Below are 144,179 nucleotides of genomic sequence, written 5' to 3' on the forward strand. Positions count from 1 at the left end.
ATGCTTCTAGCTGTAAGCAGCGCATCGGCCGTTAGCGGAGGTCTCCCGACGCGTGAATTTGCCACGGACTCGTGCAAAGTTGTCCTCCCTCGACTACCACCTTGTAGTGGTGTCCTCACACCGTTTTTCTGCTTACTGATTTCAAGGGTCACCCATACCGTGCTCCCGACTTCCGAGACACGCTTGCGCACATTGTGGACCTCCATGAAATTCTGTGTATTGGCCAGTACCACATGAGCCACGTTTGGATGGTTACCTGCGAGAGCAGTTCCTCAAAACAGAAGCTTAATGACAAAAAAGAGCTCCATGTCAAAGGTGTAAAATGCATCGTGTTTGACCGAGACACAAAAAATGTGAAGCTTAAGCGTCATTGGCTCCCACGCTACATGGAGCACCTGAGGATCGTGGAAGCTTTGGAGCCTTTTGGAACGGTCCAAAATATCGAGCGTGAAATGGAGCACATGAAAACAACAAGCCGTGAAATATAGCTCACGCTTAAGGGCGAAGTGTCAGAAAGTACCATTCCTCACACGCTAAACGTTTTCGGGGTACAAGCTTTGGTTGTGATCCCAGGCAGGCCTCCGCTCTGCCTTCGTTGTAACTATGTGGGCCAGGTACGGTGTCAGTGTCGTACGCCTCAATGCACCCAGTGCCGAGGCTTTGGGCACACAGTAGACAGCTGTGTTATGAGTAATGCTGACAGGTTAAGCCAGGGCAACTGGCCACATGAGGATGAAGTGGTATCAGAGTACATTATGGACCAGTTGGATGTCGTGGAAGCGTCGGATGAACTGAGTCACGAGCTCCCAACCGAAGATGGACCAAAGACTTCGGCACCGCATAACGGCAAGGGTCCACCTGGAAGTACAGACAAACATGAATCCCCGTCTCCAGACCCAAAGCCACCGGACCCGGGTCTGCCCGGGTCAGCTACTTTGAGTCTTGTCCTCGCTTCTCAGGAGCCACCTGTCACCCAACGATCACGAGAGCAGAACACCTCTGCTGTAGAGTCGGTGGAGGCATTTCAGCCAGTGAATGTGTGACATGCCTTTGCCGGCGATTCCCCTTCGTCGCCGGAGTGCAGCAGTGTGTCGCCGGAAGTGTCAGCTTCTAGTGTGTTCGGTGCCCCGTCGGCTGTCAGCGTGGTTGCGAGCGACGTGGTGCACTCGGCTTTATGGGCCGAAGCCTTGGCTGTCTGAGAAGAGGCGATGGACAACAGCGCACCTTTGAAGCGTCCTGCAGGTGCTTAGGTGTGTGTCGATGGCGATGTGCAGAAGGCTACTGTTGTTGTGGAATTGGGAAGGGTCACCTCAAAACGAAGGGCGGGTGGGGTGTGAGTGTGGCAGGCATTGAGGAAACCAAGCTGTTATATAAAGTTGAGACTGAAGCTACTGTCAAGCCTTTTCTGTCAGAATTCAATGTTATCGTTAGTCACTCGAAATAGGCTTGTCAGGTGTGTGCATGGTATTCCTAGCGGACACACTGCGGACTAATGCCGTGTCGTATAGCACACATGATAACGGGCGACTTATCTGCTGTGTTATCGCAATTTCGGGTGTACAGTGGCGAATTGTTGTGTTTATGCCCCTGTAAAGCAGCGCGATAGAAGGCTATCTTTCCCGTCGCTTGTCGACCATTTTTTCGCGGATCATAAAATTATGCTGTTGACTGATTTCAGATGTGTTTGAAGGAATGAACTCCAAACAGTGTTAAGTAACCGTTATGACCCTAGTGCTGCTTTAGTTACTGATTTGGCACGCGAATACAACCTGGTGGATGTTGCGCAAGATAAGGGACATAAGATTCATTTCACTCATTTTCAGTGCTCGTCTAATGCTTGGCTTGGCAGTATTTACGTTTCAGCTGACATCTTATCCAGCGTTTTTGTTTACTGGGTGCGGCCCATATTCAGTGATCACAGCATGGTTTCTTCAGATAGAGAGGTACAGTCGGCGCATACTCCATCCTCGATATGAGCTGTGGAAGCTGAATAGCTGCCTGCTCTCAGATGAAATCTTCAAACGTGCTGTAACTGGTTGCTAGAGGAACACGTGGTCACGCGGGGATCTCTCAGTTTTGCATAATTTTGAATTATTTAAACAAGACACACAAAGCATTGCTATTGAAGCCTAAGGAAGAATCGCGTTTTTGAAGAGACATCACGTTACATGAGCTAGAGAGCTACATGAGCTAGAGGGATGTTGCCAAGGCGCCTGTGTAGAAGATGTCACTGCCATAAAAGCAGAGCTTCAGCAGTTTGAAACCGAATTGTTCCGAAACCGAAACCTTAACCGAAAGGGGCCTTGACAAGATCTAGGACCCGTAGGTTTCTGGATGAGCAACCATCTCGTCGGGGCTTGAGTGATGAAAGGCAGACTGCTCTATGTAAAGAAATACTGGAAATTCAGTATGGTGATTGCACAAACAGCGATGGTGTTCATACTATTCAGGCTTTCTTTGAGTATTACCGGAAGCTGTTTGGTGATTGCACGGGCACAAATGTGAGATCAGATTACAGTCGCTTATTCGAAGCCTTGCCCCGACATGACAATGAGCAGCGTGCTGTAGTTGAGAGGCCTATCACTTTGGACGAAATTATATCTGCCATTTCTTGCCTGACGGCTCAGAAATATCCTGGGCGAGATGACGTTACTCGCGAGTTTTATGAAACATTTACCTCTTGCCTGGTGCCTGTCTTGATGGAGGTTTTCCAGGCTTCTTACGATGTTGGTTGTTTGCCCCCTCCTTTCTATTCGGGACATATTACATTAATTCCAAAACGCAAAGATTCAAATCTGTTGAAAACAGTTGAGGGATATCGTCAAATTTCGCTCTGTAACGTAGATTAGAAAATTTTTGCAAAGGTTCTTTGCAATTGTCTGCAGCTAGTTGTCGCTCAATTAATAGGCACGAATCAGATCTGCGGTATCAGAGGCCGCCGCATCCAAACCCATATTCATATTGCACGTTCAGTATTGGGGAGAGTATCAGACGAGATCCGACAAGTAGCTCTAAATCAGAGTGACCTTGCCAAGATCTTTGATAAAGTTCGTCATGATTTCTTGTTTGCGGTCTTAGATCATGCAAATGTTGGAAATGTTTTGCTTAGATGCATAAGACTGTGCTATAAGGAGTCCTCTACAAGGCTTATTGTTAGCCAAGAGCTAGCCATACATATTCCATTGAAATATCTGTTCGCCAAGGCTCCCCATTATCGCCTTTGTTGTTTGCCTCATATCTTCAACCCCTTTGCGTCAGTATTTTTAACTGTACATCTATCCGTGGTTTCTCCCTGGCGCAGTGTGAAATTAAGATTTTAGTCTATGCAGATGATGTCGCCCTCTTTTTCTGGAAAAAATAGTGTGCCGGAGGCATTATAATTGAATGAACAGTTTTGCGAGGTATCATGTGCGGCTCTTAATCTAGATAAATCCTAGGGGTTTTGGTTGGGCAATTGGATTACAATGCCAAGTCATTATGGTGGCATAAGCTGGGACTGCAGACCCCTTCACTACCTAGTTGTTCTTCTTCACCAAATTCGCAACAGTGGCGCCTACTGGGGATCACAGATAGTCTCCATGGGGCGACAAACCCAGTCTTGGATCGGTAGGAAACTGTCAGTGTTTGCTCGGCCTCAAGTCTGCAACATTTTTGCGTTTGCAAAACTTGCCTATGTGCTGCACGTTCTCCTGTGTGTGAGGAAGAAAGTACAGGTGATTCACAGAATATTTGCTACATTCGTATGGCGTTCCCAATGGGAAACGGTGCGTCGCGATAACCGATTTCTTTCCTTAGAGTTTGGTGTTATCAGCCTTGTTCACTTGTTTGTGCATCACCTTGTTTCGCATTTTTTTTTCTTTTTCAAATTGTCAAATGACTTCTTTTTAGTAGCTGCGCTTATTAGGCGTCTGAGTGCTCATTTAACTTTCCTATTCGCACCGACTGGACAGACTCGTGAGGGGCCTTTATAGGGACTTCTCAAGGAAGTTGCTGACACCTTCAATTTCCTCACTATGCGCTTTTCTTTAGACTGCCTGTATTGCCTCTCCAGTAGGTAGATGACTCAGGCACTTACAGAGCGAATGCGCATTTCTTCTAATGCAAAAGCATTCTTTTTTAAACTACACACGTCTACGCTGCCTGTGAAGGCATTACTTCATGCTAAGGAGATGCTTGCACCATGATCGGTATACTGCCACCTGTTCAGTACACCAGAGACAATTCTGCGCCTTGAGGTTGTGTTCTCCTGGGATATATTACAATGAACAATTAAGAAGAACATTGACATCATACCCTAGAGTATTAGGTTTTGCCTGTGGAGAAAAACTGTGTTGTGACATATGATCTATTTATGTTGCTGGGACTATTTAGTCTCTGGAAGACTCGCATGATCGACCGCCACCCCAAATCACCACGGTCTTCGAAATCTTTGTTTCGTGAACAATGCGCTCTGGTGCGGGGAGTATATGTTGCCCTGCAACAGCCGCATAGCTGGCTCCCTATCTGGGTGCATGTGTGTGCCTCCCAGACTTCTGATGTCTTTTAAGGAGGGGTCATGCAGGGTATGGTGGCCTGGTGTTTTTTGGCGTGAGCGTGCCATAAAATAAAGAAAAAAAGACTATCGTGGAGTAGTGGTTAGTGTTATGTGCTCCGCATCTAGAGGATGGTGGTAGGCACCCTGTTCGGCATAGAGTTTCTTTTTTCGCCCGATGATTTTTTTACCTTTTTTAGTTTTCTAACTTGTATGGCAGCTATTTCCACATTCCCATCTTTTCAATGCCATCCCAACGTTTCTCTTTCCCAATAAATTTACATACGAGACACACATGACACGTGTGGCATATGTGTGTGCACGTATGGAATATGCGGGCACGTATGGCTTATGTGGACACGTATGGCATATGTGAGCACGTGTCGCGTATGTGGGCATGTATGACACATATTCCATAATGTTTGGGGCTCGACACATATAACACATATATGCGAGACTTTCGATATGACAGTCACGAATATCTTTCAAGACGGCACGAGTACCAATGGGGTCCACATTTCAGGAAGATAACGGGAGTAGACGAAATATGATTATCAGGGTGAAATTATTGCGATCTTTTTATCCATACGTCTACTACCGCCAGGAAAAATGTCGACTTCGATACGAGTAAGTTTTTTTCTGACGTGATTTGGAAATCTATAAATATTGCAAATTCCGAATGAATGGCCAACTATGAGTCTAATTTAAAAAGCTATCTCAGAATTCTCTTTACCGCTCTATGAAGTAATTTAAGCACTGGTACTAATAGATAAACACTAAAGCGTCGGATTGCATTGTTTGAAACTATAAATTAGAGTACCGGTGCTGACCACATTTCATTCAGTCAAGTTTTACTGGATTTTGATCGTTAAAATGAGCAACGCTAGCGAAATCAACTTCGCAGCACGTGCATGTGTTTTATTTTAGTTAGCACAGCGCATGTGATACCACAACTTACTTTCAAAAGATGTTTTCGCTCAGGTGGTTTGTTAATAAACTAATATCTGAAGATGATTGCTTTTTGGTGTGGTTTTTTCAGATCTGGCTAAATCTAGGCACATTTTTAGCGTATTTAAAGGATATATGGAGACAACTTGACTTCAAGCTAATCGTTAAGAAAGGCGTATCTCAAACTTTCGCACCGTTTTGAGCAAGCACAGAACTTTATTGAAATCTACACCACAGGGGTACAAATTGTATAGCTTAGCTTTGTCGTTTCGGTACTCTAATATCAGTAAAGTTTCTTAATCACGGAACCATGACGATTATCAGCATATATCGGTAGCCTACTGCCGTATGCGTCCTGAATGGGTGGAAGCATTACCAAAATGATGTTATTTGCACTGCGAAACACATTTAAAATGTAGTAAGCATGCGATGCTAACCGCAACTGTAGAGTCGAAAGAGTTGGTTAGAAATCTCAGACAAACCTCTTGTTAATTAAAATACCTTTTAAAGAAGTAAAAAAACAAGGTTTGTGATAACCGGATGCCGCACATGTAAAGACGTTAAACCTGATGCATCCATTGAGGCTTACGCCACCTTTTCGCGCCTGAATTTGTTTTGCACGACGCTACGCGTCCTTGTGCGGAACCTGTCGCTGTGGGAATAGCAGCGTGAAGAATTCCACTTTAATTGTTTAATAGAGTTTACTGGAAAGAAATCAGGTACCAGCGAAAGCGTTTCATTCTCAGATGCTTCCTCATGTAATGCAACGATGCCAAAAAATATATTAGTAATGCGAGTTGTAAATAAATAATAAAATTAGGTTTGAGCATTGAGCACAAAACGACACAAAGTGAACAAAGGTTCACGGGGAGCTATCATCCATTTGCCAACGTGTCAAGATTTCAATAAAGATGTGTTCTATGGCCACTTTGTTGTGCGTATCTTGTTGATTGTGACGTCTTTTTTTCACAGTCTTAAACCTGTGACTACTTCGTAGGTTGCCATCTTGTTTGCGCTTTTGTCTAAGCCATTGAAAGTGAAATAACGCCTGCACGGGACTCATTCTAATGACAGACTTTCGATGTAGGATCATATTAACAGAAGACTTCCCAGTGGCACACAAACACTCCACTTATATGGTACGCATATAGGAGACTAACTAAAATATAGCAAACGTTCAAGCCTAACCAGAAACTCTAACATAGAATCGCACAAATCAACTCAGAAATCGGCAAACATGCCCTTCAACTGCACTGCAATAACTGTATCCAGCTCTGTAAAGGTGTAAATGAAATCCCTGGCAGCGCCAAAACGTGAACACTGCTGAGCCAGCTTATTGATTCAACAGACTCAAAGTTAAAACGCCGCAAGATACCGGAAAGCATAACACACCAGTCCAAAGGAACAGATCATCAAGTCATCGACCCCGCTTGGTCCTGATATGTGGGAGACACACATACATCCCCATGCACGAACAAACTACGTCGGACAGGAAAGTCTCAAGCTAGAAACACAGACAACGAAGCAAGAGGTACACGCTCCAATTAAAGTATACTGCCGAAATCAAAGAGCAGATCACTAATGCTATAATTACAATGAACACACGCGGAGATCATTACTATCCCGAAGCCAGGCAAAACATCCAGCCCGGATAATGTCCAGCCCATCTCACTTACCTCTTGCCTGGGGAAGCTTTACGAAAAAGTCGTCATGACAAGACTGAGTTAATATATGAAAGACAACGAAATGTTTCCGCACACAATGCTCACCTTCAGGCCCAAGCATCCACACAAGACTTTCTACTGCAGCTCAACGAAATTGCTATAAAGAAAATATCGGCAAACAACGAAAGCATCCTATTGGCTGAGAGAACTCTCCGATAGAAATTGCGGAAGAAAGACCCTCGAGTCCGTGAAGGCGTCCGTAACAGAAAGAACAGCCTTCATCGAGAATAACAAAATCCAATCAGAAACGAGAAATACCCCAAGCAAGGGCACATCCCAAGTGTCAATTGTCTCTGCACTACTCTTTAACATCGCCATGATGGGGCTAGCGAGAATACCCAATTATACACAACGCACTGAACACGCTGTCCATGCAGACGTTATAACGGTACGGACCCAACATGCTTTTACAGGTGAAAAAAAGAACGGCGACAACTAGCTGCGCAAGAAATTGAAAAAATCCCCCTGCTCCAGCGGTTTGCAATGTCCATATTAGAAGTCGGAATACATACCACTACATTCTCCCAGGTACGAACCAGCGGATATTGACATAGTCATGGATGGCCACTTGAAACGGCGGATAGACCCAGTGAGAGTACTAGACCTGTGGCAACAAAAAGGAGAAAAGTTCAACCACACCAACAAAACTCCCATCAATGTAATATAACAAGCCTGCAGCATGATAATCAGGATAACGAAAAAAAGAAGGCTGATCAAGGAATAATACAACGCACATAATACAACACACACCCCGCGCGTCACGTACCTCCTCCCATAGCAGAAATCAAAAGACGGAAAGGGATCAAATAAACGTGCTAATGAGAAAGGCATATAAATTGGGGATAGAATTACACACACGCACCTCAATCAGCAAGTTTGATGATCTGGGAATCCACTGGCCGTTAGAAAACATAGCGAAGCAATGCTGGACTTTCATATCCGAAGATTAGACAGACCAGGACGGGACCCCCCGCCATCACTAAACTCTTGCATAACGACATAAAAGCCAATATTGATCGAAGCACAAACAACGGAAGAGAAATGAGAGACCCCTCTGTGCTTAGAACGCTGCCCAGGAGGGCAGAAAGAATGCAAGTGCCATAACCAGGTAGAAACACCTCAATAGATTACATTTCGTGACGTACGTCGACGCATCTATGTACAAGCGCAGAAAGGCGACCACAGCCGTGGTATTCAACCAAACACCAACAATATGCAACTCGACGGCAGAAGAGGCGGCGATAGCCCTATCAATCCCGTAAGCAAACAGGAGACGAAACAATCACGGGATAGCCTCGGACTCACAAGCCGCTTTTGAGTCTTCCAAAGCAATAGAGAACCTCATAGAAAACACGTTCCTGTCCAGCCGGCCAGGCAAGAGTAGAGTTTGGTTCCCCGTCTCAGGGTAGAAGATAACTTTAGGGCAGACAATATCATCGGAGGTTCCATTAGCCGGGGTGTGGGGACACCGGTACAGTCCTCCACAACGCCAGAGAAATACACGAGGAAACAATTCGGGCGTGTAGAGAGAAGTGCGGGACGTACGCATTCCCCATGACGGCCTCAGCCGAAAGCAAGCCACGTAAGGCTTAGGCGCTTAAAAGCCATCACGTATCGAAACAAGGCACAATACCAGAAGATATGACCCACACGACAAAACAGGGAATATGTCTAGTGCGGTGACACCGCTACGTTATACCACACAACATGGGAATGCCCCATTACCCATAATGCTTCATAACCTAAGCCCCGTAATTCCTAAAGCACGCGGCCCTAGTCTTCAGCTGTGGGCGGACCTTCCAGCCGACTCGCACCAGCAACGTCAACTCACGCTTGGAGAGAGCGTGACCCGTAGCTGAGGCCAACGAACTCCCGGACCAGAGAAAGCCGACCACTACTCCCACATCCACCTCTTCCGTACCCAGTTCCCCTCAGGCTAATTTCAGTCAAAGTACATCAGTAAATCAAAATCAGGACTCCTCTTCGTCTGGCTGTTTAAGAAGGCCTTTGCGGCTTTAGGTTAGAAAGGACAGAATGTTGTTTAGTGTCTCTCTGTTCTCTTTAAGATCACGAAGAAGTGGGCGCCAAGTAGCTTGGATTTAAGTCACCGCTTAAAGCGCCCTTCTCAAGTGCCTGATATAACTTCTATCACAAACTTTTCAATCTACTTCCGCTGGCAACTCGTATATCTGCAAAAAAACATTTTTCTCGTACGGTGCCAGCAGCTGGAAAACCAGTGACACGGGGGCTGTATTCCGCTTAGACAGCCTTGACATGTGCGCTCTAGATGCGCGGCTGGAAGTTGCATGCTTCGGTCTTTGCACGTTGGCAGTTCACGCAGAGAGGAAACAATAAAACATTCGTTGCTGTAGGCTTTAAACCGTGATCTACAGTCCGCGTCGAGCTCTATGAAACTGTATAGTCCGTGTGCTCACCTTGGAAATCGCTGCGTTTTCTACAAAAGGCAAGTGATCTGCAGTAGTTACAGAAATGCCTTCTTGGGGGTAATTATTGCTTGTTTTTGTTTTTTATACATCATAAGTACACATCACTAGGTGCGCTCTTTGTCTGATTTAAAATGTTTGTGTTGTCTGGTTGATGCCTGTTTCTTCTTGTAATTATTTCTTGAAGGCATTTGGAAAAAGGTACATTTTAGGATTCTAAGCTTCTGCGAATACTTAACCATGTTTTTTAGTCATTTTTTGTGCGGCAGAAATTGCAGCACGCTGAAGCATGTTCTCAGTCAGATCCTTATTAGTGTCTAAATGACCGTTGAACTTCGATCATACATTGCCTTCCACGTCTAAAACGCTTTCTAGTGATTTAATTCTTCTCAGTCACAGTATTAGCCTTCTCCCACTAAAGACAAGTGAAGACCTTACTTGATTGACGAAGGTGGCATTAAGAGGTAGTTTCCAACATAGCAAATAAATACAGGACGGGAAAGACACATCACAGTGCAAGACACGCTTTCCTGTTCCTCTCTCTCTGTATCTCTTCGCAATTTAGTCGTCCTTAATAACTACGATGTTTGGAAATGCTCGTACAATGTATTCCAGTCAATTATCTTCTCAGAACAGAGTTTGGACCTTTCAGATATATCCCACGAATCTCCTTTTTTTCAGGAAAGCTCGCTGAGCTTTGGTGCTCGCCGCAAGAGCAGAAAAGTTCTTAACACTTGTTCTTGTCGATGTTTTTAATTTAAATTGACACAGGGACTTGTGCGCGCACCACTCAGCGGCTTGCCATTACCGACTACAGGGCCCTCATAGTTTCCAATCAGAGGAACGGCTATGCTGTCATGGCTTTTCCTGGCTGGCCTCAGCGTCACCTCAGTGGCCGTTTGTGACGCGAAGAAAACTGCGCCTCACATCATATTCATCCTGGCTGACGACTTGGTAAGGCAAAATACTTCCCTGCTAACATTCTAGTTTACGCAGATTTAATAAGAAGTCCGAGAAGGAAACGACGGCTGATTTGTATTTGGGCCAGATTTTAATTAGGTGCGCTAGCACTGGGTGCCATTTTTTTTGCATTGCAATGTTGCTCAAGAAATTCTGATCTGAATGAAAAGGTTGTGTATTTAAAACAGTATCTGGATTAAAGTGCTGTTCGAGGAATTAGCGGCGGTGTCATAGAGTTGAGTGAGGTAAGAGGGAAAAATGACTCGTATAACGTGCTAACGGGCGGGCATATATCACCTCGTCGAATAGCGGACAGACGAGAAGTAGCTGCGCCATTGCTCATCAATCAGGATTTAGCTAGAAACGTAGAGGGATTCTATAGTGTTAAAGACAGACTGGTGTTAGTCGTGGTGTTTATCGTGAGTACAATCAGAAGGTGATAAATGCCTGCGCGGCTGCATCCAGCCATGATGAGCAGACCGTCGAAATCTTCCACGAAGACGGGGATTGGGGAGTGAGCACACTAAAAACACTGTGCACAGTGCTGCTGGGAGACATCCATGCTAAAGTGAGCAAGAAGCAGGCTGTAGACCAGGTAGTAGGCGACTGTGGCATAGGCTCTATGAATAGTAAAGGGAGATAATCAAGCATGCACTGAAGTGGGTGTAGTCAGGGTAATGATGATGATAATAATAATAATAATAATTGGTTTTTTGGGGGAAAGGAGATGGCGCAGTATCTGTCTCATATATTGTTGGACACCTGAACCGCGCCGTAAGGGAAGGGATAAAGGAGGGAGTGAAAGAAAGGAAGAAAGAGGTGCCGTAGTGGAGGGCTCCGGAATAATTTCGACCACCTGGAGATCTTTAACGTGCACTGACATCGCACAGCACACGGGCGCCTTAGCGTTTTTCCTCCATAAAAACGCAGCCGCAGCGGTCGGGTTCGAACCCGGGAACTCCGGATCAGTAGTCGAGCGCCCTAACCACTGAGCCATCGCGGCGGGTATGATGATAATGCAGAATGAAATATTTTACCGATCCCAATACGCTCTTTCGCAAACGACCGAATAGGAAGAGGACGTAGAAGAACCCCAATGTTGAGACTAAAAACGAAGTAGATTTCACACTATGCGCTCACCCAGGCATTGTGCAGAATCTGGAGGTCCTCTGGTATATATATATATATATATATATATATATATATATATATATATATATATATATATATATATATATATATATATATATATATATATATATATATATATATATAGAGAGAGAGAGAGAGAGAGAGAGAGAGAGAGAGAGAGAGAAATTTCCACCTTCCCACCATGGGAGTTGGTCCATCGGCTAGGTGAACCAGATGGACAATCGCGTTTTTCCATTAATGCTGCTTCAGACCTAGCGCCCAAATACAGCTTTGACTACAGACTTAGACCCGTCATAAAAAACTCCAGTTCGTATCGGTTTTAGACGCTTCAGGGCACCTGGTGACAGCAGGAGAACTGTTGTAAAAAAAATACTATAGTTAAGGTCACCGCCTAAGCGCTTCATGAGCGAAACTGGTTGGAATTAGCGGCGCTTAGGACAGCTATGGTTTATCTTGCGCGTGGTTGCAACGGACACGGCAACGGTGGCACAAGCATATATAATGTTATTCTGTGCACGCGTCACGCCATCCTTAAACACAAATTGCTGCTTGGCTTTGATTTTCTTTTAAGCGCACGTCTTTCTTGTCGAGCATCTTGAACCTCATTTCTTTGGCCTGTTTGTTTCAAGGATGTTTAGTTAAAAAGGTTCAACGAACTAAACCTAACGACATCTCCTCCCTCTTCATATGCCGGCGCTCCTTCTCTCGGCTCCTCGCGGGCGCCGACGGTGGCGACACCTAGGCAGGGGGAAGCTAGCAGACGATTCCAACGCTAGCCCTTGGTGCGCAGTATACCGTGCGTGCATTTTCTGCCTTGGCTGCGGTCTAAATGAGACCATAGATTGGGAGATTAAAAAATTATGTACTAAAATAACTGCCCCGAGCAAAGCTGCACTGCTTTACTAAATTTTTTTGTACTGCGAACGCTTTGATTGCGGTGCACGCAGCGGAGTGGCGCCCGTGGCCTAGCTCCCAGCCCATCCTCAGAGCTGTTTTCAACGCTCGCGCTTCGGCGCGCACTGGATCGCGCGCCCGAATGATGTGTTTGTCGCATTTTTTGTCTTCGATTCAGTGGCAGTGAGATCATTGCAAGGACAATTGAAAAGTTATAGATAGATAGATAAAGAGGAGGAGGGAAAGACAGGGATGTTAACCAGAAAGGGGTTCCGGTTGGCTACCCTGCACTGGGGAAGAGGGATTAGGGGGCTAAAAGAAGGAAGAGAGAAGGGGAAAAAGGCATAACACACACATGCACAACACTGTCACAATTTGTTACTCGATCCAGTCGCTCTCATTTAGGCAAAGAATGCCTTGTATGCCTTGAGGGCAGTCGACTGCTGTGGCCACGGACCGAGGATCTTTTGCTCTGTTAATGGGCGAGGATCGAGGCGGTCCAGAGCACAACACAGTGTATGTCTTGCACTGCAAATGCAGGGCAATCACAGAGAAGATGAGCGATGGTCTCCTCGCAACAGCAGTTTTCACAGGCAGGACTGTCGGCCATCCCCATCCGGAGTGCATAGTGGTTGGTAAAAGCAACGCTGATCCATAAACGGCATAAAAATGTGGCGTCAGGACGTGCTAAGTTACGTGGAAGACGAACGCGCAGTCCAGGGTCCAGTGCCTTGAGGCAGAGGTTGCAAAACTCTCCCGTGTTCCACGCTAAAAGTGTGAGCTCCAGCGCCAAAGGGCGAAGCCCGCACGCTGCGTCAGGTCTTGATATTGGGATCCTCACTGGAAGCCGAGCGCGCAGCCGCATCGGCCTGGTGATTACCGTTAATACCACAGTGTCCTGGCAGCCATTGAAAAATGATGTCATAAGCTTTGGAAACTGTGCCGTGGTACAGTAGACGGATCTCAGCAACAAGTTGTTCCTGCGACCCGCGGCGTAGCGCAGCTTGCAGGGCTTGAAGGGCTGCTTTAGAGTCGGTGAAAACCGTCCAGTCATGTGGAGATTCTTGACTGATGAACTCTACCGCAGCCCGTAAGGCTGCGAGTTCCGCACCAGTTGAAGATGTTGGATAGGTCGTCTGCACTTTCATGAAGATGGATCTGGCCGGTAACACCACTGACCCCGCAGAACTGGTCGAGTGAACTGATCCATCTGTGTAAACATGTATGCGGTGACTTTGGTAAGAATGCAAGTGATTCAATGTCAGTTGTTTGAGAGTGGGTAGTGATACACCAGCTTTCTTCGTAATTCCAGGAATATAGAGGTAAACCCGAGATTCATCAAGGCTCCATAAGGGTAAGCACGGTCTTGACGCAGGGGTAACTCCGATGGAAGATATGCGCGATGAGCTTCAATGACTTTGGCGAATGCAGTAAGCGGCCTAATTATCGGGAGTGTTGCGAGGTGATGACAGGGAACCCGTGTGAGGTGCCGAATATGTTTTCTCATGGTGTCAACAGCAATGTATGTAGTAACAGGATGTTCCCGGGCAACAAGAACAGTTGCTGATGTTGATGCACATTTAGGCAGTCCAAGGCAGATACAGAGAGCTTGCGCTTGCACACTTTGAAGAGTCTTGATATTTGTCTTTCTAATGGAACTGAATATCGGAAGACTGTACCGCATGTAGCCCAGAAATAGGGTACGGTACAGTTGCAGCAAGAGCGCTCTGATGCGCCCCAGGACTTTCCCCCGAGGAAGGAGAGGACGTGGACAACCGCAATTAGTCTCTTTCTCATGTCGTAGACATGTGTAGTCGTCCACGAGAGGTTCCTGTCGATGACAACACCAAGGAATCTGTGGCTTCTCTCATAGGGAATGGCTTCACCATTAATGCGAATGGCGTAGCGTGACATTATTTAGCGTGTGAACGCCACAAGTGAACACTTTTCGGTCGAAATGTTCAGGCCCTGCAAGCGAAGATAAGATGTCAATATCGAGGCCGCCTTTAGAAGTCTTGCACGAACTTGAGGACGGGTCACCCCTGATGCCCAAATGCAGATGTCGTCTGCATATACCGAGATCTGAGCAGATTGTGGCAATACATCGACCAGGCCGATGAGAGCAAGGTTGAAGAGAACTGGGCTCAGCACTCCACGCTGAGGGACTCCGCGCAAATTTCTGTGTAAGGACGTTGGTCCGTCCGCAGTTAGGACAAAAAAGGACCTCTCTGATAAATAGCTGCGTATCCAGCTGAACGTGCGGCCTCCGATCTCAGCAGCTTCCATTGCGTCCAAAATGGCCGGATGCGTTACGTTGTCGTACGCGCCTTTGATATCCAAAAACAATGCCATGGTCAGTCTTTTCAAACTTTTGCTGTGGTGCACCGACGTTACAAGGTCAACCACGTTGTCGATAGAAGAGCGGCACCGTCGGAACGCAGACATGAAGGTTGGATAAATCTGATATCGCTCCAAGTACCATTCCACGCGTGTGAGCAGCATTCTTTCCATGACTTTGCCGACGCAGCTGGCGAGTGCAATTGGACGGTATGATGAAAGGTCGAGCGGTGATTTCCCCGGCTTAATAAGTGGAACCAGACGACTGGTCTTCCAATCATGAGAAACTATACCAGCAGTCGTTGACTTGTTATAAGTGTCCAAAAGAGCCCGTCGAGATTCTTCGCCAAGGTTGGCAAGTGCGGAGTACGTCACACCATCGGGCCCTGGTGATGACGACCTTCTACAACAAGCCAGCGCAGCATCAAGTTCTTCCATGGAGAATAGTGCATCCATCCGAGAATCCCATGAGGGTGGAACATTGTTGCATTGCAGCGTTGCGCCTGGATTCGGAAAGCCTGTTATTCTTCCGCAGAAATCTTCAGCTACTTCAACCACAGTGCGCCTTTGATGGAGCGCTACGGATTTGAAAGGGTAGCGCTGTTGAGGGTACGTACGAAGACCCCGAATTACACTCCAAACGCGTGACAAAAAATTGCGTGCATCAAGTGTTTGGCAAAATGTCCTCCACCGTTGTGTTTGCAGTGCCTGAATTCTGCGATGAATCTTCTTCTGTATGCGCCTAGCATCTCTTAGGCCTAGGCGCGACTTTGTGCGTCGGTATCTGCGCTCTGCCCTCGGCCGTTGTGATCTGAGTCGCTGCAATTCGAAGTCAAAATCGGTGTAGTTAGCGACAGGGTTAAAGGGGCAGGTGGCGTGTTCCATGGCCTCCTTAATTTTTTGTTCAAGGCCGGGAGAGAAGCCCTCTGCGCAAGCAGCCTCCATAAGTAATTTAAAAACTGTCCAGTCAATGCGCTGCCTACACGTGGCGGGGGAAAATGTGGAATGGCCGGTAATAATAAGATAGGTTGGGATATGGTCGCTGCCATGGGTTTCTACATCCGAAAACCACCGCACGCTGTTGTTATGGCACTTTGCAACGAAAATCAAGTCCAAGCAGCTGCTATAAGTTACCCCTCGTATATAGGTCGGGCTTCCGTCATTCAGGCACTGGAGGTCATGGTCAGAGGCGAAGGACCCAAGCTGTCTTCCCCTAACGTCCATCCTAACGCCTCCCCGCATGGTGTGTTGAGCATTGAAGTCACCCATAATAACCCACAGAGCAGGTGTAGCTGCCATCAAACCACTCAACCTTCTGGCGTCGAAACGACTTGATGGCGCCAAGTACACCGCCAGTAGCATAAACTTCAGGTCACGGCTCTTCACTGTCAGGCAAACGTACTGATTGTCTTCGTTCGGAGGAACTGAATGTTGCACACATGTCAGTTCACGTCGAATGTAGACGATGACTTTGCTGGATCTGTTGCACGTGGGTGATGAAAATGCCTCGTAACCGGATATTCGCAAAATTGCCGGGGTCTTCGGTTCACTAATCAGAAGAATCGAGAAGTGATTCTCGTAGACGTGGTGCCGTAAATCGGAAATACGTGACTGGAGCCCACGAGCATTCCATTGGAAAATGAAAGCTTGCTTCAATTTCTTTTGAAAAGACAGGTGCGAAGGAGCGATGATGTCGTCTACTGTAGAGCCGAAAGAACTGGATTTAGCGCGTCCAGCACTTGAAGTGCGCTATGTGCTGCTAGCGTGTGTAGGCTGGAAAGCAGAGCACGCATGGCATTCATTAGTGTCGTGAGCATTGCAATCACTTGCATATCGGGGCCATGGCCTTGATCGAGCCTGTTGGCTGAATCAGTCGTAGGCGCTGCACATTGCCCTGAGTGCGCCAACAACCCTGACGCAGTAGGCGTAGAATGCTTTGGCAGTGGTGGCCCAGTTGCATCTGAGGCAGCAGGTCCAGCCTCACCAAGCGCCGGGCTCCCTTGATTTGGTACGGTTTTTGGTGGAGGCAGACAAGCTGCAGTTGGGTTTGGGGCATTACTGTCAAATGGGACTGCTTTCTTTGACGACCTTCGGCGGCGCGAACGACGTCGTCGCACCTTTGCGGCTGCTTGTTTGTGCGTAGAATGGTCTCGCACCAATTGCCTCAGTACCGCCCGCTCGGTGTTTAGACGGGGGCAGTCTTTCGAGGAAGAGTCATGAGGGCCGTGGCAGTTGGCGCACTTCAAGGTAGTCGCGCGGCAAACATCACCCCTGTGTGACTCGGAGCATGGCGGGCACACGATGGAGTTGATGCAGACGCCGCTCACGTGGCCCATCCGCATGCACTTCCTGCATTGAAGTGGCTTAGGCACAAAAGGTCGAACTGGATGATGGAAGTGCCCAACCTTCATGTACGATGGTATGCAGTCACCCTTGAAGGTCAGCTTGATGCATGGAGATCTGCCTAACCTCTGAACTTGAGTGATGGAAATGCCGTAGGTTGCCGGCTTGATCAACATGGGTAAATCTGCATCATAGATAGCGATATCGACGTTACGCCAGCTGTAGTGCCGCTTTCCTGGAGTATAAGGGGGCGTACACTGATGTTGCCGAGTTTTGTGATTGCGGTTAAATTCTCTAGTGAACTTCGCTCCACCACATCACTGGCAATAACGTTTTTGAACGGGTTGATTCTAACATCTTTTATGCCTCCCGGTACAAGGCTCTCCAGATAAATAGAGATGGCTTGTCAGTTCAGTAGGTTCAAGTTGTCCGTTGAGTTCAACGGCACAAACAAGGCTGTATGCGCTGAGGAACTTCGCGCCGTGATGATCGTTGGCGTTCTTGTTGAGGACACCGTTGACGTGCTCGATGAGGACGAATCGGCTTGTATACGCAGTCTGCGCTTGGCCTTCTTGCCAACAACCGGTGTGAAACCGTCGTCGGCTGGTGACGAGGAGTCTTCACTTGGCACCGAGTACACAACAGTGCCCTGGCTGCTCGAGTCACTCTGGCGGTGGAGGCGCTTCCTCTGGGCGGCTGCTGCCGACCCACCGGGTTCCAATAGAGGCACAGCAGCCTCCACTTCTATCGCCGTGGCCAAAAGGGAGCGGCGCCTCCCTGATTATAGCACAAATTACCAAAAAACTGCACAGACGTGAAGGCAGCGTTCTGATACAGAACAACTTCGTATTCGTCTCTGAAAAATTATAGTCACCCAAACAACTGCCCCGACCCAAGCTGCACTGCTTTATCGGAATTTTTTGTGCTGTGATGGCTTTGATCGTGGTGCACACAGTGGAAGTGGCATGTGCGAGCGAGCCTCGCGGTATTGCAGCGAAGATCAGCGGCGTGTTGTTTTTGGTCTAGCATCTTTTGCTCAATCTTACTCAAAACTTATCTCCGCCAGGAGGAAGTAGACTGACATACGACATGGGGCTTGGGATTTTTTTTTCAAAGGATGACGGTGTAATGCCATCATGAGATATTAACTCAAAGGCGCGTTCGCACGTCCAGTCGGCTTTGCGTATCTCATCTGAATTTCTTTTTAAAGTGCAGGAAAGCTTATCGGTTATTTTGGAGTTACTACACTTCGGACACCTCGCAGGCTCACGTTGAAAGGATCTAACTGACTGCAGTCCCTTACTATTTGTTTGTAAATAAGTGAATACGGTGCCCCAGTTGCGCAATCTAACACGGTTCTGGCCAGAATAACTTTGACGTAGGCCTAATTGTTTTGGTTGAGTGGCAGCAATCAAAAAACGATTTTAACCGCTGCTTCGCGCGCAGCTAGAGCTCTGCATGATTTACAACAATGTTGTTTAGTTGATTGTCATCTTTGGTCAGCATATGCGATGATGGCTTATAACATAACACTGTTTCCCTCGTGTAATTTCCATGCATAACGCGCAGCAGCCTGAACTGCCACAAATAATTAATCGCTTTCTTTCGAAGCAGGGCAAAAAAAATTCTAGCGGTGGAGAACCAAAACTGGAATTTACTGAGCCCTGTGTGCAGCAAAACGTTGTGCGTTTACAAAGTTGTTTGACGCGAAAATTGAAAACAAAAGGAGACAATGTATGCAGCTACGTTTAGCGGAAGTCCTCACTTGCATTCTCAAGTATTATCCACGCAGGTATTGAGTATTCAAGCGATATATGTGGTTGCCGTGAATGGGCACAGTAACGACCGATTTTGGTATGAACCCTACAGAAAAAATACGGTCAGCAATGCCTGCGACATAAAAGCTAGACCTGCACAGCGAGCTGCATGAACAACGTCAGTCAGACAGGGAAAAATGCCTCTTTTGTATAGACTTCGTGAACGAAGGAGTCCAACTCCAATCAAACAAATATGTCCAGAGATGCGCGAAGCATGACAGCTAGACCTACACAGCGAACAGCGTAAACGGTGGAGCTCAACCAACATGCAACAAGTTTACAGCTGAGCCCGCGAATTAGTCCCACTACATTAAAACCAATACGCCCCGTATTGTCCGGGACATCAAAAACCTGCGGAGACAGCAGCGTGAACGGCGGCGTTAAGACAGTGAGGAAGAAGCGCGGCTTACGTAGCCCGCGTGAGAACGAATCCCTATACAACCAAGACAAACGGCACTAATACTATAATGCCTAGAATATACTGGCTAGTCTGCTCAGCGCGAGCGGCGCGGTGGCACCTGAAGTGATGTCTGCCGGCGGCGGCCGCATAGCGGCGCTGTGGTGCGGGAGGGTGTAGGGTGCCTCGATGCCAGCGCTGCGCCGGCGGCGCTGGCATCGAGGGACGCTATGAGGGTGTAGGGTGAGCGCGCGCAGCAGGGCGAGACGGTCTTGCGCCGCGCTGCTCAGAGTTGGAAAGGGTGCTGCGCGTTGCTTCGGCTCCCGTTTAATACTTTGTTTTACATCTATTTCAGCTGCTTAGGAATAATGTAACGTTGTAACCTGTTTAGTACAGATTTCCACAGCTTGAAAGCTCAGTACGTGAACCACACGCTAACCAAATAAACGCACATGCAAGCGCAGACGGTTGGTGGAATCAAAACTAAAAAAAAACACTAGTTTAACAAAACACAGTTTTGGTTTAATGAAGCGAACACAGCACTTTTAATCAAAGGGGCCAGTGAGAGTGGAGGGTAATGCTTTTTGGCGAACACAAGCTACGAAAAACGTGTATTCAATTGCAGTGGCGCAGCTTTAGAAGTTTTAGTCGCTCTCGCTGTCCGTCTCGCTCCTTGTTAAGACCCTTGACAAAAAATCCAAATCTCAAGAGAACACAGAACTTTAGTACAGCTGCCAGTGTTCGCTTCTGATGCTCGGGGCAGCCAAGAGTTGGAAACGTTAGGGAATGTAAAAGGCTGGCAAGCTCAGGTAAGCTTTCCATGCGCAACTTGTTCTTGCTCAAAAATGATGTAAAGCTATCTTCAATGAGCTTTACAACACTCGATAAGGCTTGACTTAAATCAATTCAATTCATTTTCCATGTACACATGGTCAGGGTAGAGGGAAAAAAGCCAGAAATTGTTGCTTGACATGCCCCTCGGCCCCTAGTATGCAGGGAAGCAGGCAACATACATACACATAAATCATTAGAAAAGACAACGAGCAAATGAAGCGTACACAAAAAATGGTAAAAAAAGCAACAGAAAAATATACTTCAGAGAAAAACATGTCATTGCTTATTCAAATCAGGTCAACACTTTATGGAACGAAAGAGATAAGGAAGTAGTGAAAGCATGGTGAAATCTAATAAGTAACACATACATCCAGTATATTTTTGCGGCATGCTCGTGATACATCGACTTTTGCAGCATGAAACTTGTTTAAAAGACGGGGCAGCGTATTTGCTAGGCTATATGTACCATATATTGTGCGGCATGTTGGAATATACCACAGTTCGCTGTGTCTGCTAGGGTAAACTTGTACATTAAGCGAAAGGTGTGCCGTGTCACCAAGTAATTCACATTTTGTCTTAGATCCTTCTTATATGTTTCAGCCAGCATAACATTATACATTTCAGATACTTTTACGGCATTGAACTGGCGGAATAAGTCGCATGTCTTTATACCTGAATCGAAGTGACGTTGAGTATTGCACGTAGAGCCTTCTTCTTTAAATGAGCCCGCCTTTGTCAAAGCGGGTAGTGAAATATGCGTCCGCATTTGCGCTTGCTTCAGCATTGCTTACGCAAAGGTGAGCAGCACACCTGGGGCAAGCTGTTTTTGCAATAATTGTTCTCGCAACCTAGCCCGCTACATAGTAAACTAGAGCACTGTTGCTTTTCTTTTCTGTGTATCCTATACGGTCACTTTCTGCAACCAGGGTGTCAATTACGTCCTCTGCCTCATCGACCCTTCCTCGGTCCATTAAGCTGTCCATAGAATCTAAAACATTCTTAACAGATGTCTTACTGGTGTCGCTTGGATTCAGCAGTGCTTGGACATCCTGGGAGCAGTTGCCTCCTCGTGGAGACTTGGCAAGTTTGTAAAATGCCATCAAATTCACAGTCACCAGGAACTGCGAGACAGTTGGGTGATCGTTACATCCCGACGATTAAGTAATGATCCAAAAGAGGTTTTATAATTTGTCTTGGCTTAAACGGGATGTTAATATATACTTGAAACCCACATTGGTGCAAGCCTAGAGTGCTCGTTATTGTCACTCTTAACCCAGAAGCTGTACTTTCCGATAGAAAACTACCTCCAGCTGGTTTAGCATGTTCTTCCGACTTGTCCCGATATCCTAAAAAGTCTTCCAAGAAACGCATCTACGGGCTGCCTAGCTTGAGTGCACGTTTGGTTACTCTGGAGGTCATTACTCGTATCAAACAATTGATTAGCATCACAAAGTCTTCTGTTGGTTGCACCCGAGTGTATATAGTCTCCACATGCCGGCGGTGCAGGGAAAACCCCTTAATTACCTAATCTCCAAAAGGTTGAAATGCGAGGTCAAACTTCATCCTTTCAAAATTATTTGGTCTTATGTGCGCATCTGTTATTTTCGGCATTGCAACCACTCCGACAAAACGGCAAGAAACTCGTCTTTTCCTTGCACTGCCGCTTTGCCTTTGACATCGTGCTGCGCCACTAGCATTTGTCTCCCGAACTTACGAAACTTCGCGCTTGATGACAGAGCAGCCACAAGACATGCACAGAAGTAGGAGGGCCGCAAAACAACCACTCAAACATGTGGAAATCTCATACACGCGCCAAAACCGACGGCGACCAGTCAGCGCAGGGAGCGGAGCTGCGACTGTGTGTGTGGAGGAGGAGGAAGACGAAGACGTTCGATCGCCTGTCGCCGCAGCTCTGTCTATTTAGCTAATTTTTCCTAATTTACCTAGTTTTATTTGAATATTCGAGCACGGCAGCATCTTCAAAGCGGTACTGTCCCTACGGGAAGAGTACGGCTGCTCTGGCGCCGGCAAGCCTAAAGGGACCACGCCATTCAAAGGAGGCTGGCTCGGAAGAGGCGGCCATGGCTTCCCAGGCTGTGGAGCGAACAGAACATGGACTCGACCACCCGTCCAGCGAGACCTCATCGCTTAGTAGGGCTGAGTCAACGATCGTGGACGGTGACGAGTCAGTGGCCGATATGGCTGACGTGGACAACGAGGGCTTCAAGTTGGTGAGTCATCGCAAGCAACGAACGGTAGGGATCCCGGTAGTGGTTGAGCGCACAGCAAAGGGGGTTGATTTAAGAGAGAAGAATCCCATCTTACTGTTCGCGGTCATTCAATCACTGCTGGGATCAACTCCGATTCGAAGTCGGTTCACCATGCACAGGGCTCTTCAGCTGGATGTCTCGACGGAAGAGCAGGTTGACAAGCTCCTGCAGAGCTCTCAGATTTTTGGCATCAAGTTAACGTGCGGTTGCCCCATTCCAACATGAAGAACACCTGTGTTATTTGGGGACCTGCCCTGCAGCCTCCTGAGTTTGCTTTCCCGCGAGGCACCGTGCAGCGGCAGTCTCACCTCGAGGCTGAGCGCATTCCCTTTAACTGGCAAGAGAGGGCGCCAGCATCGCTGCGCGCGAGACTGCCAAAGCCCGCGCGCGGGAGAGGGGGCATGGGGGGCTTCGGCTAAGATCGTCGGCGCGGGCGGACGTGTCGCTCGCGGCTCCGCTCTTCGTTGGCGGGGCGAGGAAGCGACGGGGAGACAGGCTCCCGTACTCGTCCCGTCCGGCCTTCGGAGTATATATCCCTTGCCCTAGCCCGGGCGAACATTCGCTCGGAACCTTGCTGGTGAGTCGGACGACCTTGATTCATTAGCGTACCTTGTTGCTAGCTGGCGTTATTGTTGTTGTAGCAGTAAATGCCTGTTTGTGTCAGCCAATGTGTCATTCCTTTGTTCCCTCAGAGCAAGGTCCGCCGTGGTCGGCGAGCGCTCGGTAGCGTATGCGATCACGGGGTGGTGTCCGGGCGGCTTTGAACCGTGTCAGCAGCAATTGAGTGGGGAGAACGTACTTATCTCCCATTCAACCCCACAGTTATTAACGGTGTACCAAAGTGGTATTCAGAACGCGATCTACTTGATAATCTGAAACCACAAGGTGTGCTGCACGTGAAACGACTTGTGCGTCGTGTGGAGTCTCCAGGAAAAGAATGGGCTGCGAAACCTACCAACTCTATCGTGTTGACATTCGCTCCCAACTCAGAGCGCCCCGAAAAAATTTATCTGGGATTCACAAAACACGGAGTTGCAGATTTCACCGAAGCTCCTCCACGGTGTTTTAGATGCCAACGGTTTGGGCACGTGGCCAAAGTGTGCACAAAGGATCGAGGCTGTAAGCGGTGCTTCGGCGACCACGACTTTAAAACGTGCAGGGCATATTTTGCTTGCGCCAATTGCGGTGGCGATCATCCAGCGAGTTTCGGAGGCTGTCCCTTCCGTGTGAGCGCTCTGCACCGTCGGATGTCCTTTATTGCTGGTTCAAAAACCCCACCAACTGAGATGCTTGTCCCAAGATTAGACGAGTTCCCAGTAATAGAGTCTGATGTTGTTGCGTTGCCCAACAATGTCCCTAAAAGACCTGAGTCCAGCAAGACGCCAAGGCCCAGTGCGCGCGAGTCGACTATTTGACCTCCAGCAAAAAGTGTCCATGTTCCTGAGCGGCCGGATCACAGCCAGACTCCACGGCAAGGGGGACCCTCATATGCACAAGTGACAAAAAAACCAGCTACTGCGGCCAAGAGTGTGTGCCCGTCGGCATCTTTTGTCGATGTTGTGAGTGCGTTGCGCAAAATAAGGAGCTCAAAAATCAAGGTATGTCTGACCTTCTTCATGTTTTGTTTGGGGCCCTGCGTTCACATGTTCCAGCGATGGCGCCTGGTAACCTGAAGAACTTCCTACAGCTGGTGCTTTCTTTTGAGTCCCTAATTTCAACCTTCGCAGCAAACTTCCTTGCGAACTCAAATGGATGGCGCTAAACCTCGTGGATCTCATATGCACCAAAAGAGCCGTTTATATTGCAGTGGAACTGCGCTGGGATTTTAAGTCGGTTAGCTGAACTTAAACTATTCTTGAGAGTTGTGTTTCAGTATTGGCCCCGTCAGAAGCTGGCCTGCCAAGCGGGAGATGTTTGACTTCATATGTCGCCCATAAAAACTGCAGCATAAAGTCATTTCCTGCAGGAAGTGCTGCGCTTTACACAAGAAGAGATATTCCACATGTTTTTCTAAGCGTTGCCGACCTTTGCACGGATGACATTGAGGTGGCGGCTGTGAGAATACACCTCGGCTCTGGAACCCTTTCTATTGCATCAGTGTACGTGTCTCCGCGGAAGAAGGTAGCATTAGATTTGTCTCTACAGCAGTTCTGCGACCGCTGCCCAGCACCTAGAATCATCTGCGGTGATTTCAATGCCCATCATGCCTTTTAAGGTGACAGGAACACGGATTCCCGTGGACGCAAACTTGTAGAGGTTATTGACAGTTTGGACCTAGCTGTGTGTTGCCAATAACGGAAGCGCCACTTTTTTCCCGCCTCCAGCCTCAGCGACAGCTATAGACCTGACACTGCATTCACCTGACGTCCGCGCGAGTTGGTCAAGAGCGCCTGACCGCATTTGAAGTGATCACAATCCGATTTTTGTTTTTGCTGCCTATTTTCGTATGCATGGTCCTAAATTTAGCAACGTGGTCAACTGGGACTAGTACAGAAAGTACCTAGAACATGTTTCTGGTGATGTTGTTGACAAAATCATTTCTAGTAAGCTAGCAGCAACTACGGCGGTCAAGTTACGTGATCATTTTCCGGCACCGGATTTAAAACTCAGGAACCTTTGCGCAGCGAGAAGGGCGGAGTGCCAACTCGTGCGGAAGAAGGACGACAGGCAACTGAAGACGACCTTCAATAGGCTGAATTCTGCTATTAGACGGCACACGAACAAGCTGTACAGGTCGCAATGGGCCTCATTGTGTGCTAGTTTGTGTTCTCACCGATAACGAGAATATGGCGAGTTATTGGCAGCCTAGCTGGAGAATCTCGCCCTTCGAAGCCTTTTGAAGCTCTTGCAATACGCAAGGAAAAACATATTGCGTGCTTGGCAGAGGAATGTGCAGACTCACTCGTACGCGCTGATTCTGGAATAGATATATATACACCACCTGCTTCCTCTAGGCCTATCATGAACGTCCGGTTCACGCTTCGTGAGCTTCAGACTGCGCTCAGTGGCCTGCGGAGCCGGTGTTCACCAGGTCCCGACGGCATCACCAATCAAATGCTGAATAATCTGCCCTTGCAACTCAGAAAGGAGCTCCTCAACTTCATCAATCGAGTTTGGGAGACTGGCGATGTTCCTCCGTCATGTAAGGTGGAACATATAGTTCCAGTACTGAAGCCTGGCAAAGACATGACATACCTTGCCTCGTATCGCCCTGTGTCATTGAGCTCCTGTGTAGCTAAGTTGATGGAGAAGCTGGTAAAAGAACGCTTGTTATGGTGGCTTGAGGCACTACCATCATGTATGACAGTATTCCGCCGAGGTCTTAGTTCTCTAAATAGCGTCTTAGACTTGCTCAGTCACATTGAACACCAGAGAGCTTACGGCCTTTCCACCTTAGCCATTTTTCTTGATGTTGCGAAAGCTTACGACAGCGTGCTTCAGAGCTCAATTCTAAACAGTTTGCAAGTCATGGGCATACAGGGCCATATGTTAAGATTCATTTACAAGTTTATAAGTGATCGCGCGGTTCGTGTACGGTTAGGGAGTACGTTAAGCACCGAAAGGGTTTTATCACGAGGTGTGCCTCAAGGAAGTGTTCTTTCCCTCACGCTCTTTAACGCCGTAATGGCTGGCCTACCCGATTCGTTGAAAAAAAGTTGCAGGCAAGTGCGTATGTCACTTTATGCTGACATCTGTATTTGGATTACTGGCTACCAACACAAGCGATTAGCCCTGATAGCTCGACAGGCTATACTTTCGGCACAAACTTACCTTCAAGGTGTGGGGTTGTCTCTGTCAGTGGACAAATCCGGCTTTATTTGTTTCCAGGTATAGGAAGACGCAAGCGCGGTTGAAGATAGACCTCGGTCACTCTTGCATCCGTCAATTCAACCACGCGCGTGTCCTGGGCGTCATTATTGACTCCCGTCTACAGGGGCGAAAAGCTGTAGACGCGATTGTTTCATCTATATCTTTTCGTCTCAATGTGATCCGTAGAATTGCACGTGAGCAACGGGGAAACCATCCTCCTTCATTGGTCAAACTTCATGAAGCGCTGGTGGTCAGCCGGATAATGTATCAGTTACCTTTAATTTCCCCTTCGACATCACAACTTGAGCGTCTCGAATTTGTCCACAGAAAGGGCCTAAGAAGACCCATTGGAGTTCCCCAGGCGGCTGCGAATAAGGCAGTACTTCATGAGTCCCTTCCGAAACCTCTTAGCCTTATCGCTTCTCAGAGACTATTAATGCATCTTGACCGCTTAGGAGAGACGGTAGCTGGGTGATCCCTTCTCCACGGCTCTGCAAAAGATATGAGTCGAGGGCTTACTTGGCACTCAATACTCTTAGTTCTTTAGGCATTAATGTCCAAAGGCAAAGGAAACGGTTGAAACCCCCCTGGTCTTTTCCGACCCTCGACTGTAAGGTCACAATTGCCCATGTGAGCGCAAAGCGCACCTATCCTTTGGCAGCAACGCGTTCCCTTGTACTGGAATACTTGGAAACAGAGTATGCCTGCCATCTTCCAATTTTCACGGATGGTTCTGTGGACAAGGTCAAACAAGCTAGCGCAGCGGCTTTTTACATTCCTTCTTTGGACTGTAAGTGGTCCGTACACTGTACTGCTGTCGTATCCACCACAACGGCTGAAAGTGTTGCTATTGAGGCGGCTTTACAGAAGTTAGGGTCTTGTCCGGCTCAACCTGTTGTCATCCTAATTGATTCAAAATCTGCCCTTCAGAGGCTGGAGCGCGGATTCCCTACTGACGCCTTGTCTCTAAGCTCTCTGCGCCAGGTGCAGAATCTGCACAGCAGAGGCTTTACTCTACATTTCCAGTGGGTGCCCTCTCACATAGGAGTCAACGGTAATGAGGTGGCAGACAGCCTCGCCCATAAAGCTCTCTCAAGCATTCCATCAAAAAAGTACCTCAAGATGGGAAAGGTCTCTGCAGGAAAACGGTGCTCGATCACTTCAGTACCCAGTGGAGTGTGTCCCACAAGCCATGTTTGACTAAGGGACTGAGAAGATCTCAGGCGACCCTTCTACATCGAATTCGCACGGCCTCTGCTCGCACTCCTGCATGGATGCATGAGACCGGCATAGCATTGTCTCCGCTCTGCTCTTTATGCGGTGTGTGCGGGGTATCGAACATTATATTATGTACTGCCCAGAGTACAACGCGGAAAGGCATGTGATGTTCGCTTCCTTCAAGAAGACAGGAACCCGTCACAGCACAGTGCAGGACATTGTCTACCCGAGTTGAATCCATTCATGCAGAAGAGAGGCTGCACGCCTTCTTTTAACACTTCTGCAGGACACGGATCTTGTTTCTATATGGTGACAGCATGAATGGACTATGGCCTACTGTGATTGAATTTGTGCGTAGATGGTGTCTTCCGGAGTGGACTACGTTATGCTGTGAGTGAATGCGTATATGGATTGTGGCACTACAGTGGCCTATGTTCTACTGTGACTGAATATGTGCATATATGGTGACTTCTGGAGTGGACTGCGATGTGAACTGTGTGGATTGATTGCGTGCATCGATGGTGACTGCGGGAGAGAATGTGTGCTTTTATAAGAGACTGTGCGCTTAGCGGGGTAGATGCGGCATTGTTAATATCGAAGGGACGCTGCGGTGGAGCAATTGCCGGCAGATAAAACAAGGCTATCCCTACCTGTAGCATTCAACACCTCAACCTCAACCTCAATCTGTGGCACCCTCCCGACGAGCAGCGCGCTCTATTGACAGTAGCGGGCAGGCATCACGGAAGGAGCCAAGCTCTCGCATAGTGCGTGGCGCGCGCTGAGCACACTAGCCAGTATATTCTAGGCCAGTATATTCTAGGCACTATATTATATTCTAGGCACTATACTAATACTGCAGTCGCTTCGCGCTTCGCAGCAAATCCTACGAAAAAAATGGCGGTGGTTTAGCTTTGGTTAAACCTGGAGTGACGTGGTAGCTACAGTTGGCCCAGTGGAACTTGGTCACGTGACCAACCACGTGACAAACCACGCGATTCGCCACTGCGCTGCGCCGCCGACATCTCCTCCGCACCACATGACCAACCACGTAGCAGCGTGGCGGCGCAGCCACGGCGTGGCAGCGCCGCCACATTGAAGGCTTGAAATGCTACCGTAATGCAGCTATCGCTGCAAAAATGCCGCAGCTGAAGAACGGCCAGTCACTTCGGAACGGCGCGGATCCAGCACATTATCAATGTTTTCCTGGCCGAACTTATTACGAACCAAACCTTTCGGCGAACCACGTAGCTTTTTTGCGGACAAAATGACGAAAAACATTTCCTCGCTGCCTCTTCGCTTGTTGCACCCGTAAGAGAAAAGAAACTCGGCGTCGCCGCTGCGCGTAGGTGCCGTCAAAGCTCGAGAAACGATACTCTTCAAAACTGTGTCGCACAAAAGGAAAACGAAGCGCAATTTCTACTTCCGACAATGGCGTCGGCGTCTGCTGGGCAGCCAAAAAGCGCGCTAACACGTGACCACGGTGCCTCGGCCTATAGAAGGCTCGGTTATCGAGCGGCGCTAGGAGAGGAGTTTAGCCGGAAAGTTCAAAGCTTTTCGTTACTTTTGCTTAATTGGGGTGCTTTGCATTTAGGTTCTTGGCTTAGCCTCTTTGTTTCCAGCTGGCGTGCCCAGTTGCGTACGCGGCTTTATGAACCAGCAGCCCATGTAATGTAGCGGTCTTGCACGTTCAACTCGGATAAAAATTGGCTTTTGACATTCCCACTGGAATGATGGAGATTCACTTCGGCCGGCATGGGGAACCCACGAGAATTCCACAGTGCAAACGTTGCCCAAACATCTGTGATGGACCCTCCTTTCATCATCAGCCTGGGTACACCCCCGCAGGGCAAAGGCCTCTTCCATATCTCTCCAATCAACCCTGTTTGCCAGCAGCGCCCACCATACGCCCGCAAACTTCTGCATCTCACTCGCCCTCCTAATTTTCTGCCGCCCCGTGCTACGCTTGCCTTCTCTCGCAATCCACTCCGTTACCGTTAAGTACCACCGGTTATCATGCCTTCGCATTACAAGCATTGCCCAAACCCATTTGTTTTCCTTGATTTCGACTAGGATGCTATTAACCCGGTGGCCCTCCGCTCTGGCACCACTTTCTTCCTGTCTGCTGATAGACCCTCCTTTATCTTTTCCTTTACGGAGCGGTTCAGGTGTCCGCCGAGATGTGAGACAGATACTGCGCCATTTCCTTTCCCCAACTACCAATTTCTTCTCTATTAACCCGCGTTTGTTCCCTCAAGCACTCTGCGCGCTTCCGGTCTCTTAACATTACACATATCGTTTTTAAAGCGAAAAACTTTACGGGCCGCGAACTTTCGCCCTGGCGGTACTCCGAGAAGGCACATGACGTCACAACGCGCGCCTCGCCGAGGATCTCTCTCTCTCTCGCTCCCTAGTCACTACTGCGCATGCGCAACTAGGAACACCCAGCCTCAGGTGTTCCGCCGCCGAGCAGCGCAGCGCCTTTCCTCAAAATCCAAATTCCAATTTTCAGTTTATCCGCCGCGGTGGCTCAGTGGTTAGAGCGCTCGGTTACTGATCCGGAGTTCGCGGGTTCGAATCCGACCGCGGTGGCACCGTTTTTATGGAGGAAAAACGCTAAGGTGCCCGTGTGCTGTGCGTTGTCAATAATAATAATAATAATAATAATAATAATAATAATAATAATAATAATAATAATAATAATAATAATAATAATAATAATAATAATAATAATAATAATAATAATAATAATAATAATAATAATATAAAATCCCCAGGTGGCCAAAGTTATTTCGGAGCCCTCCACTACGGCACCTCTCTCTTCCTCTATTCTTTCACTCCCTCCTTTATCCCTTCCCTTACGGAGCGGTTCAGGTCTCCGCGGAGATATGTGAGAGGGTTACTGTGCCATTTCTTTCTTCAAAAACCATACAAAACAAGACAGCCGATGGAGTTCATTGAGTTCATTGGCGTTGTCAACTTTGCAAAGGCCGTTCATTTTCACGAAAGAAAAGGCGCACAACCGGCTGCGTGGGCCAGTGGAGATCTCAATCTGGCTTTCATGTCCATGAAAGGCGCTAAGGCGCCCGTGTGCTGTGCGATGTCAGTGCACGTTAAATATCCCCAGGTGGTCGAAATTATTCCGGAGACCTCCACTACGGCACCTTTTCTTCCTTTCTTCTTTCACTCCCTCCTTTATCCCTTCCTTTACGGCGCGGTTCATGTGTCCAACGATATATGAGACAGATACTGCGCCATTTCCTTTCAATAAAAACGAATTATTATTAATTATTATTATTTCATGTACATGGCGTTTGTGTCCAAATGCAAAAGCCTGCTTTGATTGCGTTCCGCACACTGGATAGGTAGCGCGCCGTCCCTGCCACCCTGTGAGGTTGCCTGCTGTTAAAGGGACACAGAGCAGAACTCTCAAATTTTTACTGTTAGCAAAATCTGGTAGTTCAGAATTTCATGGCTTTGTTACCGCTTGTCCGAGAGCAAAAGATGCATTTGTTTCAAAGAAATTTGCATTCGAAGTTGAAAAAAGTTTTTCTCGCCGCTCCTATTCAAACTCGAGGCCTCTTATGACGTCAGGGTGAACTCATGACCTCATAGGATGGAGTGACGTGAAACGTGACGTAAACGCAGACTCCGTGATTTCTCGCGACTAGCCGTGCGGTCTAGCAGCTGCTGAAACGAAAGCTACCGCCGCCGCAAGTTGAATGCATCTATCGTGGGTCACTACCGTCGCTTCGTTTACGCTTGCACTGGCATCTTGCCAGCGTTACGATGGATCCCGTTCCCGAACCCGACGACGTAGTTCTTGCAAAAACTCCGGCCTGCATTTCAGCGACCTCAGCCCCAGCGAGCGTGCGATGCTTTTGAGGGAGCACGGTTAGTTTAGGTGCCGGCGTGTTGGTTCCCCCTTCCTCAGTGAGCCTCCCTTGCAAACTAAATATCATAACCCCAGTGCGGGGAGTCGCGAGGGGCCAGGACAAGGTCTGCGCGTTGCGCCCATCCGAGGCTGGCCGGGGCTTTGGGGCCATCGGATTGTGAATCCTTGAACGGCGCGGTTGCACGGTGCAGCAGGCGACGTCGAGGTCTCCCACGGTTGCAATGGCCAAGTTACATATTTTTCCACAAAAAAAAGGGACGGGTGCTCAAGAGCGGTCGCGTTTAAAGTTGGCGACTTGAAACTAAAGCCGACGCACGACGCTTCAACGGCTTACTCTAGTTCCAACGGGTCCACTGGATAGGCCGCTCTCGCCCACTTGCATGTACCTTCAGATGTGTACTGTGAATAAATTAAATTAGCCGAGAGCTCGAAAAGAACAGCTCTGCCCAACTGCCGAAGCTATTGAATTACGTCACGACGCGCACCTGGCCGCGGAACGGAATCAGTCTGGCCGGGCCAGCGGCGCCTGGCGCCGAGTGCGGCAGGCGCCAGGGGCTTGACCGCCGAACGCGTCGGCGGTCAAGCGCAGTTGGAATATAGAGGGTCTCGCTTTGGGCGACGTGACGACGCCGTGCAGCGGGCGCGCGCGCGTTACGCCGGAGCATAAACGCGCCTTAGCAGAGCCTGCGCTTAACCGCTAATCAACGCATTCGGTGGCGACATCTATGGGAGCCACTGAAACCCCCCGCCCACTCACTGAATAAAAAAAAATCCAGTGAAGAGGCTCTGAACCGAATCATGGCCTTTGGCGTTTCAGGCGGAGACGCTACCACTCCGCCACGACGGCTCAAGCTGTAGCCGTCAGTAAATGCGCATCTCGTGAATGCACTCTTCCCATGCAGAAGCCTCCGCGCTTTCGCTGCGTATATCCTGGCCTAACCGAGCTAGGGCATCAACAACTTTTCTTAACTGCCTTGTACCTTGTCTCCCGTCCCCCCCAAAAAACGATTTCCGTTAAGTAGTTTGAAGTTGACTGGCACAGCCGGGAATGTTTCGCCGGCGAGCGTGCGTAGGCACAAATACTATTTATACTACGAGCTGCCTTGTATGATCACCGACCATTATTGCCATCATAGTTTTTCATCGACCGTGGTGATCATCTGACCAGCCTTAAAACGCTCTTTCGAAATTTAACTAGCACTTGAAGCGGCACTTGGAGTTCCTCTGCTGTTCGGCGCTTGTAAATCGAAGCGCGTCAAAAACAAAACCACGGGGCACGCAAAGCTCATACACGCGAAGCGCCATAAAAAATCGAAACTCTCCTGGCCACCTTTCGCGCCGCCAAGTATCGGTTTTCTTTGCTTCCGACATTCAGGTTGTCTTTTCTCTACCTTCGTGATAAAAGCGCATTTTTGGTTTTAAAACAAAACTCACTTCAATATTCTTTCAATATTACTTCATATTCCTTCCTTTGTTCGCTTCGAAGATTCGCGACTCATGTAGGAAGGAAAATTATTCCAAGGCGGCGTCTCTCGTCCTATGACGTCGCCACGCTTGTACTTGCGAAATTGGCCTGTGGCGGCGATACCTGTATTTTGGTTCTTGCTATTTAATACCTTACAAGAGCTTTGTTTTCAGTAAGAACGGCGTTCTTGTGATCAGGAGCTGGTATTCTATCGGTACAAGCCATCTTCAATTTCTCCTCAGAGTCCCTTTTATGTTTGACCGCGAGAGATTGACCACCAAATGAACGCTGCGACCTAGCTATTGCTGCAGTGACACATGTCAATCACAACGCTGTCAGCGCTAATGCATTCAGGCCACATATCTCTCTCACCACCGCCACATGTATCAAAGCACGACTGAGACGTCTGCATATACAGGGAGCCAGTTATGCGCCCTTCCTTTCCTCAAAGCCATTACCGTATAGAACATTGTCAACGCCAACGCCAATGAAAACAGTTAACGCAGACATCTTCCGCTTTGTATATCTCAGCTAATCCAGAATAAATTTCTTTCTATCGCTCGCTGCGTTGTCCTTAACTTGAGTCAAGCCCTTTTCGATAGCCTCGACGTTTCTGCCCTTCAGGTGAGCACCGGTAAGATACAGCTGTTTTTATACTTTCCTCTTAAAGGGATACTAATAAATTGCCATTCATGATCATTGAGAACCTGCCATATGCGCTCCACCCCATTCTTATTCTTCTAGTTATTTCCCTCTCAGGATCCGGATCAGCTGTCTCTACCTGCCCTAAGTACACGTATTCCTTTACCACATGCAGCCCCTTGCTACTAATTTAGACTTGAAAATTAGTTTGGTTTTCTGCATGTTAATTTTTAGATCCACAATTTCACTCTTCCTTTCTAAGTCATTGATGATGCTTTGCAATTCATCTCCTGAGTTACACAACAAGACAATGTCATCAGTCAATCGCAGATTATTCAGGCCATTAACCTTTATCTCTAAGTGTTTTTAATTCTGGACTTCGTATACTTCTTGTAAACAGGGGGTGAATAGCATTGGTAAAATTTTCTCCCTGCCTGAGGCCCTTCTTTATTTGGCTTTCCTCTGCATATCGTAAGCGCCGAAAAACTCCGCAGCTGCGTGTTATGACGAAAGATAATAGCGGAGGTACACTCTCATACCTCTGTGGACACAACCGCAGCCAGCGGTCGGGTGGGAGGAGGAGGAAGGTGGGAGTGAAAGAAGAAAAAGGTGCCGCTTGCCGAAGCTCTGGCGAACTCTACTATGGCACCTGTTTCTCTCTTCCTTTTTTCACTCTGCCCTCTATACTTTTTTCTTATGGCGCTGTTCGTCTTTTGAGAGCTTCATGGTTGACTCCGGCCGACATTCTCAGTACGGCGATCGTTCATATTTTCCCCCGTGCATGCGGTTTGGCAATGTCGTAATTATAAATTCCATTATGATTTTATGTGTAGTTGGCACAGCTAACTTCAGAGATAACGTGTACAGGCGCTCATAAAACTGCAAACATAATTTTGAAACTGGTTTCATGGACATCTTGAGCGTCGATGAAGGTCCTAGAGGAAGGCCTCCAGGCTTTGGAAGCTCGCCGCTTGATGAGGGCTTCCCGGTCCTAAGTTTTTGGGATTTATAGGCTCCGGGCTCCGCGAACTATTCAGAACTACCCACTGCGCAGGGATGAAGCTTCTGCCGCATTTTCCGGCAGTTTGAGGCACTCCTTTTTTTTCGAGCTCGGAGTGGGCCAAGCAGCCAGGTTTCCGCCATTATGTCTTCCAGACACTCAGGCTCATCACCACAGCCTTGCAAGATGCAGATGTTTTCAACACACCCGACTCTTGTCTGTGCGAGCCTGTAGCTGTAGAGGAAGCCACAGGCGAACAGCTCCGACGGAGCAGGCAGGCGTGGTGGCGGGACGTGACGTCCTCGGCCCTACAACCAGAAGTGACAGACATCGACTGGTTGCGAGGCTGCAGGGTTTTGCATAGGAGAAACCGCATTGCGGGGTGGGATGTAGTGCCCTCCGCTCGTTCCTCAGAGTGCGGCCTCCTGCGAACTTGCAGCATGCTCTCTTCCAATGTGTTGTATCTGCAACTTTTTGGTGACGTCTGTCACAAATCTACGATGAGGCCCTGGGTGTTTGCGCTGGATCTCACAACACCTTTTAAAAATTTTGCGTTGTATGGGGGCATCTACGTTGTGGAGCTAGAGAGGTGCGGCGGCTTGGCAAGTTTCTCCGAAAGGCGCCACGTTCCCCCTGCTGCATAACGAGTGCATTCGCTACTGTACGAGCAAGCGTGTGTAAATATGGCGACGCAGCTGAAGCACCAGTTTCTCCGTCCCTGTAAAAGAAGTTGGAATTGGAAGCGAAAGCTTCACTAGTGAGCCAGAGGTCAAGTGTTGCTGAAGGCTTTACCATATGGGGTCCACAATGGCGTCGCACCACTTGACCTTTGATCTTGACTTTTGACCTATCGATGCGTTGGAAGAAGGTAGTGGAACAGGCCGCAATCTTCAATTGGGTGACAAACTTCTCGCTATGAACCATTAGTTTAACTGCCACCTGCCAAGGTGGCAAGGTGGGTGCGCTGCCTAACCACTGTGAGCAACGTAATCAACGTTACAGACACCAAGCCGCGTCTACTTTCCCGAGACACCACCGCTTTCGCTCTCTAACCACGTTCAGCAGCAGTGAAACCGCAGGTAATTTTGGGGTCGTTTTTGAGCAGAGGAAATGGCGCAGTAATTTTCGGTCTTCATGGTGGACACCCGAACAGCGCTGTAAAGCAAGGAACGTAGGTGGTAGTGAAAGAACAAAGAAAGAAAGTGGTGCCGTAGTGGAGGGTTCCGGAATAATGTTGTCCACCGAGGGATCATTAACGCGCACTGACATCGCACGGCAACACGGGTGCCTTTCCGCTTCCGTCTAAACGCAGCCACCGCGAATGAAGGAGGGGCAAACCGTCTTCCTTCCGAAGAAACGAGATTCAGGGGCTTCTGGGTAGGCCACCTATTCCGGCAGTCCACTGCTTTGCGCGGCAGCGAGCCACTAATCCATCCTTGCGTGCCACTCCGCGCTGGTGATGAGGGTCTCCACTGAGCAGAATGGCCTCCCACGGCCCCGGGTCTGCGTTCGGTATAGAATTGACAGCTGGATTTAGGTGGGAAGCCTACACCGTGTTCTAAAAAGAGGCTATTTCTCCATAGTGTGGGCATTGCGCTTCATGGAGTATGGGATACCAAATGTTTATTTTGACCGGTGTTATAAGGCTATTCGTTTGAAGGTGCCTGAGTTTGAGTCCCTCAATCTTGCATAAGTCTCCATGCAGCATAGAAAATGTGCACCTCGCCAATCTCAGTTGTTGAAGTTATTCGTTGTAAGTGGTCACTTGTTGTGCAACTTGTTCCGCGGCCTCATCAGTAGTGGGAGAGGCCCGGAGGATAAGCGCTCGGACATGAATGTGAGGAGCGGCATTCCATCCCGTCTCGTATATGTGGCCGGGGAACCAAGAATTTTTGGGTTTTTATGCGAATGCTTGCTCAGTGTTGAGAGTGCAGACTGGCGTACTTTTCCGTTCATAACGTTCCAGCAGGCGTCCTGGGAGTCTGTTAGGATGTTTAGTCAGGTCTGGCAGATAGCGCAAAAGCCATGGCTGCATTCTCTGCCTGAGTGAGGTTCGTAGTTTTGATGGATGCGAAATTATTCAGACGTCCTTGCGGGCTGACAACGGCAAGTGTCATCTTTCCGCAGTGAGGGTCAGCCACGTCCACGTAGTGAGTGCCCGGATGGTCGTCCCACATTCCGCGGAGAACGTCTGCCCTGGCGTTTCTTCTTTGTGTGTTGAATTGTGGGTGCGTGTGCCTGGGGATCTGAAATATGTAGAGTCTCTTGTGTGTTGTCAACATTAGTTGTACCCTTTGGTCGATGGTATAGGCCAGTGGCAGATGGATTTTGTCGAGTATTAGGTGGCTCGTCTAGGTAGTTGTAAGGTCGTTCTCTTGGATTGTTCTATGAGCCTCCCAGGTCTCTCGGAGTGTGTTGTCGAAAGCGAGAGACAAAGTGTGATCGTTAGTGTTGACTTGGGAAGGCCCAGTGCCGTCTTCTAGGCCATCATGACGAGAGCCTCCAGCTTCGCCTCTTTTGCTTGAGAAAGGCGAAAGTAGGCTAGACGCAATACTACGAAGGCTTGGACAAGATGGGCCATCTCCTTCTCTCTTAGCCCATGCTTCTTATTCCTGACTCGGCAGAGCATGTTTATAATGTGGTGTGTTGTCTTCGTGAGATTGTTGATGGTCGTGTTGTTCTGTATTGCCTGTGGTATGGGTTGCTCGAGAATTCTGGCTTCGGTTGTTCTTGGTACCTCTTGTCCGTCTTTGTATATCTTGATGTTTGTGGGAAAGGGTAGTGCTATGTTATCGAGTATTTGAAGTTCGAACTTGTCCGGTGCGTACTGGAGCCCCCGGGCCTGATGGATAGCATTTGCCGCCGCTTGAAGACGCTGCTTAACTTCTGCATAGCTCCCCTTGTTGCACCAAACCATGATGTCATCCGCCTAAATCGCGCGGTGGGTGCCGGGGCTCTTCCGCAGCTCGTCAGGCAAGTCCTTCGTTGCTTAACATCCTTCATTGGGATAACATCGCATTTTGAGGAGTCCCTCGTAGGCCCAAATTAAAGGGCTTTTACCAGAAGTTTGCTAGGTTGTGGGCTCTCTGTCTCAAGGTTGGATAGTATCTGATGTAATTGTAACTCTTGGCTCCGCAGTTGCGGTCCATCAGCCCGCCGAGGACACCTTTGTGGAATCATCATCATCATCATCATCAGCCCTACTACACCCACTGCAGGGCAAAGGCCTCTCCCATGTCTCTCCAATTAACCCTATCCTTTGCCTACAAACTTCTTAATCTCATCCGCCCATCTAACCTTCTGCCGCCCCTGCTACGCTTACTTTCTCTTGGAACCCACTCCGTTACCCTTAAAGACCAGCGGTTATCTTGCCTTCGCATTACATGCCCTGCCCAAGCCCATTTCTTTCTCTTGATTTCGACTAGGATGTCATTAACCCGTGTTTGTTCCCTCACCCACTCTGCCCGCTTCCGATCTCTTAACGTTACACCTATCATTTTTCTTTCCATGGCTCGCTGCGTTGTCCTTAACTTAAGCTGAACTCTTTTCGTTAGCCTCCACGTTTCTGCCCCGTAGGTGAGTACCGGTAAGATTATGCTGTTGTACACTTTCCTCTTGAGGGAAATTGGTAAACTGCCACTCATGATCTGCGAGAATTTGCCATATGCGCTCCACCCCATTCTTATCCTTCTAGTTATCTCCCTCTCATGATCCGGATCAGCTGTCACTACCTGCCCTAAGTAGACGTATTCCGGCACCATTTCTAGGCTCTCGCTGCCAATTGTGAACTGTTGTTCCCTTGCTAGGCTGTTGAACATTACCTTGGTTTTCTGCATGTTAATTTTTAGACCCATCGATCTGCTCTGCCTGTCTAACTCGTTGATCATGATTTGCAGTTCACCTCCTGAGTGACTCAGCAAGGCAATGTCATCAGCAAATCTCAGATTATTTAGGTATTCTCCATTTATTCTTATTCCCAACTCTTTCCAATTCAGGCCTCGAAATACCTCCTGCAAACATGCGGTGAACAGCATTGGCGAGATCGTGTCTCCTTGCCTGACGCCCTTCCTTATTGGAATTTTATTGCTGACTTTATGGAGGACTATAGTAGCTGTGCAGTTGCTATATATATCTTCCAGTATTTTGACATAAGGCTCTTCTACCCCCTGATTACGCAATGCCTGTATGACTGCTGAGGTTTCCACTGAGTCGAATGCTTTCTCGTAATCAATGAAAGCTATATATAGAGGTTGGTTATATTCTGCGCATTTCTCTATCACCTGATTGATAGTGTGAATATGATCTATTGTAGAATATCCTTTACGAAAGCCTGCCTGATCATTTGGTTGATTAAAGTCTAACGTTGCCCTGACTCTATTAGCGATTACCTTAGTAAATACTTTGTAGGCAACGGATAGTAAGCTGATCGGCCTGTAATTTTTCAAGTCCTTGGCGTCTCCCTTCTTATGAATTAAGATAATGTTTGCATTCTTCCAAGCTTCTGGTACAGTCGAGGTCATAAGGCATTGCGTATACAGGGTGGCTAGTTTCTCTAGCACGATGTCCCCTCCATCCTTCAACAGATCTGCTGTTACCTGATCCTCCCCAGCTGCTTTTCCCCTTTTCATTGCTTCTAAGGCTTTCTTTACTTCATCTTTCGTTACTGGCGGGATGACGCATTGCTGTGCACTGCTGTCTTTCTCATTAGCACTCTGATTACATTGGCTACTGTACAGGTCTGTGTAGAACTCTTCGGCTACGTTAACTATCTTATCCATATTGCTAATGACATTGCCCTGCTTGTCTCTTAATGCATACATCTGGTTTTTACCTATGCCTAGTTTCCTCTTCACTGTTTTTAGGCTACCTCCGTTCTTTATAGCATGCTCGATTCTCTCCATATTAAACTTCCTTATGTCGGCTACCTTGCGCTTATTTATTAACTTTGATAGCTCCGTTAGTTCTATTCTATCGGTAGTGTTAGATGCCTTCATGTTTTTGCGCTTCTTAATCAGATCTTTCGTCACCTGAGATAGCTTCCCGGTATCTTTTCGAACTGTCCTACCGCCTACTTCTACTGCGCACTCCGTAATTATTGATGTCAGGTTATCGTGCATTGAATGAACATCAAGATCATCTTCCTCAGTTAAAGCCGAGTATCTGTTTTGCAGCGCTATCCTAAACTCCTGTGCTTTCCCTCTTACGGCTAACTCGTTAATGGTCTTCTTCTTCGCTAGCTTCTTCCGTTCCCTCTTCAAGTCTAAGCTAATTCTAGACCTTACCATTCTATGGTCGCTGCAACGTACCCTTCCGAGTACGGCCACATCCTTAATGATGCCAGGTTTAGTGCATAGTATGAAGTCGATTTCATTTTTAATCTCACCATTGGGGCTCTTCCAGGTCCACTTCCTGTTTTCTCGTTTGCGGAAGAAGGTATTCATGATCCGTAAATTATTTCTATCCGCGAATTCGACTAATAACTCTCCCCTGCTATTTCTAGAGCCTATCCCATAGTCGCCTACCGCGTGGTCGTCAGCCTGCTTCTTGCCCACCTTCGCATTGAAGTCACCCATCAGTACAGTGTACTCCGATTTTACTTTATTCATTGCTGATTCTACGTCCTCATAGAAGCTTTCAACGGCCTGGTCATCATGGCTGGATGTGGGTGCGTAGGCCTGCACCACTTTCAGCTTGTACCTCCTATTCAGCCTAATTACTATAGCTGCTACCCTCTCGTTAATACTGTAGAGCTCCTCTACGTTGCCAGCTATATCCTTATTAATGAGGAAACCCACACCTAGTTCTCGTCAATCCTCTAACCCGCGATAGCACAGTATGTGTCCGTCCTTTAGTGCTGTATACGCCTCACCTGTCCTCCTAACTTCGCTAAGCCCTATCACATCCCATCTAATTCCCGCTAGTTCCTCGAACAGCACTGCTAGGCTAGCCTCACTAGCTAAAGTTCTAGCGTTAAACGTTGCCAGGTTCAGATTCCAATGGCGGCCTGTCCGGAGCCAGAGATTCTTAGCACCCTCCGCTGCGTCACAGGTCTGACCGCCGCCGTGGTCAGTTGCTCTGCACCCGCTGGGGACTGAGGGCCGAGGGTTAATTGGTTTGATCATAGAAGGTTGTGGCCAAGTACTACACCAGGGTGGCCAAATCCTGTTCTGGTGAGAGAGTGCGTTGTCGGTTCTGGTCACCGAGATAAGGCCGCACTCCAGGCCTGGTTATGCAATTCCATCGACACGCGGTTTTGTTTTTGTTTTTTAAACCCGGTGGAGAATTGCGCGGCACCAGGATTTGAACCCCGGTCCTCTTGCACGCGAGGCGGATGTTCTACCTCTACGCCATCGCTGCATCACCTTTGTGGAATATGTTATTAAATGCTCCCTTTAGTTCCAGCGCCACGATAGCTCTTGTCTGGTTCGACAATCCGCCCCGTCTGTCGCGCTGTTATGGATTATCTTGCCTGGTGTTTGGTAGGATCTTCGATTAAGTCCTTGCACAGATATAGGAGGATGTCCTGAATCGAAAGGTGAGGGGGGGGCGGAGATCAAACTATGGGAGGCAGCAGGTTGTTCTCCTCCTGGTGTCTGGACAGTGTGGTGGTAATGACACTCTCGAAGAGCTTGCCGATGCCGGAGGTTAGAGAGATGGGTCTGAGATTGTCGAGGAGAACGGGCTTGTTGGGTTTTGAAATGAATCTTCGCTCTGCAATTTTTCATGATGTTTGGAGTCAGCCTTTGTTCTAATGGTGTGCTGAAGTAGTTTACTGAGGGATGTAATCTGGTTGTCAGGGAGATTATAAAGCATTAGGACAGTGACATCATCTGGTCATGGCGTGTTGTTTCTTCTTATGATGGCGAGCTCCACTCTAACCTCCTGTATCGGGGCTGGGGCGTCGAGGTCTTCGTTAAGGGGTCATTTGCGTCTAGGTGCCTTGTTGGGGGATCTGCGCATAAATATTCGTGCTGCAGCCTTTCCAGGAGCTCCTCATTGGTATTCGTGGATTAATTAATGAGCTTTTTCATTCTGTCGCTGGATTCCGACTTCCTTTGAGCGGGTCTTAGCAAGTGCCACGACCTGGACACCCTGATTTTGCCTTGAAAGCTGTCGCATAGCGAATTCCAATTCTGACGAGTGAGAGTTCACGCATAGGCTTCAGCTTGAACGTTGATTTTCTCTATGCGAAGTCGAAGCTAGCTATTGTGTGTCTGTTTCTTCCACCTCTTGGTTAGATATCCCCGCACTTCTCAAAGATGGAGAAGGTGTGAATCGACGGCGGGGCAACCTTCAGTCATTTGGATTGCTTTAGTAAAGCGAATTAGGCTGTTCTTGATGTTTAGGGTCCATTTGTCGATGTCCGTTATGGGTTTGTCTGAAGGGGTTGGGACTCCCGCCATTTTTGCCAGTCCATGAGACGAGCTCAGCCCATCTACCTCTTAAATCTGCCGGTTGTTAGGCTCATGGATAAAATATAATGGTCCCTGCCCAAGTGTTGGTCAGTGTTGCTCCAGCTGGGGTTTGCAGAAATCTTGCCTGGTGTCAGGTGTTCGAGCCCGGGAACTGTGGCTCAGTACCCGGGCGCTCTCACGTAGCAACCGCTTTTTTGTCATGTGTCATGACCGCATGTCTCAAGCTGCCTCTGAATTAGTAGACCATAGTGCCAGTCCACGTCATGTGCAGTTTACGTACCACAAGCCGCGTGGACCATGTGACGCGAGTGCGTGGTTTTGGCGTACTCTCCACGTGTTTGTTTTATTACTACCTTAGGTGAGGAAAGCTGCTAAGCGTTTGCTGCATTGCCTCTTTCTTTGAAAAACAGCAGTCTCTGACCAATTTTTCAAAGACAGCAGTCTCTCTGGTCAGCCAGGTATAAACATCTCTAACTATGGCCATTGTGGCGAGGACCCCTCACCACCGGGGTATCTCTTGCCAAAGCCATCGCTGTTGCTTCGGCGGACGCATTTGTTGCGACGTGGGTCTCTGCTTTCGGTGTTTACTCTACCATCTCTTTTAACTCGTATTCAGTGCACGTGACAGCGAAATTCATTTCATCTAATTTACCCACAGAGGTTTTGCATTACAGACGGGGTGGGGCAGTGAAAAAACAATGCATAGATCCAAAAGAGCGCTATATATATGAACAATATCGAAAAATGCTAAAGACAGAGGACCAAAACATTGAGAACAAAAGTGCGGGAATAAATAAAAGGATTACAAAATAAAACCTTTATTATAATCTCTACATCGGTGAATAATATATCATAATTGGTCTGATTCCAGCAGTGCGAGTAATTTACTTTTAAACCTCGCAGGGTCGCTGACACAAGCGGCTGTGGGTGAAATATTATTCCTGTCACGACATGTTTTAGGGAGAAATAAATTAGAGCAGGTCACTGTGCTGCAGTGCGGAACAGCTGCTTTTTTATTGTGGTCTATGCGAGGTGAGTTGAAAGATGGTGCCTTTACAAAGATGGCTTTTAAGCAAGGATTATCGTTGTAAACTTTATAAAAAAAGGCAAATGCGTGAAAGGTTACGGCGAGTGGAGAGTAAGAAAATTTTAAGATTAGATTTAATTTCAGTTACACTGGTGGTGCGATGATAGTTTCCAACGATAAAACGGACGCTTCGATCCTACACGGCCTCTAGTTCTTTTATTATGTGATGGTTCCGGGGTCCCAAATCGAACATGCGTACTCTTGTTGCGGACGAATGAGTGTAGTGCGTAGTAGCATTTTCAATGAAGGTGTAGAGGACGAAAAATTTCTGTGGACGTACCCTAGCATGCGGTTAGCCTTTGAAGCGATGAACTCTATATGAGCATTCCAAGAACGGTTATAACACACATTAACGCCAAGATACTTGTAAGACGATACTGGATTGAGCTGAGTGTTCTTAATTAAATAGTGCGGGCTTGTTTGCTGGTTACGGGTTACACGCATGCATTTTCATTTAGATATGTTTAATTGCATTTTCCACGATTAGCACCATTCATTGTTTTATTTAAGTCTGTATTTAGCTGCAAAATATCATTAGTGTTATTAATTACTCTGTAAAATACACAGTCGTCAGCAAACAAGCACATGTTCGATGAAATGTTTAAAGGCAAGTCTTATATGTATATTAGAAATAATAACCGGTCAAGGACCGACCCCTGGGGCCCTCCTAATTGTACTGGCGCTGGTGATGAGTCGTGGTTATTGGCGAAGACGAACTGAGTACGGTTACGAAGAAAGGCACTGATCCAGTCGAGTACACTAGGATCAATGTTAGTTGGCTCAGCTTTAAAATTAAAAGAGCATTATTGACTTTATCAAAGGAATTTGAAAAATCTACGAATTAGCAATCTGTAGTGAGTCCGCAGTCTAAAGAAACATGAAAGTCTTTAGTGAGAATCATTAACTGCGTTTCACACGAGAAGAATTTGCAAAATCCATGCTGTTTCAGAGTAAAGAACAGGCTGATTCTAGGAAATTAACAAGATGGCTGAATATGATATGCTCTAGAAATTTACATGGGACGGTAGTAAGTGAGATGGGTATGGTATAATTACGTGGATCTTGCGTTTCCCCTGATTTGTGCACTGGGTTTACTTTGCCGGAGAGCCACCCATTAGGAAGGGTGTGATGGTTTAAAGACAAAGAAAGAATACACTGTAGTATAATGCAAGAATATTCTACGGTATTTTGGGGTGGCTCGATACAGTGCACAGGCCCATGTGCTTTCCTTTCCATTCTTCCTTCATTAGACACACACACACAAAAGCAGCCTGCGTGGCGCATTATGGCTGCCGTTGTACCGCTAAAGTGCTTATAAAAAAGTTGGTGCGGGTTTCGCTGCAGCACGAAACATTGCTGCACATGCCTCGCACTTGCACGTAGCCCTACAGGCTGCGGCAATGGCTGAATTCGTTGAGTTACGTAGAACTAAAGCTTCTGCCAGGAAACCCTGTTTCCTGCTCGCAAGGAACGGAATTTATTTCCGTCTTTGCATTTTATTTTTGTTTTGAACATACCTTGTGATGATAAAATATGAACAAACCCAGTGGAAACGAAGGGGCATTGAGCCTTGAACAGTTTTATTAGCATCCGACGATACGAGTGAGGCAGGTCAGCTCGCACATACAATGACATAACCAGATATCGGAGTGGTTATAGGTTGCACATCAAAGAACGCAAATTAAAGCAGTGCTTAGGGTCGGCAAAAACATAGAACTTAAACAAAAGCATTCGATCGGAAGAATGGGCAGCATAATGCATCACTAGAACAAACGACATGTCAGGGTGATCGTGAGGTCTAATGCCGTTAACTTAAATCTATGAAGTTATGCGGTGAGGCTTACACGGGTCAGTCTATGTTGTTGTACACCCTTATACGTCCCTCGCGCATACCTTATACGTATCTTTGCTTTCTTGGCTGGCAACCGGCAAGAACATAGCTTTCTTCAGATGCTATCTCCCACTTCAAACGCAACGTCATTAAAGTTCCTTCTCACTCTCTGTGTGCAGGGCTGGGCAGATACAAGCCTCTATGGGTCGACACAGATCCCGACGCCCAACCTGGACGCTCTGGCAAGCACGGGTGTGCTGTTCAACAACTACTACGTACAACCGCTCTGCTCTCCCACCAGGGCAGCGCTGATGACCGGTCTCTACCCGGTCCACAATGGTCAGATGGTCCTCACTTCTCTACAAGGACAGCTGTACAGAGGACATTTCACGCAAACAGCACTAAGTGCTAAAAGACTACATGTTCGCCCACACAAAATCTCAACCCCTTTTTTAGGAAGAAAAGGGCGCAATAGCTGTATCATCCTAGATGCGCACATCGACTATGACGTGGAGGAATGGATGCTGGAGGTCTGCAAAGGCGAAAGAAAGAGGCACCGTAGTAGGGGAATTCGAAGTATGTTTGACCAAACAGGGTTCATTAAAAGACAAAAAAGCCGCGAAAGGAACAGGACTAAGGGCGCGTTCACACTTGTCCAAAAATCCAGCGAGCGAAGCGAAGCGAATTCGGCCGCTTCTGACACCGACGAAGGCGGAAAGCGGCGCGGCGAGGGCGATCGAGCTGGACCCAAATTTTTCGCGTTCGCCGCCGCTATAAACATGGCGGCGCCCTTCGACGCGGGACCCCTCGGCTCGGAATGAATTCGTCGTTGTCGCGGTCTTTGCGATGGGACGGCGGTCGATCGCTTCCTCTCACCTCACTTATAAGTAAACGTATAAGTGATAAATTTGTTATGTTTATTATTTAGAGTGACGATTCTACCTCTAATAGGCTTAAGAGAAGCGCTGGTTTTACTGACAGTACTAGTTCCCGTCCTGACAAGCAGATGGCTCCACTAGGCTGGGCGTTTCATTGCGAGTCTGTTTGCATACGCTGAACTAAAAATGGGAATGTGCCTGCCTTTACGTACGTAACCGTGCATACGGTTGTGGTACACAGACAGTATCGATTTATGCTCTTTTGTAACTAGCTTTGTACGCCGCGTGCGGTGACGTGGTGTCCGGGAAGTGTGTGAAAAAACGAGAAACAGCAGTGGCGCGGCGGTTCCGCCTCCCCCGGGCGTCAACAGATGTGAACGGGCCCTAGTTTTTCCGGAGAGCGAATCCGCTTTGACGCGGCATTATGAACTGAGCATTTATTCAAAGCCAGCTCGGCTTTTATAGACAGATCGCCCTTACCCTTGTAAACACCTGTGTTTTCTACTTCTATCCTATCGTGCCTGTGTTTTTTTTTTCCTATCGTGCCTGTGTCCTCTCAATCTAAACTCCATCTAGCCCAGCTTTCTGCCTTAAATTCTCTTCTAAGCCTGCGACAAGCTGCTAGATAAGGGTCAAGAACATAATATCGAAAACAAGTTTGACGGCTCAACAGACGCAAACCGCACTTGGAAGTGGTGAAATGAAAAAAAAGAGCCAGGGACACTTACGCTACGCTTTAAGTGTAGGACGCGAAGCATTATTGGTTTGCTGCTACTTTAATTTTATATACTATTTCTTTCTACTATCACACTCATTAGCATACATCAATTGCCACAGTAGACCATGTGACAGACCTGGAGACACAGAACGTCTCCTTTTATACAAGTGAAACCAACGTGCCCCGACGGCTAAGCAAAAAAAAAAGGAATTAATATCCTGAAAGTCTTAGGGGTAGCGTGCCTTACTAACAGGTCAAGGGTTATGGGTTCGATTCCGAACTGGTTGCATCAATTTTGTTTTCAGCGTATTTTTTACTTATTGTCTTTATATGTCATAGTGACATTTCAGTCATGCTGCTAAATCAGTCACAGTTTAATTTCTTCTTTACTAATTTTCGTTCCGCAGCACCTCGCGGGACGTCATAACCCTCGTGACATATCGTCAATTGGTCTGACGACGCGCGTGGCTTTTTTTTCAAGCATTCGCTCTGTCACTGTCGCGTAAAAAGTCACAGAATAAACAAGGAATTTTTCATATTGAAGACATGGAAGGAAAATTTAAACTTAAATGTCGCGTGGAAAGTAGAGATATCTTTTTGGGTGATGGCAACAAACGGCGAACTACGATATTCCACTGGCTACGAGCGTTAGATTGCCGCATCCTCTGCAATTTCACTTTGAGGTTGTTAATTTTTTGTTTTTATGACCTCAGAGTGCTTGAACATTGGGTAAAAACCCCACCAGCTGCTGTAGTCGACTGGTGGATCTGCCCCACAGACCCTATCGAAGGAATGCATCTGCGGTCGTAATCGACCGCCCGCATCTATCCTGTGTATTTTGCCTTTTTTTCTCATTTTGACGGTCTTGCCAAAATCGCCCTAAAACTGATTTGGTTTTGTTTATGAGGTATAACGCACCAAAGCGACATGGGCTATGAGGGACGCCGTAGTGAAGGGCTCAAGAAATTTCCACCACCTGGGGTTCTTCAACGTGGACTGACATCGCACAGTACAGGGACCTCGCCCTAAATCTGATCCCTTTTAAAGCTTCTTCAAAGTGCGCCAGCGTCGCACCTTTTTCATTTCGCCTTCATTGAAACACGACCGCCGTTAATGGACTGTAGAAGGAGAATATTACATGGGTGTGCAAAAAATTGGCCTTCTCAAGAAAATGTCTCAAATCATCTTTCATTTAGATCACTGCGCTCACAGTAGCATACAGGAATATAAAAGGGCTGTCTTCCAATATAGCGGAGTAATCTAATTCCTTTTTCGACAGATCCGTCAACATCGTGCAAGGCATCGCTTCTTTTCTGACGCATATTTTCCATCTATCCAGGATCTCGTCATTATATGCTCCATTCCCATCACATTTGCTCCGTAGCACTACAACAATAACTCAGGTGTAGGTAAACCGACCGAAGTGCTCTATTTCAAAACAAGCTGAGTGCATCCCAACTTGTTTCCGTAAACTGCTCAGCTATTTCTTTTTGAAAAAGCATGCGAGGATTAAACCGTGATTGTGCTCATTATGTATACCCAGTCAATTAGATCAAAACTCTTTTCCGGGAAAAACAAAGACCTGCCGCATTTGAGCTTCATTATTGCACTTTGCAATTGTCACAGCACGATATCCGTGCTTGTCAGTGCAAAAGCAACCTACGTCTCTTTATTCTGGTTTTTCTCGAGCACTGTTCCACGCATAGCTAATCGTTTTTCTTACATTTCACTCCTATCCATACTCATCTCCACATTCCTGGAGCACTTGGCTCAATGCGGACCACTCTTACACGTTCACTGCATTCAGGCTCACCGGTGGGTTAGGTCCTTTATTCCTGCTGTGCTGCACGGATACTGGGTCGCTAGATGAAGCTGTGGGACAGCTATGAGCTTTCAAAAACCTTGTGAGAAGCACACATGCCAGGTTCATATTGCCGTCTCTTTGCGCTTCGAAGAAGTTGGCTTTGCCTGTGGCCAACTGGTCGGTAACGCCGTACCCAACGAAATTTAAGGGTAGCCCTCCGGTGGGCCACAACGCACAGGTATTATGTTCCGAAAGTTTCTACTTCAGTGAACCTGTTAATTGCCGGTCTGAATCCTTTAGGACGCTCAGTATGTTTTGTGCACCTAATTGGTCTGGAATGAAAAAGTCCTGTCTCTTTCCCTGCACACCTTCAGTTTTGTTCTAAAAAAAGGATTAGGAAACTGTACAAACTATGGGAAGACACAAAGCGGACCTCTGTGTTTTCCTAGTCACCGCACGGAAAACTTTCATTAAGAACATTTCGAGTTAAAACGCTACAGCAGACTGCACCCATAACGAATGCGTTGTTGCCTTTCGTGAAATTCATTTCGTGCCACTCACCCTTATTTCTGCCTGTCATTCCGCTTTACAGCTAAGAAGTTCGACGCACTCGGAATGTGCGGTTGTATTTCAGCTCTTTGACATGTGTTTCCCGGATGTCGGCAAACCTAAGACAGTAAACGAAGCTTCGATTCACTAATATTTTTTTTATTCAACAATGCAAGGATGTTGATATCGCCCGAATGTTCTGCTTGGTGAACGCTCTCTCACAACAAGCTGCAGACAAATAATTTGGGCACGAATTTTGAGGTACCAAAATATTTTCTTATGGGTCATTCACAAAGAAATGTTTGCTTAACGTGCAACAGGTAGCGCCACTAGGACCGCCATCATCTCTGTCCTTTTGTGCCTTAAACCGGTGCTCCGCATCTTGTGTTACATGTCATATATGTGTTACAAAGGTAGCTCTTCATGCATGGTGCCTATGCTCGCTTCGTGCGCTACCCTGACTCGGCGTGCGGCGTAGGTCTCCAAATTTGTTAACAAAAAACCAACCGTCGTGTCCGGTTCGCATACCTTAGCCATGGCATCCAAAAACAGTCGCCCTTCACTGGGAACGCGGCGGTGCTTCACATAAACAGACAAAAACAAGCAAATATAAAAACGTTGCTCTCAGCGCAAAAGGTAATCGTGCTATTATCGCATCTTCAAAAAAGAAAGCCGCTTATAATGTGTTTGATCCGGAGTTCCCGGGTTCAAACCCGGCCGCGGCGGCTGCGTTTTTATGGAGGAAAAACGCTAAGGCGCCGCGTGCTGTGCGATGTCAGAGCACGTTAAAGATCCCCAGGTGGTCGAAATTATTCCGGAGCCCTCCACTACGGCACCTATTTCTTCCTTTCTTATTTCACATCCTCCTTTATCCCTTCCCTTACGGCACGATTCAGGTGTCCAACGATATATGAGACCGATACTGCGCCATTTCCTTTCCTCAAAAACCAATTATTATTATTATTATTATTATTATTATTATTATTATTATTATTATTATTATTATTATTAATCTGTTGAAGCGAACTCCGGCAAATGTAGACAATCAACGAGATCAATCGAAGCTTTGCATTCTTGTTGTGAATTCGATCGAAAACGTAAACGCCGCCAGCGTCAAACTCTCGTAGTGTGCACATGGCAATCCCGAGGAAACACGTTAAACAAGACTCTAACCCTTTAAAAGGAACCGAGAAAAAAAGCACATAACTGTCTATCCTCAGTCCTTTACTCGAGAAGCTGCAGCGTCCAGATGAATGCAAGAAGCTACTCATAATGGCACGTACGCGTGCTTTTTAGTTTCAGGTAAAGAAAAGTTTGGGGGCATTTAAACTCTGCCTTACAGGTATGACGCTATAGTATTAATGAGCCCCTTCAGTGGCCCAGGGTCCTATTTGCATATCACTTCGCAGACGCGGGCAATGCTGTTTGTTCTAATTCTGAATTTTTCTTTCTCTTTTTCATTTTCACAATACATGCAAGGCTTCCATTGAACCAAGACAATTAAGCTTTGCCCAGCGGTCGAGGGGTGGCGCGCCCTGCTCACGACCTGGCTATGACGTAGTAGTTCGAGTTGCTTTTTGACCACTTCTGTTTTCAGCGTCATTGCGTTTCTTTCTTCAGGGCCAGTACGCTATAAACAGCAATGAAGTGACGACCTTGCAGACCAATGAAGAATTGTGTAGTGACGTCGTCATTATTGTTCTGAGTGATTGTTGTGAGGAGTTTGAACCCCTCTTTTCAACACGGCCGCTATGCGCATTCGCGCACCTCTTCTCACTGCTGCACTGATTATGCACAAACTTCTAGCTCCTAATGCGCACGAGTTGATGTTAGGGGCAGGTGCGTACGATAGATGGCGGTTGCTGTCAAGCCAGCACGTGCCACTTCGCAGGAACATTTCGCACCTCGCGAAACCTGATCGCGCCTGCGTCTCCCCCTGTGTTTCATTTCCACCGGTAGCAGATGAATTTGTGCCGGTCTCCATACGGCGCAACGTGTTATAAAAAAAAATATTGGCAGTGGCTTAGCGCGGCCATGCCACGATATACGTAGCGAAAGCTAAGGCATAGCTAAGTTATCATTGGTTAATCTTGAGTATAAGTCGAGGTTGCTCTGGTTGTCTGGCTTCTTGCTGCCACGTTGCTCGTCACGTGGATGGTCACGTGACCAGTCATGTGGTCGGTCACGTGATGCGGTGCGACCACGGTGGGAATCAAGCACGGTGCAACTGCAAGTTGTTGGCCAATGTCGCTTTCGCTACAAAAGGCGGATGACCCGCACAAAGTCACGTGGCTGTGACGCCCCGACCCTTAAGACCAATCTCAATTTTCTCAACACCTCAGCGAGGCCAGGTTATCTGTTGAACGGAATCCTTTACGCTATTGCATAAAAACCAACTGTTTGTCCTTGCACGCACCACGCCTGACAACCTTTGGTTCAATAAAAACTTGTCATTTCTGCCTTGCCGGTACATAGAATAGTATCTATGTCATAATCGTCGCCATGGAGATTTATACAACCTGGCACCAAAATCCGCAAACTAAAGGGATGACCACCTATGACATCTTGACCACTGCTTCTGTAGCGACGTCAGCTCTATTCCTAAAGCAAATAGAAAGTAGAGTATTCCTGTGGTCAGGTCTGCTGAAAATTTCATGGGGCAGCTTACGCACGGAATCGTTCTTGGCGCAGATTGTCTTTTTTTTTTGGATGACCGCATGTTGATAAAATTTTATGGGGAGAAAAAAAGGATACAAAACACAAGTTATTGGAGGTTGGTGTGCCTGTGTATTTCACAAGGGCCTTTGATTTAGTCAAACATGATCTCAGGGCTCAAAAGCTTCAGTAACATGGTGTCCGTAGATTGCTTTTGCAGCTATTTCGCTCGTACCTGCCCCAGAGAAAACAAGTTGTTCGGACAGACAGCGAGAGTAGTTGGTACGATATTGTAACAATTTAAATAACTGCGCAAAAAAGGACTGTACAAGACGAGCTGGGAGGGTGCAATAAACCAGTTGTAATTCTGCGCTCGTTCCGTGTGCTTCTTTCTTGGATCAAGATCTTGATCAAGATCTTGATCCAGTCCTTTTTTTGCGCAGTTATTTATTGTTTTTGCCTGGTTGCTTCGTTGCTTGGCAGCTCGTTTGATTCCATCACTGACTGGCTGGTTGGCTGGCACCTTGGCTGGTTCGCTGACTGGTTGGCTGGCTAGCTGGGCGGCTGTGTGGTTGATGGCTTGGATGGCACCTTGGCTGGTTGGTCGGTTGCTTGGCTGGTTGATAGGCTAGTTGGGTGGAGGCTAGGTTGTCTAGATGGCTTGCTGACTCCTGGACTGCTGGCAAGCTGCTGGGTTGGTTGCTCCATCGTTTGGTCAATCTTTTGATCGGTTGATTGTTCAGTGAATGTTCAGTGTATTAGTCAATCGGTTGTTTCTTAGGTTCATTAGATGGCTGGTTGGTGATTTGGTCGATTGCTTGTTTGGCTTTTTGGTTTAACTTCGTTGCTAATTGGGACTTGACACTGGACTTAACACCTATAAAGACGACAGAACGAAATATCTAGGTAGGTTCTCCGAGTAATCTGAAACAAAAGAGGAAAACATGCGTGGTATTCGCAGAGGCTATACCAGGGGCGGGAAGCCTCAAGGTAAATTTATTTGTCCACTATCAGCGCTGCACAGACAAATAGATAGGAGTGATTTAGTATTCACAAATAAAGCAAAGGTTTATACATAACTGCTCGTAATGTGCTGACTTCATCGCTTCAAGTTCTGTGACGAAGGCAATGCAGGCAGGTTGGTGGTTGTTCTCTCAGCTCATCTTTGAAAGAAGAATGAAAATTTTGGTTTTTTGGTTAGTCCAACTTTGTATGCTTATTCTAAACCCATCAGCTGTGCAAGATGAAACGTTATTTGCTGCAGAGAAGAGGATCTGGTTGAGCGGCTCATTAAATACCTGCATTTTTTTCCCGATGTACAAAGGTTTGAAATACAACTTTGCATGAATTATCTGGAAGGTTCTGAGTTTTTTTGTGTGTGTGGCTGTGACATTATAGTCACTTGAATAGGTAGATATAGCAAGCCGATCAGCATTTATGAAATGCTGACTGTCCCGACATCTTATTTCCTCTAGCCTTCGAACTGCAAGCGATTTCAAATGCCATATCAGCTTTAGTTGTCGACCCTCCTTATAACCGGGTGCACATATTTACTCATTCACAGGAACCACTGAAACGTTTAAAGAAAGTCCGTAATACTTTTCGGGTTTCGCAAGCCGTAAAAGCTGCTTGTCAGATTTACCCGGTGCCTAAACTCAACTGGGTGCAAGCTCGCACAGATGTTCATTACATCGCAGCTGACATGATATCTCATTTAACAGACGTTCCACAAACTCCCTGGCATCTTTACCACGAGATCCACTTCTGAGATATTTAACATCTTCAGCCTGCCTCAGGCAGCGTACAGATGCTCTTATTCCCCGGTGTGCTTACCCCCCTTCCCCCCACCTATCACGGATGGAGAAGGCCTCTCCGAGGCGTTTTGCGGGTCGGAGTGGCCCTTTCGCCTGCAGCTCGCAACCAGTGCGAAGTGAGAAAATTCCTGCGCCGGCAAAATGCCCTCACCGCGAAGTACTGGCTTCCGACACCAATGTCTATCTGTTTTGTTACACCTTTTTGTTACATCCTTTTTAAATGATTTGTTTTCCGCCATGCATTATTGTGACTAACGGCAAATAGAAAAATACAAGTATCAAAGGAGTCCGAAGTATCGCCGCATCGCTATAATACAATAACCGAAAGGGCCATATGAACAGGTCCTGTTTTTTTTAAAAAGCGCGAATGGTATACGTCACATTAAGGCATGAGGGTCTCATAGGATACCAGACGCGCACCCGTGTTTGTCTGCATAGAGGCACTCATGAAGACCACATATGGCAGGGAATGCACTGATGAGGGGGCATAAAATATTTTGGTAACCAATGTGCTTGCACAATTGCCGGGCAGGTAAATACTGACCATCCAATCTCGATTTGAAGCTTAGTGCTCTGCAGTGGCATTTTATTTAGCAATATCCTTACGCCGGCGCAAGGCATAGATACAATTCCGAGCATCTACCTATAAATATATCTTTTACTCGAAAGTATTATTACGGGCCATAATGTACTCGCACCATAAATTGGATTAAGCTTGGATAAAGCTTGGATTGGATTAACGACTTTATTATTTTTTAATCTTTTTAGGTTGTCCCAACCTAATATATGCATGAATGGCTGGGGGGGGGGGGGGGAATCCGACTGTGCAACCTGCTCGTCGCAACCCCCCCCCCCCCCCCGCCACCGGACACGGGCCGGTGTAGTTGCACCTACAAGGCTATGTTCTGGTGCAACGCCAGTGGCGGAGATGCGTTGGCCGGGGCGCATCCTCTGGGGATGCGATACCTCTTGGGAGTGGCAGCGATTCCCAAGCGATTGTGAAGGCTAGTCGCACTCGTGCGGTCCGATGCCTGAGCGGAGGCAGGCCTGGAGAAAACCCCAGGCTGGACCCACGAAATACGGCGCGGAAGACATGTACAAAGTTCAAAAGGTTTTTAACTACATGCAACTTCCCTCCACACGCGGGGGCGTGCAAGTCTGGCGACCGACGTGCCGCTTTCTGGTTACAGGAAAATCTAGTCCGCGCGGGGGTTCACCACAGACAGGCATCTCGGAAGCGATGCCACGGGGAAGCGGCCTCATGGCTGAGCGCGGGTCCATCGGGATCATTGCGGGACGCCGAGATAGGGGGCGCAGTACGATCAGTGCAAAAACCGTCGATGTTGTGGAGTACCGGCGGAGTTGCCCCGGGTCATCTCACTCTAAGCCAAGTTCTTTGTGGCCCCGTCAGCCCAGCCTTGAATACTCCCTCCTGGGCAGGAGCGGAGCAGGCTAGGGAGAAAATTAAGTTCATAGTTGGTTGGTTTGAAGCACAGGTGGGTCCCCCAGATGTGTTAGGTCATGGTGCCCTGGGTCGGAGGGCCGATAGGCTGATGATTTAGGCCTCTACTGGCTGGATCACACCCCACGTACTTCTGGTTTCTGAAAAACCGCGAAAAGCACTCGACGCTTAGTAGCTGGCAGGTTGGAAAGAAACCCTGAAAGTCGTGGAGGCGCCCGAGGTAGCTGACCCCGGGTTAGGTTCTCCTGTTTCCGGCGGTCGCAGCCGGTCGGAGTCCGGCGGTCGGAGCCCGGGTGGCAGGGTATCCTGTGAGCGGGGCTGCACCACTGGGCAATCTTGACGCCCTCCCTATACTGGCCAGGCAGGCCAGCAATGGTGTCGAGACATTCGAAGGATCCGAGCAAAAAGCTCGCTGTCTCCATTCCCATCCCTATGCCCATAACCCCTTTCCAGACAACCTATCCATTTGATCCATCCTGTCAGCTAAGTCCCAGGGGAGATCAAGGTAGCCTCCCCGGGCCCGCTCCCCCGGATGTGGGTCGCTATGTAGCTCTTCCCCCACCCCTAATTTTTTTTACATTTTGCCCACCTACGGGTGGTAAAATTACTATTGCTCTCAGGCCTTTTCTTTTATCTTCAAATTGGATTAACCCTTTTATACATCAGTGGTCAGGCCGGGGCTTATTATTTTTCAATCTTTTTAGGTTGCCCCAAACAGCCTAATATATGTATGAACGGCTCCTAAGAACTGCTCAAGCTACTTCGCCCCAAGCACTCTCCAGATACATACTGCTTGTAGACTAGCCCGATTAGCAGCTATAATATAGTGAGGTGCAGAATGAGTTTTATTCTGAGTGCGATGACGATGCGACAAAAAAACACATTGGTGGTAAGGTAGGTAGAGATTCGAGTACACACTTGAGAATGCACACTGAAGTAGAGTGGCATGTAAACGAACACTATTTTTTGTTTTCTTCCTTCCAGTGCTGCTTTTGTGACAAAATGCTTCAGACAAAATGAACCATCAACAGATTTGTGAAACGATATCTGAGTCAGCAGAAAGCGGCCGATCATAAGACTGTTCATAAATTCCTTTCTTCATTCTAATTACAGGGGTGTATACTCCATTACAACCAGCGATGCCTGGAGGTTTGCCTCTTCGCTTCAAATTACTTCCTCAATATCTCAAGGATCTTGGCTACGAAGCTCACATGGTTGGAAAGGTAAGCTGCTGCTCAGATTTTCTCTTAAGGTGTTACTTAGTAAACTGGGTTTTCCTAAGCAGGTACATTTTTTAGTCTTCCGTTGTGGGTGCACAAGCAATTTTCTCCCAGCCTGTTGTCCTTGAATCCAGAGAGGAATCAGTGCTAGTAAATGGTTAACAAAGACAAGTGGGCTAGCTGGAGGCCTGTAGTAGAATGCATACAGCAACAGCTTCAGTACAAGTCTGTGGAACATCCAGTGATCAAAAATGAATAATTAGTCATACGACTGCATGTTAAATACCTGGATCTAATGTATCTTCAGAACTAACAAAACGACAATGCTAGGCGCACGCACACAGTAAGGATCCAATGGGAGCCACGTTTGCCTAATGATGCGCAGAAAAGCTTAACAGTGAAGAAACCAGGTCTGTAGAGCAAGCCACGGGTACCGAACCTACTTACTGATGGACAAGGAAGCAATGCATGCGCGAGGCTCATACTGTTTGGACGGTATAAGAAGCCTTTGATATATCCGCTGTTTTAGCCGGCATTTCAAAAGAGCTTATTGTTTTCAGTTGCAAAGAGCACCTATCACATTTTCTATGGTGCGCTAGTATGGAGCCGAACTACTTTTTTTACTTTTGGTTTTTCCTGTCGGGCACTATATGAACAGCTTCATGCTATTTTACAAATATATTCATGTCGAGAGGTGAGTAACCTTTAGTAAATGATCCGAAATCGACATTAATCATGTTTGTGTATGTGTTCTTATGTAGCTGCACGCTTTTCTCCGCTTTTTTTTTCAATTCATTCCTGCATGCTAACGAAAAATAACAGAAGTGGCTATAATAGTATATATGCTGATGTGTTCGTGCTAACACCTTGTAACATCATTTATATGCATGAGATTAAATGAAGCTTCATTTTTTCTCTGTTCTGAGCACATTTTTTTTATTTTTCAGTACAGAGTCGCATCCTCACAATATTAGGGCCAAGAAAAAATCCATTCCTGTGGAGCTGGGCAACGTTAACACGAATGCTTGCCGGATATTGGTTGCAGCTGCTCACCACTGACACTTCTCCGTGTTAACATTAGGACTTTTTCAGCTTGATATTCACGATCGTGTTTTATGCTTAGAAAGCTGTAGTTGTTTCCGAGGGTTGGCATCTAAAAACCATTGAATGCAGTTAAGAAATGCATTAATTCAAAAAACTACTAGTTATTTCGTCTTTCACATTTAGAAGCTAGTTCAGAAAAGTTTGGGCTAAAATCTTCCGTGGCGTTCTAGGCAATATCTCCAGGATTAAAAGTGCCTGCTCGGGCAATACTACAAGGAATTCATCAGCTTGTTTAAATATCCAATCGACTTAATTCTTATTTAGGCTTCCTTGGACACGCGTGTCATTAAATAAATAGCGGTCCCATAAATGCTCTGACGAAGCTGTTAAAAAGCCCGACGCGTTGCAAGCGAGCATTGCCGACTAGCTGACTATCAGAGGGTGCTGAAATGTGTCCTCAGTTGTCTCAACTTCGATAAGAACTGATCAATGCTTCCGCGTTTAAGTGACCTAAAGTTGTTGTTACGAAACCTGGGAAAAAATCACGAAAATTATCAAGTAGTTAATTGTATACGGGCAAGCATTTAAGTGACGTATCACTCCTGGCGTACTTCCCGTTCAGAACTTTCTAGTTCAAACTACGACACCTCTTATCTCAATACACTTACAATCCTGCACTATTGGCAGGAAAGTGTAGAAGAGCTCAGCAAGAGTTTTTGTTTGCGTGTGTCTCGAACCATTTATCTTGATTTCACCTTCGCACTTCATTTCGTCCTCTAACCTCTGAGCTAAAAAAAGAAACGTTCCCCTCATGAAGAAAAAAAATCAACACAGAGCATGATCCTTATCCTGTTGTCATATACGAAGAATGCGGTGTTTTCTGCATGTTGTATGGTGCCTATCTACAGGACGAAAACTTTGAAAAAGCGTCCATACATGGCTTCCTAAAGCATTATTTCATCCCGTGTGTCACGCTCAGGCAACTAGAAAGAGTGGGGCATTATCCCCACTTGGGTTAGCTGGTTGCTCCTGCATGGCGGTGCTTTCGAAGAGACCTCGGCGAGAAGGTTTGAGTGCACGGTTATCGATGACGCGGCTTCACCGTAAGCTGCACTCAGTCTAAACCAATTTATTTATTTCTCTAACCTCTCCTCTTTTGGCAGTGGCACTTAGGATACTCAAGCCTGAACCTCACACCCACGTACCGGGGATTCGAGAGCTTCTTTGGCTTTTACACCGGACCAACGGACTATTACTACGAGATAGAGGAATTCGTACGTACAAAAAAAAAAAGCGTTCCGCACTCTTCGCGGTGTTGGAAAAGGAAAATGGGTGGCGGGCCATAAGCTTAGAGAAAAATTTTTATCGAGAATATTATCAACCTTGCGGCAAATGTGACGAGGGCAAAAATAAAAGGATGCATGCACCATGTGCACTGCTCTACCGCAGCGAACATCGAAACGTCAAGGAACTGAACAGAATTTTATGACAGAGCGAAGCGTTGTAACTGCTAAGAGAATACTTCTTATGTCACATTGTGACTGCAGATCCGGACCACTAAAGTGGAATAAACAATAAAAACTATATATATATATATATATATATACATTTAGTTTTTATTATTTATTCCACTTTAGTGGTCCGGATCTGCAATCACAATGTGACATAAGTATGCGCTCTCTTTCATAAAATCCTGTTCAGTTCCTTGACGTATATATATAAGATTTTCTTATATCATGAATGCCGCCGCGGTGGCTCTGTGGTTGTGATGATCAGCTGCTAACCAGAAAGACGCGTGTTTGATACCGGCCTCCATGGTTGCATTTCGTTGGAGGCGAAATGCTATATAGCCATGTTCTGGGCGGGCTCAGTGACATTAACGGATCCGAGGAGGTATACATTAACCGGAGCCCTTCCTCCAGTTCCAGTGCACCGTTCCTGATAGCCTCAGTCGATTTGGGACATTAACCCGTATAAAGCCAGACCAATCCAGTCATGAATATCAGTTTAAGTGTATCACCCAAAGTAAAAACCCGTGATGGCAACCAGTTTCTTCTAAAGGAAGGGGAAGTAAAAAAAAGAATTCACACATCAGCTCAGAAAATGTGTTAAACACTTGTATTACTTTGGCTCTACCTGGCGTTTGCATCAACATAGGCAGGCTCCTAGCAGTCAAGCCGATCTCTAACGTGCTCTCCTCGGGAAGGCTGTTTTTTTTTACCAAGTCTTGCTACGTCAACTCGATGCCCCCAGATTTGGTGGATTTTCTACGAGCGCCGCTAACGCGCCCTACGCTCTGAAAATTCAAGCGTAGATCCCTTGTATGTAGGGAAGCGCTTGCCATCACGTAGCTGGGCTGCGTAATTTATAATGCCGTAGCATTAGAACCCCTACCGTGAAAAAAACCTGGCGGGTACACTTAAGCTTCGCATTAAAGGTATGACGCGACAGCGTAATGGGCAAATCCTGTTATTCAGAAGGTCATTCTATACACTCTTAGATCCTTGGGAGTCCTCATACCCGTCCTGGCGCAGTGGTGGAAAAGTTAAGCGATGCGCCGCTGCCCCGCGATAGCAGGTGCTCCCAGCGGTGATCCTTGTACGATCCAGGTTTGGTCTTCCCGAGCGACCAATCATTAATTTAACTGCTATTTGCCAAGGGGTTAATTCACTAATCATCCGTTAGGCAGGTTGTGATGGCGCCACACAGTCGCGTGACCAGGGTGGCCCACCTGCTTCCTAGGTGGCTCTCAGGGCACCACCTGTCACAATCATGTTCGTGTATTTTCGCACACAATGCCGGCGCCGATAAAGACGCTACCAAATTTTCTGCAAACCGGGGCCTTTAAAGCTATCGGGTAAAATATAATCCGGTGTGGGGCGGCGGCGTAGTATTGTGTACAATGGGCACCTGCCAATACCTACCACTGTACTGGCGACATCAGCAGTCTGCCATGGTAGGTGAACCGAAGAACACCTGCCACCCGCCGCGGTTGGCAGGTTGCAAGAGGAAGAGATGAAATTGTTCCCGCTGCACTTACAGGGAAGATGAAGAAAAGGCCACATGGCTCGCTCGGGAGCAGTCCCGAAAAAAAACGATTAAAATTTACAATCATTTATAATGGCCATGAATGATTCAGTAAAGATGAAAATGATTATGAATGGCTCAGCAAAAAGGAAAATGACTAAGCTTTATTGAGCACAAACGAAAAGAACCGCGAATCACTCTGTAAAGATCACAGCAAAGTTGCTCCGCAGTCTGCTCAGCATATCAGAGTAAAGAAATGCATGTAAAATAGATAACAAAACACTTGAGGGGACACTTTAGGTTTGCCTTAAGAGTACGATCCAGTGACGTTAATTGGTTAATGCCTTCTTATGCCCAATTTGACGTTGTCTACTTACACTCATAGATAGCTGGTGATCCGCACACCAGTTTTGGTTCAGCGGTACAGTGGATAAGCGATGCGTCACTCTGTCGGCAGTTGGCTGTCTCAAAAACGCTACCAACGGGGTGGTGAGACCAAGGCTTCTCTTCACGAGCGACCTCTCGCGACCAGTCATTATTTTAACTTCCACCTGTCACGGTGGATAGGCTCCTCACAATTCGGTGGGCAGGTCCGGATGACATCCCAAGGCCACGTGTCCTAGTTGGCCAACTTACGTTCCTTTCCGAGTAATTTTTCGCTGACGCCTCCCAAGACGTTGACACTGACGCCGAGTTGTTCGTTTAATGGGACTCTTAACGCTACCGCGTTAAGATATGCTAGCGAGAGAAACAAAAGAAACTAAAACAACAAAAGAAATTAAAAGTTAGGACATCCTATGCTCACACAAGCTCATTGCATAATGGTGATTTACCGCCGCCCCGTAATTTCTGGGTTATAATTTTGGCGGTACTCTTGCCGCACTAGGATGGAAGAGCAGGCCTTGACTTTTGGAACAACACGGACGCATTTTGGCCCGACGGCAGCACGTACGCAACGACTATGCTAACGGAGAGGGCCAAGTTCATCATTGGTAACAGAGATAAAACAAAGGTGAGCACGAACTTCCAAACAATTTTGCGTCCGGAATGCCTTAGCGCGTACCAACTCGGGCAGAATTGATCGTTATGAATCGGCAACCCGTACGATTCCCCATCAACCTGGAAGTTTCATAACGATCGCGCATATTTTAAGGCGAAATCCTTTAATGGCTCATGCTAGCGCCTGTCCGTCCGTCCGTCCGCTATGCTCTTGCGTCCATGCCCTCCGAGATCACCCGCACGCGCTCGTGATGTCGGAGGCAAAGATGCGCCATTGATAGTTTAGTGATGCGCGAGGGGGCGCCACCGGTGCGTGCGCCGCGCCCGCGCCAGATGACTCGCAGCTGTCGACCGAGTCAGGTGCCGCGCAACCTTCCTCCTAGCGCAACGCATATGTAGTAACAATTGTGCACTAGTTTAACATCTTAACCACACATCAGTGACACAAGTAGCAACACCGCGCTTAAGGCTTTCGCCTTACCTCACTTATGTCAACAATGTCCCCCCCCCCCCCCCCTAAATTTTGAGAAAGTTTGCAGCACTACAAAGCATACTATAAGTACTTTCTTGCTTCTGTAAAGGCAAGCTTTTTAAGAAATAATGATTGATTCCGCTGACGACGGTTCTATGTAACGATTGCAATCTGCCTTGATTTTCCCCACAGCTGCGAATGCGGCCGCGTCATTTAGCCTTACAGAATAGTTTTCAAATTATAGGCTCTCGAAGAACGACCCTGTTTCCTAAGAAAAGCACACCTTGCCATGCTGTAAGGAAAACACGTTATTTTTGTCGCATCGCAAGCTGCTCTATGGGTAAGATACATGTCGCTACAAGAGCAGACTATGCGTCGCGACAAAAAACGCCATCGTGTTTGTAAACATATACTGAAAATACTCCACGTTGTAACCATAAACTTACTTTCTTATTCAAGGGCGCTGTGGTTCACCGATACCCGGTCCCAATGACACCGTGCTTTCTCTGTTCCTCGTTGTTCCTTCCACACTCCCAGGAGCGACAAAATCGACTAATACTAAAAAACCCGAAGCACGAGATTCTCTCTGTTCCCACCTTGAACGCTCTGTTTCTGCTCGCCTTCCAGCCGTGTCTACGCAGCGTGGCTTCCGAACTCCGTCGCATGGCTATGGAGAACATGTAAACGAAGGCACAAAAATCTTAGACGACACACTACATATATGTCTTCTTGAAGTGCTACGCTTATCAGACAACTGAGTGCCACTCATAAACGACGTGTTCATCAGGCAATGGAAATAAGGGGGCGTGTGATTGTATGTAGGCTTGGTAATACGTTTTGAAGCATTTTATTCGTGCTCCTTTGGGTACCAGTTCATAAACCTATTTACTGGGAAAAAGCAACCAAGCCTGCGACCAGTTAAAAGCTATCTAGTCTCGTGTAACGCGCAACTTCCTGAAATCTTAAAGGTCTCTAATTAGGTTAGCTAAGATATCAGCAATATCTTGCAACCGGGCTGCTTTGTTGTCGCTGGAATCAACCGCCACCATGGCTTACATGATGAATGAGTCGCTGCATCGGTTCACACAGTCTGACTTTATGCTCTATTTGTACGTGGCTGTTTCATTAACTTACCTTAGGTCTTCATCTCCAGGATCATTGAACACTTCACTTTTATTCAAGCGTGTTTGGCGTGCTAGAGGGAACTGAGAAGAAATTTAATTTCTGGTCACTCGAAAAGTTACCAATGCTAAAGTTATAAAGCGGTTACTTCAGAAAATGAAGAAAAAATGAAAAGTAGGTGTCACCCTCAGCAACCTTCTTAAAACCTTTGACGGCGTAAGAGTGTTTATGCGCAGATCTCTGAGGCAAAACTATATCGTTTTTACTTCCGCACTATGACCACGGTGTCTTTTTTTGTTATTTACATTACGAAGTTTATTTGTCTCTGTTTTGTACACCCACCATCCAAAGTAACTGCACCTCTCTTTGTATATGCAATAGTCTTGTGAAAAATTGAGACATTTGTAGGCGAGCAAATATTACTGTAACCTCAACGAGGCACACAGTATATTTTGCTGAGCACCATAATCGAAAAAACGCTAAGGCGCCCGTGTGCTGTGCGATGTCAGTGCACGTTAAAGATGCCCAGGTGGTCGAGATTATTCCGGAGCCCTCCACTACGGCACCTCTTTCTTCCGGTCTCCTTTCACTCTCTTTTAACACCTGCTGACGGGCTAGATGGTGCATTGAAGATTGACGGAATAATAAGCGCACAGGACCACACACACAGGAGCAGAGGAAGACACGGACTGGCGCTAACTCACATCTGATTTATTTTCAGCCACAGCAGAAAATATATAAAGGGGGGGGGGGAACATGCGCAGTACACACAAGACAAAAAGAACACAAGGTGATAAGGCAACCAAATGATCACATCAAACCACACGTTCAAGAAACCCGATTTCTGCTTTGTAGAGTTTAACCGACGTATCACGGACACATTTGTCGCCCAATTTCCTGATATGAAAGGCTTCTAGTAACTCGCGCGCGGTTTTATCTCGACCTTTACCTAGAATATTTAGAGCGCTCAGACATGGGTCACACCCTGTGCAGTTGGCGCAATGAATAGCCAATTCGTTCCACCTCCCCTAATAGCCCTCAAATCATTAATGCAACGCCCCGTCTGGCCTATGTAAGCCATCCCACATGTCAACGGGATCTGATACACGACTTCGGTGGAGCAGTTTACAAACTGCTTGGCATGCTTTTTTCTGCATCCGCTCGGATTACCATCTCGCGAAATGCGTGAGCACAGCTGGGCGAGCTTCTTCGGAGCAGAGAATACCATTGGCACACCATGTCGGTTCGCCACTTTCTTCATATGGTGGGCCGCCTTGTGTACATACGGTACCACAACAGGATTAACAGGGAAGTTCTCCCGATACTTCCCAACTTGGGAAGGGTTTAGTGTTTACGCATGAACTTCCTTCTCAGAATTCGTGGCAGTTTTTAGATATTAACATTGCCTTAAATAATGGGCACGTATGTTGGGAGTACGCACCGCGGGCACAGAAGGAACTTTTACCCTACCTGTCGGCACATTCCAAAACAGTGAAGAGAGCTATCGCTTTCCAGTGCTTGGGATCTGCCTCAAGAAGTCATGCCCACACTCTGTGCAGTCTAGCTTTGACAAGCAAATAAATTGGCTAATATCTGCTGGCTACCCCTGCGAGGTGATTGTGTCTGTGACGGAAGGCCTTTTACAAAAAACCAAGCGTGCCATGTTTGGGAAAGATATTGCACGGGAGAAGTTCCCTGTTAATCCTGTTGTGGTACCGTATGTACACAAGGTAGACCACCACATGAAGAAAGTGGCGAACCGACATGGTGTGCCAGTGGTATTCTCTGCTTCGAAGAAGCTCGCCCAGCTGTGCTCACGCATTTCGGGAGATGGTAATCCGAGCGGATGCAGAAAAAAGAATGCCAAGCAGTTTGTAAACTGCTCCACCGAAGTCGTGTATCGGATCCCGTTGACATGTGGGATGGCTTACATAGGCCAGACGGGGCGTTGCATTAATGATCGAGCGGGGGATAATTTGAGGGCTATTAGGGGAGGTGGAACGAATTGGCTATTCATTGCGCCAACTGCACAGGGTGTGAACCACGACTTAGCGCTATAAAGATTCTAGGTAAAGGTCGAGATAAAACCGTGCGCGAGTTACTAGAAGCCTTTCATATCAGGAAATTCGGCGACAAATGTGTCAGTGATACGTCGGTTAAACTCTACAAAGCAGAAATCGGGTTTCTTGAACGTGTGGTTTGATGTGATCTTTTGGTTGCCTTGTGACCTTGTGCTCTTTATAACTCGTGTGTACTGCGCATGTTTCCCTCCCCCCTTTTATATATTTTCTGCTGTGGCTGAAAATAAATCAGATGTGAGTTAGCGCCAGTCCGTGTCTTCCTCTGCTCCTGTGTGTGTTGTCCTGTGCGCTTATTATTCCGTCAGTTTTCACTCTCTTCTTCATCCCTTCCCTTACGGTGCGGTTCAGTTGTCCATCGATATATGGGACAGATACTGTGCCATTTCCTTTCCCCCCCCAAAAAACAATTATTATTCAATCAGGGGAAATTGTCTTGAGATCTTTCACAGAACCCTTTGTGCCGGTTCAAAGAACGAATCAATAATTGGTTATAAATTGTGCCTGCAGCCTCTCTTTCTTTACCTGCCGCACCAAGCAGCCCATGGAGTCTACGAGCCAGAGCTAGTCCAGGCACCTGAAGAAAACGTCAAGAAGTTCTCCTACATCAGCGACACGAACAGAACCATTTACGCAGGTACGAGGAGATCGTTGTGGCAATGGTGCAACTTTGGGAAATATGCAAATCAGAGAAGAACGCAGCTTACTATGCTTGGAGGCATGTCTTATATTACCATAATGAGATATGGGGTGCCAAAAAAAATTGCGCTTGCAAAGAACAAGCGATAAAAATAACAACTGAAAATTAGTTTTCGAGGAAATGAAATGGCGCAATAATTCTCTCTGATCTCGTTAAAAATGCGAACCGCGCCACAAGGGAAGGGAGGAAAGCAGGAATAAACGAAAACAGAGGGAAAGAGATGCCGTTGTGGTGAAGTCCAGAATATTTTCGACCACTTGGGAATATTTAACGTGCACAGCACACAGCCCCCTTTGCGCTTCGCCTCAATGGAAACGCGGCCGCCAAGGCCGGGTTCTAGTCCGGCACCTTCAGCTTCGCGTAAATTAAAAGTAACAAAAATTTAAAACGCGCGATCTTGCCGCCACGTTTCGCAAATGGCACTCGCAATAGAAAAAAAATGTCCGATAGCGTTATCTCAATACAAAACAAAACTACAACAGATCTCTGCCGTCAAAATTTCAATTCTTATAGGAAGCCTTGGATACCAGGGATGTTTAACGGGAAAAGCGTTTTAGTTCTTTAATTTTAAACTTTTCGTTTTGGCACAAAACATGAAAAATAGAAACTTGAGAAATTTCCTGAGAAAGGGCAGTTACTGTTTTGAGTAGGAAATCAAATTTTCATTCCATCATGTTCTTCAAAAATATTTTTACTTAAATGCCTGAGTGAAAACTGAGCCACTGGGTTTAAAGTCCAGCAAAGTTAACGGTCTTCATAATTGTGAGAATGGGCCTAGAAAATTTTTTTCTTTTAAACTGCACACCTTTGAAAACAAGCTTATAGGTTGAAAACATAAACACAAAGAAACCGATTCAACCGTTCTAAATCGCTCTGAAGGGCTTCAGCACCTTATACATTACTCCAGTAAAAAATAGCTTTTTTTTAATATTCCGCAAAAATCAACATGCTCTTTAGTAAAGCTGCTTAAAGACCACCCTCTGTGCTGCTTCTCTCACGTCCCTGGGTAGAGACAGGAAAGAATATTTCGGCACTTCATAATTTTTCAGAACTCCGCTAGCTTCTGAAAAATTTCGCTTTACCGTGTTTCGAGCAAGACTTGCAGCTCTGACTGAAAATGTTTCAGGGCTTACAATAAGGACTGTGGCCAACTACTGACCGGTTTATGGTTTATGGGGGTCTAACGTCCCAAAGCGACTCTAGCTGTAAGGCAAGCCATAGGGAGGAGTTCCGGAAATTTCGACCACCTGGAGTTCTTTAATGTGCACTCATATCGCACAATACACCGGCATTTAGAATTTCGCATGCATCGAAATTCGACCGCCGCAGCCGGGACCGAAGCCACGTGTTTCAAGTCAACTCCGAACTGTATTTACATAAATTCGTTATTTCAGGAATGAAAGGAATAATACTACTTTGAAAGCCCTGTGTTTCTACTAGCCTTCTCTGAACTACACAATATAACAAAAACTGTTAAACGGCCCAATCGTAAGCCCTAGTTCTTTCACGCACCTACAAAAAAGGTTGCGTAGACACCATGAACTATTGCAAGTGTCTTACAGATTCGAAACAAACGCATTGAGGACATGTACAATTATTGCGTTGAAAAGGCGTCTGCTTTTCGTTCTGGCAGGGATGGTCGATGCCTTGGACCAATCCGTTGGAGTGCTGCTCGAAGCGCTCGAAGAGGCCCACATGCTTGACGACACGGTCCTGGTTTTTAGCTCTGACAATGGTGGCGACATGTACAGCGGAGGCCGTAACTTTGGCTTGAACTGGCCCCTTCGTGGCGGCAAAGGCACCGCCTGGGAGGGCGGCATTCGCGCCGCCTCCTTCGTCTGGAGTTCACGTCTCGCACGAAGAGGAGCGATTGCGCCGCAGCTCATGCATATTGTGGACTGGTTGCCTACAATCTATTTCCTTGCCGGTAAGTGCAGGCCTGGTTGTCCGTTATACCTTTAATAGTATTAGGCTTTCGAGTCGCTCAATATGCTAGGCTACAACAGACCAGGAGGTGTGAACTAATTGAGAAAATAGCTGCTGCGATATACCAGGCAGTTTAGGGAACTGTCTTCCTAACAGCGAATCACAGCACACAGACTCCCTGTCGTGTATCGGAGGTGCGCGCCATTTGAATATTACAAGGGAAATGGCCCTGAGTATAACATACTTCTAAGGAAAGCGGTTCAATGTCTTCGGTGTAATTCTATGCAAATGCTTTGAGATCCTCGTGATTTTTTTTCCTACGCCATCCCTCGCACGAAGAATGCACTTCCTGCTTGAGGCGAAACAAATCACGGCTCACAGTTTCAGTTTTATTGCTGCCTAGCTCGGGCCTCACGAGACGAAAAAGTATGCACTCACCACCATCTACGTGCCGCCATTTTAACGCTATAATGTTAAGGCTTCCATTCTGTACAAAATCAGGAGTCGTCAACGGTGTCGGTGCCGCTGTGAGCGAAAATTTAGCGGGAAGCAAGCAGGGTGGGCCGCTTAGGTCACGTGGCCTCGTGGTGTCATCACAGCCTGCCTAACGGATTGTCAACAAACTGACCACCGTGGAAGCTTGTAGCTGAATTATTTATAGGTCGCGAGATGTTTTTCGGGGAGAGCACCCAGGGTCGCACAAGCCCCACCGGAGACAGAACGTACAAACGCAGACCTGTGGTGCATCGCTTAACCGCTGCACCAGTGAGCAAGTTGTGGTTTGGACTCTCCCGGCGGCCAATCAATTTGAAGCCGGGAATGACCAGTGTTCATAAATGCACATTCACACATTGAGATTGTCATTTCACGCCCTTAAGGCGGCGCTTTAGTGTCCCTTCCAATTTTTTATGGCGATCTTTGCAGCAGACTCAAGGAATTGAAACTGAAACAGTGTAAAATCCCCATCAACTTGAGGCGCAAAATACTATCACCAAAACTCGTCCACGTTGTAACTGAGATGTCGCTGTAGTACTCTCTTTCGCACTTCTCGGGGAGTGGACTGCAGTGAAAGCTGCTAAGCCTTAACCAACACTCCTTCACAGCCTAAGGTAAATTTCTATTTTTAAACGTACGTTGAGTAGTAGTCGCAGTCCTCAGTTACTGGCTTGCACCTTCTTTAGAGGTTGGAAAGTAACACAGGTGGTGGAGTGAACTGCTGTATATTTATTCTGGTTTTTGCGCTTGTTGCTGTTATTCCCTGCTTCTAACGCGGCAGTGCTAAAGAACTCGTTTCTCAGGAAATCCGGCGTCGTCGTTACTGAAAGCTAGCTCAAAATACACGAAAAATCCCCTGAGATGCAACCTAGGAGGAAGGTGGACCCACCTACGTCACGTAACCTTGTAGCGTCCTCCCAACTTGCCCACTGCATTGTGAGCAAACTGCGCATTGTGGTAGGAGGGAGTAAAATTAATTATTTGTAGCAAAAGGTTGCTCGGGAAGAGCAACCTGGGTTGCACGAGCCCCCACTGGTGGCAGCATCTGCCGTTGCAGGGCTATGGGGCATCGCTTAACCATTGGCCTTGAGTGGTATGAGTACCCTCAGCGATCTATGAATGTTAAGTAAAGACTGATCAATTCAGCAAATACGGGCATTAACCATTAAAGCTATCGCGTCATACACTTAAGGTGGAGCTAAATTCTTCCTGTAATTTTTTTGCGCGCTCTACAGACATCGTTCGTGTAGGATCTTGAAGCGGAAGTTCCAGTGCTGCACCTTTTTCCCATGGCAATCTTAGGCATGTGTCTTTACTCACACCGTGTCTTCTTTGCGTACTGTGGGAATATATCGCGTCGTTTTTCTGCAGCACATTTTAACCCGCCTTGTCTTCTTAGTGTCTTTGTGCTCCTTGTTTACATTACGGGGCTCTAACGGTTTATTGGTCATGGAAAGTGTCGTCCCAGTCCTGCTATACATTATTAGTAACGCAAGACGCCTCCGGGCTAGCATGATGTATTGTGATTGACAAGAATAAAGTAGTGTTGATCGTGCGCTTATTCCGGTGCCTTCTTCAGGAAAGAATTTGCTGTCTTAACGGCCGCAAAGACCTATCTTGCAGCATCCCAGTACCAATTAAGACCCATCTCACTGGCGTCACACTGCACTCCGAGTTCCTTATTTTTATCGTATAACTTCAGAAAATGCGGTGAAGCAAGAAAATTTTTTTTACTGTTGAATGCGCAGTTCTGCTCAGCATTCCAGGTCCATTACATGTACTTGGCTGTAAAACTTCTGATTGATTCTATATTTTCAGATTAGCAGGTAGAGATCTTGAAAGCTCGTTAACCATGCAATCAATGCGACATTCTCTAGTGGCCCGTAAAAGTAACCCGGTCGGTGTAAATTCAAACTTTTCTTTGTTGATGCAAATGCCCTGATTGCAACATATCTCCCTGAGTGCGTACAGATTTCTTATGACGATGATGGATTTTTATGGCTCAAAAGAATCTGCGGGCAAGGAGCGCCAGGGCGCAAGGTAGTTTCTTTCTGCTCAAGGTAGGGTCAAAGACCCAGTTTCCTAGCATTTTATTCTGAATAAGCCGGGTACCAGACCAGGGGAAGGATTGCACCCATTGTTTCACCGGTGGGTATCTGGTAGCACTGGGGATCGAACCCCGCACCTCGCACATGCGAAGCGGGTGCACAGAACACTAGGACACCGCTACGGTGCGTACAGATTTCTGACGAGTTCATGCTGTGCGACTTCTTTAGGGCAGCCCGTTCTGAACGCTATAATACCGCCTGCAACACACGTCACTCTTTGAAGGCCATCCAAAGCAGTCTGCAGTCGCTTTTGGGTAATTTCAGTCCTGCCTGATAAGTCAAACGGTAGGCAAAGCCGCTGCACCCTCGAAATGATGTTTGGAAGGTTGCAGGCATGTTAGATTCAGGCTCAAGCCAGCATACATTATTGAGATCAAGCTTGCGGAAGACTTGCTTCTACTAGATAAATCGAGATATCCATGAGTACGGCCGAAAGCTGCCGTTCCAGTTGAGAGCTTCGTCGACTGCTAAGCCATAAATTATTATGCGCAACGCACTGCCTTTCTCTGAGCCCACGACCATGAGGCTGACCCACTGGCTCGGCTTGCCTACATTAGCAATGAACTGCATGGCTGTTAGTTCATTAAGCCCATTTCGCAGCATCATTTTCCTGCTAACAGAAACTAGGCATGTTGCCACAGGCACTCTGCAGGTTCTAATGTTAGGTCTATCTATAGCTGCAGTTACCCTGGGAAGCAAATTTACTTATGGCTGAGTATGTCCAGGTACTTACCTTTCAATACGTCGTTTAACACGATAGCGCTAAGTGCCCCCTGTCGCAGGAAAGCCTGTGTCGGCGGCTGCGTCGTACTCCGTGAGCGATAAATCGGCGCACGAGCGCACGATAAGATCGGCGCACGAGCAACCTGGGGGCCTCTGATTGTGAGCAAACCGCCCACCATGGCATGTGGCCGTTCACTGAATGATTTTTCACGAGAAGTAGCATGTGAAAAGCAGCGTAGTTCCCACAAGCCCCGCCGCTGGCAGCACCTGCCTTCAGAGGGCAGTGCACATCGCGTAAACGCTGCACTACTGCGCCAGGAGTGGTAAGAGGGCACCCAACGATCTATGAATGTTAGGTAGAAAACGACCAATTTCGCATATTCGGGCATTACCCACAGATGCTATCACCTCATACCTTTAAGGCGTAGCTTAAGAGTGCCGACGTGGTGGCAGAGGTGTTACGGCGCTCGGCTGCTGGCCCAAAAGACGCCGGTTTGATCCCGGCCGCGGCGGTCGAATTTCGATGGAGGCGACATTCTAGAGGCCCGTGTACTGTGCGATGTCAGGGCACGTTAAAGAACCCCAGGTGGTCGAAATTTCCGGAGCCCTTCACTACGGCGTCTCTTATAGCCTGAGTCGCTTTGGGACGTTAGACCCCCATAAAACCAAACAAAAAAAGCTTCGCTTAAGAACCGCCTTCAGTTTTAATGCGTTAGAACTAAGGCCCGTATTCACCGATTTTTCCACGTTAACCTAAAGTTCGTTTACAAAGTTAAACTGAGCGCTACAACTACTCCTAGCTCATCTATATCGTATTTGGCTTAACCAAAATAAATCGTCTGATAATTTTTATTACGCTTAGTCTGTAAAATTGTAATTAAATTATGTTTGTAATGCGGTAAATTAGAAAATTACAATAATCAAAAAAGGTGCCTAGATTGTTCAAATAAATAGCAGTATTGGTGTATTTGGCGCTAACATAAAGGACGAAATATAGATAAAACTTTAGTAATGCTTTTCTCTTGATCTATGTCTGAGCTATGTTTAAAATACGGTGTGTCTGTCAGGCAGAATAGAAAAAGAAAAATTTATATTATTCACTAAAGGCGATGACCCTTTTCAAGGAAATAGCAAAAATGATTCTATAGAAACAAACGAAGACCTCCAAAAAAATTAAAATTTTAAGCTGGTAGTTTCATATTGCCCGACACAAAAAAATTCATATATATTTTTTAGGAAAAATATGAAGCGGGAACAAAAAAACACCTTTTCGCGAATTATTTTGTCACGCCTACTTTTGATAGGGCTCGAAGTATAAGGACTGTCACAGGAGCCGGAGATCGTTGAGCCAAAAGTGTTCTTACAAATACATTCGACAGCTGAATAGAGAACCAAAATGTCATTACAGAAATAGACTAGGCTCAAGATCAAACACTGATCTGTTCAGCGGGGAATGAGCCTTATGCGAAGCACTACTGGGGGCAACAGAAGGATGAATTAAAAGCACATACAAGCTGAACATCAATACTCTTACATTATTAATTCGAAATCATTAGATGGCTATGCCCAGAGTATCATGACAGGAAAGCTTTCTCCGCTAGATTACGTCGTTTTGTGAAGATAAATGTGCAATAATTTGGTTGTGTTAGATAGTGTCCGATGAGATCTCACCGTGGGAAAAATTTGGCCTATGTGGTGTAATTATAGTTAATAATTAAACGAAAATATTTCACTTCACCGTGAGAATTGCCTCAGGCGTCGACATAGCTGCTCTGCACTATTGTCTAGCTCTACAGAACCACTTCCTCTACCCTCGCGCGCAGGCCTGCGTGCGGACTTCTACTCTCACTCTCGACACCAGTCGCCATCTGTCTTCGCCCGCTGCCCGGTGGACTGCGGGTCGCGCCGGCGCCACGCGTAGAACGCATGTTCCCGGGTTCGCTTCTGTCGTTTTTGCGCTCCAGCACCTAAAGAGTGTGGGTGTGTGCTGTAGCATGAATATTCACATTTTTCCTCTACCACACAATACTGCGGTTAACTGACGCGCAGCCGCCCGTTAACGTGACACTCGAGTGTACTCGACCATGTACTGTGCGGACTAGGATCCGGTACTTACAAGCAGATTACTGCGCTGGCATGTCATTTGTTGCTTTCTATAAGTGCGCGGCCATCTATGATAACTTTATGCATTTTGTGAATTTACTGATATCACTCCATCGTGTAGTAACCAGATAGGCCAGCTGGAGACTGAAGGTTGTCCCGGCGAAGCGCGTGTTTTCGATCACCAGTACGTCATCGGCATCTCCTTGCGCTGAGCTTGCTATTGCTCTCATTAAAACCATTTCGTGTACGGCAATGTAAACACGACCGCTGCCAATGTAGTTGCTATTTTTGCACGTATGCCAGAGAGATCAGTGGAATAAAGGGCTGATCATAGCATTTTTCTGCTGTTGGTATCTCACCTAATCATTGCAAAATATGCACAATTTTATTAGAATCTATTACCTTTTACCAAACGGCTGCTCAACGCTGTCACGCGCACAGAGAGCTTCCGAATAAGATAACGCCCCTTCTGGCCTGAGAATTCGTAAAAGCACACTTCTCTGCTAATATTTGCTCAGGCTTTGATAATTTAAGCGAAAATATGTTTTTATGTGCTAGGTAGCATAAACCATGACAAAATTTGTTTTCTCCCAGCCCTGCGGCTGAGTTGAGCTTACAGCACTAATTTGTTGATGTAACTGGCGCACCACGGAGGTGACATGAGAGCCCTACATCTTTTTTTTTCTGGGGGGGGGGGGGGGGGGAGGGGGGCGACCAAGAAGTTTTCTGTGCGGGGGAGCACCTAGACGGCAGCGATGCAAGCACGAGCGCGTGCTAAGCGCTGGCCCAATAAACACGAATGTGAAACTAAAAGTTAAGATTGACGCATCAATTTTGCCCATTTGATAACAAAAAGACCTCCTGCAACACAACTGCGCCGTCGAAATGTGCTCGGCAGTGTTTTTTAGCGCCCGAAGGGCAGCAAATCGCGGCTATATGCAGTAGCGGCCGCTGAGCTGCCGCAGCCCCGCAGTCCTCAAAGAAGCGTCCGCGAAGCGGCGCACCTGTCAGCGGCAAATAGCCACGCCGGAGAGCGGCTCTGGATTCTGGCCTGTTTTTTAAAGATAAATGTGCAGAAGTTTGTTGTGCTATATAGTTCGTAATGAGATCTTGCTGTGTAAAAAAATTGGTTGATTAATTATATTTACTTGATATGTAAAGCCTTGCTTCTCGGTTACACATACTGACGACTACAGCGTTGTCGCTACAGGGACAAGAAATATTGACACAAACATAGGCGCTGACTGACTACATCGTTTATTGCATTGAACTGGCTTATATAGGCCCAGTCCCGTGACAAGACAGAAAACAGCTCAAGTTTCCGTGGCACAATTATCTCGTTGGCCCGTAGGCTTCACTCCAGTCAGTGGCATGCTCATGGGCGTTTAGAAAGATCAGCTCTTTTTTACATCGCAGCTGTACACATCTACCATCCCAAAAAATATTCGTGCCGCTGTCGTAAGCAAAAAACGCCAGGGACGCGACAGCCTGTTGCAGCATTGCCAAGGAGTCCACGAAGCGCCATTGTCCATTCGGCGCGACGCCTTGCCCGTTGGTCCATTTAAGGAAAGGAAAGATATTGTTACGAGCAATTCGAAGGAGAACCTCCGGAGACGAGACGTAAAACTGTGGCGGTCCCTAAGTGGTCCGAGCGTGCGAGCGGGAGAGCAAGATCTTTCTCCACGGATGCAGGCGCTTTTTCATCTTCTACAGTGGCACGTATCACTGCCCCCTCTTCTGCAGCATCGCCACGATGCGGCTAGGAGGGAAATATCAGGAAAATACAGCTTCAGTGACCCGCCGTTCAATCGGGGAGTCTGTCGTGGTAAGGCTTCATGCGAGCAATGTGCACGACTTCAGTATGGTGCGACCGGCGCGATGAGCAAGCCGCTTGAACGGGAGTAACTGCATACGTCACATTACTGATGCGGCGCATTACTTCGTAAGGGCTCAAGTACCTGCGCAAGAACTTTTTAGAAAGGCTGCGGCGACGAACAGGTGTCCACACCCACACCAAGTCACCAGGCGCGTAACTAACGAAGCGGCGTCTGAGGTTGTACCTAGCGGCGTCAGTCTCCTCTTGACGGTTAATTCGCAGGCGTGCCAATTGCCGCGCTTCCTCAGCACGCTGAACGAAAGTGTCTGCGTCGAGGTCAGCGTCAGAATCGCAGTAGGGGTCAACGGGCAACATAGCATCCAACAGAGTGGTCACTTGCCGACCCAAGACAAGCTGAAAGGGGGTCAGTCGGGTAGTCTCCTGCAGGGCGGTGTTGTAGGCAAACGTTACGTGCGGAAGAATGGTATCCCAAGTTCGATGCTCAACGTAAGCATACATAGAAAGCATAACGGCTAGAGTGCGGTTGAGATGCTCTGCCAATCCGTTTGTCTGTGTATGATAGGCCGTAGCACGTCAATGGCTGGTGTGCGTCAGAGTCATCACGGACTGGGTTAAGCGGGCAGCAAAAGCAGTTCCCCGGTCAGTAACAACAACGGCGGGGGCTCCATGACGCAGGACAATATTGTGTACGAAGAACTGTGCCACTTCAGCAGCAGTGCCTTTGACAAGAGACGTGGTCTCAGCGTACCGTGTCAGGTAGTCGGTGGCAACGACGATCCGACGCTTTCCAGGTGAAGACTTCGGAAAAGGGCCAAAGAGGTCCATGCCCACTTGGCGAAAAGGGGTCTGCGGTGGTTCGATGGGGTGAGGAAATCCGGCTGGTTTCAGCGGAGGAGACTTACGACGTCGGCAATCGAGGCACGTTTTTACGCAGGCCCGCACTGATGGCAGTAACCTGGGTCAATAATACTTCTGCTTAATGCGCGCAAGCGTACGACTTACTCCGAGATGGCCGGCAGAGGGTGCATCATGACACGCACTCAAAATCTCTGGCCGCAGCTCTGATGGTACGACAAGCAGGAAGGCTTCTCTGTTGCTGGAAAATTTGCACTTGTAGAGAACACCAGATTGCAGAGTGAAGGTGTGGAGCCCGCGGCGAAAAACATGCGGGATGCGAGCGTCGACGCTTTCAAGGTAATCGATGAGCGGCGCGAACTCCAAGTCCGCCCGCTGAAGCTGTGCCATTTGGGTGGTACTAATAGCGCCCAGGAAAAGAAAATCATCGACGAATTCTTCGGGACCGATTGTGACAGGCGCACGCGACAAACAATCCGCATCCTGATGCTTACGGCCCGAGTTGTAGAATACTGGTAAGTCGTATTCTTTCAAGCGTAAGCTCCATCTAACCAAGCGTCGTGAGGGGTCTTTGAGACTTGCCAGCCAGCATAAGGAGTGGTGGTCGCTTACCACACGGAAGAGTCGCCCGTAGAGGTACGGCCGGAACTTGCTGATGGCCCATATCACTACAAGGCACTCTTTCTCCGTCGTAGAATAATTGGTCACGGCGCGCGTAAGTGTTCGGCTGGCATAACTGATGACCCGTTCTGCACCGTCTTGCCACTGGATCAGTACCGCACCAAGGCCGACATTGCTGGCATCAGTGTGGATGTCCTTGTCAGCGGGTTCATTGAAATGGGCGAGTATCGGAGTACGTTGTAGACGGTTGCGAAGCTCGGCAAATGCAGCCTCTTGGTCGCTTCCCCACACGAAGGGCGTGTCGTCTCGAGCCACTGAGTTTAACGGTTCGCCGATTCGCGAGAAATCTTTAACAAAGCGCCGATAATACGAGCACAGACCCAAAAACCGGCGAACGGCCTTCTTGTCACTTGGGCGTGGAAAACCTGAGACGGCAGCGGCCTTGTCAGGGTCCGGGCGAACACCTTCTGCGCTCACAGCGTGACCAAGAAAGCGAAGTTCTTCAACGCCAAAATTGCATTTCTCGGCTTTGATGGTGAGTTGTGCGGATTTGAGTGCTTGTAGCACAATGCGCAATCGCTCCAAGTGTAGATCAAACTTAGTCGAAAATATAACGACATCGTCCAGGTACACCAGGCAGGTCTGCCACTTCAAGCCGGATAGAACGGTGTCCATCATGCTTTGGAACGTGGCCGGTGCTGAGCACAGACCAAATGTGAGCACCTTAAACTCATAGAGGCCGTCGGGCGTCACGAAAGCTGTCTTCTCTCGGTCTCTTTCGTCCACTTCGATCTGCCAGTACCCACATATAAGATCAAAGGACGAGAAGTATCGGGCGTCCCGCAATCGGTCGAGCGCGTCGTCTATCCTGGGCAGTGGGTAAACGTCTTTTTTGGTCACGCTATTAAGTTATCAATAGTCTACATAGAAACGCAGAGTGTTGTCCATTTTTCGACAAGAACAACAGGCGATGCCCATGGGCTGATGGACGGCTGAATGACATCGTCCGCAAGCATTTCGGCAGCTTGATTTTGAATGGCTTCTCGCTCCATCGGCGAAACACGGTAGGGGCGCTGGCAGACGGGTCGCGTAATCGCATCAGTGATGATGCGGTGCTTGGCGAGTGGAGTGCGGCCGACCTTCGAACACGTAGCGAAAAAATACGCAGTCTGCCAAGAGGTCTGGCCGAAGATCCTTCTGAATATATGGCAAGGCCGGATTTATTTGGACTGACTGAAGAGCGTGGTGTGGGCCAGCATTCTCTGGAGTGGGTCCTCCCATGGTGCACAAACCTGGGATCTCAGCAACGTCGTGAAGGAAGGCAATAGCCGTGCCTGTGTGGAGGTGCTGATATTCGTTGGAAAAGTTGCTCAGGAGGACGTTGGTACGGCTGTCACGTAGTTGGACGAGACCTCGGGAAACAACAAGGCCCCGCTCTAGCAGCACTGGAGTTTGGCCATCTGCCAGGCCCTCGTAGTCGTGGAATAGGTCGCTCCGCACGAGCACCAGGACACTGCACCGCGGCGGCACCGTGACGTTATTCTGGACAATGCGCAGAGCGTTGCTGCAAAGATCTAGGGAGTCAAAGCGGCCACGGCCTGTTTGGTCGAGAACGTGACACGTGCGTCAGTAAAGTCAATCACAGAACCATTCGCCTGCAGAAAGCTGATCCCCAGAATAATGCCTCTGGAACACTCAGAGAACACGACAAATTCACCAATGTACGTAAAACCACAAATTCCAACCCTAGCCGTACACTTGCCAACAGGGAAAATTAAGTGGCCACCAGCGGAGCGCATGGGGGTCCCCGTCCATGGTATCAGAACCTTTTTGAGGTCTCCAGCAAAGGCACCGCCCATAACGGAATAACCAACACCGGTATCGAGCAGCGCGGTAACCTTAGTGCCATCAACTCTCACCCGAAAATCGGATGCAGCGTATCGGGTACTGTCGCTGCCTCTCTCTGTCCAGGTATCGTCGGCTCGATGGTTCCGCGATGCAGGATCTTGACACATCTCGACGTCAGCGGCCTTGCCTGCAGAGGTCGCTGGTGTTAGTTTTCCCGACGAGGACTGGGCGAGCGACGGCCAGCGGAACTACTCTGGCGGCCGGGGCTGGACGCACGATAGCGGAGAGGCGAAGGCGAACGGGACTCGCGCTTTCCAGAGTAAACACGGTTCTGGCGCGCCCAGAGATGCTCCGCCATCTCAGACGGTCGTTCACCGTTCTGATGACAAGGTACGTCAAGACGGAAAACGCGATGTCCCACTTCGCGGTACGGACAGGCTCGGTAGAGATGACCGGGCTCCCTACAGTGGTAGCTCAGAGGCCTACGGTCCGGTGTACGCCACTAATCTGACTTCTGAGGACGTGGCTGATCTGTAGCAGGGGTAGTTGCCTAATATGTAGGTGTGCTACTGACAGCAGACGTCGAGGAAACAGCGGAGCCAGGTGCTGTTGCGTGACATGTGCCCATGCTGCTCATGGAGCAGCATGGCAGGTGTCGCAGTAGCGGGACCGTAGCCAGCCGAGCGACGTACAACGTATCCATATGTGGGTCGGGCATCGAACTGGGGCGGCACTTCGGGAACAGGAGGCGCCTGCGCAACATGCCGCACTTTACCCTGACGACTTCTGTCAGCGCTGCCAGGGGCCCAGGAGCAACCTGGGGCAGACGGAACCGTTGCAGTTCCTCCCGGACAACTGACCGAATCAGTTCGCGCCATGTGTCTGTGCTGCCGCCTAGGCACGACGAAAGGTTTCGGGCACAATTCTGTTGATGTACCGTTGTTGGAGCGTCGTCTCAGTGGTGGTCGCCTCGGTGAGAAATTCCGCTACAGTGCGGGGTGAGCTGCGTACGAGGCCTGCGAAGAGCTCCTGCTTAACCCCTCGCATCAGATGGCGAAGCTTCTTCTCCTCAGTCATGTTGGGATCCGCACGCGTGAATAGACGGGCCATGTCCTCGATGTAAATGCGCACCTTCATTCGTGAGCTGGTTTCGGGAGGGCAGAGCAGCTTCAGCCTTCTCCCGGCGGTCGGCGTTGGGGAATGTAGCCAGGAGATTCTGCAAAACGTCTCCCAGGGGTAAGGGTAGTCTCGTGGTTTTCAAACCACGTCCGGGCAGATTCTTCCAGGGCAAAATATACGTTGTGGAGCTTGCGCTCGTCGCTCCCGCCGTTGTAGCGGGCGACCCGCTCGAAGGTCTCCAGCCAATCCTCAGCGCCTTCGAAAACGTCACCGTGAAAAGATGGCGGTGTTCGCGGTGGGTGGCAAAGGATCGGCGCCAGGAGCCGGGGGTCAGGGACATGGCAGTTGGACTCACCGGGCTAGGCTGGGTCGGCGCCGGGGACCAGGTGTCAGTGGCCATGTCAGTTGGACTCGGTGACCGAGGCTGCATTGTTCTTTTAGGTGGGGGAAGGGGCCCAAATTCGGGCGACTCTCCGCGGATACGGTAGCTGGGTCGCTGGTGGACAGGTTTGACGTCCGTTGTGATGCTGTGCGGAGTGCGGTGGTAGGGAAGCGTTACCCAGCACTGCTCCACCAAATGTTACGAGCAATTCGAAGGAGAACCTCCGGAGACGAGACGTAAAACTTTGTTGTTGTTCTTGTTCTTGTTCTTGTCGTCGTCGTCGTCGTCGTCGTCGTTGTTGTTGTTGTTGTTGTTGTTGTTGGCCTATCAAAAGATGGCAGATACCCACACTGCGCGATCCGCCAAGAATCGGGTGGCTATTCACCTGAACGCAGTAAAAATGTAGCGGTCCCTAAGTGGTCAGAGCGCGCGACCGGGAGAGCAACATCTTTCTCCACGGATGCAGGCGCTTTTTCTTCTTCTTCCACAGTGGCACGTATTAGTATCTTGGTGGACACCTGAACCACGCCGTAAACCAAGGAAAATAAAATGAAAATTGGTTTTAAGGAAAAGAAATGACGCCTGTCACATATCTCGATGGACACCCAAACCAAACCGTAAGGGAAGTGAGTGATAGAGAGAATTTATTTTCCAACAGAAGAAGACGACCTCATCCAACCCTCCGGCTCTCCCTCTCAGTGGAGAGGTGAGGGCCGGGAGGGATTGACGCGGACAGGGTCGCCGCGTCAGATGCTTGCCTGGATTTCTTCAATCCCGACGGCCTCTTCAGCCAGTCGGACGGCCAGGATCTAATGCTCATGGTCCGGGCCACGCAGCAAGGCCGTCCAGGCGTCTCTTCTATCCATTTTATTCGCCCTGCGTGGGGATTGTGTGCACTCCAAATTATGTCGGGGGTCCTTCTCACTCCACATTTCTTGCATTTGTCATCATCGATTTATGGGGTAATATGTTTAATTCATATTGGCTGCGGGTAGACGCCTGTTTAAAGACGTCTCCACGATACCGCTTGCTGAATATCAAGCTTCGCACTGGGCGGAGGAAGTTGCCTGCGGTGTTGCCTGTAGTGCTGAGTTACTTGTTGATATGACATTGCCCTTCTTGTCTCTTAATGCATACATCTGGTTTTTACCTATGCCTAGTTCCTCTTCACTGTTTTTAGGCTACGTCCGTTCTTTATAGCATGCTCGATTCTCTCCATATTAAACTTCCTTATGTCGGCTACCTTGCGCTCATTTATTAACTTTGATAGCTCCGTTAGTTCTATTCTATCGGTAGGGTAAGATGCCCTCATGTTTTGGCGCTTCTTAATCAGGTCTTTCGTCACCTGAGATAGCTTCCCGTTATCTTTTCGAACTGTCCTACCGCCTACTTCTACTGCGCACTCCGTAATTATTGATGTCAGATTATCGTGCATTGAATGAACATCAAGATCATCTTCCTCAGTTAAAGCCGAATATCTGTTTTGCAGCGCTATCCTAAACTCCTGTGTTTTCCCTCTTACGGCAAACTCGTTAATGGTCTTCTTCTTCACTAGCTTCTTCCGTTCCCTCTTCAAGTCTAAGCTAATTCTAGACCTTACCATTCTGTGGTCGCTACAACCCACCTTTCTGAGGACGGCCACATCCTGAATGATGCCAGGTTTAGCGCATAGTATGAAGTCGATTTCATTTTTAATCTCACCATTGGGGCTATTCCAGGTCCACTTCCTGTTTTCTCATTTGCGGAAGAAGGTATTCATGATCCGCAAATTATTTCTATCCGCGAATTCGACTAATAACTCTCCCCTGCTATTTCTAGAGCCTATCCCATAGTCACCTACCGCGTTGTCATCAGCCTGCTTCTTGCCCACCTTCGCATTTAAGTCGCCCATCAGTACAGTGTACTGCGATTTTACTTTATTCATTGCCGATTCTACGTCCTCATAGAAACTTTCAGCGGTCTGGTCATCATGGCTGGATGTGGGTGCGTAGGCCTGCACCACTTTCAGCTTGTACCTCCTATTCAGCCTAATTACTATAGCTGCTACCCTCTCGTTAATACTGCAGAACTCCTCTACGTTGCAAGCTATATCCTTATTAATGAGGAATCCCACACCTAGTTCTCTTCTATCCTCTAACCCGCGATAGCACAGTATGTGTCCGTCCTTTAGTACTGTATACGCCTCACCTGTCCTCCTAACCTCACTAAGCCCTATCACATCCCATTTATTCCCGCTAGTTCCTCAAACAGCACTGCTAGGCTAGCCTCACTAGCTAAAGTTCTAGCGTTAAACGTTGCCAGGTTCAGATTCCAATGGCCGCCTGTCCGGAGCCAAAGATTCTTAGCACCCTCCGCTGCGTCACAGGTCTGACCGCCGCCGTGGTCAGTTGCTGTGCAGCCACTGGAGACTGAGGGCCGAGGGTTAATTGGTTTGATCATAGAAGGTTGTGGCCAAGTACTACACCAGGGTGGCCAAATCCTGTACTGGTGAGAGAGTGCGTTGTCGGTTCTGGTCACCGAGATCAGGCCGCACTCCAGGCCTGGTTATGCAATTCCATCGACACGCGGATTTTTTTTTTTAAACCCCGTGAAGAATTGCGCGGCACCAGGATTTGAACCCCGGTCCTCTTGCACGCGAGGCGGATGTTCTAGCTCTACGCCATCGCAGCGCAGCGACTCAGTGGAAACCTCAGCAGTCATACAGGCATTGCGTAATCAGGGGGTAGAAGAGCCTTATGTCAAAATACTGGAAGATATATATAGCAACTGCACAGCTACTATAGTCCTCCATAAAGTCAGCAATAAAATTTCAATAAGGAAGGGCGTCAGGCAAGGAGACACGATCTCGCCAATGCTGTTCACCGCATGTTCACAGGAGGTATTTCGAGGCCTGAATTGGGAACAGTTGGGAATAAGAATAAATGGAGAATACCTAAATAATCTGAGATTTCCTGATGACATTGCCTTGCTGAGTCACTCAGGAGGTGAACTGCAAATCATGATCAATGAGTTAGACAGGCCGAGCAGATCGATGGGTCTAAAAATTAACATGCAGAAAACTAAGGTAATGTTCAACAGCTTAGCAAGGGAACAACAGTTCACAATTGGCAGCGAGAGCCTAGAAATTGTGACGGAATACGCCTACTTAGGGCAGGTAGTGACAGCTGATCCAGATCATGAGAGGGAGATAACTAGAAGGATAAGAATGGGCTGGAGCGCATATGGCAAATTCTCGCAGATCATGAGTGGCAGTTTACCAATTTCCCTCAAGAGGAAAGTGTACAACAGCATAATCTTACCGGTACTCACCTACGGGGCAGAAACGTGGAGGCTAACGAAAAGAGTTCAGCTTAGGTTAAGGACAACGCAGCGAGCCATGGAAAGAAAAATGATAGGTGTAACGTTAAGAGATCGGAAGCGGGCAGAGTGGGTGAGGGAACAAACACGGGTTAATGACATCCTAGTCGAAATCAAGAGAAAGAAATGGGCTTGGGCAGGGCATGTAATGCGAAGGCAAGATAACCGCTGGTCCTTAAGGGTAACGGAGTGGATTCCAAGAGAAAGTAAGCGTAGCAGGGGGCGGCAGAAGGTTAGGTGGGCGGATGAGATTAAGGAGCTTGCAGGCAAAGGGTGGATGCAGCTGGCAAAGGATAGGGTTAATTGGAGAGACTTGGGAGAGGCCTTTGCCCTGCAGTGGGTGTAGTAAGGCTGATGATGATGATGACTTTTTGATATGATATTGTCGCCCTTCTCTTCCCTGGTTCTCGAAGTGGGGCCCTTCTTGTGCTTCTGGTGGTAGAGATCTCGAACTAGCTCATGAGCAGCCTCGTTGCCACACACAGTTTCGTGCGCGGGGGTCCAGAGTATGTTTATTGGCCTGTCAATTTGTGTTTGTCTGAAAATTTTAGGTGTGACAGGAGACACCCTTCCTCTTCAAAATTTTGGATCGTAGTTTTACTGTCGCTTATAATATATTCGGCATTTGGTCCGACGCAAGCCAGTGCGATCGCAACTTCCTCTGCTGTTTCTATATTTTCCCGCCTTATGGTGGTGGCTGCGATTGGGTTGCCCCGGCCGTCCACCACCATGGCTGTCCTGTATTTTGTATTTCTATCTCCTGCCGCATCTACGTTGGGGACATCTTCCTTTGGTTTTTCGCCGTTTATGCGTTCCAGCTCTTCGGCTCTTTTTTGTCTCCGTAGGGAAAGAATATTTCCTACGCGCGGTGCCGACAACTACAATTACGCGCCCCGGTAAACATTATGTTTGCAGGTGCTTCGAAATGAGTTGACGTCAATCGAAGCCCTCGTGTGAAGGGCAAGCCACATAATGTATGATAAGGGGGCCTGCAAACAGTGCGAAGCACGTTCCTTTTCTCCGCGTCTGTTTCGCGGTAAAGATGACGGTTTCGTTTTCGTGTCGTTGTCGTAAGCAAAAAAACGCCAGGCTAAAAACAGCATACCTCCTTTGAAATCAGGCATACAGCATATAACTTAAATAGATTTCACTTGTCTCTGGTTTGACTCCTTGTAGAGCCCCGTTTGTGAATTTTCAAGTGACGTCGCAATGGATAAATGGGAGTCGTTTTACAGCTTCTCTGTCCAACGCGCTTCCCACCGTAGATTGAAACCACATTATTTTAATCAGGTGTACGGATGGCTTGCTGACACACTACTTTACACTTTCCTTTGAAAAAACGGCCGTTCTGCGGAAATGCCATGACACCACCACATGGGTGAAAGTAGAAGCTCAGGCAATATCAAGATTCTCTAATAAATGTTTCAGAAAGCCATCTTTACACCTGAGCAAAAAAGAGCTGATATTTCTCAGCACCCATGAGCATGCCAATCACTGGAGGGAAGGTTACGGGTCAACGAGATGATTGTGCCAAGGAAACGTGAGTTTTTGTTTCCTGTGTTGTGAAAGGATCTGTGCCTATATAAAGCCAGTACAAGGGAATAAACGATGTTGTCAGTGAGCGCATGTGCTTTCGTCAATCTTCCTTGTCCGTGTTGCGACCGCGCTGTTGTCGTCAACAGAATTGTAATTAGTTAAATAATTAAAAGCAAAAACTGCATTGACGTCACAGTATCCCCGTGTTCATGTCCCGTGTTTTGTGTCTCAATAACTTTACCAACACGATTACGTCGTTCTGTGAGGATAAATGTGCAAATGTTCGTGTTATATAGTGCGTGACGAGATCTCCCGTGGGAAAGATTTGGTAGATGAATAGTAATTAGTTAATTAATCACACCTCGAAGGTACAGTAGCAACGAACGTAGACAGCACCTGGACGTGAGAAGTAAAATAAAGTAAAATTAAAACAAAGAAAAATAAATGTAAACCGAAATAAAATAAACATAAATGCAAAAGTGAGGAAAGTAAAAATACCAAATAAAAATAATGAAAAAGAAAAAGAAGTAAACAGTTCGCGTACTGACGAGGGGGAGTGAGTGAGTGACAACTTTTATTGATCCATTCAAGAGATTCGCGGATTCGAAAGCACCGTCGTCTTCGTTCTTGGCGCTGGCGATCGGAGTCTTCTCTTCAGCACGGGTGGGCCCCTATTCCAGGGCTCCACTGAGCCGTGCTGCATCGCCCGCGTGCCTCCCTAAGGCCCGTTGGGCCGTGAGCTCGCTGCTGGTGAGACGGCTCTCCCATTGCTCCGCTCTCGGGTGTTCGTGTTTGTGGAATGCTTTGTTGTGTTCGCACTCCCAAGTAATGTGATAAAGTGTGGGTGTGGCTCCGCACCACGGGCAGGTGGCCCTTTATTGTGATGGGAACATTTTGTTGAGTATGTGTAGGTTGGAGAAGGTGTTTGTCTGTAGTCTACGCCAGATGGTGGCCTCCTCCTTTGTCAGAGCTTTGTGTGGTGGTGGATATTTGATTCTGATCCCCCTGTGTAAGTTTAAATGTTCTGCGTATCCCCTCTCGCAGGCTTGCAGATGGAACTCCGGAGCGTTAGACTGTCCTAGACTGGCGTTAGACTAGGGGGAAAAACATGCGTTCTTGGAAGCTCTATGCTTTCGCATTCCTCTACGTAAGCCGGCTGAAGTGCCCTCAGAATTTTTTTGGCATGGTGTGTCTTTGTTATGCTCCTTCTTCCAGGAGGCAACGTGGCATCTCTTGGGCCCTTGGATGGCAAGAACATCTGGCAAACAGTGTCCACGGGCGCGCCGTCTGTGCGATTTGAACTGCTCAACGATCTAGTCTTTACATCAGGAACCGCTGCTCTTCGGTACGGGAACTTCAAGTTGGTGGTGGGAGGCTACCCCGAAGAAGAGAGTCGGCGCTTCAAGGTCCTTTTGGTCTATGTATTTAGGATATATTCGTAGTTGCAAAATCATCCTGTAAGGTTGATCCTTTTATAGTCAGACTTGCATAACATGCCTATTGGCGATTCTTAAGAAATCGACACCACGCTGCGGCGGCGCCACGCACTACGCTAAGAGATCAGCGCGCCAACGACGGCGTTCGCTCCATTCCTCAAGTAGTTCACTGGCACATTCAGACGTTGCTCTTAGAGTTTTACTGTAAATTATTTATTGGGTATGCTGTTCTAACAGTGATATGTTCAAACTAATGAGGTAGAAGGAAAGCTGATGGTCACTGCGGGATGTTTCAGCTACTAGCAATACCACGAGAAAATCTGAACCGGTTTCGCCTCAGCAACAAAACGATCGCATGTCAGCACAGCCATCTACAAGCTCGGAGTCTATAGATCTAAAAAAATGATTTTCCTTGACTAGAAGGCCCTATATAAATATGAGATGCCATGAAACCTGTCTAGCACACATCAATAGCCGGCACGTCTCAAGCACGATGAGATTTATCTGACACTGTATCTGCACTGCAGGCGTTAAGACCGCCAACGTGTTTAGTGACATGGTGCATTCGTGTGCGCCGAATGTACTCACATAATTAAATAAGCCGAAATGCGTATCACTCTGATTGTTCTTGCACCGAAATTGATTGATGCGCTGACTGTCCTTGGGAGGAGTCTTGATACATGCTTTGGTCACAAGACTAGAACTAAATGAAAGTAATAGTGTCAGAGAGACCTTGCATTCATTACGTGTCTTCCATCCACTTCATACGAAAAACCTGAGGGATGAAAACGCGGCAAATTGTTCCGAAAAGGCAGAAAAATGTGAGCTCATTGGTCTCACATTTCGCCTCTTCATATGATTACAAATCTTTACTCATTTTTTTACACCACATGAATAATAAAACATATAAGCAGCCGCCGTGGTGCCTCAGTGGTTATGGCGCGCGGCTGTTGACCCGAAAGACGCGGGTTCTATCCCAGCCGCGGCGGTTGAATTTCGAAGAAGACGAAATTCCAGAGGCCCGTGTACTGCGCATTGTCAGTGCACGTTAATGAACCCCAGGTGGTCTAAATTTCTGGTACCCTTCACTACGGCGTCCCTCAGAGCCTGAGTCGTTTAGGGTGTTCAACCCCCATAAGCCAAACCAAACCATAAAACATACAAGCGTAAAAATGCAAAAGGGCGCACCTGTGTCAGTAAAACACAAGCAACATTTGCTGCCAGGCTTTTCCAGTTCCTTTTCTGCGCAGCACCAAAGTAAATTGCAGTCGCTACTGTCTTGCTTGTCTAATCTAATCGCCTTGACAGTCAGTCAATGTACAAAATTTGTTTAACCATTGATTTAATTTATTTTAAACTTCATTCCCTCCTAACTTCGGTTCGACTGGGTACTGCTCCATTTACACACTGGCCGCTTTTGAACGCGAGGCACAATTTTTTCGCCGTTGGTCATTTATAATTTTACACCTCCGATAATAATTATTGCAAAAATAATTTAAATGTAACTAATATTGGTGGTTGGTCTCTGTATTCCGGGAGTCCATTCGACCTTGCAGCCGCTCTTTCTCTTTCGGTCAGCTCCTACTGAACTTTCGGGTTGGAGCCAGACAGCATTTTCTCCCAGTGCTCAATCATCAGCTCTTTATTCTTTTTATTGCTGTGCTGTTTCAGCTGCTGCATACCAATTATGTACAGGTACGCTTCTATGCCACAGTGCGGCTCATAGTCTTCTAGGTATAATGCGTGAAGTGTTTTTGGACTTGAACACTTGTTTGTTTGCGTTCTTCTTGACGTTATTCCCTGTTCCTTGCATAGTTCTTCATGCGATGGCGGGTCTTTCTTCAAAAAAAGTGACGCTGTCGCACTCACATAGGGTTCCCTGAGTCGCAAAGGAAGCGCATGTTTATGCTGACATTTTTAAGCAAGCACGATTCAAGACAGGCCGCCCCCGTCAAGAACAGCTTCTGATTCCCGAGCTGCCTCTTTATGGCCAAAATAATGGATCCTTAGAGGCGTTCCCATTGGTCATGGAAATCACCAATAAGGAATGGCCAATTGTTGTAATCGTTTGGTAATGACCTTGATCGGAGCACGAAAACTAACAGCACCAATATGTGCATGTGTGCAGCTGAGGCCCTCTTGAGATTCGGGGCTTACACAACACGAGGTTTGGCAAACTGTTCGGTGGTCTTCACAAACGTCTCATGAAAACACGCATTCCCAAAAAAAGGCGGCTCAGAGTGTAACCTGCGCAGAAGACATTTGACAAACATTTTACTCGGCGCCTGGAGGACATTTGAAAACAAACATTTCACTCAATCAGACAAGATTCGATTCCTCGATCTCATTCTTCTCACCGAAGCTTGACAATTGCACCTCGTGGCCTCGCGGGCCGTAAAGGGCGATACTAAAAAGTGGTATGCGCCTCCGCGGTGCCTCAGTTATTATGGTGGTCATATGCTGACCCGAAAAACGCAGGTTTGATCCCGCCCCTGGCGGCGTCATTTCGATGAAAGTGAAATTCTAGAGGCCAATGTGCTGTGTGACTCAGTGCACGTTGAAGAATCCCTGATGTTACAAATTATCTGGAGCCATTCAAAAACGGCGTCCCTCATAGTCTGAGCCGCTTTTGGACGTTAAACGCCATAAAGCAAACCAATATGGTATGGTTCTCGAGAACTTCGAATGGAAGAAAAATGTGAAAGGCTGGAGTAGAAAACGGTTTTGTGTTGATTATTATTCTGTTACGTCAGAGGACGAGTCTAATGCAGCCTTCAGTTGAAAGCTGTTTTAAAACTTAGATTTGCAACGTAAGGTTACGTCACAGACCGTAGTGAATTTTGGAGACCAGGTGTCTTTTCGCAGCCGATGATTGCAGCCCCTCGCGACCGATTCCTTTAGAATGGGCCGCATGAAAAACTGTGTAGTTGGACGTAAGCTCTTCAGCTCATGCAGACACCATCCACAGCACTCTGTAACAGGGGCGACGAACCCTACTTTTTTGTGAGCCAGGTTCCTTCATGGTGAAAAGTTATTTAAAGAGTGGAAAACACGGGCTGGCTATTCCGATGCGTTCAAAGAAGGCGGACAACTTTTTGCTGATCGTTCATTTCGTCAGACCGAAGCTTCGATGGCCCGGCTGGCACCTGGGGAGGACAGTTTTCAAACATGCGGCATGTTCTGTCCTCTCACTCGTACATTACGACTTTCGCGTTCCCAAACTGCCAAGCAGTCAACAGCCTCTTTGCCGTTAACGTGCGCTTTGACAAGGCACTGGAGGGCTTTGGCAGAGCGTATAACTTAAAGGCTTCCACTTACCACACACCGCGAACGGCGACGGCACGGCGCAAATATCTGGGAAGTGCCATTCGTGGGCATGCTTCGGCCAACCTGCCGTCTCGGGGCTTCTTGCGCTTGCGCAGTGGCTACCATCTTTCTGCGGTAAGCGGTAGCACTAGACTGCAAACCCTGGGCCAGAGCTCTCTACTTTCTGTTGAGCGGACCTAGTAAGAATACGTAAGCACTGAGTTTACGGGTACCAGTCGCGCCCAGAGAACCCGCGTGCTCGTTATAGATTATAGCGGGTGCTCTTTACGCGTAGGTTACAGGTCGCGCTGCTAGCATGGCGGCTCGCTGATCGCGGATATGAAGCCAAATACGGTATGCCTGCTGCATTTTCGACTTGTGCCTCTAAATGGTCGCACTCTCTTTGATTAGCACGGTCACAGCCGTACCTAAAGTTATAAGTGACTGAACCTTTTTTTTCGTCAATTTGCAATTGTCAAGCAGTCAAGCCTTACTTATGACGTGTAAGTTGTCGTCACAGAAACGACACTCAGCGAAGCAATTGCTAAGGTTTGTGCCTGTTTGTACAATTTCATCTGTTATGTATTGTGATTATTGATTAAAAAAACCAAGACCTATAAAGCATACTTTGAAAATCCATCAAAAAATGTTTCTTGAGCTCAGCACTCTATCACTCTACACTTTTAACTAGACGGAACCACAGTGTGTACATTTTCTTGAAAGACGCTGTCAAACTCACAACTAACAGCGCATGCGACGTAGACAGTGCTGCGCAAGCAAGATCACTACGTACTTGCCACTAAAAGAGTGTATTGAAATGTTCGCGCAGCTTCCGGCGGGGAGCCTGTCTTGCCAAGACGTGGACGTGCTACTGCGAACATCGAGGACAGCAGCGGTGCTTCGCCGATTCTACGGTGACCCCAATCTCTTCAACGGCAGTGGCTGGTGCAAAAAGAGACAGGAGGCAAACGTGAATTGTGCTGTCAAAAGCGCTTCGAGTTTCGACTATGACCAGCAATACTACCTGTTCGACTTGGCTCAAGATCCCTGCGAGCAGCGGAACCTGGCCTCGGTGAACCCCGCGGTGAGGGAGACAGATTTAGGGATAAAAGTTGGCTGACTGAGCTCGATGTCAAGCTGGGTTTGTCGACGGCAGAAACAGTTGTTTGTATTGGAAAGAGCAGGAAAAAACTTGCTTCAATGCTAACAGTTTGCTTAACTTAATGCACGTCTTCCTTCTGTTATAAAATCACTCACATGTACGATGAGGAGATTGGCCACGGTTTGCTGGTGATTGCTAAAGAAAGTTACATTGTGAAATCTAAGTCAAAGAAGGGTGGGTAGCTCTGTAAAGGTATGAAAAAGGTTTGAAAAGAATACTAAACAAGTTATCATCTTTAACCAGGGGATGGTTCGGGCTAGTGGGTATGCGTTATATTCCATAGCGCAGCAAGAACTCAGGGGACAAAAACAAGCCCTAACTTCCACTAAGGCTTTATTTAGTGCACACAAAATTTATGCATGAAGAAAAATGATACGTCAGATTATACAAGATAATTTGTCAACAACAACCTTAAAAAGCCAATGCAACACGTTTCACCGGTTGGCATACTGCCCGAGTCTAAAAATGTCATATCTTTCTTTGCCAGCGACAATAGCGGACTGCTGCAATCACCATTTAGGCTACAATCAACATTAGCAGCCTGAATACGTCCACTGAAGAGCAAAGGCCTCTCTCTTTACCTTCAAACGACCGCTCCTGAAGGAGCTGTGGCCACCTTATCTCCCCAAACTTTCTTATCTCACCTGCGGGCTGACTCCCTCCCTCACCCTGCTACGTTTATATTCACTTAGAATCCCCAGTCTTAGTGTTAATGTCAACCAGTTAATTTCACCTCAACTTACAAGTTGCGCCCACGTCCATTTACTCTTGATTTCAGGCAGGGCACAAAAAGCTCGCGTTTGATCCCTCATTAAGACTTCTCTTTTCCCGTCTCCTAATGTTAGCACTGCCATTTTACTACCGCAGGCGCTGCTGCGCCCTCAGTTTATTTATTCGGTGTAGTTTTGTTTCGATCGAAGTATCTCTCCCACGGTTTATCAATTACAAAATAATACTTTTATGCCCTTTCCTCATGAGGGGTACTGGTGAGCCTCTCTACATCACTTGAGCGTGCGCATCACATGCACTCGACGTGATTCTTAATCCACTACGTCCATCACTCTCGTCAAAAATACAGTATATATATCCAACCTGCCCCAAAATAACACTATTTCCTTATCTGTTTCAATGCTTCGTTGTCCAGTGTGAACGTTAGCTCTCTTCCCAGACTGATGTGCATTCATTTTCGTCATGCTAAATTTTAGACGCACCATCGCTTTACCTCTTGAGGTCCTGAATCAGACTCCCTTTTGTCTCCCGATTTGCGCAGAAGGGCAATGCAGTAAGTTACTCAGTGGTTACAAGCGAAGTTTCATCCACATTCGCTTCTAGCTGAACAAAGAAACAAAAATGTGTTTGAAAGCACAATGAGCGAGTAAACTTTTCTCTTCTCTTTTTTTGTTCTTCTCTGTCCATCGAGTGCCTTCCTTCCTACTTCTTGCGTACAGAACCTGAAGTGAGGTGAATACGCTGCAAGCAGTAATTGTAAGTTCATAGGATATCTCGTACAAATTCTAAGAAAAATATGCCCCATGTAAAAATTCGTCTGTGCATTCTGCAGATGATATTTCATTGAAATCAATATTTTCTCGGTGTGTGCAATACAAATGGCTAAGTCGCTCACAAAAATATCAACGCTAGCGTTACTGATTTATTCTGTGGTTACGCAAAAAGGAATGAGTAGTCTCTCTAGTTACTATAGGTGTAGACTACAGAAGCTCGAGCTCTTACTTAACACATGATTCATTTTTCGCAGCTTCTGTCTTTCATGCTGCAAAGACTCAACTGTTACAACAAGACGGCTGCACCTCAGCCTATGACTGCTCAGGACCCAAGGGGCTTTCCTGAGAACAACAATGGAATCTGGGCACCATGGATTTTCTGACTTGAGTTCTAGACCAAAAGGCAATTGCAGCAAAAAGGAACCTGCTTCCTGTCACTGCCTCCCTGCTCGTGATAAAATCCTTCAACGAGACCGTATGAGTATGCCTGCCCTCGACAATAGTCCCGACTTGTTTTAAAGTCAGGTTTTCAGGATGACTGTCAGTGGCATGTGGAAGAAATAAACTCTCGAAAAAGACAAGTGCTTATGTTTTATGTGTGAATAGAAATGAGGGTCGCATTGTAAGATGTCATTCTTTGTGGGTTTATTCCCCTTGTCTTCAAGCAAAGTCTTCACATGAAAGAATTGCGGTTCGTACCAATTCGAAACAGCATTGATTAATCTCATCAGTTCAGGTAGACACAATTGTAGCGACAGATTTTTCTCTAGTATGATTTATGAGAATGAATCTGTTAAAGAATGCAACTGGCAGCAGGAAAATCAGTGCTGCGTATATAGCTTGAACTTGCTTGTCTTGACCTCTCAATGCCCGGACAACTTAAACTCTCGTCAACAGAGCACTAAAGCGATTGCTCATAACTTTATTACCTCTTCTTGAGAGGCTCACTATGTTGTAAAAATATAAGATCGTGTCAGCGAACTTCAAGGAGGAAGATAACCACTGAAAGTTTGTTTCATGCTTGGCTTTTTTTTCAGCTATGGCAGACAACAAAAAGCTAGCATCTTCCTGCAAGCAGTGGCAGGCATGACGGAGAAGCATATATCGGCCACTATGTAAAACAGCTCACACGCTACTATACGTTAGAAACGGCGTGTTAGGCACAGAAGTGTTTAGCAAGAAAAAAAAAGGAAGCATTTGATTGGCAGTCTTTCTTCCCCTCTGGTTAGTGCCTCTGTTTTTGCCTGATAAAATGTTATTTCTTTGAAATGTGCTTTGAATTTCAATACCGTATCTTACAGAGCTTCAAGCATATCGCACGTGCCACAATACCAGCAGCCCCAATCGGACCGAACGAAATGTGAAACTTTTTGTTTCAATGGAACTGGCGACAGAGAGCTTCTAGTCGACGAGAAAGGAAACTCGGAACTTTTGATTTTATTACTAACACAATTATAGGAATATAAACCGGTCAGAACCAAAATCGGAAATATTTTATTGCTACAACACGTACAGATATCTAAAAGGTTGAACAGTAGGAGCTCCCCTAGACCGCAGACTGCAGTGGGATCTCTTGGAGTGCGAACAGTGGCGGTGTCCATAAATTTTTCTCAGCGGATAAAAATTATTCTGAACAAGCAACCGCAAAAAAATAGATAGGGATCAACGTGGCTTCAACTTGTCATACGAGCCAAATCTCTGTTAAGCATGATCTCCACTGTCTGCCTCAAATCAAATGTTAAGGTGAATGGTCAAGGTCAAGCACCCAATGGTCATAGTCATATGATCACGTGGTCATACTACCATAGCTTGGGCCATGCCACTAGGCAGTTAAGTTCGGTTTGACCATGTGAGGCATTATATGTCGATATCGGAAGTTATACCCCGAGTAGCACAGCCCTCCTTCTAAAAAACATTTGAACCGCTGCAATATATTAGTGGTTAACCCATAAAACCGATAACAGATTTCGCATATTCTCTCAAAACATAAAAAGCACAACGCATTGAAGAAAACAAGCTCATCTATCTCACCTCACTTATAATACATTTCAACATGCTGTCAATTCAGTTTCAACAAAAATCTTCGTAGTGTATAGATATAACTACAAAATATATATATATTAATTGTTAATTGCCTTTAGGAAACTTTTTCAACTACCTATTTCAGCATCAACAATCAACTTTGCTCAGAGGTCTCATAGAATGTGGGCATTCTTCTGAACTAAGCATTTATTTTGTTTTTCATATTTTTCTGGAAATATTTTTTCATACTAATGATTCCATTTTTGCTGTGCATGCTGAGGAAATTTTCTTTACGCATAAGAACAATTGCAGGCACATATAGTTAGAGTAAGTTCAGGAGGGTAGTGCGAGAAATATACTCGCTTAGAAATAGAAATTTTGGCCTCCACGTCAATGCTTCGCTTGTAAACTTGCTAACGAAAATTTTCACCACCACCATCTGCGGACTGTCTACGGGTGCAGAGTATACGGTAATTTGTTTTTTCAAAGCCTCCTAATAAGGCATAAAATTAGCCATGTATATACTCTCTAGAGCTGTTGTTACACTTGCGCTGTGCGTCAACATACATTTTTATATGCCGGTTACACAGCCATATACTCGGTTTCATACATAGCAAGCAACAATGTAGAGTCTGCGCATGCAGTGCGTCTGCGAAACCATATTTCTCCGCCACGTATAGGTAATTGGTTCTTCTCGATGCCTCGGTGAGTGTTGGGACGAAAGAAAAGAGCAGTATAAAAGAAAGTGGTAGCACTGAAAATCACGGTTAAAACTGTGAGGCGCTCAGTGTTGGGCCTTGCGACTATTACTGTCACCGAGTGTGGATTACTTTTAAGGCGCGGATGCAGTAAGAGTGATTCGATCTACCAGCCGAGTATCGTACTGTCACATGTCACGCTTAATTCTCGGTCTCGATGAGGACAGGGGGAAAGTGAGACAAGAAGTGAAATGAAGTTCAGAAGGTTGCCATGCACGATGCTTGAGATTTGCTGCAACGAAATATGTCTATGCTCAGTGTGGTTGCATAGCGAACTACTTTTGGGGCGCGCACTTTGCCTGCGCGAACTAGCGCACTAGCTTTGGCAGCGTTGTCTACTATGTATAAAACGGAGTATAGATTGTGAGGACTTTTCCTCATGACATCCCTTTTGCTTTGCTTTCCTGCGACGTACCTTCCTTGTTAGTAACCTTAACTTGTTTACAAGAAAGGGCGCGGCGTAGAAGCGACACGAGCGCCACAGACCGCGTGATTGCTGCACGCGCGATAAAGAGCGCATCCTTTTTGGATGGGGAAGGTCGGCGCGTACGGACTGTACGACGCGCGCTCCGGTCTTCGCCAGCGGGACGAGAAAGTGGCCGCGACAACGTTCTCACGCATCTCGTCGACCCGTCCGGCTTCGAAGTTTCTCCTTGCCCTAGTGTGGGCGAACGTTCGCTTGTAACATGGCTGTTGAGTCGGACGATCTCGATTCCTTAGCCTATTTTGTTGCTAGCTGACGATACTGTTGTAGCAATAAATGCCTATTTGTGTCAACCAGAGTGTCGTTGCTTTGTTCCCTCAGAGCAAGGCACGCCGTGGTCGGCGTGCGCTCGGTAGCGTACGCGACCACAGGGTGGGGTCCGGGCGGTTTTGAACAGTTTCAGACCCGGCTAAACGAGGGAAACGTATTTATTATTTTAGGTTTGTCCTTGTGAGGCATTATACATCGACATCGGAAGATGTACCCCGAGTAGTAAAGCTCTCGTTCTAAAAAACCATTTGAGCCACTACAATATATCAGTAGTTAACCCATAAAACCGATAACAGATTTCGCATATTCTGAGAAAACATAAAAAACACAACGCGTTCAAGAAAACAAACTCATATATATCACCTCACTTATAATACGTTTTAATCGCAGGTTAAAGAGCTCTGAGACCAGCCTGGAGATAAAAACTAGAAATGGCTCTACCCCACCATTGAGGGAATGGAAATACGCTTCATACTCATCTTGATCTGCGCGCAAATTTTTCATGTGTCCGTCCACACCAGTTGAAAACTCCCGAAAATAAAATTAGCCTTAAAAGTTTTATGTCCCGCCGAAATTCGCACCTACGGACCTTACGCGCAACACAAAGCGGGTGTGGCGATGTGAGCATTTCTCCACATTTAAGCGTTTTCTTTAAATCTTGGTATTGATTATATTGCAACTTATAACTGCATAAGGATGCATAAGGATTAATCGTTTATGATGACTGACTACAGAGGGACTGATCGATAGCTTTATTGCGTGAAAAAGTCACGAAGAAAGAAAAAACAATGCTAGAGGCACAGACGCACGGTGGAAGCGGCGCGATCTATGTCAAAAAGACATGTCCGCAGTATCGATGAAAAAAAAGCGAAGTGGAAGAGCCTGAGGAAGTTAAATAAATCATGAGTTAAAAGTAGGCCCAATCAATAAGAGTTCAAGGTGTACCAAGGTACAAAAGAGGATAAAAGGGCTAAAGAGGGTAAATTCGTAGGATGAGGAGGAACAGAATTTATACTGAGCCGTTCAAAAATTTACAAATATAGTGCGTGGGCCCTCACCACTTAGTACAACTGGATGACAGCCACTTTCATATATATAAATGAAGAATCGGACAACGTTTTGTGCAGCGGAAGGTTCATAATAAAGTAATGGGGAGGAGCTACAGCACTTCCCTATTATTTAGTTTTCCAGCCTCTGATGCGCAAAAAGTTCATTGTCCGCTCAATGAAATTTTCACGTATCATTAAAACTGGCAACTACAACGACCAGGAGGATCGAAATTGGAGAAACTCACCTGATCTGCCCTGGGATGCAGCTGGGAAACATTGCTTGCTTGGAAAGCGGATATGATAATAGGAGATATTTATGGAATTTGCAAATGGATTAGGGACAGCGAGGGATATTGCAACTAATCTCAATAGCGTAGAGCTCATGTTCAAGCCTCTATAGACAGCGAGCGCTTGATTTTTGCCTAATAAACGGGCTCTCGGCCTTCATGTGCATTTTCACCCCATAGGACGTTCGCTTAAGTCTCCAAATCTTCCTGGGAGGGAGTACCCTTATAGGGGCTAGGGTCTGAATACCCCTTTCACCGTTAAGCCTGGTTCCCCGCTATGACCTTTCTCTACTACCACACACCTGTGTTTTCGCACTTTCTTACGGTGCTTGAACTCTTACTGCAATATGCTTCATCGCAATATGTTTGTTCCCACACGGAAACCCTTTCACGGTGCTCAGATCCGGCAAAGACTGCACAACTAAGAAATGCCTAAGATCACCTAATTCTCTACTAACGGTCACTTATATTTCCACATTGCTCTGTCGCACCCACTGAGATGCGGACGCTCTTTCGGAATTGCGTCAGTAAACAGATGACGAAAGATTGAATAACACATATTTGTGAATCACTAAACGGTTGAAGATACCTTTGGAAAATTAGGCCATTGTTCATGTGCGGATTTCGCTGGACTTACAAGCCGTTAACCGGTGTTTACTGCTTTGACACTGCCAAGTTTTGAGGCTAACAACCCATGGGGCCTCATTTCTAGAAATGTATTCACCGATTCCGGCCAATGGTGAGTTCCCCAGCATCCAGGCTTGTATTGGGTGGCCGAAAGCTCACTTGATGCGCTAGACGTTACGCCCCTCGTAGAAATAGGAAGATGTTGCGGCATGCCAAAGCCTAGGTTTTTTATTTTTGCCCCTTTGTGACAGGCTAGGTTATCACGTATTATGCTCGGACACCTCCAGGACTGCCAGCGCCCTTTGGTAACGGCCAGTATTGGCAGAGGCCCGTTCAAAACGCCGTGAAGAGTGCACCTTGGGTACCGACTGATCCCATCACAACCGTTGGCGTAGCTACTGGACGCGGAAGGGCAGCTGCAACAGCTTCGACCCCTCCAGCAAGCATTAGGGACGGCGAGCAGGAGCGAGATTGAATTCTTTCTTCAGAAAGAACCACAAATGAGACTTGGTTTCGAGGGTGATTTTGTGCTAAGCCAAGTGTTTTAATATCTACACAGTTTCTTAAGTACCGTGGCAGGTCTACTACAATTCGGTCGTCTTCGGAAACCGCTGGCGAGATTTTAGCTTAGTAGGATGAGTCGGAGGCGTTGTAGATAGCGCTGGGACAAACCGCCGCGCTGCTGAAGCAGGCATCCTTATGTTTCTATTATGGGAATTACCGACGCTTCACACCAGAGCAAAAAGAAGATGCGTGCCGCGGCGTCACGCTTCTGCATGTGCTCTTTGTCAAGATAAAACTTCCGAGCATCCCTGTAATGACACCAGGGAGTGCTGCACTACAGCAAAGCCGAAACATCTATCGCTTCCCAACTGGACGCTTCTGTAGTCATTTCCGGAAGATTTAACGTGTATTCCGAGCAAACGCCTGGCTTCAAAGAGTTCACTGATGAACATCCAAGTGTCAGTTTAGTGAACAAGCCGTGTCAATGAACCACCAGAAGTGGCAGTTGTACCAACCGCGTAAGTGCACGGCACGTAGACGCTTTTTGTGTCGGCGATGTCGCATCTGTGTTTAACGTCCTGAAGCGGCACATAGACACGAAGGATGCCGTTATTTCTTTCTATGATCCGGATCAGCGGTCACCACCTGCCCTAAGTAGAGATAACCCTTTATCATTTCCAGCATTTCGCTACCAATCATAAACTGCTGTTCTCTAGCTAGACTGTTGAACATTACTTTGGCTTTCTGCATTTTAATGCTTAGACCCATTTTAAAGCTTAGACCATAACGGAGGTCGCTTGAAAGTGGCAGCTTGGATTCCCCGGAGTGCATGGGTATTTTATCGATGTCACTTGCATTAACCTTCGTCTCCTTGGGAAGCCATCAAAGCATCCTTTGAATATTTACGAACACGGGTTTCAACGTCAAAGTACAAACCAACTGTGGGCGTGCCATGCTGTTACGCACTGAGGACAGCTCGAACAGCTCCAACTGCATACTGAGAACTGTACTTTAACGTTCATTGCTCTTTTGCTCCTCTGTTGTTTCTTTTATTCCCCTTTGAACCTGTAGAAGGCCAACAGTAGTGGGTTCCGAATAAAGCCTAGGAGAATGTATCTTTTTTTTTTAACGTGTGGTGTTCATCAATGGCATTTAGGTATGCAACCATTTTTGATGCAAAAGATATTTTTTTCCTTTTAGGGACTATTTATGCGTCATTTATCGAAGTTATTGCCCGCCAATTATTCAACAGCAAACTTGCAAGTGTGGGAATCTGCACGACTTACTCGCTATACACAATTGTGGGAGGTTCTCAGATTAAGCGAAAATTCTGGCGGTGAAACGCTTGACTATTGCCTCCCGAAGCATCTAAATGACTTTCATGAAAGAGGAATAATAAGTTGCAGCTCAGCTCTATTGAAATTTAAATTGTTCATGACCTACTACTCCTAATTAACATGCTCTAGAAACATTTGAATGCCGATTTAATAATCAAGGCTTAAGATCTAACCTATTTCCGCATGTTTGATTTTAAGCTAACGTATCATTTTCTGTTTGCATTATATATATTTCTGTTTTCGGTGTATGTTGGCATGCTTGTCGTTTGCTCTCTGCAAGTTCTTTAGAACGTATGGGCGTATGTCTTCCATTGTTTTGTTTTTTTTTTGTGCGGGGGTCGAGGCCTCTTCAGCCTGCTTACAGCAGCTTTTACTTCGACCTCCTCATTCGTAGAAATGGAAATAAAATAATGAGTGGGCCTGAATCAGATGCCTTGGGAAGCAGAACACTAGTATCCCACCGCTTCTTCGTGATAGCCTCGAAATTAAACAATTGGAACACCATCATCGCTTACAATAGTTCGTTTGGCAGGGCACAACCCACGACTGTTGGAGGTCGTCGGTTTGTATACCACCAGCAGCCTGAGGCTGTTTTTTCTTCTCCGTTTTCGTGAATTCATTGCGAGATGAAATATTGTTAGGCTGCTTATTTCCCTTTAATATACATTGAAAATAAAAAGAACATTCCATTGTGCTGTTCTTGATGGTGGCGATGGTGAAAAAATATTATTTTTATTAAGAGTGACTGGGGGGTAGAGGTTTTCAGGGCAGGGTCCTCTGTCAGCAACTCCGATAGCTTCTACTATCATGCGGGCCCGCACAATGAGTCGTTCAATCGTTACTAATCGCTCAGACAAGAGCAGTACAGCGCAGCCTCCCATTAATAGGCAATGAGGAGCGGCAGTTTGCTTTAGTCTATATGTTTTGTAACGAGCGCCTCGATTTCGTTTTCGTGTTTCCCACCTGTCGAGCAGCTAATATGGCATTGCCCGTGTATACCCCCACTCCTCGCTTTCTTGCCCTCTGTCTCTCTTACTCTCTCTTCGTTGTCATCCCTGAAGATTCCGCGTCAGACCTGCCTACTTTAATTAAATTCGTGTTTCAGACGCCCGTCACAAATGCCTTTCATAGCTCTATATTCTGCAATTTCTCACATGTGGCCCTAATTACACCGGAAGGAAATCTCAGAACAGTGTAAAAAAACAGCTTTCAACTCTTTGGGTCGAGCAGCGGGAACAGTCGTGGCCAAGCGAGCTGCACTCTTCGACGGCGTTGCCCTTCAACTATAAGCGCTCTATGCGCAGTAGGAAATATTGTAGTTTGCCTTCTTCCAAACTGTCGGTCTACACAAAAAGAATGAAAGGTTGACCCACCTAACTATGATATGTGTTTTGTTATCCACGTGTAACTTTATGAAACTGTATGAGAGACGTTCTCAGTGAGAGAATCGCTTTCTTTAGTGCGACAGGTGAGTGCGTTGTCGTAGATAAGTTTGTCAAGTGCTAAATCCTCTTGTAATATTACGATGCACCAAGGTACCCTCCCGGTAAAATATGGATTAACGCAATACTTAATCTCTTATATATGTTTTTTGCTTTTTTAAAAAAACAGTGCTAGTTATGTTTCCTGCGAGTCAATAGTACCGCTTCATTGTTTTGTTGCCTCAGCAGTGCACTACAAAATCTGTTATATGATCAAACATCTTCACAATGACATTAAATTTCGTATATAAAGGAGGCTGTTGTTTAATCATGTCCTGTTTATCCTTGGTAAATCATTTTCTCCTGATTATGTTTTCATAGACATGAAATGTCTGGACTGGTGCTCAGCTACAGACAGGAAACTTGCTAAAGATTTCAACAACATACATTTTGGATAGACTGCTCTACTATATTGCGATGAGGTTGTGCCTTCCTTGTGCGGTCAGAAACAATTTCTTCCGAGCACATTCCATTAGTCCGCCCTGAGCATGCACGCGTAGCGTAAGCTTTACTTTCGTCATAGAAACTTGTTCATAGCAATTTCTATCCTTGTAAATATGCAGAAGGGGCGACATCTTCATGCAATCTAGGTGCTGTTTTTTGGATTCCCCGCAGATAACCCGTGCCTACATTACGCAACGAATTGTTTTTTCCCACCGCTCGGCTCTGCCAGTTTCCACTAGGAGGAGCGGCTATGCTGCCTTGGTTCTTCCTGGCTGGCTTCGTCATTCACGGTGTGGCTCTCTGCGACGCCCCCCCCTCCCCCCCCCAAAAAAAAAAAACCTTCCGCGCATCATATTTATTCTTGCCGACGGCCTGGTGATCCAGTGCCACTTGACTATTCAATTTTTTTTTCTAGTTCAAGGCGTGACTGATTAATGAACGGAGTTTTTTCATAGACGACGAAGGCGAGGAATTTTGTTCATTGACAAGAACCAAAGCTAACGGCATCGGGAGAAACATTGGCAGATATGCTATACCCCTGCGCCTCTACAAAGCTGGCCTCTACAAAGCTGTGCAGAGCATGGCTTAACCAGCCAAGACGTTCGCCGTTGTATCTGATAGGTCCCCACTTTTTCCTCTCTCAAGAACCTAACAATCTAATTTCCCACCCTTTGGAAATAAACGGCTCGTTCATTTAAGAAGGACGCTACAAAAGCACAGTTGAACACAAGCTTATTACTGTTTGCGAAACTTCTTTTTCGCTGGATATACCTCATGCGGTAGCATGAGGTACATCAACGGTTTAGAGCGCTTTGTTTCAATGCGTACCTGTTGTTTCAGAAATTTAACAAAAATGAATCAAATAAACAGCTCAGGAAACCTGCCTAGTTCAGCCAAAATTATCATAATTTATGATTTACTGAATTTTTATATAAAAATTAATATGGGCCTCATATGAAGTTATATGATAAGAAAGCGGATAATTTCTTTCTAAAGTGGTCCACGACCTTTTCCGCTCCTGCTCCACCCGTAACAAGTTCACGACGGCTTACCATTCGCAAACAAACGACCTTAGTGAGCGCCTTAACTGCACTTTGACAGACAACTTGTCCATGTATGTCTCCGACCACGATCGTGACTGGGACGTCAGTTTACCTTTCGTGACGTTCGCCTACAATTCCTCGCGCCATGATACCACCGGATACTCCCCCTTCTACCTGCTCTTTGGCCGCGACCCGTTTCTACCCTTTGAGAGCTTACTGCCTTCTGACCCTTCCACTAGCAGTTATGCTTGTGACGCCATCGCCCGTGCTGACGCCGTCCGCCAAATCGCCAGGGATCGTCTCCACGCTTCTCAGACGGCTAAAAAACGTCGTTACGACCTTCACCACCGTGACGTCCACTACCATTACGGCTCCCTGGTACTCCTCTGGCTCCCTGCACGCCGTGTGGGACTGTGTGAGAAGCTCCTGCCTCGTTACGTCGGTCCTTACCGCGTCTTGAGGCAACTGAGCGATGTCACCTGCGAACTCACGCCGCTGCACCCCCCTCTCCTTCCGTGGCCCCCTCCACACAGCTTGTGCACGTCGCCCGTCTAAAACCCTACCACCTCCTTAGGCCACCCCGGGACTGTGCCTTCTCCCGTAGGGCGGAGGGGGGGGGGAGGGTTACGGTACGCAATCGCGAAGCGAAGACGTTCTGTCGCTGGGCAGTCGACAACGACAAGGAGGCTGCTGCAGCTAGTGCTAGTGCTGGTTTCTAGTGTGTCTTCTGCGTACGGCCTACCTTCCTGCTGCTGAACTAAGCCCGTAATGATATTCACATTTAATTTCGTTGTTGGGGCATTTGGCTTCTACACCATCAATTTGCTGCATCTTTTGCATTGAGCATGTATTTATTTTGTAATTTAATAATTGATTATTAATGTACCTCCTTTTATGGTTGCTGCTTTCTAGACCTCTAACTTGGCCACCTACCTTTGGCCTCCGGTATCCTATGCTTAAAATAATAGTATTTAAATCAAACCTTGCCACATTTTTTAAATATTATTTGTTTATAATAATATTTATAACGTACGCACATGCATGGTTTCCGGTTAGACATGAACGGCAGCAGGCTTTAACCATACCAGTAAGCAACCCCGTGTTTTTTAGCGATTACAGCAACCCCAGTCTTTCCAAACGCCTGTGGATGAAAACAGCCAGCATTTAAAGATGTAGCCGTCACCTCGTCATACAAAATTACTGGCTAGAGAGCAGATAGTTATTGAGATCGAGGAAACTCCACATGAAGCTATTAAGACACGTCCCACGCCACACAAGACTGTCATACGCGTTCGGGACCGTGACTCCATGGGACGAAGCAATGGTAGACAGTCTAATCACGGCCTTTGTGAATTCACTTTTAAATACTTGAAGAAAGCCCATTCCTCACTGTTTTTACGAGGTACGTGGAGTGCTGTTACTTCGTCAGGAAAATTTGAACAGCATAATGAATATCTAGGTTGGCGTTACACTTTTGAAGGGATGCAAACGCCGGAGTAAAGGGTCTTGACGCATGAGATTACAGCGCAGGGACAAAACATGTAGCAAACGTTTCAACTCGGGCAAGTGCGGAATATTTCGGGGTTGCGGAAAGTTGTGTGTGCAAGGTGTAGGTGGTCTCGATTGATATTGATTGAAGTTCCCTCAAACTTATTTCGCTTAAGTTTTCTTAATTTTACTCTAACTTTGTTGTTTTTATTCTGAACGGAGGCACCTGCTCAGAATTCCGGGATGTCACAAAGTATGGCGGAAAAGTGATGTGTCACTCTGCTTATGCAGCATCGTTCTTCTTCCTGCATTGAGACAAGGTTGATAGAATTTGAGCCATGGCGTCATTCAAGTGGCATTAGCAGAAACGCCGCCTATTGGCTGTCCTCCTTCTATGACCCATCCAATCGCCTTTCCAATACGCGTAGGCGGCATATATAACTATGTGACCGACAACCCTTGCAGCAGAGGTGGCGTGTTCTCACAAACTGGTGTACTGCAAGCGGAAGCAAGAAAGTGTTTCCCCGTAATTAATGTCCTGCTCAGAGGAATGAAACGGGAGTTAATAAAATGGTGCTACGGTTGGAAAACCAGAGCATACCCCACGCACGCTTGTGCCGCAGTTTCACTGAACACGCTTTCAGAGGACCCGTAGTTTCTGCCTCGACTGTGCCATCCGATTTGTGGGCCGATGGTCTTTCGGAATCAGCCTCCTGGAGCTGCAGACGGTCTCGAATGTTTGCATATAAATTTCCTGCTGTGAATCACCGAGCTGACACTAGAGAAAATACTTCTGGTGATTAATAAAAGCACAACAGAGTCTTCAAAACAAGCTTTTGAAGCTGCGCCAAGAAACGCTTCCGCAATGTGATGCGGTGTTCAACTGAGAAAAAAACTTTTAGTTACAGCATGTAAGGATTTCTTTGCATAAACTTCCAGAACATCCGCAATAGGGTGCCGATATTTACAGTGAAAGAAACTCTTTTTTTTTGCTTTTATTGTGCATTGGATTTGATTTATTGTTTTACTCCATCCCCCAAATTAAAAACTTTCTTTTGCGTGTGACCCAAGAAAACAACGTTCTTACGCTAGAGGAAATCGTCAGCTTCAGATTACAGACGCTTACTTCTGCTGCTTTGATCTTTAGACGAGCACACACTGAACCATTAGGTGGGGTGTGAACAATATGAGCCCGTAATTGCAAGTTAGCGCCTCCTAAAAGGCAGAGGAAAGTTCGCTTTCGCAACCAGTCTTCGTCATCTTATTCGTTCCTTTTTGAATCAAAAATCGTTCGCTATAAAGCATTTTACACGCCATTTGGAGGTCATTAGAGATAAATAGGAAGCGCTTTCAGTTGTGCATGCTGAAGTAACTTGTCGATGATTTACTATATTTCATTGAAACAAGCAAAGACCTGAGCCAGCTTAGCGACAAAAACTAGGTCACCGCCTATGGACGTGAAAAAAAAAAAGAAATGAAGGACGTTGTTGCCACTGAAGAAATAAATTTTATTCTCCTCTTGCATGTAAATTACAACTAATATTTGGATTCTTCTCAATCAAATACGCGTTTAGAAATATCAAATCTACTTCCTGTAACACAAATACCTTAAATGACTGCTTATTTTATGCAGATTACCTGTGCTGTTATTGCTTTTGGTATAGTTTTAGCATACTTGTTTAAAATTTTCTAGTGCAGGATTGAACTATTTCACGCAAGAACAGAAATTGAACCTCTACGCGCTAGACATGTACCGACGCGTGAATAAGATCTTGAGCCTTGCAGTCATCATAAACCTAAAATTCATCGAAATCTCAGCTTGCTTCCAGAACACCACGGTGCAGTCTGCTGTTCCTCCTCAAACTGCACCGTCCAACAGTAAATGCCAGGGACTGCGTCCAGACAGCCAGAATTGCAACTTGTGTGGCGCATATGTTCTCAAAACTTGTTTGCGCAGTTTACTGAACCAGGAGACCGCTGCTTAAGCTCCGAGCTTACTGCACCGAATTCCCTACCTTTTCGCGGTGCAAATGTGAGGGACTTGTAAGCAAACCTTAGTGGCGGCAATCACGTGCCTAGGACGATTACACAATGCCGAGACAAGAGAGATAACAATAAGTGGCAGTGCACGAGAGATGAAGGTAACGCTATTCAGCCACGCTTAATGTGTTCGCGTGAACACGCTCATACACCGAGGCGCCCCGAGTTATTCCCTGTGTTTGTGCATAAACGTGGCGCCGAGATTAGGCTGGCTGGGAAAACGTCGGGGACGTCGTATTTAAAGCGTCACACTCCGAGGCATTCAAGGGAGCGTAAAGTCGGTGCGCTATTAGCGCTCCCCCTATGAACGACTGACGTCACAGGCGGGGTCCCTCCACCGCAGAGAAAAATGACTTTGGGATTGCAGGTATACGAGCAACGTGTAGCTACCTTTAAGGCCTGTCGCCAGCCCGTATATTCTGTGTAATTCACGGATGATTTGCAAAAGTGTTGACGACTTTCACACAACTCTTTGTTTCGCAAAAAAAAAAACGCAGTTACGCTCTCAAGACCCCCGTCAAAGGACCGCACCATGAGTTGCAAACTTAGTCTGCACACATTTGCGTAATTTTAGAGGATGCATTAGGATTGTTGCAGCATCACGATATAGCGATTGTAAATTTGCCCCAGTTTTACATAGCTAACTTAAGTAATATATTGAGCTTAGCACAGTTCACGGCGATTTGAGGCGCCTCAGTTTTATATTCATTCGCTGCGCTAACAACTACTCATGAACTGAATAAATAGATAAAATCGCAGCCGTTTTCAAAACATGAAGCTGGTGCAATCGTCTTTAGAGTGAAGACTAGAGACACTCCTTCAAGACGTGGTGCTACGGAGTCGAACGCCGAAAGCTTCACGCCAGTTCAGAATCAACTCGCTTGAAAGGATTCGTGCGGCATTCATGTTTAGCTGCTTTTCCTGGTTCCTGTTGTACACTTTCTGTGTGAAATGTGAAATGCAGAGTCTGACTAGTGAAAACTTCTCGGGGCTTCTTTGATGGTTACCCGAGGCAGAAAAGTGACATGAAGGCTTCGCCGCAAAGACAATGTACAGACTGAGTTATCGTATTTTTCATGGGCTTCTGAGACTGCTTTGAAGGCGAAAAATAGAAATGGTGTCTTTGCCAGAAAGGAGTTTTCGATACTCTCTTGTCGAACCTTCTGTTTTAGCGAGAGTCACTCAAAGCAAAAAAAAAACGGCAAAAAAGCTCCTTTTTTCGCAAATCAGACGGCTAGACTTAGCTGCCCAATATTGCATTTGCTTTAGGAACCTATTTGAAGGCAAAAAGGTGCGATGAAGCGCTTGCTAGAAAAGGGTTCCCGACTTCAAATTACGGAAATTTCTCTGGGTTGCAGTGCCGCATATTCAAGGATAAAAAGAGATAAGAAGGCTTTGTAAATTCCTCCCCTCCCTTACGGCGACTGCTGAAGCATATTTACTGCATGTCTACTTTGGATTACACGGTGCGGCTCAAATTCTGACGTCAATGTCAACGCTATGTTTGATTGCTGATGAGGTTCGACTGGCTTCCATGTTTTTTTACCTTATTTCCTCCTTTGTGCAATTGAGCGTTGCTCTTTTATTTTAGGTAGTACTGTATGTGCTTGAGGAGTGCAGACTGCTAAGTTATTCGTGGAGACATACAAAAGGAATTTAATCATTTTATTACAAGTTCATCGTACAAAGCCCCGCTGCACTAAGGTGATGAGTGTTTTAGATTCGTCGTACGCGTGATCAGAAGCCCACATCTTTCAGCAGACAGGTCACGTATTTTTCGTGGCCGTGTAGAAATGCTTCTTCAAGGTATAATACGGCTTACTTTTGCTACACGGTTCTCACATGATGAAGGCAAGTGACAGTCGGTTTCGCGAAAACGGGTCCACATAAACCTGCGAAAATCTATGCAGCACCTAAGAACCTCTATTGTGGACCCGGGAGAGCAGCATGACATTTGCTTCCTAATTATTTTGATGTCTTGATGGCACGGGTATTAATTGAGTATCTCGTTTTAATGCTAGAGAAGGAAGTCATCAATTTTTGCAATTTTTTTTCGAGTAGAAATATTTCATTGGAGTTTTGAGCGTTAGAACACTTGATAATAGCAAGAAGACAGGCAGCGACATGTTTTAAGCTGCTACTATCATGTGACTGCCCGTACCGAGACGACGGCAGTGATTTTTTTTCTGCATTCATCACATCACTACAATCTAGGTTGCTGGTAGGTCTCTTTGGCCTTAATATGACAAAACCTCAGCATCCTTTTTGCGTCGAGAGAAGTACTAGAAGATATCATGCCCCATTTTTTCTCCTGAGGCCCGGAACACCTCACTGGCAGCTTCATTATCTTGTGTCCTGCTTGCGGAAGGCCTGTCTTTATTGAACCTACAAGAGCTTGACAGTTACTGTGGTGAGAGCTGTGTTAGGTGCGTCGTCGATGTAGCATTCACGCGCTACTTGCTAGTCTTCGAGCGTCTAAGGCGTCTTTTCATGGACGTTTTCCATAGGGCGCGGAATGTCTAGCTACCGTACATCATTCACCCAAAGCTCTGAACTTGAAAAAAATTGCCTTACTAGTAATCCCTATTCCAGGCTCGTTTTAAGCAGGTACTCTATAATTGATTTAATATTTCATGCTGCTCTACATAAGGCAGTCATATCTGCCCATTGCGCCGTCACCCCCCCCCCCCCCCCGCCAAAAAAAAAAAATTTCCCTTTTCAAAAATTCACGCAGCGTTTAGCACCGCAATCTTAACAGAATTAAAACGACGGGAGAGAGAAGATGAAGAAAGAAGGAAATATAAAGAAATGAAAGGCATCTTCACTAAGAATGCACCTATCTATAAAAAATGAGATTCACCTCGTTTCGTTATAGGCAAAGGTAAAGGAGCGAACGCACCGTAATCCTTAATGACTTTTTTTTCTAAAAAACAAGCAGCAGGGCAAGAATGAGTATTTCTTGAAGCAATTTATTACTAAGTTCGCCTGAAAAATGGAAGGCCGTGATGTGAGAAAAGTAATTCCTTTTTCTCCGAATGCAGCGCAACCACACGCCACTCAATAGGGAAAGCTTTGCGATAATTACACGTTAAGGTTAAAATTGAGAAAAATAAAAACAAAACTCCACACATACGTTTCCGTATTTGGAAGGTAACGATTTGGCACGGTGCGCAGAGTCATATATGGCAGACCATAACTTAGAGCCTGTGTTAATAATTTTTTTACAGAGAATGGTGCTATAGCTTTGGTTTAGACACACAGCCCTGCATACTACCATGGAATCTATAGCCTCAGCTGCGACACCTCTAACGAAGTATTGGATTAATTTGAACATAAGTTAATACATTACACTGAAAAAAAATTGCACCCGCGAACCGTGGCACGTGGCTGCAGCGTGCCATGGGTAGCAGGTGGCCAAGTGGAGAAATGTCCCTCTCCACAGAGGGTAAGTACGCGGGGGAAGGGAGAGAGGGTGGAGGCGACGGTCGGCCCAGTAAATAGGAATGCGCTGGAATACAGACGAATGCGCAACGCGAATGTGGTTGACATGGGAATAGCATATTTTCGAAAGTCAAAGGAGCCATAATTGTCTCACTTCTCGCCGGACACCTCAACCGCGCCGTGAGAGAAGGTTTGAAAGGGAATTGAAAAAGAAAGAGAGAATTATTCCGGATTTGGCGGGCTAGCTCCGAAATAAATTCGACCACCTGGAATCCTTACGTGCAGTGACATTCCACAGCAGACAAACGCATGTCGCGTTTCGGTGCCATCGAAACGCGCGCGGCAGGGTTCGAAGCCGGGAATTCATGCCCAGTAGGCGAGTGCTGTAACCAATGAGACATCACTGCGACCACAGGAACAACCTTAAAGGAAATGTTATAACACGCTATAACGAGGGCAGAGAAATGCACATCCTGCGGGTGTCCACTGCAGAACGCAAAACGTAGAATCCAAAATTTAACAGCTTTATCTGATTAAGATGCGGAGCCGGTAAGCAAAGCTCTCAAACTTTTCCTTATTATTGGCGCATTTTCAAGATTATCAATCTGCTTCATTTCCGGGGTTCTCCCCTCAGTTCGTGGCTTTTGTTTCGTGCATCTCACGATCGCTCTTTTACAGAAGCGTAATGCTAACCTCAGAATCAACTGTCACCGCAATATGACGTGAACCCAGCTGGCAGCTTGTACATACCGTTGCGGACTCAGTTTGAAACCACACGGGGGCGAGGCGCAACAATGCGGTAGACGCTAATTCAGACGAGGAAGCGCGGCCCACATCGTTACTACTGAATAACGAGATATTATTACAGGCGCTCATAGATTAGAACAGGGCAAAATAATTTTTGTTCGTTCCTGCAAACAATGATGTCGATTTTACGGGTGCTTGGTTTATGCTTTATAAGAGTTGAACTTCCCAAAGCTACTAAGGCTATGAGGGACGCCTTAGTGAAGGGCTCCGGAAATTTCAACCACCAGGGGGTTATTTAACGTGCACTCACAACGCACAGTACACGGGCCTCTAGAATTTCGCCTCCATCGAAATTCGACAGCCGCGGCCGAGATCGAACCTACGTCTCGCGGGCCAGCAGCCGAGCGCCGTAACCACTCAGCCACCGTGACGCACTTATTTTTCTGGTGCATATCCCAGGAGCAGTGAATGGAGCTCAAATATGCAGTACCTCGTTGAGAGTAACCTGAACGAGAAAAGCGCGAATATTATAACTAAGGTTAGCTAAACAACGCGCCAATCAGAAAATATAGGTGTTCAGAGTCGTGCTGTAGACAAGATTTCGTTGCGCGAAATTGATTTTGTAAGGCCTTTAAAAGAAAAAGTATTGTGCGCTCTCTTCCGCAATACTGTGAAAGGTATACAGTTTCACAAAAGGTCCAATTCAAAGTTATTAACTTTACATCGCGCAACTAGATTCGTGTATAAGAAAAGCGATCTCGAAGATTAGCGCGGCCACATTAAGGACAATGAACATTTCAAAAGTGTGCGTCGGATTCATACAAACGTAGTTAGTTTAGAAATGAGAATATGAATGTCACCTTGAAATCGATCAACTAATCAATCAATCAACATCCGACAACGCGAAGAATGACGCTTGAACTAATTACCCTGATTAAATAGAAGGAACATAACAATGCGGCACAGAGTAGATAGTATTTATGCACCTCTATTGTTCTTAGATATTTCTACCGGTACAGACTTGTAGGAACTCCTTGGATATTATTCACTCTACCGTCGTGTCTAAGCTGAAGTTTCCGATGTTTATTAAACGTGTTTTAACATTTAGAAAAGCGAGATAACCTCAAAAAGCAGGAGACACCCGCTGCCTTTTAATTTTCCGGTACGGTACTATACGTTGTTTTTATGACCTTCTGAGCGTGCCACGTAACCTAATTTGGAGATTTGTTGGTTCAACTCGTGAGAAGAGCAGTTTCTCAAAACCTCTGTTTATTTAGTGGCTTTAGCAGTCTTAGCGCTCTGCGAATCAATTGCCGTGTCGATGCACTGAAGGTTGAGGTTGATGTTGTTGCAAGCAACTCGTAGTGTTAGACTTGAGGATTCTACCGGGAGTTCAACAAGTCCACGAGTTTCAAAAATCAGGCACATACTCGAGTCTTGATTGATCTACATGTCTTTAAACACGATCTTCCATAGCAGTCAATAGTCAACTTCTGCTTTCACCATATGGAGTCCAGATACGGGTGCTGGAAAACTTTAAAGGAAGGTGCGCAGCCTCCTTTCTACATGTCTCTCTTCCACGCGGTAAGACAATGTCCTCAAATAAATTGTGAAGGGTTCCGGTCTTCTTGAGGGAAACGAACAACACACACCTTTCCGCGTTGTACACTGGAGAGTAACATAAGTTAATGTTCTATATCACGGCAAACACCACATGTGGAACGCGCACTGATATCAGTGGCAGTGTTTACGAACCTCATACACGTTACTTAATGCGGCGAGCGCATTCATTCCAGACGCGTCTCTTTGAAGCTTCTCGCATCATATTCACGACTTGAAAAAATGAAAGCGAGAGCACTACGCCGCTCCGGATTCTGCGATATCCCAAGGGAAATGGATAGAAAGACGATGTTGAACCTCGCACACAATGAGCACACAAGAAATAGCCTTCGAACACACTGTACGCAGCGAAAATAAATTACTTGCTTGCGATTGTAAATGCTGCAATCGGCAATCGCTAGCTTAATATTAGCGATGCTTACTCTTCAGTTCAAAAGATTTGCATGTCTGATATTTGGTTGCTCCTGCTTCTATAAAGTACTCCATATGAGTCCAGTAAGATTAGGGACGAATAGGATAATTAACACTTAATCCTGCTTTGTTCTACTAGAAGGTGTTTTTTTCTCTTTTGACAGCTTTATTTGAAACTGAAAGCCAGGCGATTGATCAGGCGCTTATAAATGCGATATTTGCTACGGTCGTCATATTTCCTGTTCGAGCGAAAACTTTCCACAAATCACTAGGAGCGCGGCACTCACAACTCGAACTTTGAGCCTCCAGTTCGAGCCACTAAAATCGCACCATGGATTTTTTAAAAATGCGCTTTGCATTATTGTTCTTCCTCTTTGGGAAAAGAGACAAAACAATGGGCAATAAACAGAAGGAACCCCCGCCTATTGGACTGTTTTCTGTGGATAAAATAGCATTGAGATTACAGCCAAAACGTACAGGCTCAAAGATCAATTACGGAAAAGAGATCGTAACCAGAATCGCAAGAAGCAAGTAATCACAGCGTACGCCAATAATGCATGAAACGTTCTTTTGCTGGGTGAATGACCGCACGTTTAGAGAAACGGTTGCTCACTGTAAATTGTTTTCCTTGCTGGACCGTCGGTTGATATAAACGGCAACATAGCGGTTTCCTCTAATTGAAATAGGCAGAGTCTCTTTAGTGTAAATCAATCTCATATTTTTGTCTTAATCTGCCTGTAAAAAACAGCTACTCAGGTTTCACTCCGTTACCCTGTCTCGCCCCACTAACGAACTCTCCAGTGCTTTCTTCCCCTTTGCGACAGTTCTCTGCCACTCGCCTCTCCCTGCACATGGCATCCTATCCATGTGTCCTTCCTTGTCTCCTCTGTCTTCTTCCACATTGACGCATCCTCATTCCCTGTGAACAGCATAACACATCAACCATGGTGCCTGTCGGCAATCCATCAGCCTCCTCATGTCTTACGGCCACCACGGAGTCGCTGCTGGGCTGCGGCGGAGGCAAAGGAATGAGCTCTCTTAGTCTCTTCTCCTCTACAGCTCGTAGCAGCGCTCCTTATCCAGCTCTTCAACACACCCCTCTGACCATATGGTCGCGTAATCCTACTTGAGGTCTCTCGGGATCCTGACAGCCCCCCTCCCTATAATCTTGCTCCTCTCTCCTTCCTGATTTGCCTCCCGCAGCGACCCCTGTTCAGACCTCTCTTCACTTATGCCCATCGTTCCCTCATTATGCGGTCGGCATGAGTTCTCCTCGCAGCCATCGAGGTCTTCCCTATGAATCCTACCTGCCTCTCTCTCTCATCCGCGGCTTTGTGCTGAGTCAAGGCAGGCCGAATATGCCTTGCTTTTTTCACGTTTTTTTTCTCGCTCGTAGGCGTTGCACGGTCTCAGATGGGGTAGAAGTTTTCAATTGAGAGAGGCTATAAAAAAGGATATTTCTAGCAGTCTTAACCACAATGCTTTGGTTTAGTTTGGCTTGTGAGCTGTAACGTCCTCAAGCGACTCAAGCTATAAGGGAAGCTGTAGTAGTGAAGGGATCCGGAAATTTTGACCACCTGGGGTTCTTTAACGTGCACTGACATCGCTTAGTACGCGGACCTCTAGAATTTCGCCTCCATCAAAATTCGGTTGCCGTGGCCGGGATCGAACCCGCGACTTCCGAGTAAGCAGCCGATTCACAACAAAGTATGAATCACTTGTGCAAAGGGCAGCTAGATAAAGAGAGGTACGTAATGAGAGTCGGGACAGAACTTGTAAAGTATGGAAGCTTCCTTAAGGCGACCCGATGAAGCCGGTGTTGTTCAGAACTAGCATAGTGATGATTCAGGGCATAATCTGGTGGACGGCTTTTGCGCTGTCCTTACTTTTGGTTTGGAAAAACCACTAATGGCGTTTGCGTTCTATTTTCCGGCTTTTGCTTTCGCACTCCCTATGTTTACTTGTTTCCTTCATTTTGGACACGATATCTGTTGACTTTTATTTTAGTTCCCCGCATGGCAAATAATTGAAAGCTGTTGCTCAGACCTTAAGTTTTGACACTCTCTTCCTATCTTCTTTCTGTATTCTAATTTATTCGCTTCCGGGTAGAAGAAATCAGAAGATAGAATGCATTAGCTAAACACGCACTCGTCAACGAAGAAGATAAGTAGTGGTTTTGGGGTAGGCGACACAAGTAAAGATTTCCATCAGAGTGTAATTTTTCAGACACTAATTGTATCCCAAATGAATACCACGCGAATAATTAAAGCTGGCGTTACATTTAAAAGAAAAACAAATATAGTCTTGTTAATGAAATCATTTCGATCACGGTCATGAGCGATACAAAAAAAGAGCATTTTCCGGGACGCACAACAGTTTTAAAGCTGTCTTTCTTTTTATTTCAGAAGTACCAATAGGTGCGACGCAGAGCGCTCATGTCGCAATTTGGTAGCAAAGAATACGAAGACAATTAAGTCAGTAAAAAAAAATATTCGATTAAGATGAGGCGAGGAGGTTTTATATTCTCCACTGTGTTTTCTTATCCACGGTGTAATATTGCCGAACGTGAGCAGCTTGCATTAGTTGCTTAAACATTTAGGACACGAATGTAAGAGAGAAATCTTCCCTAATACGCGAGAACTAATTCCGTTTCACTGCCCCGCACATTGATACAACTTTCCTGTCAAGGCGACTTACAACTAGGAATAACCTTCCGCTGCCTAGTAGAGCCTGTGAGAAGTGAAAACCAGTAAACTAGCCACAGGTGATAACAAACGTCAAGTGAGCATTGCTAAGTATTGTTTGTTACAATGTTTTTCTGTTATTTATCACCTTTATTATATTTTCTTTCTGCAACTGTGCAAAGAAACCAAAAATAAAAATAAGCATTTTGATAAAAACTGACGGTTATGCGCAAGAAATTGCCTCGGTTTTACTCTAAATCAGTTCTAAAACAAAAGCAAACCTTTAAAACAAGGCACCACAAAGGACCCTATTCACCGTGATGATAGTCATTGTCCGCTGCACCCTGTCAGCAGCAAGCCATTGAGGTGCAAGTTTTTAATCTTTTTTCTCTTTCAGCAGAAAACATTTTTCTGTAAAAGCACTATGCACTAACCATCGAATTAGTAACAGAAAACCAACAGTCGCATTGCCTAAATGAGATATAGCGGTTCGCCCACATTTTTACAATTCGCTGCGCACTCGATATCTGGCGTCTTTTCAAGACAACGCCATGCAAATAAAAGCATAAAACGAATTTCTTTAATGAGCTGGCGGGATTTATTTTTGAGTCGGCTGAAAAATGTTGCTGGAACAGTGAATAATTCAAAGGGCTAATGTGCTGGCAAAACAAAAGAAACGTGAAAAAAACTGCTTTCCGCCGGTGAAACTGACTAAAAAATAGAGGAAACAACCTTAAAGGACCCCTGTACCCGATTGTAACGAGCCCAATGCCCTAACAGGCTCTGCAAATTCAGACTTCACCTCAGTAAGGTTAAATAAACGGAATAAAATCGTGAATCCAAATTTTAAGAATTACGCGAGTGCTCTGGACATATTCTTCGAGTATTGATTTCGTGACCGGAAGAGTTTGGTGAAAGCGTATGAAACGAGACAGAATCGAACAGTTATGTTCAATGGTTATCTTGGCTGAGGACGACATGAAATGAGGCGCTGCGACTAGTTGGTCTGTACTTTTTCTGAAATGGTCCTGCGCCTAAAGGCAAATATTCTTATTCCTAATTTAATTGAAATGAAATATGACCTTTTCACATTCAGGTTTCACCTCTCTCTCAGGTCTGAGCGCATACCATGGCATAGACCGGCAGTGGCGATATATTAAAGGAAGATGTGTAGCTATTTTCTCATAGTGCAAGCTAAGCACGCCCTTGCTCTTGCTGTTGTTCTTCGGTCAACTCGAAGTGTGTTCCTCCAGTGTGGCCAAACGCCAGATTACTGGTGAAATTTCTGCTCATACCTTTGCCTGCGCACACGTCCACAGCAGGTTACAAACACACACCTGCGCGAAGCATGTCGAGCACATGTACTGGTTCTTGCCTTTTTCTTCACACGACGAGCTTTCCATCGCCGCCACTCTCTACCGAGGTTTAGAAGCACGGAGACTTGCCCGCCTCCGTATTTTGAACTCCGCCAGCCCATCTCTTTAAGACCCTGGCAATTTAGTGTGGCTGTAGATACCGTTCCGCTAGCGTTGTTTGTGTCAGAAGCTCTGTCCCACTACACTGGCCCTTACATCACGCTTGAGCGCATCAGTGATATGAATTAACGTCACATTGCGCTTGACTTGCAGTACTAGGTAGTAAACGTCGCTTTGCTCCAAAGATTCAACTCTAAGGGCCCTCCTTTGCTCACAGTGAGGCGGCTCGCCTGCAAAGAGGAAAGTGTAAATCGCAATGTGTGGATGACGAATTGTGGGGTCCTTAAGGGAAACGGAGTGGGTTCCAAGAGAAGGCAAGCGTAGCAGGAGCGGCAGAAGGTTAGGTGGCCGGATGAGTTTAAGAACTTCGCAGGCATAGGGCGGGTGCAGCTGGCAAAGGACAGGAATAATATGAGAGACATTAGAGAGGCCTTTGCCTTGCATTGGGCTTATTCAGGCTGATGATGACGGTGATGATTATGAAAGATGGATTCACCGGCATAAATCTGAAGGCTTCAGGTAAATTAATTTGTTGGCGACAACGGTGCGGTTGATAAATACATTTGGTGACTACTGTACCTACTGTGTTTTTCACTCTGCTTGTGGCGTGTTTCTTTGGATTGTATAGGAGAAACGAGTTTTTAAGCATCATTTTTTGGTATCTTAACTATTTCCAGTGCAATCTATTAATATTACCAAAATTCTCGAAAACAAACTTAAGTAGCCTGAATTGAAGGAATATTTCTCTCCTATTACTCTTCCGATGGTAAGGAACTTGGCTTGACCTCTTCCTATTTTCGCCTGTTGACGCTGCATGTACAAGAAAGATTGGAGTGCTTTGGATAAAAGCTTTCCGGTATGAGGTCCCAGTGTTGTCACGACGAGAAAGATCATTTTCCCTTTGAACGTTTGCTGTTAACTCGAATCAACAGTCCGATATTTTCAAATGAAAGCACTTAGCTCAGCTGCTCCGTAAGATTGCTGCACGTTTAAAAAATCAGCAGGAGCTCGTAGACAGAGCACCTCACTTCATTCTAAATCTTTGAAATATTCCACTCCTTTTTTGTTCCGCAATTGCAATGTAAGATGCCTGCAGTGATTTTTTCGCTGTTTCAGATCGTTACCGTGTTCCGGAGCAGCAGGAATCAAGACGGATAAAATCTTCTTCGGTGTTTTTGTCCCCCCCCCCAAAGGAAAGGCAAATACATGAACACTACATTCTAAACAGAGGTTCAGTGCTGACAGTTTCGAGGAGCTTTGTCTAAAGCAGAAGGAACGTGCCTTATTCCCGGGACCGCTCGTTTCGAAAGCGAAATTGCCCGTAGATTCGGGAGGCTTAGTAGGCTTAGCATCGTGGCCGAGCGGCAGCATTGAGTTAGAGGCGCTTTGTTTGAAGTGAGAGTATGGCAAACGCCAGTTGATCTTCCCTTACCGTTCGAAATTACCCGCTGCGCTGGTTTAGTGGTTAGAGTGCCCGACTGCTGAGGCGGAGTACCCGGGTTCGAAACCGACCGTGGCGGCCGCGTTTCGATGGAGGCTAAACGCAAGGGCGCCCGGGTACTGTGCGATGTCAACGCGCGTTTAAAGTCCCCAGGTCTAAATTATTCTGGAGCCCTCAACAACAGCACCTATTTCCCTTACGATGTAGCCGTATGGCTGTGCTTGGGAGGATGCCAATGAGTAATTTGGTCGCTAATTGCACATTTACTCCACCTCAAGGGATTCCCCTCAAGCACTGCACCAACGCTATTCCCACTTCAAGCTATGTTATTCATCATTTCGCTCTCGCCCTAATATATGACAGCCGTCCCGTTCGCTCAGTGGAAGAGCGACTGCTCCGATGAAGCTCTGGTACGGGGTTCGAACCCCGGACCACGATGATTTTTGATTTAAATACAAAATTTATTTGGAAACCGTTTAGGTTTTCTTTTTAGCCATATGGCTGTGCTTGGGAGGATTCCAATGATTAAATTGCTCCCTTATTTCAAATTTAGTCCGCATCGGGGGATTTCACTAAAATATTTGACCCACCTCTCTTCATTCTTTAAATTCTACCTTTATCCTTTATCTCACGGCGAAGTTCAGATGTCCACCGAGATGTGAAGCAATTACTGCGTCGTTTCCTTTCCTAAAAAAACAATTTTCAAGAACCAATCATTGCAATCAGCAATCCGGAGTTCCCGGGTTCGAACCCGATCGCGGTGGCTGCGTTTTTATGGAGGGAAAACGCTAAGGCGCTCGTGTGCTGTGCGATATCAATGCACGTTAAAGATCCCCAGCTGGTCGAAATTATTCCGGAGCCCTCCACTACGGCAACTCCTTCTTCCTTTATTCTTTCACTCCCTTCTTTATTGCTTCCCTTACGGCGTGGTTCAGGTCTCCAACTATATATGAGATAGATAGTGCGCTACTTCCTTTCCCCCAAACCAATTATTATTATTATTAATAATCAGCAATACCCCTCCTGTTGTTGAGCAGCATTCAATAAAAATCATATTTGGAACGTATCTTGCTGAGTGAGTACATGCGAATCTCCGTACTTCGTAATCCAATAGATACTAACAATAAAAAACGCTTCAAAATTTTCATGCATTCAACTCTTCAATTCCGCTGCTATAAAAAAAATACTCTCCCCGCTGCACAGCGATATTTTTTAACACATCATTTCGAGCATCCGTTCGGTACTAGCGCAGCTTGGTGTTTTTTTGTGATGTGAAAAAGCCGCTATTTGGAAAGCTATCCACCAAAATGGATGCCACCTACACTCTGCTCATTGCAGTCAGCTCAACTCTTTCTTCAGCTGTGCTCCTTTGTGGGGAGGCGGTTTCAGGGAATTGCGGTAAATCGGTTTCAGACGATGAGAAGAAAGAAAAACGAAGGAGCTAAGGGGAGCGTATTTTGTTCACGGAGCTCTTCCGTTTTCCCGCGAACTCCGGGTGATTCAATCGACGGTACAGACTCGCGAGATTAATGGCAGTGGTGTATAGCGTGGACGCGAGGGTCAGTGCGGAAAGGAAGGAGAGAACTGCAAAAATGTATACAGAGACAGAAGGTGAAGCGATGGTGGCCACCGGTGGCGTCCGTGCAGTGCGACCATTGGCGGGATATCCTCGGCTCTGCCTTCCTCTGCCATTTGCTTGCTTTCTTCCCCTCGTGTGACACAGCTGGCAGCACGATCATTCTGACCTTGGAGTTAGAGAGGGGTTTAGTTCCTCTGTCCAGTATCTTTTTGTACCGCCTGTTTTTTCTGCTTTCTTTTTATTCGAAGCCGCAGCTTACTTCGCTGAGGTCACTGGAAAGCCGCAGATTCTTGTCAGAACACCTGTTTCATCTTCTCCCCATTTTAAGTACCTACTCGTTCGACTCCTCCTGTCTGTGTGTTGGTGGCTAAGAACCTCTGCTTTAATCATTTCCTAGATGTCACATTGAAACCAAGCTATTTCGTTGCTATGTTCGGTTTTTCTGTCGAGCCCTTTTAGGTGCCTGAAGGGAGTCGTCACAGCTGCCTAGCTTATGTAAGGGAAGTTTTTACTTCTAATTAAAACAAACTCCCTTATATGACTCGGTGAAGTAGGACGCAAAGGGTTTTAGTTTTAGCCTCCAGAAACGCGAGGGTCATAATAGCAATGTTTAGAAACATATCAATAATATCCCCCAGCCTTATAAATGCACCAGGAGTCGAGGAAAGCAGCAGGGCGATCAATAAAGTATGTCAAGACTGTAAATACCAGCAGAAGTACAGTTAAAGTAGGATTCACAGCACTTTAAAAATCGTGTTTAAGAAGCAATACACTTAAGTAGAAAAGAAAACCTGCGCATACTTAAAAAGCCCATAACTATGCAGAGACCAAGGAAGGAGCATGCACAAAGAGAAGGATAGGCAGAAGCTGTTAACACGAAATTATGGAAAGTAGAGAAATTTTAGAGGAAGTACTTTGCAGAGCTGTATGCGTGCCACAAAGCATTTGTCAATTCACAGTGCCTTCAGATTTATTTTCATAACCAAATATGAAAATGCGGTTCTGGTACCTTTCCCCATGTCTTCTTCTCAAGCTTATGGCCAGGCGGTGCTGTTGCAGATTGACCGAGAGTTTTACTTTCTGGGGCGTACTTTTTCATTATGAGAACAAATGTTCGCGATGTTACGTGCCAATACTAATCTGCAAGCTCTCTCCTTTGAGACTGCATCAACTTCAAAACTAGCATGCACCCTGGAAGGCAGCATGCTACAGCCACCTGCATTCTTCGGCGCAGAAGACAGGAGGCAAATGTTCTATGTCACCCACCTTCATACGCAGACCTTCAGCCACTGAACATCTGACTCCTGACCACTTGCAAAGAAAATTCCACGGAAATGAGCTTTCCGTGGGATGGCGACATGGGGCCAATTAACTTACTGATTATTGAAGTGCATCATCAACGACGTGATATGTAAAGAAAATTGATAGGCTCCTGAAAATCAGCTTATTCAAATCATTTGGTGTCAGTTAACGACTTTTCATACGTGATCTAGAAACGGTTAGCACGTAATCTTGCCAAAATATGTTAAACGTAACGTAACGTTTCTAACACTGTAATGGGAGCTTCTTGCGCTCGAGAAGGCATTTGGCCTGTGAAGGTACTAGTTCTTCACCGCGACGCGGCTTCGCTCATATGGGCCAAAATCACCACAGCGTTAGAAGTGCTGTACGTAACTATACTCATAAGGCATGACATGTTGCAACACTCTAATGTAACGATGACAAGCTAGACACGAGCCAACCAACATCTTGGGCTGTAACAGGTTGCACTTCCAAAGCCTAAGAGCGAGGAAACACGCGATACCACTAATATGGGCGCGTCAATCAGCGTCGTACTCTCCAAGCGCAGCAAGCCCAGAGCAGCTTTCACAGTAATTCACTTCCCCTTTCGTGCCACGCTGCTACGGCTTAACGTTCTTCCGTTGACTCTGCAGAGCTGACAGCCCACACAGTTGCGTTAAGCTCGACATTAACGTGTTGCTTAGCAACGGCTAATATTGCTGGTGCTCACCAACTCGAGGGTAGAGCGAAAAGTTACTTCTGGGCGCAAAAGGCAAGATAATGAATGAAAGCAATTTCTTTTTTTGGGCGCCGCTTTTGCAAGCAAATTCCAAGCAATAATTAAGGCTTGTACAAAAAAAGGGTCAACAGATGGCACGTTTTTGTTACTATTTCAACTATCTTGTTCTGGCAACTATCTTGTTGCTTGTAATAGACGGTCTATGTCTCTGAGTTTCTGATTGTATTATTTGATATTTGTTGGCTTAAAGAAGGATTCGACTGGTGACTTCTTGACATGTGAGGATTACAATGAGGTTGCTGTGAGGTGGAACGCTCGCTTCTGGATAGCCAGCAAAAATAAAAAAAACTGCATTGCCACTCTTCTAAACTTTCACATAGCCGCCGAATATGAATTAAAGATCTTTTCTACATGAGAAAACAATGTAAAGAAACGTATTTTTTTATGTATTCATTCATTTTCTACACCAAAATTTTAGTGCAGTTTTTGCTGATGAACCTTTATTTTAATAACACTACAGCAGTTTGCTTTGAAATATTAAAAAAAAATTCTATCCTGTTGCTAAAATGTTAACCGTTATCACAGAATTGCTTGTAACAATACATAGAGCTGGTGCATGCCAAAATAACGTGCGAAAAATCTAAAGTACACAGAATCCTGTGCCAGTGGCCCTAGTTGAAAAAATAACGGATATTTTTTTCCCTCACTCTTTTTTCTATGTGCCAATGAAGAGTTTTGTTTCCTCCCACTGGCAACACTTCAGCAGTGTTTTGTTCTAGGACAGCGTGAAGTTGAAGTTGTGCTTTTGAAGCGAAAGCTTCACTAAGCCAGGTTTTCAAGAGGGCAGCGTAAGTGCAGTTTATCTTTGAACTATCCTGACAGGTAAAGAGAGGCCATGTCACCTTCCTACGTCATCACAATCTGCCCGCTGTGGCAGGTGGCAACTGCCCCATCGGACTGGGAGCAACCTCCCTAGCGTGGCAGGTGGAGATTAAATGGATGATTGGCCGAGAGGCCACGTGAACTTTTAACTTCATTTCCTGATTCAGCCACGTGATCTCGAAGCGTCCCGTCTAGCCAGCGACGCAGGACCAAAAGACTTACTTTGTGCTCACACTCAGCGAGTCTGACTCGGCTACCTGTGTATTTCATCGACGCTTTACAGACAATTCGTTCGGCAGTGCGTGTGACATGCAAAGGAAGCTTTTGTTTCTCATCAGGGTTAACCAAACTTTAAACCTCAGCTAATTTTTCCAGCTGCTAACGAGTGAACATAAGCTGACCCCGCATCTCGCCATACATTTAAGCGGAGCTATTCTGATGTTCCCAATAAAAAAAAAAGTGTTTAGGATAACGACGTTGGTAAGACAGATCACTGGGGACTGTCGTGCATTTATTGCTTAATTTTCTCACAATCAGGCATAACCCTTACATATGTATGGACCTCTTATAAAGACAACTGTTTACTCTACTGCAAATTTAGGTGTATTTATTTGTCTAAATATACTGTAAATACAACGGCGGTTTCTGCAGGGTGAAATTTTATGGATATATATAACTCATAGCCAACCAAAAAAAATAAGTATCTTAAAAAACAAAATTGAACGCGAACATCCACCGGAAAAAGAAGTGTGTGACAATAAGTAAAGCACTATCCTTGTTTAACTTCTGACGTCAGTACCGTGCACTGACATCACACAGTATACGGGCCTCTAGGATTGTGCTCGGGTCAGCTGACGAGTGCCATAAGCACTGAGCCACTGCGGCGGCTCCATATTTGAGGTTTGGAGATAGCATGAAGGTAACTAAGCACGTTGTTTGCATCTTTTTGAACAACCATGCAAAATGCCTTGTGCAGCTAAAATATATGCACAGGGAAAGTACCTGCTAATTAGCAGGCCAAATACGGCCTTCACCAGTACGATGCTCATTGCACATTGCAGTGATATCCGCTGTATGAATCACACGACCGGGCAACATATATTAGGACCTCATTACTCAAAGAGGTGGGCTCTAACATGGAACGCCAGCGCAGTTGATCTGCCCTTTCTTGAAACATAGATACCTTTTATACATGGTGTTTTGTGGTAAATGATACTTATCTGGCAACCCCTCTTAGCGCCGCGCGTCCTCTACAATCTCTGTGTGGCACTTTTTTTCCGGCGAATAGAGCATGTGGCTATTGTACTACCCTGCGATAGAACAGCCATATCCAGAGGAGAGTTAATTTTCTCTTCACTGCCTTTCTGGTGCCAGCTGTTAGCAGAACCGTGTTTCGGCAGGTTTTATACGTGGAGGCGATTTCACGGCGAATGTTCGAAGCAGGTGGGGCCATGGAGTAGTGATAGTTACTTGGGCCGATATTTCTTGGCAGCCGAGCAGAGCCGCCTCCCTGTCCTATCGGGTAGGAGAAAGTTCAAGCGTCCGCCAATGTGTGTGACAGATACTGTGCCCTTTCCTTTCCCTAAAAAAACAATTTTCATTTTATTTTCATTATACTTACGCTTGGCTACATGCTCTAAATAATTAAGGAGTCTAACAGTAATAGTTTAAAGTATTAAATATGAGCTAACCAGCCTGTTAGCACGCGTCAGCTGTATTCGGATTTACTTCACGTGACGCTGTCATTGTTATACCTTAAAAGCGCTCTTTTAACTCGAAAAGCGTGTTTTTTTTAAATAAATTGTGACGCCTTAGGTAAAAGACCATGTATATAATCCTTTCTATGTTTTTGCTCTTTACGTAGCTTATGTATATAGCTCTCTTCTTATATGTTCCTTTAATGATATGCAGTCATAATCATTGCATGCGTCAGCATCTCTACTTCTCATGCCTTCTGTTTTAACGCAGTAGTACAGGATGTTTCATTCAACATTTTTCGCAGTTTTTAAATATAGGCTCATGAGTTAGCAGAGCAATTTTCCGGCATGTTACTGTCAGCTTGGCAGTAATTGCAGAAAAGCAATTACCATTACAATTATTCCACTCAGAATTCTATGCCAAAAAAGCGATGCCATAACTGAAAATGCCTGTCCATAAAAATTGCAGGACATCTTTCATAAAACACGAAGTATATATCTTTGTATTGTCTCTTGTTTCGCACGTGAAATATCTACTAATTATTACGATTAGTAGCGTTATCTGTTATAAAAATCTTTTAAAAACAGCATGCCTGTACCATGCGAGTAGCTTTGCTGAACTCGTTGAAAGCCTTTACTGAGACTATTCGGTTGAAAAAGGTTTGGAAACGAAGACAAAACCAAGCTGGTCTTAGGCTTCTTGCTTTGCGCATATGCAGTTCCTGAGACAATTGCTAGACTACGTGCATTGTTGTGTTGATTTTATTTCTTTTGTTGTTACGGTTATGAGCCTGGGATAACAGAATGTATTAAAATCGAGAGCAAGAGCAGAAGGGGCGGTAGAGAGTTAGGTGAAAGGATGAGGTCAGGAAATTGGCAGAAGTAAGATAATGTCACCGTATCTTGCTGAGAAAAGGTTTTATTGGTAGAATATTGGAGACACCTTTGTTCTGCAGTGCACGTAGGTTGATGGTTATGGTACAGGCGCTAACTTTCCCTTTTTATTATTATTCATTGTTATATTGCGAGGGCATCTGGGACCAAAGAATGGCATGACACAAATTATTTTTCTTCTTGTCAAGGCTTGGTAAAAGACACATTTCCCAAGCATGTAACCCTAGGAGAAGCCGCGAAACAGGCCAGCGGAAAGCTTGTACCAATTGTATCACCAGCGAGCACCCGGCGGCGCTGGGGATTTAACCCCGCACCTCCCGATTGTGAGGCGGTTACTCAAAGCACTAGGCCACCTCTGCGGTAACTATACGCTATTCAACCCTGGCTATCTGTAAGGTATACCTTTGACATTGGACACTACTTTTTTTTTTGCGCAACTCTGAATTCTCTCCACACATAAAGAAATTAATGGTTTGTTGCAACTATTTGTCTCAAAATTCCTTACTTTTGACAATCTCATGCGAAACCCTTTTCCACGAGTTCAAAATCGACGAGTAGCCGAGCTGCATTGCTCTTATTCGTAGCCGCCCAATACGCGTCACTTGTTGTTGGCTGCCGCCATTTACACCGAGCAGAACCATGTTAATTCTGGTTTAAATGGCGCACCACTGTGCTTAGGTACATCGATGAACACGTTAATAATAAAAGCAGCAGGCATCTGTCGTCGTCTAGCTGCCACTATCCGGGAAGGTATTCACCCAATACTATCTATATGTGAAACGCAGTTTCTCTTTCCAGGCTGGTTTTCTGATGCTTTTTCTCATGGTCTGCTTGGGCTACAGCATTTCTCTTGGTAGCATTGTTATCAGAAATTTCAGGCAGTGTTTTTGAACTAGGATCAATGTTTCATAAAAATTAGTTCTTTTCCGTTTTTTGTATTTCTACCAAATTTAAGTTATAAATATGCAGTAAATTGCCTGCAAATTAAAATTCCATGCGATATTTTTCATAATCTCAGTTCTGCAGTACGCTCTCTGTAATATTCAATATCTGGAAAATAATATCTCCCTAGCGCTTGTCGTCTCTGAAAAAACAGTCAAATGCAGTAAACATTGATGTTTTCAGATAACCGCTTTTGAAGCAAAAAAAAAATTGTTTTATTACAATAGAGGTCTCTAAATAAATGCTGACGCATTTTTTCAATAGCCACCAGCCTAGTAGCCCCCTCCACCATCCATGCTTCTTCTCTGTGATGGCTGCCTTGCCTTCCGTGTTCCTTAGTGGCCAGTCCTGTAGCCCTCTCTGCAAAGTGCAGTCGCCGCCGGTCAGCTTCGTGCAACGACTGGACTGTGAACTGTGCTCGAGAAACTCCGAATGACCTCAGAACGTCAGATCGATCAATGCTGCCTTCATTAAAAGTTAGCACGGCATCCACGGTCGCTGATTTCGGCGTCTTGAGACAAAGAAAGCGATTATTTGGAGTGCGCTCCCAGACAACATTGTTGAACGCCTCATTGGCGCTCTATGTCTTTCCATGGAGGCATTGCTGGAGAAGCTCAGGTTTTGACAGTTGCTGAAACAGTGGCTTCACTGCCTCTATGAGCGCTGCCGGGACAGAATCCTTGTGGACGTAAGGTGTGAAAGCTTCGATGCAGACGAGCACGTGTTGGTCGCGGCATCCACCCCTGAATTGTGTTGCGAAGATTTGGCGTCATCGGAAATCGACTTATGCCAGTTTTAGTGGAAGCGACGTTTTTTTAAAGCACTTCTTTGTCTTCGTATTGAATTACCGCTAAAAAACCAGCACCAAAGTAAAAACAAATTCGATTGTCCGCGGAAACACGCCGAAGCACGAGCAAAATGCCTCGCGTTGTTAGTAATCCGGCTGCGTCAGAGGATTGATTGAACTAAATAAAATATGACGACTAGCTTTCCACAGTGGCCGATGAGTGACAGCCACTCCGCTAAATGAGAAAAGTTGGCGTTGCAAAAAAGTCTTTTTCACTTTAAGAGAGGCACAGATCCTGAACACATGTGTAAATAAAAGGGGGCGTGGCTGGTTGCCCCCTAAGTTTTAATTCGAGGTAAATATTTCGCGTGCGCGTAAATAAAACACGGAACCATAATAAGGAAAGAATAGGGAATTTAATTGCACGAAAAGAACGATTTTTTTTCGGAAATGTTTCCTACCCTGTTCAATTAAGGGTTAGCGTCCCGTAAGCGATACGGCCCTCAGTCGGCAAAAGATGTCAGATACGGTGCCTTGCGGTGCGTACTCTTTAAGAGCAGTATCGACTGATAGCACTCAAGAACAATATTACAGTTCTGCTTTCTTTGGAACATGTGGTGAAATTAATTCACCTTAAATAAATCGTAACCAGTAAAGCGACAGCAAGGTGGGGGTGCCCCGCCGCGGTGGCTCAGTGGTTAGGGCGCTCGACTACTGATCCGGAGTTCCCGGGTTCGAACCCGACCGCGGCGGCTGCGTTTTTATGGAGGAAAAACGCTAAGGCGCCCGTGTGCTTTGCGATGTCTGAGCACGTTAAAGATCCCCAGGTGGTCGAAATTATTCCGGAGCCCTCCACTACGGCACCTCTCTCTTCCTTTCTTCTTTCACTCCCTCCTTTACCCTTGCCTTACGGCGCGGTTCAGGTGTCCAAAGATATATGAGACAGATACTGCGCCATTTCCTTTCCCCCCCAAAAACCAATTATTATTATTGAATTCAAGGTGTTACAAGGAGCATTTGCTAAGTATGCTTAAGTATTCCTGAGTGCTTCTTCCTTACAACACGCCGGCGAGCAAACTGCTCGCTGGGGCAGATGCACCAAATTTCAAAAGTATGTGCCAGATCAAACATGCAGCAAGCTTCGCAGTCAAGAACTTTAAAAAATTACGAGGATTTGTGGACCGAAGAAATCTTAAAGCCGCATCACAATTACACTTGTAATCTGGTGCGTTCGCATTATAAAAGCACCAAATCCCCAAAGAGAGCGCTTTGCTTTAGTCAGCCGATTTTACTGCTAGATATTATGAATATTTAGTCGCTCTGTTTTTTTTTTCATGATGCATACGAAGTGGTGAGAATAATATGTACATTTCTCGTAAGTTCCTGGTAGCGGTGACGCCGTTGTGTTTTCTTCAGCACCCCGACACAATATAAATATTCTTGATGAACGTCTCAAAGCAACGCCTTTGGCTGCGTACTGAACATACGGTCATATAACGGTGAACAATACCCGTGTTGAGAAAAAAACAATCAGCCTACTTCCTCCAGAACCCTAACAGGCAGATAGTTTCAATGCACATTCGTAAGCGGACGCCCGTCCTCAGGTGTTATATCTGCTGAAAACTTTTGTGCTCGTAATTACCTGCACTCTGTGAAGTAGTTGTCCTTATCTAAGATTTATATGGAGTAGGTTACTTTCATGCAGTGGTTTTTAATATTTAGTTTGAAGCATGGCATGACGTATATTACCTGCTTGCTAGACCTGCTACTAAGTAAAACATGAGTAAGCGTCACCGGATGGGGAGAAATTAAATAAGTCACATTAAAACGATTGTAATTACTATGAGACTGTTGAAGCAGACACGCAAGTTCATGCTGAGTATAGTTTTTTTTTGAATTCACTATATTACCAAAGCCAAGAAAAACGGCGGATGAGCAAACAAGAGTCTATATACCGATTCTGTGGATACCTATTCGAGCTGCATTAAAATAAAGGTTGCTTACAGTTCAAAAAAAATATATAACTACGATGTACTCCAAAACATGTTCAACATGGCCTTATAGCAGGCTGTGCAGAGAATTCGCAGAATCCCCAAAAGGGTACTTCCTGCTTACTCTTGTGTAAGTGGTTCATATGCCACACCTTGACGCAAATGCGGTCTTGTATTCAGTGACCGGTATGACAGGTAGATAAATCTTTCTGGTAGATCACAAATGTCGTCCCATTCAGTATATGAGCGTTAGTTACATGTCATCAAGGGTACAATATTAAGGAGATAGAAGTTCAGTTCGAGTTCTGCTTCATGACTGATTTCGATAGCCACTCGTCTGCGCTCCAATTGGTACGGCATGGCGAAAAAGAATCAACATGTTTAACACAAGAGGCCAAATCCAGAATAGATATGCAGTAGTGGTGGTGGTGTTTATGTACAGGTGCGATAAGCCTCATGCCGATGTGAACAACAACTATCCCTCAGTCACGTAAACTCTAAAATAATCACATTAAAGCCAAATTTTTTCTGGTGGAACTCCGCTTAATTTTTGTATTTTCAGGCCAGAGCCGGCCCGAATTAGCATCGGCGTCTCTCAAAATCAGGTACTGTGCATAGTAACAAAGCGCGCAACATCAGATCTCGCAGTGTCAGCCGCTTCATACGTTCCGCAGTCATCCGAGTACTATTCCACATCTCTTTCAGCAGGTGTCGTCAGCGAAAACTGAACAGACCACAGAATAAAGAGACGGAGAAATCAAGAGCGGCTGTGATTTTCCTCCGGGTCGTGCAAGTTTCAGCGAGTTTCTGTGGCCACCCTTTCTCGTGCGCGCTCCTCACGTCTCACCTCTTCAATTATCTCCTCTGCTTCTTCCCACACTTTACCCGGCATAGAAGACAGCTTTATGCCAGGAACATCTCGCGTGGTCGTGCTCGTATAGCCACGTCACACAACGCACTGCGGACGCCCGCCCGATTTTGTACTTGAGCCATTTTTCTCAAACAATCGACACTGGTAAAAGCAACCCCATACGATGAAATTACAAAACTACACAGTGGGGGTCTAAAAGGCGGCCGCTTAGGCAGGCAGCACAGTATGCAGAGTCAGCGTTTTTCAATCGTGTATGCGAGTGGCACCCTAATAAGTTTTGGCGCGTATTCCCGTTATCTCCTTTTCTCTGTAAGCCCTTTGCTCTGAAAGCGCATTCCTCGTCAACTCCTGGAGCGAATGCTGCTCCCCTTCAATCCAGCTCCTCTCTATTCACTTCTCTACCGCGATGTGCGGGCATGCCTTCTTCTAATTGCACATTGCTACGCACATATCGCTCACTGCGTGCGCCAAATTTCTACCTTTGCGCCATGCCTCGTCATCGTTTTTATGGAGTGCATGTTCCACCGTAGATACATGATATGGAGCTATAATGGTGGCCGCCTGTTCGAGAGAACCATGAATTGAAGAGTATCCGAACATCAAATACCGCTTGCTAAAGGTAATCATTCTAGAAGTGCTCTGGCTAAGCTTTAAAACCAAACAAATCACGGTGTTTGCATATTTTCATTAAGCTAGAAAAACGGCAGTAGCGGCTATTGATCATATGTAACAATGCCCAGCCACTGGTCTCCTGGTTTGCTTTTGTTGTTTAATAAGTGTTCATTTTGATTTGGGGGACAAACCCTGGCCGTCCTCTCAGCATGAATATCGTGAACTGACAGGAGAAATCTGGATGGCTTACAGAAATTATGGTGGAATAAAGCTTTCGGATAGGCTATGGTCAGATAGGAAGGGTTGTGTTGAAGTGTTTTTTGGCGATGACTGTTGCCTACTAGAAAAGAAGCTGTAAATAATACAAATCGAAATTTGAACTAATCTGTGACTAATACCTGAACGACGAAAATTCGAACTCAGACTTCAAACAAGCAGCGATGCGTTACGATCAACTAGTTACAATGCGTAGAACAATGCGTATCTTATATGTTTTCTATACTGAAATACTTCTCTCTCGCTCAGTCCTCCAGCAGCGTTGAAAAGTGCTCATCAGCTGAACACGCGAAGGTGTAATTAGTGATAAATTACCCTCTTCACTTAACCCGGCTCTTCGAGGGCACTCAAACGAAATGTGAAGGGTTCTTTTCCCCAGAGATGAGGAAAAAGCGAAAGAGAAAAGGAATCTTACTCAGCGCGATTAAAAACGCTGCAATTTGAAGAGCCTCTTTAATGGAAGCAGGACTTAGAAGAGTAAAGGAGACGCAGGCTTTTGATAATCTTGTATTTTTCATAAATTTTATCGCTTCTGAATCTCCTCACAAAGAAAGCTTAGGTTGGATTCTTTTGTCCGAACTTCAAGATCACAATTCATTTTAGGTTCTTTTCATCCACGCGTCATAATTTTGCTAATTCAAGGGTTGTTGCTTTCTCGGGCCAGTGAGGACCCACTCTATATAAGCGACCACTGCTTTGAAACACAAAGTGGATAGTTCGAGTGCAGTATAACCATGAAGAAGGTGAATAAAGATTAAATTTAAAACGAACCTATCTGGCTAATTTTCTCATCATGCACAATATTTGGTGTTTATGGTATTTTCTCCCGAAAGTGAAATTGGGGATCATTACAGCTTGTTAGCGAAAGTGTTCTAAGAATTTTTTTTGTATTTGATGGCCTCTGTAGCATAACGTAACTCCACGTATGGTACAATATTATAATTTTGTTAACGTGCTTACATAAACTTTTTAGTAGCGCAATACGTTTGCAGGATAATATAACATGGTGTCCATTACCACTGCTGCAAATCATTGAAATAAATTTACAGCATCGCGATTTATGCTTACTCGGCCAAATGAATTAAAAAACACGGTGGCTGCTTCTGCACGGTTCCCTACTTCTTCATGGCACCATTGCGACCGCTCAAAATGTTACAAGCACTACGTGACCAAGTCAATTCCGTAAGTTTTGCACTATGCGACCAAGTTCTTACGTTCTTAAGTCTTAATAAAAAATTCAAAAATTCAAAAATGAATAATATCAATTAGCTAAATGTAGTTTGAATACCATGCGAAAAAAGTAATGAAACTGTACATTACAAAACACAATTTAATGCAGTTCTTGCCATTAAGCCCTAAGGTTGACTCTCTTGTTTCTGCATTGGCATAACTGAAGAGTGAACCTTGCGAAAATACCTACTAGAACCATCCACACAATCCATTGCTAAATAAAGCCAGTTTTCAATCACGCAATATAGGTGTACCTCTATTGAACTTCATTGCTCGAAATTTCCTGCTGAATTCTAGCAGAGTGCTGTGTTCTACGCGCCTTTTGAGCATTTTTTTACAGGAAATTACGAGAAGATACTTCACGCGAATAAGCAGCTTTCTAGAGGAGGATATTCAAGATTTATTTTAACAACATATTTATTAATGCGAGAGCATTCGAGTTCATGCATGGCGTGATATACGACGTCTGAAGTCAGGAAGTTACGTTTTGGTCAAGAGAATTACCGCGACGTTTTCAGTTCATCGCAACCTGCACACCGTGGCAGGTGGCATCTGGCCACAGGATAGTGAGCCACTGAACACTTTGGCAGGAGTCAGTAAGACTAATTAATGCTCAAAAGCAATCAATAATGATCGACGCGGCCTTGTTATGTTAACAAAACTGGTTCTTCGGGCTGCAAAGCCTACTCCAGTGAATGAAATTTCGATATCGAACATGGATGAAGATGCAGAAAAGGGCTACTCGTAGGAAATAAATGGGGAATGTGAAATGTGATTTCGGAGGCTCCTGCTAATACAGACAGCATTCCGAATATGGCGCATAATGAGCCGACAATTGAAAATAACAACGCAAGCACACACAGAAGTTGAAACAGAAGCTCAGCCAAATGTGAAATCTAATGCTAAGGCATTCCGCTATTAGGTGACTTCAGCATCCAATAGTTGTTTTACAATGCGGCATTGCATCCCGAATAAAAATATAGAGCAGTCCATTTCCTCCCCTGGCACGCACTGTTATACGTTTAGCGCTGGTGCTGGAGTGATATTGCATTCAAGATGCTGATATTAACTGCAAATGTGGAGATCAGTGCAGCTTAAAGAAAAAACAAACAATTTCTGATCGCGGTTTTCTGAAGCGCGTTTTGGCTGCCAATGATTTATTTTACAAAAAATAATAGGATCATAAAACAGTTGTAAACATAATACAGTTTCATGTGTAGTCATAAAACTGCTGAAAAAGAAGGTGAACAACGGTCAAGTTTGAGTTTTTGGAATCGTGCCAAGGAACTATATAAATTAATCAGAACACCCAAATAAAATATGGAAAGGTAGATAGAACAGAGAGGGGGTAAAGGCAGGGATGTTAACCAGAAAGGCTTCTGGTTGGCTACCCTGCGCTGCGGAAGAGAATGAGGGGATTAAAGAGGGAAGAGAGAAGGAACGGGAAACACAGTCACAATCTGTCAATCAAGGCTGTCGTTCGTAAAAAAAAACATAGCAGTGCCTTGTAAGTCTTGATGGCAGTCCACTGTTGTGGTCACAGACCGAGAATCTTGGCCTCTGCGAAGGGGCGACAAAGAATAAAGGCTGGGCGAAAAAAAAAGAACTGCAAACTGCCACATTTAGACAGGGTCTTCCTGAAAAGAGAAATGAACGTGCAACCCATTTTGATCAGAACCCTAATAAGTGCAAGCCATTCATTATTAAATTTGTGTTTTTTTAAATTATTTTTCTTGTCTGGATTTAAAAAGGTAACTTATAAACTTTATCGCTTACCTCTAACTTCGTTACTTATTCTGCTTTCTATCTGTAGTTGATATGCATTGTAAAAATTTTAATTTGCCTGATTTCTGTGAAACACTGTCGTTGCGTGCATAAAGAACGGCTTGCCGGTATATTAAGATTTCCTATTTCCTAGAGCCCACAAAGCAAACTCTTAAGGCCAGAGCCTCATAAATATTTTGCGAACTGCCGCCCCATCAGCCTAACAAAAGGATCATCTATAGATTGATAATTATTTAGGCGGAGAAAGCAGGTCACATCCAAAGCTACATACATAAATTATCAAGTTACTAAGAAAAAGAAAACACACTGTAGAAGCTACGTCGTCACTCAGGCGTCTCAAATCTCATTTTTAGGCACGTGCTATGAATGGCTACTGAGATGAACAGTCCTCGTTAGCCTGCAGCCCAAGTTTTATTTGTGTGACGACCTCGTGACGACGCCGGCAGAAAAAATAAAATTCCAGTGAAAAAAAGTCTCAGTGCACTGCAGGGCATCGGATTTTTTTTTTGCCAGAAGACAGAATATAAATGCAGTCGCACAACGGCCATGCGGCTCAAGCCATTCTCCCAGGGCACAATTAAATGATATAAAGTGTTAAACAACCCTACTGAAAAATTTGCACAGGTTTGAATAGCTCGACAAATAGCATTATGACACATTTCGTTTAACATTATAGGATGAAGCTTCCAAAGCGATTCAGCCTTTGAGTGACTCCTTAGTGGAGGGCTCAGTATAACTTCGATCACCCGTGGTTAAATATCGTGCACTTACATCACACAATGCATGCAAGTCGTGGGTTTGAACCCGCCCGCTACAGTAGCACTTCGATGGAGGAAAAATGTGAAAGGTCTGTGTGCTGTACATTGTTAGTGCTCGTTAAGAACCTCAGGTGGCCGAAATTATCTGGAGCCCTCTACTACTGCGTCCCTCATAGACTGAGCCGCTTTGGGACGTACATCCTATAAAGCCAAACCAAATGTGCCATAACCCTATTTGCTGACCCATTCAAATCTATACATTTTTCGGTGAGGAAGGGAGGGAAACTTTTAGAAACTCATCCCGAAAGACGTATTTGTCCTGAGGCTGCAAAAAGGCCAGGTTCAAGGCTACACATGTACCCAGGTCTTGAAGAAAAAGACACTGCATAGGATGGAGCCGTCACTCTCTATTATTGAGGCTAAAGGCGTCAAGTAAAGACTGGCTTTCCTACTAAACAACACTGGACAGCTATTTAGGAGCAGGTAATTGAGGTGTGCTGAAAACGACAGCTAATCTAAAATTTACAGCAGTACTACACTGTGTTAAATTTATGCCCGAAGCTTTATACACGCTTTATTCGCGGATTGTGACTAAAGAAATGAACTTTAAAATCTTGTATACTATCTGTGCTTCACCCAGACGTTACCACTTTTTAATGAGAACTCCAAAGTTTTAGTTGCTACACGGTTTGATCTATTAGCGCCTCATATTTTTGAGCGTTTTCTATCTAGGCAAAGGGGAGTGTTGTGAACACATCAAGCTTCAATACATCAATAAATTACTATGCCGCCTTAATATATCAGCAGTTTATCTTTCCCAATATCCTTTATGGGCGCTGCAGACCTCTCCTGTTGCCAAAACATTACATATCGTCCTGAAATAGTGCAAAGATGGACGAATAAAACCGTTTGGATGCCTCCTCCAGATAAAGGACGCTTGGCATGCATTTCTGGTTACGTTAAAAAGGCGTAAAGATACATTTCAATATTTTGTAATCATTTTGGCTCTAACAAAGGGTTCATTGAATCACCAGTCTTGTGACTTAAGGCCGACTGAAGCAGTAGAATTTTAAGTTCTTGCTTTTACATTTCTTATCATACGCTTGGTTAGGAAGTTACTCGTATAAAAAATTTTATCCACATCAACTTGTATTTCAAACAGCATATCAGCCTTCTCTTCCCAACTCTTGTCAATGATAAAAAACATTTCTCTTGCTTGTAAAAAAATGTCATCGGAGAGGCAAAAAATACCGTCACAGTCGATGCACCGAGAGAATATCGTGCGATACTTATCGGTTATTGCAAGGAGCTGGTAAGGGAAAACCCGGAATCTTTCATTAGCTTGCTTTTTTTTCCTGTGCGTTGGTTGCACTTCAGAGACTGTCTCATGACTGCTAACTTAGGACCCGTACAGGGCGCTTAACTGGGTGCCGTTATGAGTGGAAGTTAAGCAGCGCCTAATGACTGACTACTGCTATGTGCTATTTTTTTTCCCGCGTTAAAGTGTCCGAAATTATGGTACCGAAGAATGATCCGTAACTGGGATTATTTCATTCCACGTCAACAACGCCATTTGCCCCCTAGAGTAGATGAGATCATTGCATCCTTCCCTTACATACACGCCCCGTTCACGCTAACGCTCACAAAATCGTGCCTAAATATACGTATGTACATCCTCCACTCTCAATCTCAGTTCCTAATGGCATCGTTTAAATTTGCTTCTCGTTGTTTCCGAAACAGTTCCTAATTTTATATCGGGCAATTTTAACCTCTTTGGCGAAGTTTGCTTTGACTGGCAGCAAAACGCACTTTCTGGGAAGATAGCAAAAGCGCCTTAGAGTAAAAACGTGAAAAGGTAATTTCCGGTCGAAGCCAGCTAATATATTTAGTTGGTTGAGCAGCGGCCTTACCGTTGGCGTTTCATCGGTGGGCTCTTTTCACCCACGGTAATGTCATCTCTTGCAGCAGTACTTCTTTTTCCTGCTTACTTATCTTCCACTTCATTTTTCATTTCTTCTTTCTGCCAGATACTCAAGCCTACATTTACCACGAAACTCAGCGACTGTGTTCTGCCCTTTGTTTTCGTCGTCAACAAAGACAAGCACTCGGAGAAGTCGAGATCGGGGTTCCGCGCGACGTTATAGAGAGGGTTTCATCTCGCTTCGCCAAGTGCAAGTGGCCTTTTTTCATTATTTATTACATGCTACATGACGGCAGCGTTACAGTTTTGGGACGCGTGCCTTTTAAGGCGAGGTCAAATAAACCTTGTATACATCCTAAGTGCTCCACTGAATAATGAATAACTTCGCTTGATCTTTGATGCAGGCATTATATGGGGAGCACATAGTGTAATGTTTGTTTGTTTTTGGGTTGGAAGCACAACGTAATAAAAATATTATTCTTTATCTCAGAAACAAGTTGGTGTATTATTGTCACAGCTTCTTTGAACATCATGATAGATGCTGGCGATGACCTTATATTGCAAGCTTTAACTTGGGGGTCAAATGCTGCCGTCTGTAGAAAGAAAAATACTTTTATTCGCCTCAGTTCTCTTTCACATACATTTGTCGTTCTTGAAGTACCGCTGACTCAAGCCGCACGCAAGAGCCATGGACGTCAATACACTTTGCCGCATTTAATATTGACAAGTAAACGGGTGAAGGTTTTAAACAGTAGCTTATTTCCGCGGGCATAATGAAAGGGCGTTTATCTTAGTGACATCAGTTTTTATTAGGGCTTTGCTTACTTCTGGATGAAAACTCTTTGAACATTTGGCATCTTGTGTCTGGCAGAAGCTGGTTTCTTACCAGCGACCGTTGCCTGCAGGGCGTATTTTAACGCGTTGAGTCTAAAAAGCATCACGAGTTCTGCAAATATGCTTTACAACGCAGAGCCATCGGTCTTTTTGGCACGCTTAACGATGTCTGAGTTTTTTTATATAATGATGTGCCTTGGAGTGTGCGGATAGGCAAAAAACTCATTTTTTTTATCTTATTCTCAGCTGGAAATTTGTAAGGGAATATTTTCTAATGCTTTCATGAAACGAAGATACTACCGAATGGCAAAGTTCAGCAATCAGACCACCAAAATGTTTGCAATACGAAACATGCACTCTAATTACAGTGATGAAAAAGTTAATGCATTTAACCTAATCGCAGCACCGCTAAAGACGAATGCTATTTCATGCTGTTTCCTCACGTTTGCTTAATATTAGAGACAAAGACAGCTTTCTTTTGCTAAACATAAATTGTTAAAAAAAGATATATAATTTTTATAAACGTGTAAAGCATTCTTCATTGCTTTTGCAAAACAAAATATTATTTGCATACTCTCGTTTGCGAGAAACACTACATAGCTCCCACAATCATCGATCGTTCCTTATCTATACTCGCCTCACTGTCACAATATTTTTCTCGCTGAAATTTTATTGCCTTCAGAAATATCTGAAATTTGAGGGCCCCTTCGAGCACAGTATTATCTGGACGGAATAAAAGTTTTGTAATTAACGAAATAAATCAAGGCCCCAAGCACACGGTAGCAGTGCTATCTCATTTTCCTCTTTAATCAACACCGTTCCATGTATTTTGCATCCGGCACATGAGCTTATAATTTAACTATACAACCTGTGACTTCTGTGTTGGAAAGGTAGTGCGATTAAATGGGCATCGCACTACAGTCTTCAGTATTTTCGCTTTGTTGTTTTCGTTTTGTACCCAAATTTCAGCGGCAATCCTAAAGGAAAGTGTTGTAGCTTCCATTTATCCAAAGAACACGGTACTTGCTGCGGTCATTTTATGAAATTAAATTTACTGGGGAAGGTATGCCGGCTAGTTGCGTACCCAGCCTAAGAATTGCTGCGCTGCGCAGATAAAATTGGACACGAGCGAGCTGCCTGCCAACCTGTCGGTGTTCTTGGAATTCAGCATCCCACCGCTTCAACCAGTTGTTGAGATTCAGGTAGCGTGAGTGGTAGGAGAAGAGACGAGGACGATTGGAGGAAGAAAACTTGGAAAACTTTATACAAGGACTACTTACAATATGTACAAGTACGGGCAACTGAGAGTGCTTCTCAGTAAAGAAAGCTTCTTAGCAGTCAGGAGTCTCTGGTATCTCTCAAGAAGGGGGCTCTCCTCTGGTATCAAACCAACAGCTCCTTAAATACTTTTCATATTCCCCAGATCCCTAGCTGGGGAATAGAGTTCGAAGAATGATGTCCAATCATACGGTGGCACTGATGATACCACCCACGGCAGGGTGGTCCTGATATTTTCTCGCAGCTCGGTCGAGGGAAAGGGAACAGGACCCGGTCACGTTGTCGTCCACGCGGCCTCCAGGTGGGCGCGCACGTGTGTCCGGACCGCACCCATGTTGACCCTGAAGGCGCCTGCAAGACACTGGAATGCAGGCTGTCTCCCAGCAGGGGTTGAAAGATCTTGTACTGGTGGCCGGAACGCGGAAGCTCTGCAGAAGGTGTGGCACTCGGGCGATTGTTCAACCCCAGCGTGACCGAACGGGACCACACTGATACCGCACTTCGTCGTCTGAGGACCGCAACGAACACGCTTATGGTCGTCGCTGCTTCCGGCATTCCTGCAGCCACGTCTCCACCAGAGGGCTCACCCACCCTCGCGGTGGTCCTCAGGGAATCCTCCCCATGCCCAACTTCGCCGAACTCCACAGCAGGAAGGAAGCGCGAGCACAACAGTAGAGACCTTTAGTATAGCGTATGCAGACATACGCAAAGGCATAGAGTACGCTTTAAAATAGCGTGCTTCGTACTGCGCATGCGCTAAACGCTATTCCAAACCGAGGTTTAGCGTACGTGCGAGTTACGTACGCTATTTCTCGAATTTATTGTGCGTGCTCTTGCGTACGCTAGGAAAAATAGCGTTGTCAAGATGGCGGCGTCCACTTCCCCCCCTTCGGAGAGAATTCGTCAATGTTATTGGGTTTTTAGGCATATTCATTGCTTTAAATGGCACACGTGATATTCGCTTTGCCTCGCCTCGCCAACAGCATAAAGAAAGAGGGATAGACTTGCCCAATTTTCGATTCTGTGTAACGATTCCGCAACTATTGACCCTAACAAGACAGAACAGACTGTGGATTGCCTTGATTTGGATTCTTAAGGAAATGTAGTCACAGCCTTGCCAAAGTAGCTGTTTCGGCGGTTAGCTGGTCCGTCTAGGCTAGCCACCAAGCCCGTCGCAGTTCTCGTAGCACGTGTGTGCGTTGACATCGTTGTCGTACTTCTCAGATGGCAGATGGATAACCTTGGCCATGCCTTGGCTAAATAGAAAAAACTTTGTCGCATCATATTTTCACAATTTAACACCAGATGGCGCCACTGCAACCTACACTATCGTTGCGTTCAGGTTGGCATACGATAAACTAAAAGTGGTCGTGCGACCTCCTCTGTTACCTCCCGCTAAATGCTTGCGTATAGCGTACGCAAGCGCTCATACGCTATACTAAATGTCTCTAGTGTGTCCTTTTTCTCAGTTGCGCGGCAATTTTTCGTTTTAAAATGTGTTGTGAAGAGTTAGGTTAGGCTATGTTATGACGGTTAGGGGCACGCGACTCAGTTTGCGATTGCTCTTCTGGTAACCCGCCCTGTCATCGCGATGTGGTCACACAGCCGTTACGTTCTTGATGTCAGTGGTGAGGCTCCCATGTTGTCAGTAATGACTCAACTGTACGCATGGCAGAAGCCTTGTTTCTGCTTACGGCGCTTTCATGTGAGCTTTTTGGCCTAGCATTCTAGTTGTCCTCTTAGAAAGCAGTTTTATCTTGAGCTCGACTCATTGTTCTGCGCATGGCCGTTGCCTTGCTGTCTGGTGTGGTAAATGAAAAGCAAGCTGCCGAAGGTGTCTACTTATTTTTCGGCATTGAAGTAGTCGTCTTGCAAGGCCTATAGATTATACAGCTGCATGAACGTTTGGTGCTTGAATTCTATTTAGTGCACAGTGGATGTCGACTGAACAAAAGAGCTCATAAAAGCTTGTCAGATCGTCACAAAAACATTAAACAGGTGTGATACCCTTGCCCTAAAACAGAAACATTTGCGCAGTCTTTCTTGATCTGAACCGAAAAATATTGGAACGGCCTCCCCAATTCCACTGTAATAATAAAAGACACGCTTTTATTCAAAGATAAGCATAAATCTTTGGACACATTTTTGGCTTTCTTGTACCTTCCCCTTCAAACGTTGAGCTATTGTACTTTGTTTTACTACGCGGTTTTTATTGTTCTCCAATCTGTTATCAAATTATAATCCACCGTTCAGCGCTTCCTCCTCTTTTTTTCTTGTTAGGTTTCTTGTTTTTTGTTTACCAAAAGGATTTGATCGTCTGGCATTTTAATTTTGTGAGCTGTTAGCATGATTCAATTGTATTTTCAATCTTGTTTTGACATTTTTCAGAATATGGTACTTTTTGTTGCTATTTCTGTACAACACAACCCGCATATAATGCCCCTTTTTGGGCGTCTTGGAGGTACTAAAATAAACAAATAAATTTGTATTTGGTTTTAATAAACCTTCAAATTTTCATATATTTTAATTATACATATAGATAAGCAATTCAGTTTGAAACCTGTGCATCGCAATAACATAGACATCAATACTGCTCTTGGCCTACCTAAACCAAGCCTCAGAAGGAGGATCATAAGGCGGACGAAATGCAGGAAAACCTAGCTTGCATTGTGCAGTAAAAGATGTGGAGGAATAGAACGCTCAGGTCCCTAAAAACGCGCACGTGAAACATCCTAGAAAATGCATAAATATACAAACAACCAATAAAATGTCCTTTTTGCGGCTGCTTGTTTTTCTCCCGTTCCGACTTGCTTTTCGCCTGTCTGGATGGAAATCAGACGCGACCAATGCGTACCTCCAGCTTCAAATTACAGCCGAAAAAAAGAAAAACCAAAAAGAAGGAAACCAAATCACCATTTTGGTTCCAGCATGTCAGGTTGTCGTTTGCATGCGCGCAAAATAACATGTGTCTGCCATGCTATGCTCTGGGCCGATTTACATAAAGACCTGCACGCTGCGTGGAGCGTGTTTGAGAAAAATGCATCCAGGACGCTTCCGCTGACTGGCGCTAGTCCTCGCCTCCGCCCGAAGACATCTACAAGAAAGAACAAAGATGGAAACAAGAAAAAAATAAGGATAGTGAAGAGGAGAATGTCACGCAGTTTTCTCGTGAAAAGTGCCAAAACCGTCAACTTGAATGGTTTACATTTTAATGCAAATAGAGGAACAGCGTGCGTGGGCTATTTTGCGTGTTGAGAAGGCCAACATAAACCGAAATCTGCAATGGTAGAGTGGACAAATTCCCCGTCGCACTTTTAAGCAATATTTATTTGAAACCGCCTCTGGGTTTCCATGAGTTCCGAGCCCTGAAATGAAGAACAATAAAATCTCCTCCACTCGGATAGGCGAGTGCATTCCGCGAAAAACTAGGCTTGAAATTTCGGGAAACGATCAGGGGGTCAGCCCCGCATGTTATGCCTAAATGAAGAGGGATAGATAGGGAGAGAGGTTGCTTTCATTCGTCCTAGCGACGGTTGGCGAAACTCGTTTTGTTCCCAACCCTAACTCCACGTGTGTTTCGTGCGTCTTGTCTCATAGTTTCCCATATGTAGAGCTGCATCAAACGGCAAAAAAGGTGCTTTGGATTAGCTTTTGTTTCACCCATGTTTATTGACGCGAATGATTTGGCGAGCATTTCTATAAACAATTTCATACGTAAATAGACACAGCGTTTATTTGCCAATTTAAGCTGGTGTCAATTATTATTGCGAGCTTCTTCTCGTAAAACATGCCTTCCCCCTCTTGTATGCTTCATTTGCTTGTGTCACTTTGTCTTTCTGGAGTAACTTCACTGGCTTTTCTTGCCTAATTATACACTTTTAAATATGGCGTGGCGGGAGTTTAACGAATTTAAATATATCAATATATCGGGTGACATTGGTAGTGCACGACCCTATTGCAATAACAAGCAGACAAAAATTGTTTGAATGTGAAGGCGATTTGTTAATGAATAATAATAAAACGGCAGAGCTTTCGAATGGCGTTCGTATTTGACTGGATTAAATACCACAAATCAGTAACTGCTTTTCTTTGCGGGAACAACCCACTCTTTGATAATGTGACCTTGGAGATCATAATGCGATGCGCGCATAGTAGTTTTTTAAGTAACATGCTTGAAATGTTGCGATAGTTTCGTAATAACCGAACTGATCTTTTTGAGCAACTTCTTGGGATAAAATAACCACGCTTTAGTTGCGAAATTATTTATTTTCAACCCAGTAACTTGGAAGGGACGTTTTCGGTCCTCTAGTTTTATTGCAGCTAACTACTAACGCACAACCAGTAACCCGTCGACAAACTTTTATATTCTGCGACAATATTTTCACTCCGGAGACTTAAATGGCGCCTCGGACCGTAAACGTTTCTACAACCAACCCCAAAAATAGATAAAGGTTGTGCGACCAATTTATTCGGCAAATGTAAACAGAACTTAAAATAACTGAATTTCAACGGTACGTCATTACAGAAATAAATAATATTGAACGCATTTTCTAATATCTGCCGAACTTCGATTGCAATGCAAAGTATTTTATATCATGGGTCATATCTTTTGTATTGCGGTGAATGGGATCTCTCCCTATGAGCAACTGTTGCAAGAAGCACCCCATTTTGTTTCAGCTTAATTTGAATTTAAGCGCCAAACAAAATATTTTCCACGGCAATTATAGAAGGACTAAAGGCTTACCTAAGAAATAAATGTGCCCCGCGCAATTATCGCTCCACCATGCTTCACGCTATATTCCCCGTGATCACTTCCGGCCTGATACCTGCTTCTATAGACCTCTTTTAATGTGTAGGGCGCCAAAAAAATTTAATCGAAGGAAGCCCTAGTTCAGCCTATTGACCGTGGAAATCGAATCTCGCGCGAACGCGGCAGCTCAAGGAAATCATGTTTTTCTCCCAATGTGACTATAAGGCTTCAAATTTCTAACTTAAGTCCTCTGTTTATTGTCATCATTTTTTTTCCTCAGCTAAACTTGTGTCCTTTGGCATCACCAATATATGGCACTATCACTGAATTACATGCACGCTTCCAAACTTACGTCAGCGGAAAATTATTAAAGAATTGCCTTTCTTAATCGGTCAAGCATTCGACACATTTGCTGCCAGCTAAAGGCGTTTAATCACGTGTAAGAGTAATATTAGGCTAGAGCTCGCATTTTCAAGAAATTTTACACTGACGCCAATTACTTTTCTAAACAAAAATGGTTAGGAAAAACTACATACACCTAAATAGGTAAAGCGTCTGCGGTGACACGCTTCCTTTTATTCAGGGTGAATTTCACAGTATTACAAACCCCAATCAGCGAAGTATTTCAAGTCCTTCTAGTTAACTTAATTCATACATGAAGGAACAGAGTTTTCTCATTTTACGCCAAATCCTTGGACGCCGGCATTAGAAGTGAACATTGCAGAGTTAATAACTCCACGGACACTAAATCCTGCATCTCTAATCATTAGTTTGACGGTGTTTATTTTATGCCTGTTAAAATAACTTTCCACTTTAAGTATTTCTTTCCAAGACAGCCGCTGCTTTTTTTAGATGTCTGGAGGGTGAGGCGGGCAACATCGGCTACGGGGAATGCAGAAACACTTAGCTTTGGTCACAGGGAACGAGAGCACTGTAAGCTTGCTGCGCTTATGGCGTCGCTGTAGAGTATGCGCAACTTACAATTACCAAGCATTTCTCAAGCAGACCCTGCGCGCCGCTCGCAGTGTCTCTCGTTAATCGCCTCAAGGCGTCTTGTGGAGCTCGTTTTCCCCTCATGTGCGTCTCCCAATCTTCTTCCGACTCATTTCTCACAGCCTTTTCCTACTTTATTTTTGTCACTAAATCTACGTTATTGCACCCGTTGGCGCCACAGCCTATCTCGATGCGACTGTGGGGAGACCTTTAACGGCCTCGTACGCGGAGCATTACGACGCCTCCGGACAGTGCACCGTACCAGGGAGAAACTGGGCTCATTACAAAGATTAATGATTTCCCTCGGCCACTCATTAGGCTTTGGAACAGGAGAGAGAGCGAAAAGCCGGAAGTGAAAGAGTGCCTTCCGGAAGTAGGCTGTGGAAAAAGGGTACGTCCAAATCTCCACCAAAGACTCTCCCCTTCCATAATCTTTGTTTTCCCTTAAATGCATTAACCTGTCACCGTGTCGCTCCTCACCTCACGACCTTTCTCGCTCTTCGGTTCTTTCACTCGACACTTCCACGATTCCGCGTCCACCACATCCTCCCATCGAT

The 144,179-nt window shown here is 46.0% G+C and overlaps 1 protein-coding gene across 1 annotated transcript; it reads left to right on the top strand.

Moving 5' to 3' along the window:
• Positions 1-9,567: 9,567 nt before the first annotated feature.
• Positions 9,568-92,624, top strand: LOC144135190 (arylsulfatase B-like). Its single transcript, XM_077667932.1, has 11 exons — positions 9,568-9,707; positions 10,329-10,601; positions 45,191-45,350; positions 56,005-56,114; positions 58,319-58,429; positions 61,069-61,194; positions 65,364-65,490; positions 67,187-67,480; positions 85,679-85,869; positions 90,035-90,289; positions 92,124-92,624. Exons 2-11 carry the CDS (start codon positions 10,497-10,499, stop codon positions 92,250-92,252), a joined length of 1,608 nt encoding a protein of 535 aa, XP_077524058.1. The 5' UTR covers positions 9,568-9,707; positions 10,329-10,496; the 3' UTR covers positions 92,253-92,624.
• Positions 92,625-144,179: the final 51,555 nt, after the last annotated feature.

Source organism: Amblyomma americanum, chromosome 5 (assembly GCF_052857255.1).
Source record: "Amblyomma americanum isolate KBUSLIRL-KWMA chromosome 5, ASM5285725v1, whole genome shotgun sequence".
Lineage (NCBI taxonomy): Eukaryota > Metazoa > Arthropoda > Arachnida > Ixodida > Ixodidae > Amblyomma > Amblyomma americanum.

Bases quoted from the DNA above. Each gene is read 5' to 3' on its own strand.
- LOC144135190 (XM_077667932.1), top strand. From the start codon at position 10,497: ATGCTGTCATGGCTTTTCCTGGCTGGCCTCAGCGTCACCTCAGTGGCC. The intron at 67,481-85,678 runs GTAAGTGCAGGC...TCCTTCTTCCAG, and splicing joins TACAATCTATTTCCTTGCCG to GAGGCAACGTGGCATCTCTT. The intron at 90,290-92,123 runs GTGAGGGAGACA...CATTTTTCGCAG, and splicing joins TGGCCTCGGTGAACCCCGCG to CTTCTGTCTTTCATGCTGCA.